Raw genomic sequence first — 144,179 nt, forward strand, 5'->3', positions numbered from 1 at the left:
TTTGTTCAAAAGGACTGGTTCATTCAGGAATGAAGCAAGGGATTTTTTTTGAATCATAGAACCATTTACTCAGCCAACTCTTTAAGTAACCAAACAGCACTGTGTTGTTCATAGAAGTAGTTTTTTTTTCTGCGGTGGAATTTATTTGTATTTTTTATTTGGATTAAGTTCAGCCACAGGTGCCGTTTACACTAAGAGCAATAGCGATAGATTCTAGTTACAGTATTGTAGTACATTATAATACAGTATGCAATAATAACATTAACGCACGGGCTTCAAGGTGCTGAAGTCCAGGGGCCTACACTGGAAAGTATATTTTTAATATTTTTCAAACAATTATTTATATGGGGGTTTGTATCAGTGACAACAGTATTCTGTAAATAAACTCACACACTCATTTTCAGCGATGCCCTGGTTGTAGTAGCCTACATAGTGAATGGCTTAGTTAGGTTTCCCCCATACAGTTTGTATAGCTGGTATTTTCCACATGTTCCACCGGGGGAAGTCGTGGCCTAATGGTTAGAGAGTCGGACTTGTAATCCAAAGGTTGCGGGTTCGAGTCTCGGGCCGGCAGGGATTGTAGGTGGGGGGAGTGAATGTCCAGCGCTCTCTCCACCCTCAATACCACGACTGAGGTGCCCTTGAGCAAGGCACCGAACCCCCAACAGCTCCCCGGGCGCCGCAGCATAAATGGCTGCCCACTGCTCCGTGTGTGTGTTCACTGCTGTGTGTGTGCACGTTGGATGGGTTAAATGCAGAGCACGAATTCCGAGTATGGGTCACCATACTTGGCAGTATGTCACTTCACTTCACTTCATATATACTGTAAACGGAATGCACAATGCATTCGCTAGTAAAGTAGCCCAGCACAAGAGTGTCTTTATGTTGGGTGGATTGTGTCTATTTTGCACTCTCGATATTTTAGAATGTCACCCCTTTATTGCTGTGCACTTTTTTCTAATCATTTATAGATTGTACACACATAACATTATCTGTATTTTCGTATTTTTGCATATTTCCCATTCATTTCAAATGACGGTCATTTTTGACAGCGAACATTTTTTTTAAGACCATTTAGATTTTTCGAATCAAATCCACAATTTTTTAATTTTTTGTGTTCACATAGCGACTGCCATAAAAGTCACCAAGTTTCGTACCATTCTGATGAAGTAGCGTTTTTTAAAATACAAAACGTTTTTTAGAAAACTGAAGAGGAGAGAGTTTCAACATTGAGCTGGGAATCTGAAAGATCTGGAGAGATTCTGGATGAAGGAATGGTCTCTGATCTCTTGCCAGGGGTTCTTCAAACTTATAATTAATAGATCCAAATGATTAGCAGTACAGATTTATTTTCACAGGCTTCTTTGTTCATATCTTCAAAGGGTACCAATAATTTTGATATATAAAGACTGGAAACACAACCTTAATCTGAAGTTAAACCTGCCTCCTGGTAGGTTTAATTTAAGCCCCAATTTAGTCATGTAGTAGTTCTAGTCTTAATACTTTGAATAAAGCCCTACAACTACCCTTAACCCTACCACTATACGCGATAAACACTTTATTATTAAATACCCTCGGAGCACTTTATTTTCACTTTTCAAATATTTCCTTCATTTTTATTGTGAATAAATGCTTTTCCTATCTGATATGTGATGGGAAAAGTGAAAAGTATGGGAGTAGAACCAGTTTGAACCAGAACTCAAGCTGTTGCTGCTTGACTAATTCGGGTGTGGACTTCTGTTGTGGTCGCTACTTTCCTCTGTTTTACCATTGTTCCTATAGGTATTTGAATTGTTGAACTAGCTCATTAGGAAGAATGGGTGTAGAACCAGTTTGGCAAAAAGGGGATTAGAACTCGGGTCGATCGCATCAAAAGTCATCTCCTTACACTGTTACGGTTGTTCAAAAGGCAACTTTTCTCATGATGTCTGTTCTAACCAGACATTAGTTGACAGAATTTATTTAAATAGGCTCTGCCAACAAGACGGGCTATTTGCACTTTTTGTACATTTTTTTTTTTGTCATTCTACAGATGTGGCCAAACCATTGCGTTTCTGAAGCTGTTCCTCGATTGTTGGCTGATGATTGCATTGTCAGTGGATATCCTCATTTCAAAGGTGATCACAAAGGGAAACTTGTATAATCTGGCATAGGCACCACATTAGAACTACCTCAAGTTTGGACAGATCTAATTTAAGTAAGGTCCAAGTTTCTGATCTATAGAGGAGAACTGGTAAGATTAGCGTTCGGAAGAGGCGGACCTTGGTTTTAGTGGAGATGTTGGAGTGCTTCCACAGGCACCACTCAAGGGAAGAAAAAGCTGCTGCTGCTTGACTAATTCGGGTTTGGACTTCTGTTGTGGTCGCTACTTTCCTCTTTTGTACCATTGTTCCTAGGTATTTGAATTGTTGAACTAGCTCGATTTGGTCACCATCGAGATGAATGAGAGCCAGTGATTCATCTGTTGACAATACTTTTGTCTTATCCGCATTGATCTTAAGACCATATGACTGAGGCAATATGCACGTGGCCTCAGCATTGCCATTTACCAATATGACACTGTTACAGTGTATCATTAGGAACATTATATCCGTTAGGAAGTGGTCCTTGTCACACTGGACTCCACGCCTGTTTTGGAATGCTTTTCTCATTAAGGCATCCATCACAATGTTAAAGAGGAGAGGAGAAGCCACGTCGGACATTGGTGTTTCTGGTGGGTCGATAGGTGATGGCTTCTCTGAAGGTCCTTCCCACTGCGCAAAGTTACATCCATTGGACTTCTTTTTATGTCTTTGCAGACGTTGAAAAGACATCCACTGAGGAGTCAGAAGTTTTTATTACGTCTTTTTTTGACGTGTTCTGCTCGTCCGATATAGACGTTCAGTGAACCACCGTACAAGGTTAAAAACTAGTTTAAATGTGGTCAGTGGACATATTTGTAACATCATTTAAGGTTCATTTAGACATAATTTATACTGTTTCTGGACCAAATAAACTCAGGATGCATTAGATTTAAACTCATGTTATTTCAATGTAATTTCCATTTGTAATGGCAAAACAACTCACAGACACTGTCCAAAAATCATGAACATTCTCTCCATCACTGTAGACGTTCTTCTGCTGATTGAACAAAAGTCCCATCAGCATTTTGAATATTGTTATTTACTGATTTCTTCGTAGAGTTCGATAAAGTGAGTTGTACACGTTTCACAGCCACCTCTTCCATGTCGGTTGCTATCTTATTTCAATGCACTTCACATTCATCTTTCAAGCGATAGCGAATATGACGATTGAGGTGCTGATATCTTTTATGGTTGACCAACTTTTCCACTCCTCTTCCATGTCCGAGCATGCATCAGATATCCAGGGCTGTGTTCGATAGCAGACTGGTGGGCATGAAACCCTAGCACAATCATTGATTGCCTCTGAAATCCGTTTTTCTTCTATGTTGACATCTTCTTGTTCAGCGAAAGTGCAAGTTGGAATTTCTCTTTGCAAGTGGGATCCAACAGGTGTTGGGATCCCAGTCCGAACTAGCCTCAGTTGCTGCATAGACAGAGATAATGTGGGATCTGATGGTGTTTTAGACGATAAGGACTGCCAGGCACTGTCTGATTCAGGCTGAAATTTGATCACACTTTTAGTGATTCGGATATCCACCATTAACCCAAAGCCAACCCCCCGCTTCTCTCCACCTGAGTAGTAAAGAGTCATTGCATAGCTGTCGGATGGTGATTGGATGCTCATTATTCCAGATCCAGTGAGTCGTAGTTCAGAAACTGCTGTGATTGAGATTTTATAGTTTTTCAGTTCCTTGGCAATGATTTCCTTTTGACCAATGTGGCGTTGAGTTCTGGCATTCCATGCAGCAATAGGGCCTTTCGTACCGCAGGTACCTTTTCATAGTACCCGAACTAATTATGGAACTACCCACTTTTTGGCGTGTTCGCACCACAGGAATTAGGAACGTTTTAGTTCCATTTGGAGGAACTAAATTAGCTCCTACTTCAGAGTAGGGTCTAAAACAGTTCTAGGAACTATCCGTGACGTACGTGTACGCTGATTGGCTAAACGCGTACGAAAACGCCCTCAGCCGCCATGATTTAAAACTCTGTGTAAACATATACTGTGTAAACATTATATGCCCACTTTTCACCAGTGCCCTGAATCCCTGACACTGGCGTATTGGCTGCCCCGGAAGCGGTAGCATGACTTGCAGGACTAGGCTCTGAAATGTCCATTAGTTACATTAGTTTCATGTCTAGTTTCCCGGGTTTCGTGGTTCTTTCACTTTTTCTTTTTTTTCCCCAGTTGCCTCATTGGTTAAAAATGTCCAAGCATTTTACATTAATATTAAATAAATGATGTTAAATTTCAAAATAATTAATTTGGTAATCCTAATTCATTTGGTAAACTTCAGTTAGGTAAACTAAGATCCTGATGTAATTGTAATCATGGCCAAAACAAACCCACTTGACTTGGAATTTTGCATTTCTATAACAACCCTATCAACGCCAAAGTGTTCATGTGCTCTTAAACCTCGTAAAATGAGTGACAGCTATTTAGTGATGATAAAGGAATATATAATATATTTAGAATTTGAATAGAACTGTTTGTTTTTCATGCTGCTAATAGGACCAGCAGTCACATATGAACTGGAAAGCTTTTGGAATTACTCCCCCAAAGATTTACTTTCAGAACTACAATAAGTAAAATGAATAAATACACACTAGCAATGTATGGGACAAAGAATATGTCAAAATACATGTGCATTAATGCTAGACATGGGTTGCAATTAAAGATTTTCAATTCACCCACAACACAATAAAAAACAACAACAACAAAAATCTTAAAAACGCTTGTGTGAAGGCATTTAATTGATTAAAATTGTTACACATCTCTGCCAAAATTAGATTTTAAGATCTTTTTTTTTTCTTTTTTTTTTTTCCAAAAAGGAATCATGACATGAATCAAGTTTGTTATGCTGTAGTGTATATGCAACAGCAGGCCTCCTGAGACATGTTAGATCCTATAAAAACCACACATGTACTGGTGACAGAACACAAACCGAACTCTTTACCTGCAATTGTCATGAAGATGCCATGATTGTCATGTCAGAGTATATATCATAATATTTTTATAATGTTTGAAATGTTTGTAAAGTGTGTTTCTGAGACTGTTGAATTATTACTGTGCTAGCCAGTCATTTAAATATTAAATCGCTAATCTAACTGAAGACTTTACATTAAAGGCCACGTTATATTCTAAGTGTAAGACAATACACATATTTATTTTCTGGTGTCAAAATTATATTAATTATTTTGTTTTCTCTTTTCCTCAGGTCAATGAAAATATCCCTTGTGTAAGGAAAATGGAAAATGGAACATATTTTTACTTCATGTTGTTTGAAAATCTTGGGTGCATAAAATATGCTTTTTTCACTTTGGGGTTTATTTTTTACTGTGTTGTCATATACTTTAATGTCCTTATTATTTTTGCTGTATTTCTGGATAGGACATTGCACCAACCCATGTACATTTTGATTTCATGTTTATCCATCAACTCTGTATATGGCACAGCTGGCTTTTTCCCAAGGTTACTGACAGACTTGCTGTATGATACACATAGAATCTCCTATGAAGCTTGCCTCATACAGAGTTTTGTCATTTACTCATACGCAACTTATGAGCTTATGATATTAATGCTAATGGCATTTGATAGGCTTGTTGCAATAAGTAAGCCTTTGCATTACAACAACATAATTACCACACATTTGCTAACTCTTTTAATAGTCATAGCATGGCTTTATACAATTATTTTTCTTGGTTTTGGTGTTCTTTTGACTACCAGGCTGAAACTGTGTGACAACAAATTGTTTAAGGTATACTGCCACAACTACGAAATTGTCAAACTATCTTGTGTGACCTATAATATTAATAATATTTATGGCCTGATTGTAACAATTACAACAATTTGTATTCCTTTGATTTTTATATTATACTCCTATGTCAAAATACTTATAATTTGTCAAAGAAGCTCACAAGACTTTAGAAGCAAAGCATATCAAACTTGTATTCCACACATAGCGATCCTTTTAAATTTCTCAGTTGCTCTATTTTGTGAGCTTACTTTGAGTCGGTTTGTGAATGGGGAAATTCCTATAGAGCTGGCTGTTATCCTTTCACTGGAATTTATTGCTATACCACCCTTTGTAAACCCTATTGTTTATGGTCTAAACTTTCCTGGTATACGTAAAAAAGTTAGACATCTTATAAAAACCTCCAAATAGCCTGCTTTGTTGTAATACTGTTACACAGACAGTAACGTTTAAAGAAATTTGAATTGTTCAATCAAGCAATCCCTCATCTTTTTAAAGCAATGTAATGCAGTTAATATGTTTTAAAATGTTGTTTTTCACCTCTCTGATTTCTATATAGAAATCTTTTAATCAGTTGACCATCTCAGTAAATAAACATCTTTGTGACAAAATTTGATAACACTTTACTTAAAGCCTTAAAATATATAATACATTATAAAGGTAGTGTTTTTTTTTTTCTTGAGTAATTTTATACAAAGTTAAAATGCATTTTAATATATAAAGGTTTGTTGGATGTGTGCTGCATTATACTTTCTAAAGGTGTAACATGGAATAGATGAGTATTATATAATGTATTTGATGTTTTAGACTTCATACAATGCATTAACTTAACTGTCACCCGTCCCCTCAGAGGGATGCCTACGTTTACTTCACTTTATTACAAATATATCACTGGAAAGGTCTAAAGCTCCTGAATAGATAATTTACCACTTTTTTGTTACAAATTATGGAGGAACAGAAGGGTACAACGGGTTAAGGCCCCTTAAGAAACAAATGTGCTGTTCACTGTGCCTAAAATGTATAATTGCTGGAAAAAATATATATATACGTTGTATTGAACATTAATGGAGCAACTGATTTTGTGTGAAAATAAACCATTCAAGTTGTTTATTTTGTTTAAAAGTCTTATAACTGTATGAGGTGGCAAGGGTAAAAGGCACACAATGGGGTAAAAGGCACACGGTATTGATACAAATACTTCAGCTAAAATAATGTTTTTTCTAAAATAATGTCTAAGTTAATACTTGTTCAAAACAATCACTTTAGCAAAGTTTGTAGTATGTTATGCTTATTTTGAAAAATAAAATTATTTTTTGTTCAATAAATATACTGTATGTTAACATAAAAAATATATTTTAAAATACAGAAACAAAATCATTTTAATAAGTAAAGATTCTCAAAGCGCTGAAGAAGATCCATTAAATCTCAAGATCTAAACAACCCCACAAACAGCATCACCAACTCCACTTAGTTCTTTCTATCAGTGATTTTGTTTACTCAAATGGTTTGAGTTACCCTAACTTGTTGGGTTTTGCAGTGCACACATACGTTTCCCACTTCTCCACCACCCAGACTCAGGACAGTGCCTCCTTTTCAACAGTAGAATACTTCCTTTTCGCAGGTGACAATGATCAAGATTGTTACGTCCAGAGCCATGAGGTTTCTGTTGCTGTGTGAAATCTATGCCTTGTTTTATGTCTCTTACTCTCTCTTTCCTCGCTGCCCGCAGAACCAGTCTCCCCACCTGAGGTTAATTTAGAGCTCTGCTGTGATTGAGTGATGGAAGAGGAGAGAGAGTATTTCAACTACAACTACCCTCTGTAGAACCTTATTGAACCAAGACCAAACAATTATAGAATCTTGCATACCAAAGAGGAAACTTAGACTATTCCCTTCTCTTGAGTCCACAAGGGACCAAGCCTACTGACGGCTCCCTGTCTAAGAAGATAACCACCGTCTCATCTCCTGAGACCCATAAAAACAGGAGATATTTGAGAAGAACATCTGGATGTCTTTAAAAAACAGAACCTTCAATGTTCGTGACCGGTTTATCATAAATAAATTCGAACAGTACAAAGTCCATTGCATCTGGAAAGGATCCATGCACAGACCAGCTCTGATACCTCCTGACCATTAATGTATAAATTCAATGATTGTATCAACCAGGAGAGACGTTTTTATGATGAGACTGGACGTTGAAGTCTCACAGATACATGTCCAACGGGACACTCATGACCCTCGGACAACTCTTCTCCCTCTCACATTTCACATTCCTTTTCTTCTTATTAACAGACAAAGAGACTCAAACCTTGCTTAAGGATTCTAAAAAGAACAAAGTATAATTGTTCCTGCTATATCTTTTGATGTCTAATTTTTCCCGATCACTATTGTTTAGTTTCACATGCATGGTGTGATAATTTAGAATTTAGGATCGTTTAATCTATGGCTTAACCGCATAATAGATACAATTTATATATGTACTTTGGGTATGCAAAATACTTGCCGTTTGATTTCGAATGAAAGCTGATCTCATCAGCAATAATCTGGTGCGGATGGAAATAGTCTTTTATCATCATAAGGTATGATAACAACACGTATAGAAATCTGCTTTCAATAGTTTCTTCATGTGATAAAATAACTGGGCAGATAATTTATGCGTGGAAAACTGAGCCATGCGGGGCGGGGCTCCGCCCTACAGAGACACCTGTGATTGGATCAAACAGCAAAAGGGGCAGACTGAAGTCAGCCCGTTAAAAGACAGACATCCAGCTTTGTGCTCGGCTCTCTTTGCTTGCTCGCGCGCTGATTGAAACTTCGGCTCCTGCTCTGATCGCGCTGTTAAGCGCTTCCAGCCATTAACATCTGGCTGAGCATTTGAACAACTATCAAGACTTAGTCAAACTTCTAAAGAAACTTGAACATCTGAAGCCGTAAGAACTGAAACAAACTTCCTAAGAGCGTCATCGCATCAGAAAGAAGTCAACCAACCACCGAAGGGTATGCCCAGTGACATCACCCAATCTGCACCCGGGGTTCCCTCGAACAGGAAAGGAACGGAACTCAACTTAAAGCAAGTAAAATCAAACAATTCTTCCTAATGCTGCTGGAAACTGGTTGCATTCCTCTTTAAGTGTAAAGATAGTAAAGTTCCTTGCTTATGACTCCCTCAGGTTGAAGTTAGAGCATTCTTGAAAACGAGCATTAGAACCTTAAACTCTCTTCATCTCAAAACAATTAATTGCAATGTGTGTGTTTGTGTGTTTACGTATTCTGTTTGTGTTATTTAGCTTAGTAGTTGTGTAGAGTAATAAAATAAACTTTGATTTTATTAAGAAATCTTTGTCTGGTGCTGTGTGATTTCCAAGTCTTAAACTATTTGCCAAAGATTGCGTTACCTATGCTCAAAATTTACCTAATCAATTCTGTGTTATTACTGTGGCCACGGCAAATAAAGCTGAATTGTTAAGAGATAATGTATTGATTTTAATGCTTGCTGGACAAGTCGTTAATGAGGTCTCGTTAACAAGGTATAAGTTGGACGTTTTGATTAATATCGATTAATCATGTAAATATCAATATCGAATCTTAAGAATAGATTCCCCAAAAGCTAAATTAAAACAAGGGCTAATCCTTTACACCTCAGACCAGTAGTTTGTTGGGACTGGATGGTGTGCGGTGGCTGAGGTCTCGTCTTTACCTCCAGAATTCATTGTAAAGCCTTAGTTTGGTGATTTGGTGTATCTTTCTTTCAATTGTGTTGAGACTGTTGAAGTAGAGCTTCTGTCTTTTGTCTCGTTGATTACATTTATGAGACTTTATCTAAAGAGAAGTGAGTGTTAACTTCAGTTGCCCATTATAAATACTAAGCTTTAATTCGTGTCTTTTGTTTTTGGGTTTAGTAGGAAGGTGGGTGCCATTTTGTTTTGCATTACTTATTTTCTCCTGTTTATGTTAGTTTAGGGAGTTAGTTTAATCTGCTGTATTTTCTTTTCTTTTCTTTGAAGCTTAGTCAGTTGGGTTATAAAAGTTAGTTTCCTTATGTTTGTTATTTTGGCCTTGCCCTCTTCTGAAGTTAATACCCTTTTGTTTTTTATTTATTCAGAATTATGTAAATAAAAAACTTCTGTTTTTGCTGCATTTGACCATGGTTGTTTGGGTTATTGTGGCCATTCTGGGTCTGGAAACAGCATTTCTCTGCTGTCGCACAGTGTCTCACCACCAACCATTCATTTCTGTTGCGGTCTTCCCTAGACTAACTTAGACCGTAACAGAAATTGGGGGCTTGTCCATGCCTCAGCCCTTGTGTTGCAGACTCCGGGAAACGGAAGCGCCGCTGATGGCAGCTATTGTGCGTTGCTCTTCAGTGTTTGCATTGTTTTTGTTTGTTTTTCCTGTTTTTTGTTTTTCAAATAAGATCAGTTTTACCAGGGATGATCTGCTGAACATTCGGCAGAACACACCACAAAATCTTCTACGTTTTTTTTATTTTTCGGACGTTTTGCTGGACATTGTAGTTGGTGGAGCCGTAGCTCTGGTCAAACGCTACAGGAGGCGCAGATGGGGAAAGCGAGCTGGTGCGCTCGTGAAGTTTCGTCAGCGCGGATTTAGAACGGCGTTACCTAGCATCCATTTGGCGAATCTCCGCTCTCTACCCAACAAAACAGACGAACTCCTTCTGCTCTCCCGGACAAACAAGGACTTTTCTAAGTCTTTTTTTAAGTCTGCAAAGCCTGTATTAAGATCTGTTAAAAGATGGACTAACGAAACCGAGCGGGATTTACAAGCCTGTTTCGACCTGACTGATTGGACTGTTTTTGAAGCTGCGGCAAATGATCTGGACGAGCTCACAGAGACGGTAACATCTTTCTGTGAGGACATGTGCATTCCTACCAGGACTCATCTATTCTACAACAATGACAAACCATGGTTCACTGCCAAACTCAGACAGCTCCGTCAGGCCAAAGAAGATGCTCACAGAAAGGGGGATAAAGTCTTGTACAAACAGGCCAAATACACACTGGAAAAGGAGATCAGAGTGGCAAAGAGGAATTATTCTGACAAGCTCAGGATCAAATTCTCTTCCAGTGATCCTGCTTCAGTGTGGTTAGGATTGAAGGACATCACCAGCTACAAAACACCACCCCCCAGCACTCTGGAGAATCAACACCTGGCAGACGACTTCTTTTGTCGTTTTGAACGATCACCCCACACCCGCCCAGAACACCCCTCCACACAACCATTCACACCTCCAGCAACCCCTCTCTCCCCCACACCTACAATTCAAATCAGCGAAGATGATGTGTGCCAGGTCTTCAGGAAGAACAAAAGAAGGAAAGCACCTGGTCCAGATGGTGTGTCACCAGCCTGCCTAAAAATCTGTGCTGATCAGCTGGCCCCCATCTTCACACAGATCTTCAATAGATCACTGGAGCTGTGTGAAGTCCCCTCATGCTTCAAACGCTCCACCATCATCCCCGTCCCAAAGAAACCCCAAATTACTGGACTTAATGACTACAGACCTGTGGCCCTAACGTCTGTAGCCATGAAATCATTTGAAAGACTGGTTTTGGCTTATCTGAAGGACATCACTGGACCCTTACTGGACCCCCTGCAGTTTGCCTACAGAGCAAACAGGTCTGTGGATGATGCAGTCAACATGGGACTGCACTTCATCCTGCAGCATCTGGACAGACCAGGGACTTATGGGAGGATCCTGTTTGTGGACTTCAGCTCTGCTTTTAACACCATTATCACGGAAACCCTTCAAAATAAACTAGCTCAGCTCTCCATCCCCACCTCCGTCTGCCAGTGGATCAACAGCTTCCAGACAGACAGACAGCAGTTAGTAAAGCTTGGCAAATTCACATCCAGCACTCGAACCATCAGCACTGGAGCTCCTCAGGGCTGCGTTCTCTCCCCACTGCTCTTCTCCCTTTACACCAACGACTGCACATCTAAAGACCCCTCTGTCAAGCTCCTGAAGTTTGCAGACGACACCACACTGATTGGCCTCATCCAGGACGGTGACGAGTCTGCTTACAGACAGGAGGTTAAGAAGCTGGCTGTCTGGTGCAGTCTCAACAACCTGGAGCTTAACACGCTCAAAACTGTGGAGATGATCGTGGACTTCAGGAGAAACCCCCCTGCTCTCCCCCCACTCACCATCATGAACAGCACTGTGACTGCAGTGGAGTCATTCAGATTCCTGGGCACCACCATCTCTCAGAACCTGAAGTGGGATATTCACATTGACTCCATTGTCAGGAAGGCCCAGCAGAGGTTGTACTTTCTTCGCCAGCTGAGGAAGTTCAACCTGCCACAGGACTTACTGAAACAGTTCTACTCCGCCATCAATGAATCCATCCTCTGCACCTCAATAACTGTCTGGTTCAGCTCAGCTACCAAATCTGACCTCAGAAGACTACGGAGGGTAGTCTGGACTGCTGAGCGAATCATTGGTACAACCCTCCCCACTCTCCAAGAACTGTACTTATCCAGAGTGAGCAAAAGGGCTGGCAAAATCACTCTGCACCCCTCACATCCAGCACACAACCTCTTTGAACTGTTACTGTCTGGTCGACGCTACAGAGCTCTGAGTACCAGAACGACCAGACACAGGAACGGTTTCTTCCCTCAGTCAATACATCTCATGAACACTCAATAATAAACGTGGAACACGCAACTAATTCATTATCCATTCACCACACTCACTTATTTTATTTTTATTTTTCTCATTTCTAATTTGCACATACTTGACCTGTACACACAAAGTTGCCTATATTATATATATATTTTTTATTTTTTTTTTGTTGCTGCTTTGTACATTGGTTATTGGCTATTTCTTGTTATTTTGTTTTTATTACCTGTGTCTTGTCCTGTTACTGTCTTTCTGTTGCACTGTGGAGCTTCTGTCACTACAACAAATTCCTTGTATGTGTAAACATACTTGGCCAATAAAGCTCATTCTGATTCTGATTCTGATTATACAAAATAATTACAAATGTAAGTACACAGGCATAAGCTACTTGTGTATAAAGATTGTACTTAAGTGTACTTCAAGTGTATCTATACTGTACACCTTATCCAGCTGCACCTTAGTTTGATTTAACCTTAAATACATTTAATACCTTTCTAATTACATTAAGATTACAGAATATTACACAGGCATGATTTATTCATGCTGTGAATTTTAAGTATAAGGTGTATCAAGATTGTACTTAAGTGTACTAGTAGCGGTGTTATAGACTCGGTTTGTTACATATGTGTAACAGTAGCTGCCTATTACATCTACATAATTACAAACTGTAATTACAGGCTGTTCCATAACTTAGTTACATGATAAGTACATTTTGTTTCATGTAAGTACAACGACTACTACTAAGTACTTAATTAGGTAATTACTCTGTATTATGAGACCTTAAAATAAAGTGTTACTGTATTTTACAGCATTTGAGTGTGTAGCCGCTAAATTAAACTGGCCTAAAAATACGTGGGCCTTCTTCTGCAAAGTAATTTTGTAGGGAAGGTCCAAGAGGTCTCTGCTGCATTACCAATCGAACAAGCTCTCGATTATGATGTAGTTAAGGCTGCAGTTTTAAGAGCATACGAATTAGTGCCCGAGGCATATCGCCAGAAATTTCAGTCTCACATGAAAGCAGCCAGTCAGACATATGTCGAATTTTCCAGAGAGAAGAAAGCACTGTTTGATAAGTGGTGTCTTTCCAGTGTAATCTCCACTCTTGCGCAGCTTCAGCTAGTTGATTCTGCTGGAAAATTTTAAAGCTTGTGTGCCAGAAAACATTGTCGTTTATCTTAATGAACAAAAAGTTCACATGTTAGCTGATGCTGCTATTGCAGCTGATGAATTTGTGTTGAGACACAATCGTTTTCTCTGCCCCTCGTGTGCCCAGGAAACAGAATTTCATTGGTGGAAATTCTGAAGTATTTTGATCGCCTATTCATTCTGTTAAATCAGGACCAGAACATAGTTCCCGCCATAGACCTAGTCTAAGTGTTCCAGGGGCGATCAAGCATGTTTTTTCTGTCTTGATCCTAATCACTTAATTTCGGAATGTAAAGTGTGGAAGCAGAAAAATGCTGCAAAATTAAATGATGTCAGTCTTACCACTGTCACAGAATGGCCAGGCTCTTCCATCAATCAACCACCGCGATCCACGTCACCTGAATTCTGATCACACGCACCTGCACCCCATCACCACTGTCATCAGGAACAACATAAGAGCACTCACCTCAGATCACCCAGTTGTCCGATCTCGTTCCTGTAACGTGGACTCTCCCTACCGTCGATCTCCAAGACGTTGAGTATTGTCTCTGAAATCCTTACCTCTTATACTTACCTACTGTTCTCCTCCTCGTTGTTCTCCCCGTCTCCAGATCATCCAACGCTGTGGTGCGTTCTCACTCTCTCCGGTACTCCCCGCCGTTGCTCCGTCACGTTCCTGTGGACGACAAAGACTGTGGTCAAGATCCTGTCTCTCTCCTTCATATATCTCCATATATCTCCACGTACCTCTGACCCCTTGACCTTGCTTGTAACCAGTTCCTGCAATTAACCCACTGTGATTCACACTTACCTCTGTGTCTGGCTGGTACCGTAACAGAAGATCGGACCGCCGAAACACTGCTTCAGGATGAGCACATCAGACCCATTCCAGGAACTCGTTGACACCCTGAAGAGAATCCTCACACAGCCTTCAGCACCACCAGCACCCATTTCCACGTCAACACCAGCCAACACAGCCGTCAGCTCTTCTTCTCCGGTGATGTTCGCCAGTCCCATGGCCCGACCAGCGCCCTATTCAGGTGATCCGGAGGAGTGCAAGGGCTTCATTTTACAGCGTTCGCTCACGATTGATTTGCATCCGCAGATGTTTGCCACGGATCAAGCGAAGATCGCCTTTGTGGTAACTTCCCTCACTGGTCCTGCTCTTAAATGGGCAGAAACCATCCTGAGTCAAGCCGGTCCCGCTACCCAATCCTTTAGTCTGTTTCTGGCCCATTTCCGCGAGGTGTTCAGCAGTTCTCCGGGGGATTCCTCAGTGGGGGAACAATTGTTTCAGCTGCGACAGGGCTCGATGACCATTCATCAATACTCGCTGAAATTTCGCACCCTCGCAGCCGCGAGCGGCTGGAACGAGCCCTCTCTGCTCACCGCATTCCGTCAAGGGCTGAACCCACGACTGAGACTCCATCTAGCGGCATACGATGACACCTACGGGCTCGAGAAATTCATCCAATTGGCCAACAGGTGTGTAAATCGGATACGGGCATGTCCGTCGGATCCAGCAACCACCACAGCCATTGTCACTCCTCACGGCCACCAGCCAGAGGCCAGAAACCCTCCAGAAGCCATGCAAACCGATGTTCTCTCTCGTCGTCATGTGAAGCTCTGTGTAGGACCCCTACAGCTTCGTATAGGCCTACTCCATCAGGAATCTATCCATCTGCTGGTTCTGAAGGGTTCAACTGTGGACATCATCCTAGGCTTGCCCTGGCTGGTGGAGCATAATCCCATTTTATCCTGGAAGTCGGGAGACGTCCTGAAGTGGGGTAACAGTTGTTTCCCTCGGTGCTTCCCTCATCGGCCTCAACCCGTTCCTCAAGCCCCCGCTCCTTTACCACTACGAACAACCACCATTGAGAGCCCATTGGAGAAACAGTCGGTGGACATCCCTTCTGATTATACCTCCTTCAGCGACGTCTTCTGCCCCGGAAGGGCCTCCCAACTTCCACCTCATCGGCCATGGGACTGTGCTATAGACCTAGTTCCAGGTGAGCCAGTACCACGGGGTAAGATCTACTCCTTCTCGTTACCCGAGCGGAAGGCCATGGAGGAGTATATTGAGGAGGCACTCCGACAAGGATACATTGTACCATCAACTTCCCCTGCTGCTTCCAGTTTCTTCTTCGTGGCCAAAAAGGACGGAGGCTTGCGTCCCTGCATAGATTACCGGAAACTGAATGATATCACCATCAAGTTCAGGTATCCGCTTCCCCTTGTCCCGGCTGCATTGGAACAACTCCGCGGTGCCACCATTTTCACCAAGTTGGACCTCCGCAGCGCATATAACCTCATTCGCATTCGAGAGGGGGACGAATGGAAGACGGCCTTTGTGACCCCTACTGGCCACTACGAGTACCGGGTCATGCCCTATGGGCTCATCAACGCCCCCTCAGTCTTTCAGGGGTTCATGCATGAGGTGCTCCAGGAGTTTCTCCACCGATTTGTGATAGTCTACATAGATGACATCCTGATATACTCCCGGAGCCTGGCCGAACACCGCCACCATGTTGCGGAGGTCCTACAACAACTCCGGAAACATCATTTGTACCTCAAGCCTGAAAAATGTACTTTCCATCAACCCTCTGTCCACTTCCTCGGTTACATTATCCATAGTGGTGGCATTCGCATGGACAAGGGGAAGGTGGAAGCTGTCACCTCCTGGCCAACTCCCACCACTATCAAAGAACTCCAACGCTTCCTAGGCTTCTCCAACTTCTACCGCCGATTCATCGCCAATTACAGTAACATAACCTCGCCACTCACCGATCTCCTCAAGGGAGGGACCAAGTCTCTGTCCTGGAACACCGGTGCCACGGAGGCCTTCGACCAGCTGAAGAAAGCATTTACCACCGCACCTCTCCTTGTGCATCCCAACCCAGAATTTCCCTTCGTCGTAAAGGTGGATGCCTCCACCACCGGAGTAGGTGCGGTGCTCTCTCAGCAGCAGGGGACGCCTCCCAAACTCCATCCATGTGCCTTTTTCTCTCGGAAGCTCAGCCCGGCGGAGAGAAACTATGACATCGGCAACCGCGAGCTGCTCGCCATCAAGCTCGCCCTGGAGGAGTGGAGACACTGGTTGGAGGGGGCTGCACATCCCTTCCTGGTCCTCACGGATCATAAAAACCTTGAGTATTTGCGTGATGCTAAACGACTCAACCCTCGTCAGGCCCGTTGGGCCTTGTTCTTCACGAGATTCCAATTTAAGATCTCCTATCGCCCTGGTCCCAGGAACATCAAGGCAGATGCTCTATCACGTCTCTTTGCCCCCATGGAGGGTGAGGATGAACCCGAAGGTATCCTGCCAGCTGGAATCATCACAAGCCCGATCCAATGGACCTCTCCACCAGTAGTCTCCGCCACTCCTCCTGCCAATCCGCCGGGCTGTCCCCCTAACCACCAATATGTACCGAGAACCCAACGCACTCCACTCATCCGCACCATACACCTCACCTCACTCAGTACTGGCCACCCAGGGGCCAACGCCACTCTCTCGCTGCTAAGAGACCGCTTCTGGTGGCCCAACATGGTCAGGGACGTGAGGAGGTTCGTTCAGGGCTGCCCGGACTGTGCCATATCCAAGAGCCCCCTTCATCTTCCCTCCAGCAAACTCTTCCCATTACCCATACCCAATCGCCCTTGGTCACACCTGGGAGTGGACTTCATCACGGACCTGCCTCCCTCTGAGGGAAACACATGCATCCTTGTTATAGTAGACCGCTTCTCCAAGTTCTGTCGGCTCCTTCCTCTGCCCGGGTTGCCCACAGCCCTGCAAATGGCTGAATTACTTTTCAACCACGTCTTCAGATATTATGGAGTTCCAGAAGACATCGTATCGGATAGAGGACCCCAATTCATCTCCCGAGTGTGGAAGGCTTTCTTCTCCCTCCTAGGTGTGACCATCAGTCTCACCTCCGGCTACCATCCACAGTCCAATGGGCAGACCGAACGCAAGATCCAGGACATTGGGCGATTCCTGAGAACCTTCTGCCACAGCCGCCAGAACTCTTGGAACCAGTTTCTAGGGTGGGCCGAGTACGCCCAGAATTCCCTTCGCCAAGGTTCCACTGGACTCACTCCCTTCCAGTGCGTACTCGGTTTCCAGCCGCCACTATTCCCATGGTCCGGGGAACCATCCGATGTCCCCGCAGTCGATCACTGGTTTCGAGAGAGCGAGAGAGTCTGGGACGCAGCACACCATCAGCTGCAGCAGGCAGTGCGCAGACAAAAGACCACGGCAGATGCCCGCCGCTCTACCACACCCATTTACCATCCCGGGCAAAAGGTATGGCTTTCCACACGAGACATCAGGCTGCGCCTGCCTTGCCGGAAACTAAGTCCCAGATTCGTTGGTCCCTTCACCATTCTGGAACAGGTCAACCCGGTCACTTACAAACTCCAACTACCTGCACAATATAAGATCCACCCTACATTCCACGTGTCACTACTCAAACCGTTTTTCCCTTCTGTTTCCCCAGAGCCTGGCCCGGTCGAGGAGCCCCCTCTCCCGCTCATAGTGGACGATGGCGCCGTCTATAGAGTCCAGGAGATCTTGAATTCCCGGCGCCGTGGTGGGAGACTGGAGTACCTTGTTGACTGGGAAGGTTACGGCCCCGAAGAACGCTCATGGGTCTTCAGGGAGGACATTCTAGACCCTGCTCTTCTGATGGAGTTCCATGCCAACCATCCTAATCGGCCAGTCCCACGAAGCCGAGGCAGACCACCATGACGCCGGGTTCGGCCCTCAGGAGCGGGCTGTGGAGAGGGGGGTACTGTCACAGAATGGCCAGGCTCTTCCATCAATCAACCACCACGGTCCACGTCACCTGAATTCTGATCACACGCACCTACACCCCATCACCACTGTCATCAGGAACAACATAAGAGCACTCACCTCAGATCACCCAGTTGTCCGATCTCGTTCCTGTAACGTGGACTCTCCCTACCGTCGATCTCCAAGACATTGAGTATTGGCTCTGAAATCCTTACCTCTTATACTTACCTCCTGTTCTCCTCCTCGTTGTTCTCCCCGTCTCCAGATCATCCAACGCTGTGGTGCATTCTCACTCTCTCCGGTACTCCCCACTGTTGCTCCGTCAGTTCCTGTGGACGACAAAGACTGTGGTCAAGATCCTGTCTCTCTCCTTCATATATCTCCATATATCTCCACGTACCTCTGACCCCTTCACCTTGCTTGTAACCAGTTCCTGCAATAAACGCACTGTGATTCACACTTACCTCTGTGTCTGGCTGGTACCGTAACAACCACGTATCAGCCATTCATTTTCGCCGGCACTGTCTCTCTTTCTTCTGAGTCAGAGGAAAGACAGATAAGCATTCTTCGAGACACGGGCGCTTCGCATTCATTTGTTTTACAAGAAATGCTTCTCTTCTCTGCTGAGTCATATACAGACACTGACGTGGTAGTTCCCGGGTTTGGAATGGGCTGCATTAATGTTCCCTTGCAGCATGTATATTTGCATCATGTATATTTGGGTTGATCTCATCCTAGGAAATGATCTAGCAGGTGGCCAGGTTTTTCCTCGTCCTATTGTTGTACATGAACCATCTACAACTGAGATCTCTGAGCTTGATACTCAGTTCACCTCTGTATTCCCTGTTTGTGCTGTAACTCGTGCCCAATCACAGAAATTTGGAGATGTTACCAATCTCTCTGATACTGTGCTGTTTTCTCAACCTGAGAAGGTGACAAACGTTAAAGCTAATGTTGTACCGGAAGGGACTGAATCGCCTGCATTAATTAATTTCACTTCTAAAATAAGTAGGTCAGAGTTAGCTGCTGCACAAAATTCTGATCCTTCCTTTGCTACTTGTAGAGATGCTGTTGTGGGTATCACTCAGTTATCCCAAGCTAGGATAGCTTACTTTTGGGAAGATGGAATTTTAATGCGGAAACCTCTGCACTGCAGTGCAAAGTGGCAAAAGGTACACCAGGTTGTACTGCCTGCTGATTCTCGACCTTACGTACTACAGTTAGCTCATGATAATATTTTTTCAGGACATTTAGGAGTTACAAAAACATTCCATCGTATCATGCAATACTCCTTTTGGCCTGGGTTGAAGTCTGATGTGTCTATGTTTGTCTGCTCCTGTCATACCTGCCATTTAGTAGGAAAACCGAATCAGACTATACCAGTAGCTCCGTTAAAACCGATACCTGTTATTCATGAACCATTTGAAAGACTGATTGCAGATTGTGTCAGTGGACCTAAATCAAAGTCTGGTCAACAGTACATCTTAACTATTATGTGTACCACAACTCGCCACCCCGAAGCAATTCCTCTTCACATGATAAAAGCAAAAATAGTGGTGCAAGAGATTATTAGATCTGTTTTCGGCCTGCCTAAGGTAATTCAATCAGACCAGGGTTCCAATTTTACATCTAAAGTGTTTACAAAAATGCTGAAGGAATTGGGAATTTAACATCATTTAGCCAGTGTGTATCATTCAGAGTCTCAAGGTGCCTTAGAAAGATTTCAAGTCTATGTTGCGAATGTTCTGCACAGAGACTGGTAGAGACTGAAGGTTTACCATTGATGATGTTCACAATCAGAGAAAGTGTCCAGGAGTCAATTGGATTCAGTCTGGCAGAGTTAGTTCTTGGTCATACAGTGAGAGCTCCACTTTGGACATGGTTCTACATCTATGCCTGTCCTTGAGTATGTGACTTCTGTTAAAGAACATCTTCACCAAGCTTGTCAGTTAGCTCAGACTCATTTAGCAGAGTCCCAAGCTAAGATGAAGACTGCATTTACATCGGTCACCTTTAACTTCCTGGGGTCAACGGTATTGCCGGCGTGACCAGCTCAGTTTTTTTTTTAAGATCAGTGCAAAAGACACTAAAAATACTCTGTCAATTTTGGTCACAGAAATAAGTGTTATACATCAATAGAAACTGTTAAGTGTCTACTTTTATTTGTCTGCACTCACAATAACAACAAAACTTTGTGCTTTTGGAAAATAAAGAAAATAAACAGGCTACACTCTCTGTCTTCTCTGTCTCCGCGAACTGCTTTTAGAAATATGTCACTAAAATGAACTGAAACTCAGCGACTACTCAGCACACAGACATGGGAGTTATATATATATAGAAAGCCTGACATTTTTAACTGACTTTTAAATGAAGTAAGTCATATCGAAAACAGATATTCTGTGATAAAGTAATCTGTATGAAACCAACACGATGTTCAGTCTTTCCCGTCTAAACTCATTATCTTTAATGTAATCCTACCCACATGCGGCTAGCGCCCCTTTGTCGGTGGCATCCTCTGCTGAAAGGGGTTTCAGGTTGTTTATTTGCTGGAGGTCTAGTATCGTCTGGAGTGATGTTTGAGGAAGTCATTTGCTGGGTGTTGGCTGACAAATGGGCGTGGAATCTCATCAGCTTTTTGAAGTTTCAGGCGGGTAGACTTTTGTTCTTTTGCTCTAGTATCAATATTCAGTAAGAGAAGATAATTTCAGGAGTAAGAGAATGACTGTTCTTATCTATAAACAACAACAGAGCCCACGCCACAGATGGTGAGCAGAGAGGCCGGCGAAATACAGCAAAGATGGTGTTGAAAAAGGGAACAGGTCTATGAGAGGAGGTGGGAGAGGGAGGTTGTGTGTAAAATCCCTGTTGAACTCTTATTTTGTAGTACTCAGTGACATCATATGTGGGCGGAGTCAAGGACGTGCCCAGACAAGTAACAAACTGATTGTGGAAATAAATCACTGCTTGAGGCCTGAAACTGTCGTGGATCTTTGCCTATCAATGTTCTGACCGAGGTTGAGGACTAGATGTTGGAAAGCCAGTGCATCTTCGCACATACATCTAAAAAAGTGGTCCTTCAGTTTGTTACATGTGTGTGTGTGTGGTTTCTGAAATAAAAGAATAACAATGAATGAATTAAACTTTCCAAACAACACACAATGCTCGTGAATATATTACAATAAATAAAGCAACACTGAAGTGGAAATTGACATTACAAAGCATAGTTTCGCTAATGGCCGCTAGGTGGAACTCTTGCACCAGTAATAGAACAGACAGTACAACTTAATATAATGCTAAACACAATCAAATAGGATTACCCGTTGTACATCATGTAAACAACGTGTAGGCCTACCTATTGTAAAACTAATTTGATAATACAAATATCCTAGAGATCCATCAGTATCATGTATTTGCAGTAAACATAGGTCTTAACCATTTATTTGTACAGATCTATCGATCGAACTCTCAGAACATGCATAAATATCGTGGTAAACCAACAATATAACATCAAATATGTACAAATAACATAAGTCTACACACACACACATTTACATATTTCCTAACAATGTATTTCAATTTAAACTTACGTTTTCTTTTTTTTTTTTTTTTTCTTTTGGCCTGTCAGTAACACAGATAACACATGACAGTACGTATGTGTAGTTATGCTATCATCATTCACAGCCTTTTTTTTTTTTTTTTTTTATATTATTTTTTTTTATTAATTAATTAATTAAATTTTATATACCCTTTTATTTAACCATACTATGACCGACAAGACCAGGGGACAGAGAAAACAAGAGAGAGAAAAAAAAAAAATAAAAAAAATAATAATAATAATAATAATAATAATAAAAAAATAATAATTATAATTATAATGATAATAATAAAAATAATAATAATAAAAAAAAAAAAAAAAAAAAAAAAAGGAATTAGAAAAAAAAAAAAAAAAAAAAAAAAAAAAAAAAATTGTGGATAAAGTCAACAGAGAAGGGGGAGAGAGAGAGAGGAAAAAAAAGAGAATGGGGGATAGAGAGAGAGAGGAAAAAACAAAACAAAAAAAAAAAACAGACAATTTGCTTCGATACCTGCTGACAAAAAGAGAAAACAACAAAGACACAACAGAAGACACAACATCAGAGAAACTGCAGCAACAACCAACATCTGTATGAATCACAATAAATTCTAAATGTTAAATGTTATTGAGCAACACGCATAACTAATATTACAAAATAAGTTTTGAAGCAACAGCAGATCAGAACAATGTGTGTCTGTGAGCACCCGTTTTTACACCAATGTGAATGCTTGAGTGTACACCTGTGTGTGTGAGCGCGCTTGTGTTCATAAGGTTCCTCCATGTAAATGTTTAATAGTGTGTGTGTGGGGAACAACAGCCCCATCCCGCAAGGCATGAAGCAGGCATGGAAGAGACCCAGGCCCCAAACATCCGGAGGCCCCCCAGGGCACGGGACCCCCAGGGGAACCACCGCAGGGACAACTGCGGCCCCCACCCAGAAAAGGGCAGAGGAGAGCCCGAAGGTGGGACATCCGACAGCCACAGTGTAGACACCCCAGGGTGCCGTGGCGGCAAGCCCGCAGGCTCCGCCGGCAGCCGACCACACCAGGGCAGACCGAGCCCTGGGCCCGGAGATCCAAGGGCCCCCCACCCCCCAACCGGGGCCCAGCAAGGCCAGTAGGGCCAGGCCCCGCCAAGCGACCGCCGAGAGTGGGCCAGCGCTCACCCGAGCATCCTGCCCCGGCGCGAGAAACCACCAATGCACCGGCGGCATCCTCCACCGGCAGGGCATGGTGGTGGGGTGGGGGTCGACTGAGATGATGAGTGAGGTGGAGTCTAAGGCCCGACCTGACACATAGACGTAGACGAACAAGCACACATATACACAAGCATACGTTCCCACCCTCATGCACGCAACGAATATTCTCACCCTCGCCCCACATGTAGACACACAAAAATGGACATGGTACCCACACTCACACTCCCTATATGCACTCTATACTCCTAGATCCAGGCACCACCACCCCCAGAGGGGTAATCAGCGCCCGATCCCGGAGCTGAACCCCCTTCGCTCTGGCGTGGGGACAGGAAGACCACCCCGGTCCCCGCAGCAGCAGAGAAGACCACCAGCCCAGACCCCGACCGGGCGGCCAGCTCATCCTTGAAAACTTACGTTTTCAAGAACGCACACACATCAGAACAACCTATGATCGGTTTCGATGTAGCTGCAGAACATTCTGTGGACCGAACTTGTCTGGGCACGTCCTTGACTCCGCCCACATATGATGTCACTGAGTACTTCAAAATAAGAGTTCAACAGGGATTTTATACAGGTTGGGTGGGATATATTCCCAGGCAAACAGTTCAGGAGATGGCTGAAGGACGAGTATATCAGAGTGAAATTCTATTAAGTCTTCCAGGTCCAGTTTGTGCTCACCCCCAGTGGTGGTGCCCTGGACGGGGCTTTCCATAGCCCCCGCGATCTCCACAGCTGTATCCACCGTCGCTTGTGCTGTCGTCTCTCGCACCTGGTCAGACACTTTGGGCTCAGGCTCCGAGACGATCATCAGCTCTGTCGCTCCTGATGGCGATGGCTCAACGACCGCGGCAGGCTCTGGCTCTCCGTCTGCGGTGGGCTCAGGCAGCTCCGCGCTGCGGGGTGGTAGATGACTGGGCTCTGGGTCCCGAGTGGGTCTGGTGTCGTCGTCTGCCATGTCCACAGTCAGATGTGACTTTGCAGGACACCAATACCCACTCGATTAAGGCGGCGAGGCTCTCCCGAGGACCTTCCCCGAACAACTGCGCTCGTGTGGAGGTGTTCAGTCCAGCTTGGTAAAACGAGCAGAGGCAGCCCTCCGGGTAGTTAGTGTGATTTACCAGGAACACAAAATCCTCGGTGTGGTCCTTGAGAGAGCAGTCCCCCTGCTCCAGCTGGTGGACGAGGACAGCAGGATCATTCATAACTCAAAATAAAAACTGACAAAAAATGGTAAACAAAACAAGGGAAAACACACCGCCATACTTTTCTTTTGGTTGGTTATTCTGTTACGTGTGGTGTTATGGAATACGCACGACAAAGGAGGAATATGACAAATAACACTTAATAATAAACCAAGGAAAGAATACAAGGAATCTTAGAAGCAAGCTGTACAAACACGTAGACATCAATAACCAGGTTTCCATCCAAGGATTTTTTTGCGAAAAAAGGTTTAGCACATCAAAATATTTGCGATATAGCTGATGGAAATGCTAATTATCGATATAAATTTAGCAAATGTCGACACAATATTTTCCGTTTAACTTTAGTGCATAAATTATATATCGATATTTCAGATTTCGCAAAAACTACTTTGGAAACACTTTTTGTCGGAAAAAGGGCTTTACCGCAAATAAAGTTGTCACATGATACATTTTCATCACGTGCAATCATAACGAGAAATATGGCGGAACAGTTCGCGTGGACTGATGAAGAGACTCGTTATTTCCTCAAGTTAATTAAAGAAAATGACATTGCCGTTTTCCATCAAAAATAGTGGTAAAGGAATGCTACAGCATTTCAGGATCTGGAAAGAAAAATGGCTATAAATGGCTACACGAAGCCGTGGCATATTCTTCGCAGAAATGGAAGGTGCTGAAACAGCGTTACCTGGCAGAGAAGCGTGACCTTTCACGTAGTGGTTCTGGGGGGGAAATGAGGACAAAGTTTAAATTTTTCAGTGAAATGGATCACATACTGGGTCAGAGGCCCGTGGTGTCTTCATTTTCTACAAATATCAACAGCTCTGGTAAGTTCTTTTATTTGTTTCACGTAGATCGCAGAGAGTTCTGTTTAATGTGATTTTATTTGATGTGACTTATATGTACATTTCTGGAGCGCTTTCTGTGCAATTCGTCTCTAAAACGTTTAACGTTAAATAGAAAACATCTTTGAGATTGAGATTTAAAATGTATTTGAAACTGCTTTTTAACAGACTTTTTAAAATGCACGTGTCTTTGAGATGTGTACGAGCGCTGTCTAAAAATGAAAAGTTTATTTAAAGACTTATAAATCAACTTGGCTATTTTCATTGTATTAAATAGGGTCCTGTGATCTGTTTGAAGAGCAGAAAAATGAAGATAACTCCAGTGTGTCCACAGGTAAGTCCTAATTAGAAAGCATTTCCCATTTCCAGTCATTTTTATCTATTTGACTGTTGGTCAAATTTAAGGAAGAAAAAAGCATTGATTATTGATATTGATTATTCAATTTAACATGTTTGTAATACTACTTTAATTGTTAGCATGTTGTATTTAACATTGTGCTGAATGTGAATTACATCTCTTACGGAGCTATGGACATTCAAGTAAAAAAATAAGTAAAATAAATTAGGTGTTTATAGTGTTTTTAAATCATGAAAACGAACTCTTCTGGATTGTAAACTAAAGTTTCTGGATTTTCTAGATCATCCACAAAATGATTCACTCACCCCCTCTGATGGTGGACCAACAAATGATTCAAGTACATAGTCACCCTCCCTGGACCAGCCTGAGGAAACAGCACAAGATTCTGACCCACCACCCAATGTCTCAAGAATGTGGAGGCGAAGTCAACCGCATGCTCCAAAAAAAAGCAGTTGGCTGAGGTGAAAGCTATTTTTCAGGATTTCCTTAATCTGCAGCGGGAGCAAGCAGAGTGAGATCAACAAGTCATTCAGTCAATTACCACCGTCATCTCTCAAGCTGTACACTGTTTCAAACTTTGTGCTAATGCTGCAGAAAGGCATGCTCATGCATCTGAGGTGATGGCTGGTTTGAGGCAACCAGAGAGTTTGCACAATCAACCCAGGTGCTCCAATCATCTAGCGTCTCATCTCCCCTACAATCAGGCAGGCACTTCAGCACATTCTTCTTTGAATACTCATCCTAATACAGGTCCTTTTCAAAAAATTAGCATATTGTGATAAAGTTCATTATTTTCTGTAATGTACTGATAAACATTAGACTTTCATATATTTTAGATTCATTACAACACAACTGAAGTAGTTCAACCCTTTTATTGTTTTAATATTGATGATTTTGGCATACAGCTCATGAAAACCCAAAATTCCTATCTCAAAAAATTAGCATATTTCATCCGACCAATAAAAGAAAAGTGTTTTTAATACAAAAAAAGGCAACCTTCAAATAATTATGTTCAGTTATGCACTCAATACTTGGTCGGGAATCCTTTTGCAGAAATGACTGCTTCAATGCGGCGTGGCATGGAGGCAATCAGCCTGTGGCACTGCTGAGGTGTTATGGAGGCCCAGGATGCTTCGATAGCGGCCTTAAGCTCATCCAGAGTGTTGGGTCTTGCGTCTCTCAACTTTCTCTTCACAATATCCCACAGATTCTCTATGGGGTTCAGGTCAGGAGAGTTGGCAGGCCAATTGAGCACAGTAATACCATGGTCAGTAAACCATTTACCAGTGGTTTTGGCACTGTGAGCAGGTGCCAGGTCGTGCTGAAAAATGAAATCTTCATCTCCATAAAGCTTTTCAGCAGATGGAAGCATGAAGTGCTCCAAAATCTCCTGATAGCTAGCTGCATTGACCCTGCCCTTGATAAAACACAGTGGACCAACACCAGCATCACTGACTGTGGGTACTTGACACTGGACTTCAGGCATTTTGGCATTTCCCTCTCCCAGTCTTCCTCCAGACTCTGGCACCTTGATTTCCGAATGACATGCAAAATTTGCTTTCATCCGAAAAAAGTACTTTGGACCACTGAGCAACAGTCCAGTGCTGCTTCTCTGTAGCCCAGGTCAGGTACTTCTGCCGCTGTTTTTGTTTCAAAAGTGGCTTGACCTGGGGAATGCGGCACCTGTAGCCCATTTCCTGCACACGCCTGTACACGGTGGCTCTGGATGTTTCTACTCCAGACTCAGTCCACTGCTTCCGCAGGTCCCCCAAGGTCTGGAATCGGTCCTTCTCCACAATCTTCCTCAGGGTCCGGTCACCTCTTCTCGTTGTGCTGCGTTTTCTGCCACACTTTTTCCTTCCCACAGACTTCCCACTGAGGTGCCTTGATACAGCACTCTGGGAACAGCCTATTCGTTCAGAAATTTCTTTCTGTGTCTTACCCTCTTGCTTGAGGGTGTCAATGATGGCCTTCTGGACAGCAGTCAGGTCGGCAGTCTTACCCATGATTGCGGTTTTGAGTAATGAACCAGGCTGGGAGTTTTTAAAAGCCTCAGGAATCTTTTGCAGGTGTTTAGAGTTAATTAGTTGATTCAGATGATTAGGTTAATAGCCCGTTTAGAGAACCTTTTCATGATATGCTAATTTTTTGAGATAGAAATTTTGGGTTTTCATGAGCTATATGCCAAAATCATCAATATTAAAACAATAAAAGGCTTGAACTACTTCAGTTGACTTGTAATGAATCTAAAATATATGAAAGTCTAATGTTTATCAGTACATTACAGAAAATAATGAACTATCACAATATGCTAATTTTTTGAAAAGGACCTGTATGTCATTCACCACATACCTAAACTTGGAGTAGGATATTCATGTTATTTGTTTGTTTCATATTTAAAAAATACTATACTGTAGGTGAAGGTTATGGCTTGTTCATTTAAGTAAAGCCTGCAGAGAATGTTTTCAGTTTGTGCTCCTCTGCAGGTACAAGTATCGTCAGTATAAATATGCAATTTATTTCCACTTTTTGTTGTTCTCGTATTCAGTAAAAGTAAAACTGCCTTTCCAAGTTTGTGTGCTCACAGCGTATACACATAAATGGATGGTAGTTTTACTAACCCCAAACGTTTCTCCCACTACTCTATACTCTGCGCAGGTTGCCAGCTTGTAAAGGGCGATGGCAATCTGCTTTCGGGTTGGAACCAGTGGTCGGTGGCAGCCTGTGATGGGCGCAACATCAGGACAACATCTCAATCCACACAACATCTCAAACGTCAGCCGTGTCATTCTAAAATGTTGCAGCCAGAGACTTTCTGTAAAGTGTCTCTCCACCACCTCCTCCCAGAACGTCTTATTGCGCAGTCTCTCCCATACCCATGGGCTTCGTCACAGCTCTAGGCCTATCAGACGAGCAACTACTTCATTCTGTTGTCGTCTTCGGAAATTTTGTACAATTGCAATTATTTGTGAAATAACAGTAAGCTGGCAAATTTCAATAAACTGTCTGAATACTCTCTCCATTTTTATTTATTTTTTGGGTAGGGGGGTGTCACGTGGAAAACAAAAGGTAGATATTTTGCGACATACACAAAATTATGTATGGAAATGGCTCAAGGGCAGATTTATTTTGCGATACACCAAAACTTGTGCGGTAATTCGTTTTCATCATTCGTGACGTCATCACGCACACCACTTTATCGGTAAAACACCAGTTGGATGGAAACAGGCTGGAGATGGCAAATATCGCAAAGTTTTTTTCACGCATATTCACTTTGTCGACAACAAAACAGCACAAAATCTGGATGAAAACTTGCTTAATAATAACTGACAAACTCGAACTCAAAGGACAGGAACTAATATAGGGCAGCTAACGAGGGGCCAACAGTTGAACACAATGACTATTGAAACAGAACGGGGAAAACTAGGTCACAGGGGAAACACAGACATGTCACAGGCAACCACAGCTGCCAATAGATTACTGTTATTTTACACCGCAATTTTTTACAATATAGGTGACTTTGTTTCTTCAGTAGAACACAAACAAAGATTTTTAACTCACACCGTTGCAGTCTGTCAGTCATTTCATTAGCTCTTCATTTCATTAGCATTTCATTTCATTTGCATTTCATTAGCTCTGTACTTGTACTCTGCATAAATGACAATAAAGTTGAATCTAATCTAATCTAATATAATATAATGGCAGTCAATGGGACCCACGGCTTTGAGAGTCAAAAAAACATACACAGACAAAACCAAATTAAACCCTGCGGCTCGTGACGATACATTGAGGTCTTAAGACACTAAACAATCGGTCTGTGCAAGATATTGAACAGTATTTATATAATTTTTTACCTCTGATCCACCTCTGAGCGCGTTCACAACAGCCGGCATATGTGACGCGTCAATGTGCTCTGGCATAGTAGATGCATGCACGGAAGCGATCTAAACAATGAGTGACGTATACATGCAACAGATCGCTTTCAAGCATGCGTCTACTATGCCAGAGGACGTTGACACGTCACACGCCGGCTGTTGTGAACGCGCTCAGGACAGTTGGACATTGCGGTGGATCGGAGGTAAAAAATTACATAAATACTGCCGATATTTCTGGCCATGACTGTACATATATATATATATATATACTGTAGTAGGCTACATTACATAACTATATTGTAATAATAAATAAGGTTGTGCGCTATCTGTCACGCCCACTGAAGGCTCGTCAGTAGATCACGCATGCGCTGATAGCTCTGAAGTGAACTAACCCTGAAAGAGAACAAAGAACATACTCCGGAGCAGGTTATCTTCAGAGAGCAAGTTGGTATGGTTACTTACATACCCTGAAAGTTACCTCTGATTTTGGAACGGAAAGCTGAGGTTATCCGCTCGCTTACATAACCTGCTTTCTGGAATACACCCCTGGACTATGGAGTCCTGAACTAAAATAAACTAGATTAATTTAAAACCAAATGTTCTAATCTGAATTAGCATGACAGAGGTTGCATAAAACGTGGAATGAACCAGGAAAAGCTTAAAATTGTGCAGAACTGAGAAGCAAATCCAAGAAAAACAATAGCAGTGGGGGAAAAAAATACTGCAAATAAAAACGTTACTGAACAAAAGAACAAGCAAGAAAACTAAATTGCACACATCAGCTGTCGAAATAAAAGAAAAGGAATGCTTAGTAATCTTTGTAATTAATTCTTCATAAATTCTTGCAATCAGCTGTTGTTGTCAGTTTTGCAACATTTTGATTACTATTATTTTTAAATATTTATGTTATACATAAAGCAGCTGCTAAGAAAATATGATCAAAGAAGGTTGTGAAAAACAATTTATTTATTTTTACTTTTTGAGCTTTCAATAAATAAATAAACATTACAAAAATCTAACTTTTCAACAAAATACTATATATATATATATATATATATAGTATTTTATCTCTCTCTTACATTTGTAGTTCTACAAATTATTATGAGCAAAATCTCTGAAGATCTATACTCCTATTCATATTTACTTTGTATATTCTTTTTTTTTTTTTTTTTCCCAAAAAGAAAAAACAAACAAACAAAACAAAGAATATAGTTCTAATGTGCAGCAACAGATTGTTGAGCTTCACAAAATATGGTCAAGAATAGAAAAATAGAACCAAAATAGAAAGTCAAAAAAAAAGACAATAATTAATCAACAGATGTTACAAATTTGCCTACAGTATATTGTCTGTGTCTATATTATCTTAACGCAATGGAAGATAGTTTGAGTGGCCAAAGACTCTCCAAGGACCACAAATGAATAATTGCAGAGCAGAGTCGAGTCTTGGAGTCAGAACCCCTTATAATGGTACGTGGTTGGATCTTTGCAGCAGAACAATCTTCCAAAAGGACCATCACAATCAACACAAAAAATAGGTGCATTTTGGATATGAAATTTACTGCTGTGAATGTTGGTTTAGAAAAAATGTGACCCAAGTATTGGGAATCCAAGTGATTTTTTTATTATTAATAATAATAATAATACCACCACCACCATTGCATTTGATTTTGTTTTCATTACAGACATGATCCAAATTTTAAAGCTCATGTGGAAGTTTGCTAACACCACCTAGTGGGTTCCTTGGTTGACAACCACTGATTTAATCCACCCATTTCCACCAGTTTGAGTGTGGAAATGGGGATTTGTGGACTGCTTGCCAAAATAATATGGTCATTATCCTACTGACCTAGTAATCAGTGGTGCCAGAATATTGTACAGATTTTAAAGACTGTTGTGCTTTCCTAGATTCCTTGAGAAGAGTAACAACACAATCACAATACAACAATTTATTTGTAGAGGGGTATACATATACACATAAGGAATGTTACACTGCAAATAAATATTTCACTTGAAACAATAATGCAGAAAGGAAAAAAAAAAAAAAAAGCATTATGTACTTATACACATTGCACTTAAAAAAATGGTTATTCCTTTGGTTTTCCAAAACCTATCACTCATTAAAAATAAAAAATAAAAAAAAATATCAGGTACACTGTATTTGACCCTCTCGACCAGTGAGGTCAACTAAAATATTACTTTCTTACTCTTTGAAACACTAAAGAATTTCACATTTATTTTCTATTAATGTTTATTTGGATCTTAATAGGATTATATAGCATTTTTAATTAAACAATAGTACACGGAGGACATTTTCAGTATAACAAAATAGCAAGGTATTAATGGCAGAAAATTCAATATTAAGACAGAGACATGGGTAAATCTGGGGGGGGGGGGGGGGTCAAATAGCAATCAAATAAATAAATAGGGCAGTTATATTATTGTATTTGGAAAAACTGAACTACATACTAAAACCTAAACCATGAAACAACTGCCAAAATAATTAGCTTCTTTTTGCAAAGGAATAAGTGCTTGAGAACTGATGGGAACAGTTACAGCCACCAGCATTTCTATTCTGGGGTCCGTTCTTCGTATGCTGCTAACTTGTTTAGCTGGATTTGTTGATGATTTAGCTTGATCTTGGATTGATTGGTTCTTCAAAGCTCATCCCAGAGTTGCTGTGAGCAACCGGTCCATAAACTTAAACCTGCTCGGGAGCAGGCTTATTTCATATAAACAGGATTAGATCGCATTTTTTTTAATTGATACTTAACTCTGTCCCAGCAACCGCTACTTTATTACAAAAGTACCCCACTGATCCAGTGACGATAATTAAAAAATAATTTTGAAAATAATGCAATGCTGTGTAGTCTATAATACTATAGACACAGCCAGTTTTACTCATTGAAAGATTTATTCGTCTTTAAATAATTACCTTATAATTGGAGTCCTACACATATGCTATACAGTTAATGTGAGTCATGCATTAATTTGAGTGGTGACAGCTATTTTGGGAGCAGCTTGATGGAGCACAGGAGATGCAGATAACTTGATCTTGACCCTTGCATGACAAATATGTTTTAAAGATAAAATTACAACATTGACAATCATGTAAAAAAAAAAAAAAAAAAAAAATTAAAAACACTGCACATTTCATTTATCTATTATAATATTTATTTTGTTCGCTTGGCTGTTTCCTTATAAAGGTCCTTAATTTGTCAAGTTGTGTGTCAGGTGTCTATTTTAATTATATGATTGACGTTGCTGTCTTGCCACCAGCCAATCGCTGCATTGCTGATCACGGTTTCGAGTATCGATACATCAGCCCTTTTCGGGGAACACTAGGGCCGTTTCTCAAACTAAAGGCTGCATCCTCCGGAGGTCGCATTTGTAGGCTGCATACGTCATAAAGCCTGGTTTATTTCAGTTAAACGAGCGTTACCTTCCCGAGTCATAAGCATATTACACCAATTTACGCTTAACTAAGAATAATGGTCAAATTCATCATTTTTAATATTCTAAAATAAGACCTTTATGATCTATGCAGCCTGCAAGTGCGACCTCCGGAAGATGCAGCCCTCCGTTTGAGAAACGGCCTAACGTGCAGTAATCTTAGACAGCTTAATCCAGATATTTTAATCAAATCTGCAAATTCGTTTAAAGAACCAAATTAGCCAGAGATCAATTATCACGATTACAAAATCTGGCATCTTTCAAATAATCTCAGATCTATTAAACAAGATATGAAGAACGGACCCCTGGTGTTTTTTTTGTTTGTTATTTTTTTCTTGTGGGTATTTAAGTAACCAAATGGCTAAAGAGTGAATGATTATCTTCCTTCTGGTCTCTAGCTATTGGTAGAATGCAATGCCTCGCTTGTCTTTTTTGCACACTGAATCTTTGATTTAGTGTGTATATAACCCACAAAGTCAAGTAAAAGTCAAATATGCCCATCAAACATGGCAGAAATCAAAATCTTAAAAATACATCGACTCTTCCATTCATTACCCTGTGCGTATCCAGCGTGACAAAGCCAGCAGAAATTCAGGGAGTAACAAGGTGCTGTCCTGCCTGCCTACTGATTATCAAGGCATATAACACCACAAAGGGTGCGAGCATCAACGGCGATAGAGATATATAAATATAAAATGGACAGGTTTATGGGAGCACAACAAATACACAAGCTCATAGAGCTTTAAAAGGTAGCAGCAGCAGCAGCTCTCAGCAAAACCTCTGAGAATAATGAGCAGACCATGTCTATCATATTGTCTACGTGAATTGATATTGAAACCTGTACACCAGCAAACATCGAAACATATTGGGCCTAACACAGCAGAAGTTATGGTGGTACTGTGACACTCTTGAAAAATGTTACACAAATAAAATCAAAGCTGTTTTCTTTCTCCGAGCAAGACATTCAATTGCAAAAGAACAAAATGATCATGACAATATTTTGTCATATATAAGCCACTAAAATGAAAAATTCATGTTTACTTTTTTTTGTTTGAGAGCCATAAGGTGATTTTTCTTCAAATAAATTATTTCAGTGATAAAACAGCACTAACAGAACGGTTCACTGACAGGACTTTGGGACTGGTTTTACACAAGATGCCCATGAAGACAATGATCTTACCACTATTTAAATTAAGCTACAGTGATCTGCGAAGCAGGTTGTTCTTGTCAGGTTCTAGAAATTCTTCAACTAGAGCAGCAGTCACTTTTCTTAACTTCTCCTCCAGACTGGAGATATCACTGCAAAAAAAAAAAATATATATATACAATTGAAAAACACAAAAAAAAAAGAAACCAAATTTGCAATTATTTGCCTTCTATTTTCAAAAACAGAACATTAGGTAGTGTGCATAAAATTATGCATTTGAACATTTAAGCCACATATACTTGCACGAATGGCTTTCTCAGAACCAGTGTCAATCTTCTGAGCCCTTTTTGCACTGATGTTTAATGAACTGAACACAAAAGTAGCGAATGCATGTTCAACAATAGCATTCATTTTGAAAACTTATATAGAAGATACATACCGTTCTCCCGGTGCTGCACAGAATTCTGTGTAATACTTGATCTTTGGCTCAGTCCCGCTGGTCCTAAGTGTTGCAACAATGGCATTCTGAAATGTGAACGTGACCATTTGGCTATTTTTTGACAATGGAAGGACCTAAAGGATATATTAAAATAACATTTATTCCAGTCAAACTGTTTGTCATTGACTTAAAATCAAGAAATATAGAACTGCTTTGACATACGCATTTTTTATCAGGCTGACTGCTGTCATAACCAGTGGTCACATCTCTGATGTGTGTGATGCAGTAGTCTCCACATGATTCTGGGTAAACATCTGGACCCCCAAAATTGCGCAGACGGCTAAATATTCTATGAATAGTTGGTGGGTCATTGCAGATGACATAGGATGTTCTAGAAATGTGATAGCCATATCTGGGGTACGACAGTGAAGCAAACAATCAACACGTACTGTACGATCAAAGTAAAATGTGAACGCAATGGTATAGTATACACCTAATATAATTTAGATTGGATTATCAGGCACTTAAAGAAAAAAAGTAGCAGAAGAGATACATTTCATAGATGTTGATTAGTTGTTGGTTCAAGGAAAGGTTTTTGGTGTGTAGATAAGCAGCCATCTCAGCCACAACAGCTGCTGTACTGACTCCATCCTTATCAAGAACCATGTTCCCACACAAAAACCCTGGAATCAAAATAAAGACGAAGACACAATGTTAGCATTCTTCTACACATGCTTTTACACTCAAATTGATAAATACAAACCCTTTTGAACTTCAACACTAATTGTGTGACGTATTCTGTAAACAGTTCACCCAAAAATGTTGTCACCATCAGACTATCCCACTATATTTACAGAATAAACAGGGTTGTTGGCATAGTTTGAACTGCAGGTAAGTGTAAGATAAATGCACTTACCAATGGATTCTTCAAATGAAAAAATGACCTCCTTCCCTGTTTTTGTTAATTCATGAATTCTATTTCCAATCCATTTGAAGCCAGGCAATGTTTCCTAGGATGAAGGGGAGCAAAGTAAAAATACCAGAGTTCATTAAGAAGTTAAACTATTAAGCTGTGGCTTTGTATTCTGTTTAGCAAACAAAAATCGTCTTATCTTTATATAGACCATAGTCTACATGTAAGAATAACAAAGCACTCAAGGTATTTTGAGTCTTAGTAATAACTCAAATTAAGACTTGAACTAACCTCAAAATGAAAGCCTTCTATGCGTGCAAAGGCTTTAAGTATTTTGGAAGAAACAGTGGTGGCTAGCATGTATACTCTCCCAGTATCTGCTGGGTCAGGGTTTGCTTCCTTCCAGTTAAACAACATCCACCAGCCGAGCAATGCAGCCAACTCATTTCCCGTGAACAGTTTCCAACCACAACTGCCCATAAAAACATAGGACACAAGTTATACGCCACTTGATTCACTCAAGAGTTCAGAAGTACTGTTCAGTAGAATTGATACTGCTACATTTTACAGCTGAGGGTTTAAATGAACATAACATAACCTTCTTGTCATTCTTGTGGGGCTTACATGTAGCTGCTCAGCCATAGAAACTCATTTCATGAAGCTCCCACCACAGTTTTTGCACGGATATTAAATGGCAGTGGAAGTGTGGAACTATTCAGCTGTGGAATCAGAGTTAATGAACATAAGGTAACCTACTTGTCATTCTGCTCTGCAACAGCCAAGCGATCAGCATCAGGGTCTGTGGCCACAACAATGTGGGCCTCTTCTCTCTCAGCCAAACGAAGAGACAGCTCCTAAAACAAAGTCAGTGCAACACAAGTCAATGGTTATGTCTGCATGATGAATTAGTACAGCATTACCTTTTCCCTCCACTGCACCATAACCAAGGGGGTTATATAAATACACAGACACGGTCCTCTGTTTGCAGCTGTAACGGCTTTCACTCTTCTGAGAAGGCTTTCCACAAGATTTTGGAGAGTTTCTGTGGGAATTTTTGCCCATTCATCCAGTAGAACATTTGGAAGGCCAGATATTAATGTTGGGCGAGAAGGCCAGGCTCACAATCTCCGTTCCAGTTCATCCCAAAGGTGTTCGATGCAGTTGAGGTCACTGCTCTGTGCAGGCCAATCAAGTTTTTCCACACTAAACCCATCCAACCATGTCTTTATGGACCTTGGAAAGGTCCATAAGGACAAAGTTGGAAGCATAGCATTGTCCAAAATGTGTTGGTATGCTGAAGCATATAGACTTCCCTTCACTGGAATTAAGGGGCTGAGCACACCCCTAAAAAACAGCCTCATGCTATTATCCCTCCTCCACCAAACTTTACAGTTGGCAAAATGCAGTCAGACAGGTAATGTTCTCCTAGTATTTGCCAAACCCAGACTCGCCAATCAGAATGAACAGGTTTCCACTGCTCCAGTGTCCAGTGAATCCCACTTCTGACAGACCTATCCTTTCGGATCACAAGATGGCGCCGCTGTGTTCGGACGCCGTTCGGGTCGCTCCGCTGAGATTTTGCTTCAACTTTCTTTTTTACTTAGTTTTACTTTCTCTTTTTACACATCTCACGTCGGCACTGATCACCTACAACATAGAAACACTTTTGGACATTGGGAACCGTACACCAACCTGCTTCAGGACACTTTATCCACGAATCCTGCGTGGCCTCTGGAGATTCTTCGGAACGCGGAGATAAACAATACCCCCCCGAGGCGACGGATCAAGAAACACTGCGGGAAGCGCGCTGGAATTCGAGTCAGACTCAGGAAAAGGGCTCACAGTCCTCCTCTTCCAAGCATTCTCCTCGCTAATGTCCAATCCTTGGAGAATAAGATGGACGATCTTAGAGCCAGGATTAGTTTCCAACGGGACATAAGGGACTGTAACATCCTTTGTCAGAAACGTGGCTTTCGTCCATGGTCCCGGACACTGCTGTAATGCCAAGTGATAACTTCTGTCTTTCGGACGGACAGAACAGCAGAGGCCGGTAAATCCAGGGGTGGAGGAGTATGTTTCATGATCAACAAGAAATGGTGTGATCCCAGGAATATCTCCATTCTGTCGCGTTCCTGCTCGCCTCATCTGGAACATCTTTCCATTATCTGCCCCGGGAGTTTTCATCGATCATTGTTACTGCTGTGTACGTTCCACCACAGGCGGACACCGGCTTGGCTTTGTCTAAACTTCACGATGTGCTCAGCGGCTACATTAACAAACATCCTGACGCTGCCTTCATTATCGCGGGGGACTTTAACAAAGCCAACCTCTGACAGGTCATGCCGAACTTCCATCAACACGTATCCTGTCCAACTAGAGGACCAAACACACTGGATCATTGCTACACTCAGTTCAAGGATGCCTACAAAGCCCGCTCACTACCGGCTTTTGGCAAATCGGACCATGCCGCCATTTTTCTAACACCGGGATACAAACAAAGGCTCGTTCAGGAACCTCCGGTGCAGAGTAGTGACGCGCTGGTCCTCCCACTCAAGAGACTATGCTGCAGGCGGCGCTTGATGACGTCGACTGGGACATGTTCCGGGCGAGTTCTTCTGACGTCAGCGAGTTCACGGATGTAGCATTAAGCTTCGTAAACACGCTAACCGAGCAAGCTACAGAAACAATAACGATAAGGACATTCTCCAATCAGAAACCGTGGGTGGACAGAACAATCCGTGCCGCGGTTAACACGCGCACTGCCGCTTACAATGAGGCTCTTCTGTCTGGGAATACGAGCGAGTACAAAGCATCGTGCTATGCTCTCCGTCGTGCAGTAAGAGCCGCTAAACACAGATACAGAGAGAGAATTGAGTCTCATTTCCAGCTCAACGACTCTAGACGGATGTGGCAGGGACTGAGGACCATCTGTGACTTCGGAAACAAATCCTCCGTGGAGGTGAGAGCAGATCCATTGCTGGCCGATGAGTTAAACATCTTCTACGGCCGCTTCGATGGCAACGGCGGCGGCGCATCTCTGCCGACCAGCGCGTCAGGAAGCAGCAGGCAGAGCAGCGATGATCCTGTAATCACCGTGTCGGAGGATGAGGTTCGGAGGGCGCTAAAGAGAGTGAATGTCAGGAAAGCAGCCGGACCTGATGGGATAACTGGCCGTGTTCTGAGGTCCTGCGCCGATCAGCTCGCTGGTTTGTTCACGTCTATCTTTAATGAGTCCCGTGCTACCTCCGTGGTTCCCACCTCATTCAAAAAATCCATCATTATCCCTGTGCCAAAGAACAATAAACCCTCTTGCCTGAATGACTATCGCCCAGTTGCCCTCACATCTATAGTCATGAAGGTTTTTGAGAGACTTGTAAAGAGCCACATCTGCTCCTCCATACCTGATACTCTGGACCCTCTTCAGTTTGCCTATCGCCCAAACAGATCCACGGACGATGCCATTTCTCACGTTCTCCACTCTTCCCTCACACACTTGGACAGCAACAATGGGAATTATGTAAGGCTGCTATTCATTGACTATAGCTCAGCTTTCAACACTATAGTCCCCATCAAGCTGGCATCTAAACTCACAGACCTCGGCCTAAACTCCTCACTCTGTGACTGGATTCAAGACTTCCTCACCGGCAGACCTCAAGTGGTGAAAGTTGGCCAGTTCACCTCAAACTCCATCACTCTGAACATAGGAGCCCCACAGGGCTGTGTCCTGAGTCCCCTGCTCTACTCTCTCTACACGCATGACTGCGTGTCCTCTCACAGCTCCACATCCATTGTTAAATTCGCTGATGATACTGTGGTTCTGGGCCTCATCTCCAACAACGATGAGACCGCATACTTGGATGAGGTAGAGAGTCTCACATCATGGTGCCAGGACAACTGTCTCTCTCTGAATGTGAGCAAAACTAAAGAGCTGATCATGGACTTTAGGAAGAGACAGCAGCAGCCCTACACTCCTTATGATCAGTGGAACCCCTGTGGAGAGGGTGAGTAGCTTCAAGTACCTCGGTGTAAACATCTCCGAGAACCTGACTTGGACTACACACATCCAAACACAGGTCAAGAAAGCCAGGCAAAGACTGTACCATCTGCGACAGCTGAGGAAATTCAGGGTCTCACCAGCAATCCTGAAAACTTTCTATTCAGGGACCATAGAAAGTGTATTGAAAGTGCATCTCAGTGTGGTATGGAAACAGCTCCAATCAGGACTGCAAAGCACTACAGAGAGTTGTGCGCTTAGCTGAGCGCATCTCAGGGTCTGCTCCCCCCTCTCTGCAGGACATCTACCTCAAACGCTGCAAAAATAGAGCTATTAAAATCTTCAAGGACTCTAATCACCCTGGTAACCGACTATTCACTTTGCTTCCATCTGGTGCTGCCGTAGCCTGATGGCAAAAACTGAGAGACTTAGGAGGAGCTTCTTCCCCCAGGCCATCAGGCTCCTAAACTCTAACTCTGTGTCATAACATCACTTGACTCCATGTAAATATCACCATATCAATAAGCCATTCATAATTTTTCTCTACCTCATATTGCTGCTATTTAAATACCCTGTACAACTTTTTTGCACATTATTTTTGCACATTCCTCTTATTACCATTTAAGTCAACAACATACTGATCTGCACATTTATATTTTTTATCTTATCTTTTATTCTTTTATTTTATTTTTTCTACTTTTCTTCTTTTAATATTTGTATACTTTATAATTGCACTGTCCTTGGAGCGGACCTGACCTACATTTCACTGCTGGTTATACTCTGTATAATTGTGTATGTGACAAATAAAACTCTTGAATCTTGAAGGCGTGCATTACACCACTCCATCTGATGCTTGGCATTGTACTTGTGGGGCTTGCATGTAGCTGCTCAGCCATAGAAACTAATTTCAGGAAGCTCCCACCACACAGTTTTTGTGCAGATATTGGCAGTGGACGTTTGGAATTCTTCAGCTGAGGAATCTTTGTTAGCGACTTTCAAGCACCATGTGCCTCAGCACTCAGTGATCTTCTTTATAGCTTCAAGCGCCACGGCATGGACTTCTGCTTCATCCAGAATGCTGCTGCCAGGATTCTGACTAGAACCCCAAAAATCTGAGCATATCACACCAGTCCTCAGGTCCTTACACTGGCTTCCAGTTACATTTAGGATTGATTTTAAAAGTACTTTCACTCGTTTACAAATCACTCAATGGCCTAGGACCTAAATACATTGCTGACATGCTCACTGAATATAAACCTAACAGACCACTCAGATCATTAGGATCGAGTCAGTTAGAAGGGTCACACAAAACAAGGGGAGTCTGCTTTTAGCTATTATGCCCCCCGCAGTTGGAATCAGCTTCTAGAAGAGATCGAATGTGCTAAAACATTAGCTACATTTAAATCCAGACTCAAAACTCATCTATTTAGCTGTGCATTTACTGAATGAGCACTGTGCTACGTCGGAACTGATTGCACTGTATTTTATGTATAATCATTTTCTATTCTTAACTTTTTTAATTAATTTTAAATCGTTTTTAAATCATTAAAAGTTTAAGTTCCTTGTTTATTTTGTTGTGATTATATTTTATATGATAATTTTACTTCCTTTTATGTAAAGCACTTTGAATTACCATTGTGTATGAAATGTGCTATATAAATAAACTTGCCTTGCCTTCATGACTTGCAGCTGTTCCTAAATGCTTCCACTTTCCAATAATAATCACTTATAGTTGACTTGAATATCTAGCAGGGATGAAATTTCATGAATTGACTTGTAGAAGTGACATCCAATCACAGCACCACGTTTCACTTGACTTCTTTAGGACATCTTATTTTTCTTTCACAAATGTTTGTAAATGTAGACTGCTTTGCGATGTGCAGAAATGATACTCTGTATGCGTATGTGTATATGTATATATATATATCTTACCAAAACTGATTCTCCTTCCTCTGGGTTAGGACAACTAACAGTGGAAAAATCTGGATCTGGATCTTTCTGTTCTGGAACAGGGATGGGAGGAGGAAAGCCAAACTGCTGAAAGGCTCTCTGGACATAGTTGTGACCAACACCATGGAAAGATGAGTGCACAAACTTCAGGGGAGACTTTGCATTAAGCTCTCTGCAATGAGGAGGGAAGAAAAAAAAAAACTTGTGATTTTGTGTAATGTATTTGGATATTGTGAAATATTTACAAGTATATCAAATTGAGGAAAAAAAAAAAAAAAAAAAAAAATTATATATATATATATATATATATATATATATACACATACATACATACATATACACACACACGTACACCTCTATTAGTAATTATTTAAAAAAGCCCAATATACACTCTTAAAAATAAAAAAATTTTTTTTTTTGGTCAGGATGTATGGTTTCACAAAGTGGATTCATAGTGCACAAAAATTCTTTGTAACAGAAAAGGTTTTCTAGAATATAAAAAGGTTTTCACACTCAATGTCCTATAAATGTTTATGGAACCAAAATGTTGCTTTTAAGAACACTTCATACAAGGGATGTAACGATATCAAAATCTCACAATACCATAATATCATGATATGAAGTTCATGGTACGACATTTATTGCGATTAAAAAAAAAAAAAAAAAAAAAAAGAAAAAAAAAAAAAGAATTGGAAAAAAAATTACATTTTTTACATTTTAAAGTTAAATTTATCTACCTAATGCACTTTGAGAGTTCAAAATTAAGAGCTCCTACCCATGACCTTAACTAAGAAAACTTAAGTCAGAAAAAAGTCAGTGATTTGAAGTCAGGGATTCAACCCTCTTTTTATTAGTATACCGTCTCAGTCTAAATTTTTAGGATCCCAAACAAATTATAACAAGAACGACAGTAATAGCCATATATTTTAAAACAATTGCACTGTATAAGAAATTAAACATTTCAAAAGGTACATTGTTTTTGCTTTACACTACAGTAGGGAAATCACAATACTTAATTTCTACAATTGAAAGAGATATTTTGAATTTGGACTGGATTTAAACCGCTACCTGTCAGCAATTCAAACCGCACTTTTAGGCTTTTATTTTGACAGACATGGCAGTAGAGCTTTTATTTTTGAAGAAAATCTCTAGCTTCATTGAAAACATGCTTACAAAAACACATCTCACTTAATTCTATAAACATTTGCTGTGAAAAAGCATAACTGGTGATCATTGCGTTCCCAAATGCGCACTAAAGTAATAGCACGTGCAATAAACAAGTTGACTGCATTCATTCACTGTGAACAGAGCCGTTCTGAGGCACGGAAAACAGGATCATGAGCTGATCGCCTCAACAATGTGTGCGCTTGGCTTTGAAACGCGCAGCAAAAACAGACTTGACGATGGGATTAAGTCATATTGTGCTTTCAGTTTTAGTTCCTTAGACAGGGGAAGTCGTGGCCTAATGGTTAGAGAGTCGGACTCGTAATCGAAAGGTTGCGGGTTCGAGTCCCCGGCCGGCAGGGATTGTAGGTGGGGGGAGTGAATGTCCAGCCCTCTCTCCACCCTCAATACCACGACTGAGGTGCCCTTGAGCAAGGCACCGAACCCCCAACTGCTCCCCGGGCGCTGCAGCATGGCTGCCCACTGCTCCGGGTGTGTGTTCACGGTGTGTGTGCATTTGTTCACTACTCACTGCTGTGTGTGTGCACTTGGATGGGTTAAACGCAGAGCACCAATTTCGAGTATGGGTCACCATACTTGACAATACTTGACGACTTGATACTGTGCCAAAGCAAAATGGTCCAAACCACAATTTTTAAGACCTTTTATGTTAGAGTAAGAAGTTTAAATATATTTTTAAAACTAGACTTTTTGCCCGAAAGGCCTATTGTTTCATATCGTCATGTGACAATATTGATAATATCGTTACATTCCTAATTCAAGATTTTTTGGGGGAAAACAAAAATAGTTTGTTTACATCATGGTTTCTTCTTAGCACCTTTATTTATTTATTTTTTAAATGTACAGTTTATTAAGACTAATAGTATTTTCTCTTAGTACAGGTGAGAGACTGCACCTGTGGAAGCAGATAGTGTTTAGCTCTTCCATGTACCAGCGGCAGATGTCCTCCAGTGGGTCTCTCCGTAAGAGGCTGCTTTCAACTAGGTCCTCATTCCAGGACTCAGGCCAGGGTTCACTACTCTCCTCAATGCAACGCAAGATCTCCTTATCATGTGGAGAGGAGATCTGTGCACCATTGTGCCAGTAAACCTACAGAAAATTCACAAAGTTGAAAAAGATGAATTGAACATCTTAGACTCACTGCTTAGACTCATTAACAGATGCTCACCTTGTATCCATTGTCCTCTTTTCTGTTATGAGATGCAGTGATCATGACTCCAGCTGCAGCTCCATACTTCATCACAGCATATGGCTGGAGGGCAAAAAGATGGAAAACAATTCACAGGATCCCACAGAAGCTCTACTTTCATCATTATCATTGTTCCCAAGTATGCTTCCCAAATAACAACTTTGAGAAGGATATTTTAGTTCTTATACTACTGTAATTTAAACACATAATAATAATAACTATTATTATTATTATGATCGCTCAATTCTTACCACAAATGGGGTAGGCACATATGTAGAGAATAGATAGACAGGGATATCTTTACAAAGCATAACAGCGGCAGTCAACCTTGCAAGCCTGTAGAGAGGGAAAAAAAAAAATTATATTACACATACACACTGTTACACATGCGACCATGATTCTGAATGAGATGTTTACATGATTCAAAGTTTGTGTCTTACTGTATGTGCATTTTAATATGACCTTAACTGCATTCATACACACACACATATATATATATATATATATATATATATATACACACACACACACACACACACACACACACACACAATGCAGTTAAGTTCATGTTAAAATGCAAAATTTGAACTAGAGTGGGTGAACGAAAGATTTTAACAGCAACCTCTATTGTTCTTATGACTCTAAAAATGTGCTTTCAGTGCATAAAGAATAAAATTGATGAATGGGCTCAGCACGTGCCTGAATGCAGCACTATTGTTCAGTGCAGGAAGCGAGAATGTTTTCTCTAACTTTCTCTTACTGCTCTTGTCCACAACAGGCTGTTTTGTTGGTCCATTTTGCATTTTGCTCATTTCACTTGCAAAATGAGATGGATAGCACTTTATTTTACAGTCCTGTTCCACATGTATATACTATATACGTATTACAGTAAAACAATACAATAACTGGGTAACAACTAGGAACTAACACCGAATCTACCCTTAAACCTAACCCAACCCATGTAGTTACCTTATATTATCCAGTACATTCCTGGGCAAGTACATAAAACAAAGTGCAACCATGAGATGTCTGCCAGTTGTGACGGTGGCAGATTTTTACCACCGTGGTGGTAATGGACCAACTACCATCGGTGACGCGGTGTTGGGGGATATATAGTAAATTATATATAGCGATATAAATTTTTAAATTATAAATGAGGCTCAAACATTATTAACAGATGTGCATGCTTATTTTAGCACTACCTGAACACAGCCTGCAAAACATTAAAATCAATATCAAATAAATAAATAAATACAGTTAAATAAGAAAGTTAAATATTAAACATTTGTTGCAAAAATTTGTAAAAACTTCAATCACAGGCTGGAAAATCTGTGTAGGACTGATAACAATTAGAACGTGAAAATTTATTAAGCCTACCTTGTCGTTTCTATACAAATTTTAAATTCTTTGAAAGAAAAACTACATGTTGACATTGTACGGTTTAAGGGAGGACCTCATTGGTGTTATGATGTTTCCAGCCACACTGAACACTCGTTCAGATGGTGTGCTCGTTGCACAAATGCATAGAAACTTTTTAGCAACCGTGGCTAGGAGAGGGTATCTTGATTCATTGTTCCACCACCAAGCAAGCAAGCGGGTCGTCGCTGGCATCAATTGCCTCCTCTTCCGAATAGTGCGTAAACTCCTCGTCTGCAAGCGCTCTCTTTGGAATAGGAACTGCGGCCTTCGCGTTTCTTTTCTTGACAGCAGGTGCGATGCTGGTTCCTTCCGCTGAATCCAGTGACTCCTCAGTTTGAGCGTTGTCTGGCTGATCTTCAGTAATTTGCATTGTCTCTTCGATGAGTTAGATCCAAAGTAGTTGCTTTCGATAGGATTTTTTTCCCTTCTTCGGCTTTACATTTATCATCCAAGACAGCGCTCATTTTCTTTGAGGTTTTTTTTTTAACTCACTATCTTCTGGTGTAGGGTCCAGGAGATCATTGGTCAGCAGCCTCAACACAGGTTTAACCGGCGATGCAGTAATAACTTTCTCATTTAATAAAAATCTGTAAATTCCAAAACTAGCTTGAGTGCTGCATTTATTGACTCAAGCACTGCTATGTCCTGCCATGTCAGGTTAAGATGCCATCGGTCATCCAGCACTCTTTTAATTACGTTGGCTTGCTCCAAAACTCTCTGGATCATTTTTTGCTTGCTTCCCCATCGCATGGGACAATCCTGGCGTAGCGATGGAACAAGAGAATACAAAATTGTTGTTGTTGTTCTACATGAGTGTTTCGAGCATAGTCGCAAATTAAAACGATCCGCATTTTTATCGGATTATATAGGCCTAGGCTATAGCCTACATTTCGTTTTCTTAAAGGTGCCATAGAATGGAAAACTGTATTTACATTGGCATAGTTGAATAATAACAGTTCTGTACATGGAAATGACATACAGTGAGCCTCAAACACCATTGTTTCCTCCTCCTTATGTAAATCTTGTGAATGCAAAAGACCACTGAAAAATAGGCGAATCAGAACATAACACCAACTGTGACGTTACAGTCGGGATCACTAATAGTTACGCCCCCAACATTTGCATATACCCGCCCATGTTCTATGCCAGTCGAACCTGCACAGCCAAATCATCAGAAGTTCTGCAGGTATTGTGAAGAAACAAGCGAGGACAACAGCGAAAATGGCAGATCGTGGAAATAAATGTTATGTTCCAGGCTGTGCAGGGGATGTGAACTGCAGGGATGGGTTGGTGTCTTTATTTAAGGCACGGAAAGAAAATAACGCGTTCTAATAAAATAACGCGAGCCACTAAATGGACATGGTTAGCTGCTAGCGGTAGCCTGTTACATTACAGTACATAAGATTTCTCTCACCACATAAACAGAGTAAGGAGAGATGAGGATGATGGCAAATGATATAGAGATCCTGAGCACCACTGACAAGCATTTGATCTTGACGCGAATTTTGAAAGTTAAAGTGAAACTAAAATGCGATCGTGCATTTCAATGCCCCGCATATTAATAGCAGCTCCCTGATGCCCGCATTTTATTTATAGTATAATTACCCCATGATATAACTGCGAGAGAAAGTATTGAAATATATATTTTCCCTGTGTTTCCTTCCTGCTGTGTGAGCTACTGAAATGAGCCGCACTGTGAAACAGCCAATCAGAGCAGAGCTCAGCATTATTATTCATGACCCTTCCAAATAAGGTAGTAACAGACCGATTCATTCTAGGGACAAATCCTAGGATTGTAAATGGACATGAAAAACCATTTCTGGAGATGTCTTGCCCTTACCTAAGCCACATATCTTCTATGTAGATATCAGAGAACAACTTAAAATATGGTATTGTATGGCACCTTTACATTTATATATTGCCCATTCTGGCATTTCTCTTTCTATCAAATGAAATCTGTCACTGTTTTCATTCAAATCGGCTTTATAATTAATGAATTCAAACTTTAAATTAATTTATGCGTTACAAAAAAAAAATATATATATATAAATAAATAAAACATGTAACTTTTTTTTAATAAGAGGTTTTTAAATTAATGGTCCATTTAAAATTTTTTAATTCAAGATTATGACTCATCTGATCTAAATCTAATCCCTCTATTTTGCCGAAATTTACTGACAATACTACAAATGTTTCAATTTACCAGTATCAAACTGTGTGTTGGTAAGTTTACGGCCTCTTGCTCTTCTCTAAGTTTTTTTCTTTTTCTGCCAACTGTGGGCGAATGCAGCCACCACATTTCGGCACAAACCCATGGCCCTGGCTGTCCTCTCCTTTTCAGTTGCCACTGGATTTGTCACGACCAGATTATGATTATGGCCGGAACAGTTCAGCCACGGCCATCCCAACTTCCTAACAGCGGCTACAATATTGGCCCTGTTATCCGTGATAATGCATGCCGGGTTTTTTTCCATTTCATCACCTCTTGGAATGCACTGCGAAGATTCAGCTTCCATTCTTTAGTTATAAAATGGACAGTCAGATTTATGAACGGAGTCATGGTGACATATCAGTAGCGCCAATCTAAAGGAAACGCCGTGCATGTTGTTTTTTTGTAATTTGTGAATTAGTCTTATTTCTACATGCTATAAATACCAAATTCTATTACAGCTGTTACTAATATTACAGTTGTACACAAACATTTTTTTATGCTTGTTATAATGTGTGTGATGTCACATGCCCTTCTACATGTGGCAATTAGACCACGTGGTTGTCATGGCGACCGTCAGTTCAACAGAGTTCTCAACCGAGACCGTCAACCGAGTTCTCTTCGCAACAATCCAAAAATATATTAGGTTACAGGGTAAGTTTAAAAGCGTTTGTTTACCCCTAAATTAAAACTTATCAATTACTCAGCCTCATTTTTGTTCAAAACCTCTTTCTCCTTTTATGATCCACAGGGAAAAACAAAAAAAAATACAGGTTTCAGGGTAGGCGAGCAAGACAAATTTACATGTTTTGCAACTACACCTTTAATTAAAAACTGATAAAGACTGAATGAAATTGTTCACCTACTAAATAGGCTTGGCATGATGGTATACATGTCATTTTCTAGTTCTAAAACTCTTGTATGTGCAACAAACTTGCATGTACAAATCAAAAGACAAAACGCTAGCCTATAATATTTAAAAAAAAGAATATGCATTTTCGTTGATGCATGTATGAAATATGTCAGATTATAAACACAGTGAAGGTGTATTTGCATAAAGACAGTTCATATAATGGAGTGGAGATCGTTACCGTTCACTGGTGCAGCCACTACTTGTTTGGGCACGAGTGTCATAACCGACCACCAGCCCTCTTGTTTTCAGGTCAGGGACATATTTGGCTAAGTACTTGTACATCCCCTACAACAATAATGAAGAAAAAAAACAGAGTTATCATCATTACCAAAAGAGAACGGAAACTGTAACTGTCAAAAAATTCAAGATATAAAAAAAAAAAAAAACAAACAAAGCAAACAAGATAAAAGCTTGTGGATCTGATTTACAACTACTACACTTTTGTAATGAAAACATCTTGGCCACGTTTCTATATTTATCTCATCATTTGACATTGTTGACATCATACAGTATATCCTGTGTACTTGTGTTGTACAAAGGCAAGCAGGTAGGGGGGTTGGGTTGTTCAACTTTAAGGGGTTGCCAAGGTTTACTACACTGTGGACTAGCTCTTTGAACTTTGTTCACTGCTGGCGATGCTTCCTGTTTTAGGTGTCTGTTGATGGCCTTTCATTTCTAACTAGAAATTTACATGCAGCTTTTCTGATGTTCACTGAACTTCTCAGTGGATTTTTTTCTAGTTGCCAAATCCAGTCATTTGAAATGTGCCCATTTTGGACTTGTTGCCACCAAATGCCCGGCGGACACCTGAAAGAAAAACCCTGATCAATGATGGGACTATATTCAAGCCAGTCCTAAAATCGCACACCATTCTTTCCAGAATTTTTTAACGTCCATTACCAGAAATAAAATTACTGGTTGATGTGGAACAATCTCAAATTTAGCACACATTTTTGGACCATGAACTGGATGTTGCTCAGGACACACACTGTCTGTGGAGGCTTGGCTAACTTGGCTTCCAAATTACCTCACATAGGGGATCCTCCTATTCTGAATGAGTGAAATTTGTGTGCTTAATTATCTCTCCTTAATTAGCAATACCTGTTTTTGTTTTCATTGAGAAGTACTTAACTTAATTATAATCAAGTAATCAATTATTGGGATGGTTAGCCATTTTGTCCAATCATTTAATTGTCATGCCAACAATTCCCATCAACGTGGAGATATACATACTAGTGTTAAACAGCATTTCAAATGGTAAAATCTGAAATTCCATGACTACACTAAAGAGACATCGATATTGTCATTATTCTGTGATATATTCTTGCCATCACTATATGAATGAATTACGGATATCTGTACTGTCAGATGGGCTATATTTTGCACTGAAATTGTTATTGCTGAAATTATGCAAACAGTTGTTTTACTTCACACTTCGGGTAAACAGGCCATTATATTTATGGTCGGTGGTTTATATTAACCTGTTAACCTTCACCCCCATTTGTGGCCTCGCAGGTGAAAATAACCTACCTAAATTAAAATGGTAACAGTTTGTGACAAAGTGTGCTTACACAAACAAATTAGGTATCTTTGGAAAGAAGAGACTCTGGGCTTTACTATCTATCATCCAGAGTTGATAATGCTCAAAAAGATAAAATGTTATAGGCACTGACGTGCCTTGAAAAATATTTTTCCACACTGAATGTTTTTTTATTTCATATACAAATACAGGTCCTTTTCAAAAAATTAGCATATTGTGATAAAGTTCATTATTTTCTGTAATGTACTGATAAACATTAGACTTTCATATATTTTAGATTCATTACAACACAACTGAAGTAGTTCAAGCCTTTTATTGTTTTAATATTGATGATTTTGGCATACAGCTCATGAAAACCCAAAATTCCTATCTCAAAAAATTAGCATATCATGAAAAGGTTCTCTAAACGAGCTATTAACCTAATCATCTGAATCAACTAATTAACTCTAAACACCTGCAAAAGATTCCTGAGGCTTTTAAAAACTCCCAGCCTGGTTCATTACTCAAAACCGCAATCATGGGTAAGACTGCCGACCTGACTGCTGTCCAGAAGGCCATCATTGACACCCTCAAGCAAGAGGGTAAGACACAGAAAGACATTTCTGAACGAATAGGCTGTTCCCAGAGTGCTGTATCAAGGCACCTCAGTGGGAAGTCTGTGGGAAGGAAAAAGTGTGGCAGAAAACGCAGCACAACGAGAAGAGGTGACCGGACCCTGAGGAAGATTGTGGAGAAGGACCGATTCCAGACCTTGGGGGACCTGCGGAAGCAGTGGACTGAGTCTGGAGTAGAAACATCCAGAGCCACCGTGTACAGGCGTGTGCAGGAAATGGGCTACAGGTGCCGCATTCCCCAGGTCAAGCCACTTTTGAACCAGAAACAGCGGCAGAAGCGCCTGACCTGGGCTACAGAGAAGCAGCACTGGACTGTTGCTCAGTGGTCCAAAGTACTTTTTTTGGATGAAAGCAAATTTTGCATGTCATTCGGAAATCAAGGTGCCAGAGTCTGGAGGAAGACTGGGGAGAGGGAAATGCCAAAATGCCTGAAGTCCAGTGTCAAGTACCCACAGTCAGTGATGCTGGGGCCTGTACCATGATGATGGATGAACAAACTCAGGGTTACAGGATTAGTTTTGAGTTGACAAAACCAAACCAGTCCAATCCGGCTTTGTTGGTACCATGAAGCTGATCATCAACTTTCTCTGTCAACTCAGGCTTGATCCTGAGTTAATGGAGCGCGTGCACATGAATGTGTGACATCAGTAATGAGCAGCCAATCACATGCCTTGAAACTGTGATTCACTTCTCATGAGAGAGTCAGTGCGATTCACTACCAAAGATTGAACAATATGAAGAATTTAAACACATTTACACAGCAAGATGAAACAATCAATCCATGAAAAACTTATCTTACCATATAAGTGCAAGTAAAATTCGTAAAGTTTATAATATTTATAGATATAACACTTAAAAATCTAAACTCATATGTAGTCATGTTTACAGCTATTGATTCTAAAACGTATTTATATTGCATATTATCTATGTGTTTATATTAATTTAAAATAAAAGCATAATAATTACTATTAAATTAAGCTGGCTTGTGTAATGGATTAAAAGCATAATAATTACTATTAAATTAAGCTGGCTTGTGTAATGGATTAAAGATATAATAATTATATAAATAATCATCTCTAAAAAATCTGATGATTTTATGTTTTAAAAATGTTTTATTATGTAGCGTCCTTTAATTTGGAGTAAGAGAAACTGGAGGAGTGGCTTTATTGCGTCAGAGATGTGTCACTTTGCTTGAAGCTGATTGGTCAGATTTCGGTTTGAGATCTCTAAACCAGAACATAACCTGCCCTGGAGCAGGTTAGCTGTGGAGCGCAAGTTACTATGGCGATGAACACTGCTAAAAGCCAAACCACTTTCATGGTACCTAAAACCCAGAGTTGGCGCAAACTAAACTGAAACTTACCTGGCTAGCCTGCTGAACCGGCTTCATGGTACAGGCCCCTGGTGTTGGTCCACTGTGTTTTATCAAGGGCAGGGTCAATGCAGCTAGCTATCAGGAGATTTTGGAGCACTTCATGCTTCCATCTGCTGAAAAGCTTTATGGAGATGAAGATTTCATTTTTCAGCACGACCTGGCACCTGCTCACAGTGCCAAAACCACTGGTAAATGGTTTACTGACCATGGTATTACTGTGCTCAATTGGCCTGCCAACTCTCCTGACCTGAACCCCATAGAGAATCTGTGGGATATTGTGAAGAGAAAGTTGAGACGCAAGACCCAACACTCTGGATGAGCTTAAGGCCGCTATCGAAGCATCCTGGGCCTCCATAACACCTCAGCAGTGCCACAGGCTGATTGCCTCCATGCCACGCCGCATTGAAGCAGTCATTTCTGCAAAAGGATTCCCGACCAAGTATTGAGTGCATAACTGAACATAATTATTTGAAGGTTGACTTTTTTTGTATTAAAAACACTTTTCTTTTATTGGTCGGATGAAATATGCAAATTTTTTGAGATAGGAATTTTGGGTTTTCATGAGCTGTATGCCAAAATCATCAATATTAAAACAATAAAAGGCTTGAACTACTTCAGTTGTGTTGTAATGAATCTAAAATATATGAAAGTCTAATGTTTATCAGTACATTACAGAAAATAATGAACTTTATCACAATATGCTAATTTTTTTAAAAGGACCTGTACATGAAATAAGTCCTGGAGCAATCCAGAAAAGTAATGGATCGAAAGCCATGCGTCTCATAAGTTCATATTTCAAATTTGAAGAAGATACCATGAAAAATGAGATTCCTGCAATATTTTTTCAGAAACTATTTATAGTCCCCCCACCCCCCTGTTTGAGGAAAAATAACCACCAAATGGATTGCAGAATTATACAAGCTATTTTAGTCATCATTATACATGTTCCTGCATAGTTTTTCAATTATAAAATAATAGACAGATTTATTTGAGCACTAAAAAATACAAAAATAATTATTTGAGTAATAAAAAAGGAAAAAAATAGAAAAAAAATGCTTTGTATATAGTATGTATACTGAAGTATTCTTCGTTATTCGTTATTACAATGATAAATATCACTGCCAGACGTGAAGTGATATTGCCAGACATGGTCATAGAGTCAGTAAACACACGCTGATGTGCTTCCATTCAGATTATAATCAAACAGATGGGCCATATAATCAATAATAGCTGATCAATGAATCACAATGATAGCCGTCATAGAGTCGCTAATAAACACGCTGATGTCCGTCCATACATATTATAATCATGCAGACACGGCCACATTCCCCACACAATACACACACACACATAAAAAATGTAGAAGAAAAAAAAAACAGTTTTTTATGGATAAAGCAGATCGCTAAGTTATGCCCCGCTCAGATGACAGTGTGCGTCACTGCCGGCAGGAGGGAGCGCCAAATTCAAATAATCTATATTCCGCTTTTCTGAGACTTTTTTTTCCATAGACGGTCTCATTATGTTTGTAAAACCGTATGCTGCAACATCGTTTTGTTTTTTTACCACCAAGACGCTGTTTTTGAGCGTAATTTATTCCATAACGGACGCGAACAATAACTCTCTGAAGAAATGAAACGTAAACAAAGGAATATTCATCCTTATTACAACGTTATTGTTTCGTTGGACTAAAAGTGCTCGCTGGGATGTTGTTCTGTGGACCCTTACCTCTCTAACTAAACTGGGATTTCAGCAGTGGACGCGTTTGTGGCTCGTTATTACAATGATAAAGGTACGTACTGCTTTTTTATTCTGTGTGTTTGGATGTGTACTGCTTACACAAATGTAGCAAATTTGTGCCACTCATTCCTTATAAGCTTTCCATCGAAAAACAGCGATCTGTCGTCGATGCTTGAGGCTTAGACCCTCAGAATGATATATAGTTTGTCAAGATTAACTTTGTCCCGTTTCATTTATTCTATTAGAAAACAATGACACATGCAAACAAAGAGCGTTCAGTGCGAGGTCGCTCTGGTGAACGTTAACAGGTTAATCGCCATTGGCTACAAATTATTTTAGATATTTTAAAATAATATTATGCTTATAAAATGAACTAGAAGTTTACTAATTATTAGGGGTCGACCTATTATCGGCCTGGCCGATTATTGGCACCGTTATTAAGCATTTTTATGATAATCGGTATCGGTCATTTTGTAAAACCGATGTGCCGATAAAATTATTTAATTTTGAAACGTGCTATTTGGCTCTGATGCAGCCTGTCGGAACTCACCACTCTGTGGCCTAGAGCAGTCTCCGCCCACCACGCATCTGATTTGTTGAGAGTCAGGAGTCCGACCAATCAACGTGGAAGACTAAAGGCACTCTCACACCGAAAGCGCTTGCGAACTGCTGCTTCATCACGCGTCAGTTCTCTCTCAAAGGCAGCAGCAGACGTTGCTCAAGTTGCAATAAATTACAATCCACTACACTGAAGTTGTAAAAACCTCAATTTTATCTATTTATGGTTTCCGAGATGGGGGAAATGCAGGGGGAATCGCGGAATCCAGTCATATAAATAGCATTTACTGTATAACGCGGAGTCACGGAATTAGTCAAAGTTTGGATGAATTAATCAAAAGTAGGTCAGTACACTTAAATCGACTCACAATATGGACTCTGTGTAAACATTAAGCTGCAAAAAGACTATTTAAATATGAATTCTGCATGTTCGGCGATTGGCACAGACGCGCGGTTTTGACACACACACATACACTGGAGTGCACGACGCTCGCGGTGTTTTCCGCATCTGCCATGTCACTAAATGAGGACATAAATATATGAACATCATCCCCAGAACTGCTCTGAGAGTTACTTCATGAGCATTTGACTGTTTCGTTTGAGTAAAACGATCGTCATATCATAAATAGGCTACAGAAACTTAAGAGGTCCTCATGGCAACCCGTCAAAATAAAAGTTTGGTTTATTTAATAATACTACTACAATTATTACAACTTTTGTTTAAAAGAACAAATCACACAATACGTTATTTCTTCCATGTTTTAATTTTAATAGTAAACCCATTTGGTTTGCCAAATTTGAGTTTAACTCATTTGATTAAAAGATAAATTAAATTAATGTTTTATGCCTTCATTTGCACTGCTCTGTAAATGAAAACTAATGGAAATTACTGTCACATAGGCCAAGATTAAGATACTGTCACATAGGCCAAGATTATGATGATGGAAATTGGGACATTTCAATAGGCTATTGAACCAAGTGAGCCTATAACAGGCTATTAGTGTTATAGTTTCATTAAAATAGTTGCGGTCTTCTTCGCAACTTCTACAAAATGGAGCTATGAAGACAATTAAATTTACACTTATTATATACATTGCGCTTTTTAAATTAATCAATTGATGTGCATTAGATGATGAATTGAACAGTCCCCTCTTGTAGGTTATGATTTAGTCAACCGAAAATAATTAATGAAGAATTATGAGAGGTTATGCTATTACACATACATTTCTAACATGTAAATTATTGAAGCCAAATACTTACATTTCCCCAAGCTGTTTAGCCGTAGTATTTAGTATTCATAGGCTTAATCATGAAGCATACAGTGGCCCCACTTTTAACTCTCTCTTTATAAATTACCCTTATTGTAGATGGATGCATGGGGGAAGACAAGAGTAAGAAGTGCAACCAACACTAGGGAAGGCCATTTTTGTCAGAACCTTGTTATTCTTAATTTTGACATTCATTTTCATTTTTACACCAGACATATATCGGTTCTCGGTCTACTTTGTTTTTCAGGGCCGATACCGATTATTACACATATCGGTCGACCCCTACTAATTATAATTAAAACTTGGGATCCATGTATGAATGCATATTAGTCACTTTATCTGAACTTGGTGCTGGTGCTTAAGATATTGTTGGTCATTCAGTGTTTCTGTAAAAGAAAAAAAAAGGGGGGGATAACAATAATACTGATAAGATAATAATATTATGAATTGTACTACTAATAACAATATAAAACGCACAAGGGATTAACGAGTGGCTGGATCATGAATATTAATCACGTTGTCTACGTTCGCTCGAACTGATTCGCTGAAATCAAAACAGGGACGATAATAGGTGAGCGCCAGCCAATGAGATTGCCATTTGTGCATTAGTTCCGCCCACTACAAGGAGAACCCGGCAGCTCTTAAAAGCTGAAGAATTCCAAAGAAAAGCTGCTATTTTGACATGAAAATACCACAAAGAATATTATTTACATGTAGCGCGTCAATTCTGCATGGTATGTAAGACTCTCTCGCTCTTTGCGTGTGAGAAAAAAAGCAAAGCCTTCACACTAGAGTTTATGGTACGTCAAATACAGGTGCGCTGCACATCCATTGAGAGGAGTTGAAAAATAGCACAGATCGCTTGATGGAAGTGAAACTCTGGAGCGCTCAGAGTGATCGGCGTGTGAAAATATAGCTGTGTTAAACTTATACTGGTGGTGGTATATTGGTGGTGGTGGTGATGGCGCAGTGGATAAGACACATGCCTTTGGTGTGAGAGACCCGGGTTCGAATCCACTGTGAGACACCAATGTGTCCCTGAGCAAGACACTTAACCCCTAGTTGCTCCAGAGGCGTGCGACCTCTTACATATATAGCAATTGTAAGTCGCTTTGGATAAAAAAGTCAGCTAAATGAATAAATGTAAATGTATACTTTGCCTAATACATTCTACTCGTTAGTGTGTGAGTTGGAGGCTGTGGCTAATAACCACCCAGAATGAAGATTTAGTCGCAAATGCGAGTGATTTACTCACACTGTAGAGGGTTGTGCATACTGTTAACCTGGACTAACCTGTGTAGACTGGATAACAGTTAGGTCATTAATGCAAGCAAACCCTGCACCCATTTCCGCTCTCAATCCAGCCGTTCCAAACGTCATCCTGGAGCACAACCTCCTTCTCAGCTCCACCACACCACCCTCTCGCACCAGAGACTCCATCTGCTTCCATGTCTGAGGATTCTAAAGAGACAAAAACTAGTGTTGTCAACTTAAATTTCAGTGTGAAAAAAACAAACTAAAAAAATTTAAATAAATAACACCCCTGAACCCATGCATAAAATGGCCCCCCAAGTCTTTATTCAACATATTGTCCCAACATAGTACCCACACGGCTTCATTTGGGGACTTTTCCCAGCAAATACTGATATGCAATCATTTGTCTAATTAATCAGCATTTCTTTCACTCATTCATTCACGCAAATCAACTAACAACCCTAACCAACCCACACATAACAGTCAAGTACAGAAGTCTAACTTAGAGGGATTTTTAAGGACAAACATGATTCTGGGACACCACAGACCATTGCAAATGGTAAGTTATTGATCAGATCAAAAATCAATAATGTTCTCACATCTAAAAAGTGAAAAACGAGGGCAGCACCAGACACTCTTCCCAGCATTTGCTGTAGTATGCCAGATTCAGCAATGAGTCAGCTGTAATGCATCTAATCACGGATTTTGTTTTTTTAAACAGTCAGGATGGAAAATTAATAATTCCTTTTTTCCGTTGCTGAAAGCTTATCTCGGCACTTCTGATTAATCCAAAAATGTAAGCTAGCTGAGCCACCTAAACATGTGAACATAAGAATATTTAAATAGCATTAAAAGTACAAATCAGTACAAGTAGGACTACCACTTAAACATACAATGAAGGGAAATGCCACTTTCGGTCTATTTCTGAGCTAATGGTTTTTTATTACAACTTCCAGCTGGTTGCTCTAGTGTACTTCTATATACACCAGTCATCCAGTCCTGGTGGAGTCTGACATTTGCAAGATGAGGTCAGCCAGACATGTGACATTAAATTTGCCTGTGCAACAAAAACTGAAAAAAGAGCTGCAAACTGTACTATATCCTTACAATACAATGTGTAAATTCTGAAAATAGCTATTACAATGTACCAGACAAACCCCGTTTGACATAGCAAAAACATGGTGATGGCATGTCCTGTGCTAACTAGACCAGTACTTTTTGTAAGAGTGGAAATACCATGTTTTTTTTAGTTGTGTACCATGGTAGGACCATCCGTAACGAAAGAGTACTGGGGTACAGCAATGGAATCAGATGCATATACCTTGTTACTTTCATATATTTCAAGATACTAAAATTCATGGGCTATGGTATTTACCTGGATATCTCCAGCAATACTGTGGTACTACTATGGTACAAAAACTATTGTAGCAACATGGTGCATCATCACTGTACCACCACAGCCAAAACATGTGAATGACTCAAGTTGGCACTGCAATGCAGTGAAATGCAATGTGATACTGAATGTTTCAGAGAGTTTCTCTCTATAAACATTGCACTTTATGGTCATGAAAACATAAAAACGAATTTATTTAATTTCTCAACAGATGCTGCATTTAAAAATGCACGAGCACAGTCTGATAAAGACAAGAAGGTTATGAAAACAATATATAAAACTACTGACAATGGTCACACACCAGTCATAATGTCAGTGTGAGAATCTTTAAACCCGGTTATATTCTCACCTTATCCCAGGACATCCACTGATTGACTGCTTCGTCCAGGACCAGGTCCCCAGTGCTGCTGAGACATTGTGAGTTTGCGTTGAGGTCTCCATTAGACCCCATTATAGCGGTAGAGCCAGACGGGTGAGTTCAGACACCACCTTCTAATCCAGCTGCTTCCCACCGGTGCACTCACTGAATGTTTTTGCGCACAGCGTGCTCGGAAATTAAAGATTAACGGCGTGACGTCACCATTCAAATAGGTCACAGGCGAAAGGCGAGACAGAGCCTCAACTTCTCATTAAAAGCGCATCAAAATAGCTAACTTACTGTTGTACTTCGCGACTCATCCATGCTCACAGACCAAATGACATATGGATCGTTTTAAACACTACATTTTCTGACGACTTCAAAAATAATTGACCATTAAATGCACTGCAGCTGGATTAGTTCACTTAAAAGCAAACAAGGCTTCCTCAGCCGGTGAGCCACACGCGGTTAGCATCGGTGGATTTAGCCTAAGTGTGTTTGCTGGTGATCAGAAAGCAGTTCGTTATTTACGCACGTGACGCCACACAACACGTGTGCAAATATTTCTCTATAACTGGAAGAGAGTTGCTGTGGTTTTATGTCGCATATGAACAGCTGTGACCATCAAACTCTTTAGCTAAACTCACAACTCAGGGGTGGGTTGGGTTTAGATGGGGGATGCTGGGAAATTGAGTTGTTGTTTTTTTTTTCCCTCGATGTTTTCAACCAGGCATCCTCAAATCTGTCCCATTCCTGCAGAGTTTAGCTCTAACCCTAATCAAACACACCTGAGCTGCTAATCAGAGTCTTCAAGATCATTAGAAAATCACAGGTGGGTGAGTTTGATCAGGGTTGGAGCTAAACTCTGCAGCAGATTGGTCCTCCAGAGAAAGATTTGAGGAACCCTGCTGTGGACCCTCAGTGGATGACTAGTTTTGTGGTTTGCTATTCTAGAGATCATGAATATGAAATTACAAATTAAAATGTAATTAATTATTGAATGTGACACTGTTTTCTGCATATTAGGCATAAGACTAAAGTGCATATTTTAATAAAATATTATTTTAATATTTAAAATTGAGTACAGTATTATCTGGGGTTACCTGTGATTAAATGAACATTTGGGATATATATATATATATATATATATATATATATATATATATATATATATATATTAATGTCTAAGACATTGTTAGTGCATTGTGCTAGTGTACTTCTAAACATTGGCAAAATTCACTTTTTTTAACATCAACAAAATGTATCACAAAAATGTATCCTGTATCCTGTACTACAGTAGATCAACCCAGTCCATTGCCCACATAGAGGGCACTTAAAACATGAAATGGACTTGGGTGCGGAGTTGAGCAGATTACTCTCAAATTGTAATCTGTTACAATTAATGACAACAATTGTAGTTAGTGACGTAGTCCATTACATTACACATTTTTGGTAATCAGACTTTATTACTTTTAGATTACTTTTAGCCTTGTACCATATTGCTATAAAAATGCAAAGAAAAATAAAATATATTCCATTTGTTGTTTTTGACAACATAAATGTTAAGGATCTGCAGGGGGTTTGTGAGTTTGAAGAAAAGCAAAATAATTATAATTAATTTTAGAATAACATCAATCAAAAAAAAAATCACAAAACACAAACATTTATTTTAAAATATCAGGGGTACTTAAAGTAAATATATTAAGTGAAAGAGGTTTGGCTGACAAAAAAAAGTTTGGGAATTCTCGCATTGCATGTAAATATGAAACAATGTGAATTTGTGCATTTTAATGTGTTTGAAAGACAAAAGCCTTCCCAAGACAAAGTAATACATGATTAAATAACCCTATGCATGTTCATCAGTAGCTGATGTAATGTTGAAACGCTAAGAAAACACTTCTTAAAACTGAAATTATTTTTGTAAAACCAGTGGTCAAATGCTATGTGGCCTCTCAATTTTCTGTTTAATTATATCTAGTGACTGGTCTTTGTGTGAATGTCTGTAAAACTAGAGGACTTTCTGAGTGTGTATAAGCAGTAGGCTATTTTAGGAAAATTTAAAAGATGAACAAAAAAAAAACACAATTAGGGACAATCAATAAATTATGAATAATTAATGCTATTGTGTGAATAATATGTTATCTTGTAATCAATAAAAAAGTAACTGTAGTCTGATTATGAGTATTTTCAAATGTAATTTAATCTAATTACATGTACTTTTTGAATCTGATTATGTAATCCAGATTACATGTAATCAGTTACTACCTGGCTCTGGATGGGTGTCCATAGGGTGTCTTTCTGAAAAGCCTTTCAAAAAAAAAAAAAAACTTTTTCTGCAACATTAGATTGAGGTCACAGCGAAAATTTGAGTGTAAGAACAGGTCTGTTGTTCATAGTCAACAGTGTATAGATGTATGAGCAGCTTTCTGTTGTTCCGTGTGGTAAATTTGCGTGACCAACTTGAGAATGAGTCAAATCAGTGTGAGGAGCTCTTTTATCCTTACCAGAAAACTTTTTGACTGGATTTTGCCCATGAAATTTTGCAAAGCAATGGTAAATGTGACTGCACCTTTATTCACATGAAATTTACTGCTCAAGCAAATTGGCCCAAAGCATTCTGGCAGCAGAACAGAGCAACCCAATCACATATTTCTTGGGTGTCCTGCACCAGCAGTGTAAGTGCTATTGAGATGAATGGGAACGCTAATAGATCGCTTTCTTCAGGTATTTTACAGATATTCTTGCATGCAGCTAACTGGCAAACAGTACATCATGGTTTGTTGCTGTGAATGTAGATTAAAGGCTATAATACGAAATGGACTCAGGATATAAATATTTTTTATATATATCTTCAGGGTAGAATCATAGAATGGAGCTAAGAAATCTGAATATATGACCATCATACACAATGCTTTTTAGTTTTTACTGTGAAATCTCTCAATTCAGAACTGCAGAGTGCTCTATCAGCAAATAGCATCAACTTGTCCAGACTGTAAATCAGGGCAAAAATCTGCGCAATAAGAGTGTATTCCAGCCTTAAGTTGAGTTGATGCAGCAACCAGTGTTGGGTGTAACGGCCACCTACTGTTATATGGTGTTCATGACACGAGTGTCAATGTGCCTTTAAAACTGCGTCTGCTGTAACGGTTAGGTGTAGAGACATGCTGTTGTTATGTGTGATGCACGCGCAGAGTTGAGCGTGAGAAGACAGATATGGTCGCTCTACTGCTGACTACCACATTACCGTGTCTAACCTCTTTTCTTTTTGTTTGTTTCGTTGCCAGAATGTTTTATTTCCCATTTTGTACTCGCTCTTTTACATGTATGTGAGAAGAGTATGCTGTGTGAACAACTGAAAAGGCTCGTGGAACGAATCTCTGTTTGCCTCGAGTTTTACTTCTCTTGACTTCTCTTTCATCCGGGCAGACTCCACCTCTCCGGTAGATGTTACATGGGGAAAGTTACTTTTAAAAGTAATGCATTACAATATTGCGTAACTAATTATGTTACTTGGTTACTTTTTATGGAAAGTAATGTGTTGTGTTACTTTTAAGTTACTTTTTAATTCTGGGCAGGGATTGGTTGTTTGTTTTTAATATAAAAAGTTGTTCTGTTACAAATGTAAAAGCCCTTTCACACCAAAAGTGAAATGAATATGCCCCAAGCTGAAGGAAATGTAAATTTCAGTTTTCAGTTTCAGTATTGAACATAAAGGCATGCTCTTCAGAGTCTGCCTTCACAGCAGTTTTCACTTCTTGTGTCTCCTCTCTTTCTTATGCTGATTCTTTTTTTTTTTTTTTTTTTTTTTTTTTGTAGTCAGACATCAAGGTCTAACTTTTTTTTCCTTTCATCCTTTTCCTGTCTTTGTCTTGGTCTTTCTTGTCCAAATCAGGCGTCATGGGGGGTGTAACGAAGAGTCAGCGGAGTTGGAATCCATGTGCAGCTTTATTAGTGCTGTCGATTGATAAAAAAAATTTATCACACATTTTTTTCTGAAATTAACGCGATTAATCATGTTCTTAAATGTGACTCATATATAACAAATATTACAGGCATGCACAGTTTTCAGGTAGCTTTAATCGCCTTTTGGTAACTTCATGACTTAACTGACCATGACATTGCATGCACGTATAGTTTCTTTCGCAATTTGATATTAAATGATAAAGGCTACAGTCACAGAGCACGCCAGCATGTGCTGCGAACGCAGTACCGTTTCAACGCTCGTTTGACTCACACCTGGCACTGAAGTGAAGCTGGAGTGCGCGTCTGTAACATCTCCCGTTTAATGTGGTTGCAAAGATGTTCTGTGACTGAATAAATGCACTACTTGTCAAGAGAAAAAGTGACAGAAACAGCAGTTGTGAGTGGGGTGGCCAACACTAGCTCCGCCCCTGCGTTAATTGTTAAATATTTTTAATGTGTTAAACTGAAAAAATTAAAGGTGCCATAGAATGCATTGATACAATATTTTAAATTGTTCTCTGATATCTACATAGAAGGTATGTGGCTTAGGTAAGGGCAAATATTATCCAGAAACGGTTTTACATGTCCATTTACAATCCTAGGATTTGTCCCTAGAATGAAATGGTCTGTTATTGCCTTATTTGGAAGGGTCATGAATAATAATGTTGAGCTCTGCTCTGATTGGCTGTTTCGCAGCGCGGCTCATTTCAGTAGCTCACACAGCAAACAAATCTCTACTGTCCGGCGTGAACGATGGGGAGATTTTGCAAGAATGTTTAGCGTCCGTGGTATGAACATGATCGCTGTGAGATGCTGGTGGAGTGAACAAGGCTTGAAAGAGAGTTGTGAGTGAGGGCACGAATGCAGCCTCTGTGGTGCCAGATCCAGCTGTTATAAGTGTTTTTTGGACTTATCTTTTCCACTTTTTTTGACACTTTAGAAAGATAATAAAGTAGCACGTTGCAATTTAGGGTCAGTGATATCTTTCTCTTATCTTAATTGCAAAAGATTTGAAATAATTTCAGTTTATTTTATTTATTTAGTATTTTTTTGTTTGTTTTAATAGCAATATCTGGCAACACTGCATCAACGATTCGGCTGTGCAGGTCCAACTGGCCTAGAACATGTTATGCAAATGTTGGAGGTGTAAACATTAATGATCCGGACTGTAACGTCACAGTTGGTGTTATGTTGGGATTCGCCTCTTTTTCAGTGGTCTTTTGCACATACGAGACTTACATAAGAAGGAGGAAACAATGGTGTTTGAGGCTCATGGTATGTCATTTCCATGTACAGAACTTATTATTTAACTATGCCAAGGTAAACACAGTTCACAGATTCTATGGAACCTTTAAATTAATTGCCTGCATTAACGCGCAAATTTTGACAGCACTAAGCTTTATTAATACAAAATCCAGGTCAGACAGGCAGTGTGACAGGCACAGGATTCTGGGAGATGAAGTCGTTACAGTTAGTTTTTGGGTGATGGCTATTCGTAGGCCATTCGTCTACGATGATGGGAGGGGCTCCCTGGTCACTAGCCAAATCCTGGTCCTCCACTCCTCTCGAACCACCAGCGGGCTTAGATACGATTAGGGTTGGGTATCGTTTGAATTTTATCGATTCCGATTCTGCTTATCGATTCCAATTCTTTTTGATTCCCAGTTTCGATTCCAATGTGATTAAATAATGATATCAAACATTTATCCTGTGTCTCTTTTTTGCAAACCATTTATTGGTGCTGAATACCATGAACAAATCTCAACAGGCTACATAAAAACTGGACTCTTTAAGAGTTGTTTGTGTGCAAAATAGAACTGGATGATTCTGGATAAATTTAGTTTTTTCTTTTTTTCCCCAATGGAAGTTGTGGTCCTCTCATGATTCTGAAGAAAAACATATTAGACAACTAAACAAAATCACATGTAATTTATGAATGACTCACTCAGGATGTGTCATTACTGGATGAATCAGCGTCCCTGAAAGAATCTCTTGTATGTTGCAAAGACAAATGCATTTTAACAGACCCTTTTCGCCACCTACTGGCATAACAATGTAATTGATAAATCTTCATTTGAAGTGTCAAATTACTTTCAAAAGGAGATTTACTCTATTTCAATCGCTACAGTATATATCAGAGTTTATATCTAAACTATAAACTTTTATAACAGTGCTTCTGTGATTTGAATGTTTGTAACACAGTGATACTATGGGGTTGAAAAGACTGTGAAGCTGTTTCATTCATATACATGACAGCTGCTCTCTTCAGGTTAGCAGCAATGCGAATGCAGATTTAAATGTTCAAATCACACTGAGTGGTGTGATCGTATGCTGCACGGACGAACCAAGTGATCACAACATTGTGATCGCACACGTCAAATGTTGATGAATTAAACGGATGAATTATTGTAATTTAGGAATAGAATCACGTTGGTGTTTGAATCATGTTCGCGATCTTTAACGAACTATTACATTAATGTCATGTTGGTGGTGACACCTCTCTTGCAACGTTTAGCTATCACAGATATTATACTTAGCTTTTTTGGCTTCTGATCATAAATGTAGTGAAACTTTGGAGCACTTAGATTAGCGAGCTAGGTCACACCGGTCCTCACAGATGAAGAAAAAAAAAAAACGCATAGAAATCGATAGGTTGAATCAAAATTTTTATTTGACAACAAGTATCTGATTCCTGACCTTAAGTATCTGATTCTGGAATCAGAATCTATTTTCGATTCCCAACCCTAGATACGATTATTTGAGGGTAAATCAGTAAGAAACAGGAGTTATTTGTCTGAGAATTATGAAAGGACCCACGTACCTGGGACTAAGCTTTCTGCAAGGAAGTTGGAGAGGTCACAAGTGCACAACCAGACCCATTGACCAGGATGATAGTCTGGATTGGGGCGCTGATGACGATCAGCCGGCACCCTCGTTCTGCAAACAGCACATTGTAGATGTACGTGTGCCTCTTTCCACGTCTCCTCGCTCCGTTGTAGCCATGAGTTTACGACTGATAAGTCAGAAGGTTCTACAGATCATGGAGATAGAGGAGGTTGGAAGCCCAGCACACATTGGAAGGGAGTGAGGCCCGTGGCTGGTTTGCGAAGGGAATTTTGAGCATATTCGGTCCACAATAGGTAGCGGCTCCAGTCAGACTGATTTCAGTGGCAGTATGAGCAAAGGAAGCATGTGCGTTCCTGATTCAGACATTCCACTTGACCATTGGACTGGGGATGGTCACCTGAGGTGAGGCTAATGTTGATATTCAGGTTCTGGCACAAGGTGATCCAGACTCAGGAGGTGAACTGTGGTCCTCGATCAGAGAGTATATCCTCGAGGAGACCATAGAACCTGAAGACATAATTGCATAACAGTTCGGCGGTCTCGAAAAGCCGTGGGCAGTTTGGTCAGGGGTATCAGCAGACAAGCTTTGGAAAAGTGGTCAGTTACAGTGAGGATAGTGGTATGACCCATGGAGAGAGGCAGATCTGTGATGAAGGCCGTTGGCGAGAGGATTTGGTGACATTTATTGTTGGACAGTCCCGGATGTAGGATATCGTGTTGGCCTGCAGTGTGGACCACCAAAAGTGGTTGGTGAGTAGTTGCATGGTAGTGGCAATAGCAGGATAACAAGAGCTGGTGAGTGAGGTATGATGGGCATTCTGGTGGTGGTGGATTTGTGACGTGAGCCTCCGTGATCTCTGTCATGATGTCCCACTGTACTGGAGCTAGAAAGATTGTGGGAGAGATGATGGGTTTTGCCTGTCTGTGATTAAGTCTTTTGGCAGATTGAAGATGTTCCAGGTTGCGATGATCTGTTACTACTGTAAAGGGGTATTTTGCTCCCTCGAGCAAATTACACCATTCCTCGAAAGCTGCTTTCATGGCGAGAATTTCCCGGTTGCCAACATCATAACTTTGTTCTGTGGGACTTAGTTTGTGAGAATAAAAGGTACAGGGAAACAATTTGGGAGTATTGCCGTGTCGTTGAAAGAGGACAGAGCCAATGCCTATGCTGGAGGCATCCACTTCAACAACAAACTCCAGCTTGGGATCGGGATGGTGTAGGATGGAAGCAGTGGTGAATCGCTCCTTCTGCTCTTGAAAAGCGGACACTGCTGCTGGTGTCCACACGAGATGTTGCTTTCCCTTCTTGAGCAAAGAGGTCACAGGTGCAGCAATATTACTGAAATTGCAGATGAATCGTTCCAGGAAATGCTGTAGTTCTTTGATTGTGGTAGGTTCTGGCCAGTTCAACATGGATTGGAATGAAATCATCGTCTCTCACATTTCAGCCTTGGCGCATAACTGATGAGTGATGAGACGTTGAAGCACGGCCTGAACATGTTTGATATGATCCTCGTTAGAGGCTGAGTAGATTAAGATGTCGTTGATATATACAATGACCTAGCGGTTAAACATGTCTCGGAACACATCATTAATGAATGCCTGTTACACGGAAGGACTATTGACCAGCCCAAATGGCATAGCCAAATATTCATAGTGCCCTGAAGTCATGGAGAAAGCTGTCTTCCATTCGTCACCCTCACGAATGCGAATGAGATTGTAAGCGCTGTGAAGATCGAGCTTGATGAAATACTTGGCTGATCAGAGCTCTTCCAATGCTGCTGGAACCAGTGGTATAGGGTAGCGAAACTTGCCAGTGATGCTTTGACTTTGCTAAAGGCTTTGATTAAGTCCTTATATTTCGCAGGAAGCTTGTGTGCATTGGTAGATTCGTTTACAGTCCTTTGGAGAGCAAGGTCTAAACAATGGTGATGACCGGAATCAGACCACTGAATTATCTGATTTGTCAGTCCATGAAACGAGGGTTGAGCCTCTCTAGCCAGGGAAGTCCAAGGATTATGGGAGTAATATTTTATTATTATTATTTAATATTTATTTGCGTAAGATGTCGCATGACAAATCTGCATTTTGCAACCTCACACACTTACTGCTGCTAATCATAGTAAAACCACTTTAATAGTACACAGTGTCAATTTGTTTGTTTACTACAGAAATGCTAAAATTATTTTAAAAGTTTCACTGACCAAATCGACTCGGTTTGGTCCCCCAAGCTCAAATGTCAAGCTATGCCTATGGTTTCATCATACAGTATGTCCTTTCACGCATTTTTACAGGGTTGCGCATTATAACCAATTACAAATTATTCTCTTGAGCTTAGGAATGCAGTGGCCAATCAGATGCATTCAGATTAGTCATCTCTGAAACCTCTTTTTCGAGTTTTGTTCAGTGCACACACTCGCTGAATTCTGATTGAAACTCACAAATTATCTCATCATAAGCAACAAAGTGCAGTTCTACAAACCCGATTCCAAAAAAGTTGGGACACTGTACAAATTACGAATAAAAAAGGAATGCAATAATTTACAAATCTCATAAACTTATATTTTATTCACAATAGATTATAGATAACATATCAAATGTTGAAAGTGAGACATTTTGAAATGTCATGCCAAATATTGGCTCATTTTGGATTTCATGAGAGCTACACATTCCAAAAAAGTTGGGACAGGTGGCAATAAGAGGCCGGAAAAGTTAAATGTACATATAAGGAGCAGCTGGAGGACCAATTTGCAACTTATTAGGTCAATTGGCAACATGATTGGGTATAAAAAGAGCCTCTCAGAGTGGCAGTGTCTCTCAGAAGTCAAGATGGCAAGAGGATCACCAATTCCCCCAATGCTGTGGCGAAAAATAGTGGAGCAATATCAGAAAGGAGTTTCTCAGAGAAAAATTGCAAAGAGTTTGAAGTTATCATCATCTACAGTGCATAATATCATCCAAAGATTCAGAGAATCTGGAACAATCTCTGTGCGTAAGGGTCAAGGCCGGAAAACCATACTGGATGCCTGTGATCTTCGGGGCCCTTAGACGGCACTGCATCACATACAGGAATGCTACTGTAATGGAAATCACAACATGGGCTCAGGAATACTTCCAGAAAACATTGTTGGTGAACAGAATCCACCGTGCCATTCGCTGTTTCCGGCTAAAACTCTATAGGTCAAAAAAGAAGCCATATCTAAACATGATCCAGAAGCGCAGGCATTTTCTCTGGGCCAAGGCTTATTTAAAACGGACTGTGGCAAAGTGAAAAACTGTTCTGTGGTCAGACGAATCAAAATTTGAAGTTCTTTTTGGAAAATTGGGACGCCATGTCATCTGGACTAAAGAGGACAAGGACAACCCAAGTTGTTAACAGCGCTCAGTTCAGAAGCCTGCATCTCTGATGGTATGGGGTTGCATGAGTGCGTGTGGCATGGGCAGCTTACACATCTGGAAAGGCACCATCAATGCTGAAAGGTATATCCAAGTTCTAGAACAACATATGCTCCCATCCAGACATTGTCTCTTTCAGGGAAGACCTTGCATTTTCCAACATGACAATGCCAGACCACATACTGCATCAATTACAACATCATGGCTGCGTAGAAGGAGGATCCGGGTACTGAAATGGCCAGCCTGCAGTCCAGATCTTTCACCCATAGAAAACATTTGGCGCATCATAAAGAGGAAGATGCAACAAAGAAGACCTAAGACAGTTGAGCAACTAGAAGCCTGTATTAGACAGGAATGGGACAACATTCCTATTCCTAAACTTGAGCAACTTGTCTCCTCAGTCCCCAGACGTTTGCAGACTGTTATAAAAAGAAGAGGGGATGCCACACAGTGCTAAACATGGCCTTGTCCCAAATTTTTTGAGATGTGTTGATGCCATGAAATTTAAAATAAACTTATTTTTCCCTTAAAATGATACATTTTCTCAGTTTAAACATTTGATATGTCATCTATGTTGTATTCTGAATAAAATATTGAAATTTGAAACTTCCACATCATTGCATTCTGTTTTTATTCACAATTTGTACAGTGTCCCAACTTTTTTGGAATCGGGTTTGTACATACAATGTAAGAGATTCATTTATCACACAGTGTATGGACAGCTTTATTGATTATAAGAGGAATTATGAGTGCTTAAACACTAGCTAGACTGAAGTCAGTGAAAATATTCTTTAATGTGAATGTTCTCTGCTCGCTTTCTCTATAATTTACTTGCAGTTTGAGTAACTGTGTAAATGAAAGCATTATAATTAGAAACGTATAATTTTTTTAATTAAATTGTTGATCGCTGATACAAATTCAGTCATATTAAAATATTCCAGGACATCTTATCTGGTACTTGTCTAAACAAATGGGTTTATGTGTGTAGTTAATTGATTACACTACCATTGTTACGTGTCAGTATCTGTTTTGTTCTGTTTTGCCCTGCCCTGGTTCTTGATTAATTCATTTCCGTTGATTCCATGCACCTGAGTTAGATTAATTATCTTGTTTGCTAGTTTGTTCCGGTTCCTTTAAATAGTCCTGAGTTCTTTCTGTCAGTGTCTGATCTCGTTCTGTTAATGCCTGCTGAGTTGATGCCGTTCCTGTAATGCCTTTTGTGTTAATGCCTTACAATAAAAGTAACCTTTGTGCACTCCTGGATCGTCTCGTCCTTACCACAACCCAGGGCGCGTCACAGAAGGTCAGACCAATACCGACTTTATGGAGTTTGCGGATCGCCTCTCTGCCCTGGCCCGCCGTGACTTGCCTCTGTTTGAATTCGCGGGGAAATTCAGCAAGATCGCCGAGGAAACGGGGTTTGACGACGCCGCTTTAAACTCCTTGTTCTGGATCGGGGCCAATTACAACCGCCCCGTGGACCTCCCAGACACCACCGGACTCAGCTGGAGGGAAGGGATCCTCCGGTGTCTGGAGAGTATTCAGTCCCGATCCAGAACCAACCCATCCACCTCCATGAGCGATCCTGGTAGTTCCAGCCGTCCCGTCCTCAGGTAGTCCCGCGTGCTCGTAAGTGGAAGTCAAATAGTGCTGATCTGGGGTCTAAAATTTTAGACCCATCCATTTCATCTGTCAGGTCAGCGCTGAAGTCTCTCCCTCAACGCCGGAACTCACCACCATCTGTGGTCAAAGCCTGCTCATGTCCAGAATGCCCTCTAGAGTCTGCTCCTTGTAAGTATCCACCTGAATCTCCGCTGGTCACGTTCAAATCCACGCTATCCAAGCAACCCCTAGAATTCTTGCTGTCTGAGCGCCGTCAAGAATCCAATTCTCAGACCCCGACCAGGAATGCCGATCCCGAATCCCGAGAATCCAGTTCTCAAGCCACGGCCAGGAGTGCCGATCCCGATCCCCGAGAACCCTGTCCTCAAACCACGGCTGGAATTGTCGATCCCGAATCCCGAGAATCCAGTTCTCAAGCCACGGCCAGGAGTGCCGATCCCGATCCCCGAGAACCCTGTCCTCAAACCACGGCTGGAATTGTCGATCCCGAATCCCGAGAATCCAGTTCCCAAGACACGGCCAGGAGTGCCGATCCCGAGTTCCGAGAATCCAGTTCCCAAGACACGGCCAGGAGTGCCGATCCCGATCCCCGAGAATCCTGTTCTCCAGTCACGGCCAGGAGTGCCAATCCCGTATCCCGAGAATCCAGTTCTCAAGTCACGGCCAGGAGAGCCGATCCCGAATCCCGAGAATCCAGTTCTCAAGTCACGGCCAGGAGTGCCGATCCCGATCCCCGAGAATCCTGTTCTCAAACCACGGCTGGAATTGTCGATCCCGAATCCCGAGAATCCAGTTCTCAAGTCACGGCCAGGAGTGCCGTTCCCAATCCTCAAGAGTCCGCGCTGCAAGAGCGCCCCACAGAGTCCGCGCTGCAAGAGCGCCCTCAAGTGTCCGCCCCTCCAGAGCGCCCTCATGTGCCCGTTCCTCCAGAGCACCCCCAAGAGCCCTCTCCTCCTGAGCGTCAACATGAACCTGTTCCTCCAGTATGGCCGTCAGAGGGGAACGTTCCCAAAGAAATTTTTTTTGGGGGGGGGGTATATAGTCTCAGTCTGTGTAGCCAGGCCAAGGACCAAGGCCACCAAGCTCCCGGATCCACCATGGCCGTCCAAGGACCCCGATCCGCCATGGGCGTCCAAGGACCCCGATCCGCCATGGCCGTTCAAGCTCCCCGATCCACCATGGCCGTCCAAGGACCCCGATCCGCCATGGCCGTCCAAGCTCCCCGATCCGCCATGGCGTCCCGAGTCTCCAGTCCCGCCATGGTCTTCCGAATCTCCAGTCCCGCCATGGTCTCCCGAGTCTCCAGATCCCCCATGGTCTCCCGAGTCGCCAGATCCGCCATGGCCTCCCGTGTCTCCTGAGCAGCCATGGCCTCCCAAGGCCCCTGATCTGCCCTGGAGGCTTCCCTTGTCTCCTCCCTGTCCTGGCCTGCTCCAGCCTCCAGGGCGCCCACCCCCCCTCCCCGATGTTACTGTTACGGTGCGGGACGCACCTTCCGGAAGGGGGGCAATATGTTACGTGTCAGTATCTGTTTTGTTCTGTTTTGCCCTGCCCTGGTTCTTGATTAATTAATTTCCGTTGATTCCATGCACCTGTGTTAGATTAATTATCTTGTTTGTTCCGGTTCCTTTAAATAGCCCTGAGTTCTTTCTGTCAGTGTCTGATCTCGTTCCGTTAATGCCTGCTGAGTTGATGCCGTTCCTGTAATGCCTTTTGTGTTAATGCCTTACAATAAAAGTAACCTTCGTGCACTCCTGGATCGTCTCGTCCTTACCACCACCCAGGGCGGGTAACAAACATTAGGCTAGATATTTAATTCTTCTTTGCTTAGTGATTGTTTGGTACACCGAATTAACTAACATTGAATAAGGTTTTATCTTAGAATTAGGTTTTCTAATTTCTTGATAACGAGGACAAGACAAAAAAAAATATGAATCATATTTATATGAGTTTTTATTTAATTATTATTTAGTTATCTTTGTGGGGATTAGAGGGACCCCCCAAGATCTTTGACACAATTCGAACACTGGCAAAAACCCGCCCCCCTTTGTTATTGTTGCTATGTAGTTGCTACAGTATGTGTGGCTCTCACACCACACATAATGTTATCACGCAGTGAAAAATACATTGCGGAGCAAAGAGGACACCGACAGACAAGACAGAGCAGGTTACTTTTGGTGTGAAACAAGGACTCAGCTTTCATATATTTTATTTTATCCAAGAATTTCAAACACTAAATACCGTTTTGTGGCTCTTTAATGTGTCATGACAGATCACTGTAGCGCCTCAGTTCAGGTGGCACGTGAACCGATCATCTCTTCTTCTTTACTAGTTGTAGCATGAAATAAACATCAGAAGGTATCTTATTTCAACTGTGGAAAGACATCAATACACACCATTTTTCAAGTTTCAAGTCCACCAACGTAAATCTACTCTCCGGTCTGGTTTGTTTGTCGGACAAAAATGGCAGATTCGGCATTGTGATTGGTCAGATCGCCTGTCAATCAAGCTCCCTGTGGAGGGTCAATTACATAATTTCTTTTTTTGGGTCACAATCCACCAGTTAATGGCACAGTAGTACTGTTATTTATATCTACTTTCGTAGTCCGGGTGGTAATAATTTGTTTGGCTAATATGGATATTTGAAAATATGCCTATATGCCTATGCCTCTCCCTTCACAGTTAGGATGTCAAGAGCTAGAGCAGAACACTAGCAGCAGTAGAGGGGGCAGTGATGCTTGGATGAATACTGATACATTCAAACTTTCTTTGAATTTTAAAATTACTCTTTAAATTTTAAATGTAATTATTAATTTTAATTACCTTATGTCTGCATTTGACATACTTACATTGCATTCAGGGTACACATAGTTTCAGTTCATGAGTTTTAGTTCAGTTCCATGAGAATTCAAACGGAAGGCCTAATTGATCTACAGGAAAGCTGGTGGTAGAAATGTTCATTACTTAAAAAGATGACATTCTTCTGTGAAGCATGTATCTACATTGTTGAATTATTGTTAATTAAATTAAATAAACTATGCGAGGGAGTGAAAATGGCTTTGTATTTTGAGTTTATTTTCTTATCATTTACAGTATTGAAAGTATACCATGCTCTCAGAACTGAGAGAGAATCTCATACTTCTCATGCTTTTATATCTTTATTCACAACACTTTTTGATAACACATTGGATAGATATTACAAGAATGATGAATTTTATGTCAGTTTGGTCATTTAAATTCAATTTTGATGACTTGAGCCGACAGTTCCCGTTCAGCACCTCTAAGCGTGATTCGAAACATGTATTAAGCTTTGTCTGCTATAATGATCTGATTGTTAGAATTTCTAAACTGAAGCAAGATCAATTGTAGTATATCCAGTGGCCAATTTCTGCAGCCTTGATGTTTATAAAGATGTCTCAGCATCTGTTGTTTATCAGTTCTTGAGCTTGTGTGAGGCATTTCAGACGCTGGTTTAGATCAGCTCTCTTGCGCCCTTGGGCTGAGTCTTCTTTTAGTAGTTCGACCACATCTGCCCGATTTCTCATTTCCAGCATTTGATGTCGCAGTGTCTTAGCTGCATCCTTTAGCATGAGGAGGATTAGCAGCATGGGCACATAGTCCGTTAGGCGTTGATAGACAATCTATAAGGACACAGGACATGAATTAAAATAACATTCACTTGAAAAACAAAGTTATCTGAGCCACCTTTTGGGGTTGGTTGCCCCTTTGGTGAACCTCTAGTGGCAGTACACTGCCATCATGCGGTCTGGTTGATCTTCACTTACTCCTATATATAAAAGTGCCGGGTAACACCAAGAAGTAGTTTTTGCATCAGTGCCATATAAGAATTCATTTTTTTTTATTTCCAAAAGAACCTTTTAGTTATTTTCTCAGTGTGAAGAACATTTTAAATAACTTTTTTTCCCACTACAAAGGACCTTTGTAAAATGAAAAGGTTTCATGGATGTTAAAGATTCTTGAACTGATGCCAACAACAACATTTGTCACCAAAAAACCCATCTGGCATTAGTCAATGGTTGTGTCAGTGTTGCTGAATAGGGCTGGTTGGGACCCTTAAATAAACAGTCAGTGTTTTAGGAAATGTACGTATAAATTGCTTACTTATAGTTAAATCATATAAATTACAGTGTGTAACAGTCTTTTAAGAATAATTATGTAATTTAATTTTTTTTACGGTGTATGAATGATTATGAATTTACTGTCACTGTCAATAAATTAAGACATTTCATACCATGAGTTGTCACCCACCTCATAATAAAGAGTCAGTTTTTCTGTTACTAGATTTCTCGTATCCAACAATGCACAGCCTTTGGAATTTAAAACCATGTCATCTTCATGGAGGTTCTCATAACGTTCTAGCCCAGTCATCTGATGGATGTCAGATTCATCAAGTTTCTTTTGCAATACCTTGTCCTGGGTGAAAATGAGACGCTCCATATTGACAAACTCCTTGATTCTTTTCTGCACTTTGGCCTCTTGTTTTAATTGAATATCATCAATCTTTTTCTGAGGGGTACAATATAATATATCAAATAAATAATAATAATAATAATAATAATAATAATTGTTTTACTTACAGAGACATTGGATTTCAGTGACGGGTACTGAACAAAACATAAATTACACACTTCCTTGAACTTATTTTGAACAATTTCTAGAGGAAAAAAAAAAAAGATTAAAATGACAAGTAAAGAAGATATATTTATTGCCAAAAAATTTTACTGTACATTTAGAAAATACACATTGTACCTCGTACATCCTTCAGTGTTAGCATAGCTGGCTCTTGAAGGGCTGCCACATGGTCTTGGATGACATATTCAAATTCACTGTAGTCACTGAATGTAAGCAATTCTCTGCCACGATGCTTCTCATTATACTTGTCTATCATTTCCTTCACTTTTGCATTGACTAAATGTGTAATAAAGATGAGAGAAAGTCTTAGGTTTTAGGGATCCTGGTACAATCCTAAAAAGGAACCAATAGTTTTATCATATCTTGACTCACATGTTTCTTTAGTGTCTCTCAGTTGGCTGTCCCATTTCTTGAACACAGGACGTAGGAGTGCATGAATGTTTCTGTCTGTTGAATGTCCTGTTCTACTCAGTTCATTGATTTGATCGCTGAACTCTATTATTATCTATATGGGAAAACAATCTCAATCAATCAGTCAATCTATCAATATTAAATAAAAAACAAATAAATAAACTGTCAAGGATAGATAGATAGACAGATAGAGTTACTGTGTTTTATCCTCAGAGATCTTACCTTACTGAGAAAAGGTCCCATCTTTTCTTCTTCCAGAGGTGGACCCTGATCACACTTTTTAAGCTCTTCTGTCACATGAAGTATTCGAGTGTTAATCTGCTTAGTTACGTGTGGTAGCGATTTCTGTATCAATAAGAAAACATATTTGGATGAATCAGCTGGCTAATTGCACCATGTACATACATAATGCATACTGTGACACGTGTCCCGGGCACCTATCAGCGTCGCCCTGGCAACAGAGGAGATTCACCTGCACGCAATCACCGCGGGTTGATCGATCCCAGCTGAGGCTGCTCAGGAGAGGGCTAGAAAAGCCGGGACAACGCCAGGGTTGGTGAGCAACGACTCCAGAAGACAGCCAACTAATGCGTGTGTCTGTATTCCCTTCCAGAGAGCAGCTGATCGTTCAACCCGCCGCACGAGCACCGGACACAGAACCCACTGCACGCAGCCGGCCGGCGAACAGGATCACACCACACGGAAGAACCACTACGGACACGTTGGCACCTTCACTTCACTTTATTCTTGTAATAAACACACCCTCCGGGGTTTCTTCTGCACAGCCACCTGTCGTGTGATTCTTCAGCCCGCTACACTGGTGGAGAATGCGGGCAGATGACTGAAGGATCACCGACATCCCACACACCCCATAACCTCAGACTTTTTTTTCTCTTTTCTGTTTCATGGAATTCCCGTCAGGCGGCGTCTCCTCCCCAGCCATGGACGAGTTGCTGAAACATCTGACGGAGATCAGCATAAGGCAACAGCAAATCGAGGAGCATATGGCCGCTCGGCAAGGGGAGACAGAGCGTGACGTGGCCGCTCTTCGCTTCGCGGCCGCTCAGCGGGTTCCGCTGCCGGACCCCCGCGTTCGCGCCGCACAGCTCCTGCCGAAGATGACCGTCCACGACGACACCGAGCATTACCTGAGCATTTTTGAGGCCACCGCTACACAGGAGGACTGGCCACGCGAAGAGTGGGCCCGAATTCTGGCCCCGCTGCTCACCGGGGAACCACAGCAGGCGTACTTCTCGATGGCCACGAGCCAGGCGGATTCATATGATGAGCTCCGCAAGGAAATCTTGGGCCGTGTAGGCCTGTCCCCCATCGCCGCAGCCCAGCTTTTCCGGACGTGGGAGTACAACGGCCGGTTGCCAGCCCGCGCCCAAGCGGCAGAACTCACACGCCTCGCTCACCACTGGCTGCTCGCCGGGAACCCCAGTGCTGCCCAAGTAGCAGAACGAGTCGTCGTGGACCGGTACCTTCAAGCACTACCACGACCCCTTCGGCAGGCAGTCGGTATGCGGAACCTGCAATCCGTAGGAGACCTGGTGGAAGCCATTGAGCTGGCCGAGGCGACGCAGCGACGAGAGGCTGGGGAGTGAGCTCCGCCGTTTCCCCGGAGGGTGTTCCAGGAGCGACGCGCGCCAGAGGGCACCCAGCGCACAGTCACCAGGCCAGCGGTTCCCGGCAGACCGGACGAACCAATGCCAACGGAACCACCCCACTCGCTGACTCATGGCAGGCTGTGTGGTTCATCTGGAGCCACCGCGAGAGGCGCCCCAGGCCCAAGTATACGTCAATGGACGACCGTATCCAGCCCTTCTAGATTCTGGTAGTGCGGTGAGCTTGGTACAATCGTCCCTGTTTCCCCCGCGGGTGGACATTAAGGCCCGCCTGCCCATCACATGCATACATGGTGAAACCCGACATGTACCAACCCGACGGGTCACGGTCACCGCGAGCCCAGGCACCTGGCCCCTGGAGGTGGGGGTGGTCAAGGATCTGCCGGTGCCGGTGCTCCTGGGGAGGGATTGGCCAGGGTTCCAAGAGCTGCTAGCCGAAGTCACACAGCCTGCCGGCCCTGCCGGGAACCGCCGCAAACGGAAGAAGAAGCCCAGCCGAGGTCCCCGACGGCGCACCGCCCTCCTAGCGTCGGACAGCACCAGAGGCGGTGAGTTCCCCTCCCAGAGTTCTAAACTTTTCTATGATGTCTTCCAACAGGTTAGGGGAGGGGGGGGATTTGCAAAGGAGCAGCTCGGGGACGATCGGCTGAAAAATTGCTGGAAACAAGTAAGGGTGATTGAGGGAAAGGACGCCCAGCCGCCGCCACACCCAACCCCTCACTTTGTCGTCCAGAATGGCCTGTTGTACTGTGTCGCCCAGCGGAGAGGGGAGGAGGTAAAACTGCTGGTCGTGCCCCGCTCCAAGACAGAAACCATCATGGAGCTGGCCCATTCCCATCCTATGGCCGGCCACTTGGGGGCACACAACACCGCGCAACGCATCAGAGACCGGTTTCACTGGCCCGGGGTGGATGCAGAGGTCAAGCGGTTTTGCCAGGCATGCCCGGAGTGCCAGCGAACGTCACCCCACACACCTCCCCCGTCTCCGCTAATTCCGCTTCCCATTATTGAGGTGCCCTTTGAGCGGATAGGAATGGATCTGGTAGGGCCGCTGCCAAAGTCGGCCCGGGGACATGAGCACATCTTGGTCATCGTGGATTATGCCACCCGGTACCCTGAGGCCATTCCCCTATGAAAAGCCACGTCCAAGGCCATCGCCCAGGAACTTTTCTTGTTGTGCAGCCGGGTCGGCATACCCCGAGAGATATTGACCGACCAGGGCACCGCCTTCATGTCCCGGACGATGGCTGACCTCTGCCGCCTACTACAGGTAAAACAGCTCCGTACCACCGTCTACCACCCTCAGACCGATGGGTTGGTCGAACGATTCAATAAGACGTTGAAGCAGATGCTCCGTCGTGTGGCTGCGGACGACCGTCGGGATTGGGACCAAATGCTGCCATACGTTCTGTTCGGCATCCGGGAAGTCCCCCAGGCCTCCACCGGATTTACTCCGTTTGAACTCCTGTTCGGGCGACAGCCCCGCGGCCTGCTCGATGTCGCCAAAGAGGCCTGGGAGCAGCAGCCAGCCACCCATCGGTCCACGATCGAGCACGTGAGGGGGATGAGGGAAAGGGTAGACCGGGTCATGCCCCTCGTCCGGGAACACCTGGCCGCAGCCCAAGAAGCGCAACGTCGTCACTACGACCGGGCGGCCCAACCACGGGAATTTCAACCAGGTGACTATGTCTTGGTTCTCGTCCCCACAGCCGCCTGCAAATTCCTGGCCAAGTGGCGGGGCCCCTACATCATCACGGAGAAAGTGGGACCCGTAACCTATCGAGTACGCCAGCCCGGACGGAGAAAAGAAACCCAGCTATATCACATTAACTTGCTAAAACGTTGGGAGGGGACGAGAACCCAGGTGGCGGCCATGGCCACCGTGTCTCCCGTGGTTGTTGACATCAGTCCCCACCTGTCAGCCGCCCAGAAGACGGATCTCTAACATCTGGTCGGTCAATTCTCTGATGTGTTCTCTCCGCTCCCCGGGCGCACTCAAGTCCTCCAGCATGACGTCCGCACCCCACCAGGGGCTATGGTGCGACAGCGGCCCTACAGGATCCCAGGGGCCCGGCGACACGCTATTGAGGAGGAAGTTCAGGAGATGCTGGAGTTGGGAGTCATCGAGCCCTCCCGCAGCCCCTGGTCCAGTCCGATAGTTATGGTCCCAAAACCGGACGGCACCCTCCGGTTCTGTAACGACTTCCGCCGCCTAAACGAGGTCTCCGAGTTTGATGGATACCCGATGCCGCGGGTCGACGAGCTGCTGGAGCGGCTGGGGAGGGCCCGGTTTATATCCACGCTCGACCTCACCAAGGGCTACTGGCAGGTGCCATTAACAGAGACCGCGAAGCCGAAGACCGCCTTCTCCACCCCCAGTGGCCACTGGCAGTACCGGGTTCTCCCCTTCGGGCTGCATGGGGCTCCAGCGACCTTCCAGCGGATGATGGACATCCTGCTGAGGCCCCATCAGACCTACGCAGCAGCCTACATCGACGATGTCGTCATCCACTCGGAGACCTGGGAAGAACACCTAGAGCGGCTCCGGAGGGTGCTTCTTGAGCTGCGGCGGGCTGGGCTCACCGCCAACCCCAAGAAATGCCACCTCGCCCTGCCTGAAGCGAAATACCTTGGATTCCAGGTGGGCCGGGGCCTGATTCGTCCGCAGGAAAGTAAGGTGACAGCGATCCTCTCGGCCCCGAGGCCCACCTCCAAGAAACAGGTACGGGCCTTTTTGGGGTTGGCTGGTTACTATAGATGCTTTATCCCTAACTTCTCCTCCCTAGCGACGGCTCTGACAGACCTGACCAAGAAGGGACAGCCGGAAAAGGTAGAATGGGGACCCAAAGAAGAGGAGGCCTTCAACCGGGTGAAGGCGGCGCTCACTTCAGAGCCTGTACTGCGTGCCCCTGACTTTAACTGTCCCTTCTTGGTACAGACAGACGCATCTGACACCGGGTTGGGAGCAGTGTTGTCTCAAGTGCAGAACGGTGAGGAACACCCGGTGGTCTACATCAGCCGGAAGCTGTCCACCACTGAACAACGGTATGCCGCAGTGGAGAAGGAGGCGTTGGCCGTCAAGTGGGCAGTCCTGGAGCTGAAGTACTACCTCCTGGGCCGGAAGTTCACACTTATTACCGATCATGCCCCACTCCAGTGGATGGCCCGAGCGAAGGACACTAACGCTCGGGTGACCCGATGGTTCCTAGCGCTCCAGGACTTCCACTTTGACGTGCGACATCGGGCCGGAGCCGCCAACGCGGACGGACTCTCCCGCCTGTGGGCAGCTTTCGCAGGTCTGTTAGGGTCTTCCCCTCCTCCAGCCCCCATCTCCCCCCTCGCTCGGAGGACGCTTAGGGGGGGGGGAGTGTGACACGTGTCCCGGGCACCTATCAGCGTCGCCCTGGCAACAGAGGAGATTCACCTGCACGCAATCACCGCGGGTTGATCGATCCCAGCTGAGGCTGCTCAGGAGAGGGCTAGAAAAGCCGGGACAACGCCAGGGTTGGTGAGCAACGACTCCAGAAGACAGCCAACTAATGCGTGTGTCTGTATTCCCTTCCAGAGAGCAGCTGATCGTTCAACCCGCCGCACGAGCACCGGACACAGAACCCACTGCACGCAGCCGGCCGGCGAACAGGATCACACCACACGGAAGAACCACTACGGACACGTTGGCACCTTCACTTCACTTTATTCTTGTAATAAACACACCCTCCGGGGTTTCTTCTGCACAGCCACCTGTCGTGTGATTCTTCAGCCCGCTACAATACATAATTCCACACTCCACTGAGTAACAGCAGAGTGGCACTTCACTTCAATCAATCAATAAAATAAAATAAAAAAATCAATAGAAGGGCTAAAATAATCCCTGTCATGATTTAGTGCTTGCCTTGATTTGATCAACCAGTTCTTTGGTTAATTTCCTTGCCAGGCACTGAGTAGATGCTTTATCATCATTCAGTAAAGAGCTGTCAAGAAAAACACAAAACAAACAAACAAAAAAAAAAACACTAAATATATATTTTTTAAGATGTTTGAAACAAACAGTTAAGGTAATTTAAGTAATTAATTAATTACCTGAAATATCTGTGGTTTTTAAAGAATTCCATTTCCATGTTTATGGCTTTATCAAGAGTGATTTTGTTATTGATGTCACTCTGACCGCGACATCGCACAATAATGTAGCCCTTGCTGAGAGGAATGACTTTGCCCTGGACAATTTTCAAAACATCAGTCTCTGCTCCTTTGTCAATGAGATCTGGTTTTGTGAGAATTGCTAACCCGAGCATTAAAAAAAAAATAAAAAATATATATAATAATAATAAAAAAAAAAAATAGCAAGAATCATAAAGTGACAAAAATATGTTATAGAGATACAATAAGTTGTCAAACCAAGAGTTCTGCATCCCTCGGGGTCTGCATCTTGCGCCATTCTAAGTGCTTCTGTTGTTGTTATGTCAACATTGCAGGGCACAACAACTAAAATGATGGTTTCACTTTTGGAAATATATTTCAGTATCAAGTTTTTGATCTAAAAAAAAGACAAATTCTCTGATTACTAAGGAGAGAATCGTTAGATCAATATGAAACACCACTGAACCCATTACACTTCCATAATATCCATGAAATCTAAAATGTTGTGCAGGGAAAAGAATGGCCATTTTAAGTGGAATGAATGTATCAAGACACTAAATAAATATACTCAATTCTGAGTGCATGCTGACTTTAAATCACACAGTCACAGTCAGCTAAATACTGACGACCTAAAACATGAAAAACAAGTGTTCATTGTGGATTTTTATAGATTTGAAATGGAATGTTATCTGTCAAAGATATGTTGTTGCTGCAGTTTAACAGATAATAGTGTAATAGCTACTGTTCACGCAGCGAAGGCACCGGGTACACAAACAGTTGCTTTGAGGAAACAATACATACACTCACCTGATCTCCAATATCATCAGGTTGATCTTGGACAGGTACACGGGTTATACCAGGTAGATCGATCAGAGTGAGGTCACAAACATCAGGAGATGAGATTTCCAAAGTAATGTGTTCATCACTGATTCCAACCGTATTTCCAGCGAGCTCATTTTGTGCTGTTTAATTTACATGCAAATTTTTCAACAGACATACACGGGAGTATAGTTTTGGTATTGGTAAATTCAAACCTTGTGAAATCCACCTCTGGACTCCAGGGCTATGTGACGTTCACAACTGAATAGGGGATAAATCTTTTCCAATTCAAATCTCAATACAACAAGCCTATTGAGCATAGCTAATTTAATTCATTTTCATTAACAGAAAGGGAATCAAATCTTGAATTTTGCACAACCTTGTCAGATACAAGTGGTTGGTGTTGGTTAAAGGGATAGTTCACCCAAAAATGAAAATTCTGTCATCATTTACTCACCCTAAAGTAGTTCCAAACCTGTATGAATTTCTTTATTCTGCCGAACACAAAGGAAGATATTCTGAAGAATGTGGGAAACGGAGCAGTTCTGGGACACCATTGACTTCTATAGTATTTTTTTTTCCTACTATGGAAGTCAGTGGTGCCCCTAAACAGCCTGGTTACAAACTTTATTCAAAATATCTTCCTTTGTGTTCAGCAGAACAAAGAAATTCATACAGGTTTGGAACTACTTGAGGGTGAGTAAATGATGACAGAATTTTCATTTTTGGGTGAACTATCCCTCTAATTTGAATGAGTTTGCATGAGTTCTCTTTTTTGTAGGGCTTTGTATGATCTGCTTATCCCCAACTAATGGTTACGTTTAGGAGTGGGGTTGTAGTGGACCTACATGATTCTCATATTTTTTCTAATACAAATGGTAAAAAAGTTAATTTTTTTTATTTATATATATATATGTATTTTTGTACAAATTACATCATACAAATTCCACCATATATATATATATATATACAGGTCCTTTTAAAAAAATTAGCATATTGTGATAAAGTTCATTATTTTCTGTAATGTACTGATAAACATTAGACTTTCATATATTTTAGATTCATTACAACACAACTGAAGTAGTTAAAATATAAAAATATTAAAACCTTTTATTGTTTTAATATTGATGATTTTGCCATACAGCTCATGAAAACCCAAAATTCCTATCTCAAAAAATTTGCATATTTCATCCGACCAATAAAAGAAAAGTGTTTTTAATACAAAAAAAGTCAACCTTCAAATAATTATGTTCAGTTATGCACTCATTATGTTCAGTTATGCACTCAATACTTGGTCGGGAATCCTTTTGCAGAAATGACTGCTTCAATGCGGCGTGGCATGGAGGCAATCAGCCTGTGGCACTGCTGAGGTGTTATGGAGGCCCAGGATGCTTCGATAGCGGCCTTAAGCTCATCCAGAGTGTTGGGTCTTGCGTCTCTCAACTTTCTCTTCACAATATCCCACAGATTCTCTATGGGGTTCAGGTCAGGAGAGTTGGCAGGCCAATTGAGCACAGTAATACCATGGTCAGTAAACCATTTACCAGTGGTTTTGGCACTGTGAGCAGGTGCCAGGTCGTGCTGAAAAATGAAATCTTCATCTCCATAAAGCTTTTCAGCAGATGGAAGCATGAAGTGCTCCAAAATCTCCTGATAGCTAGCTGCATTGACCCTGCCCTTGATAAAACACAGTGGACCAACACCAGCATCACTGACTGTGGTTACTTGACACTGGACTTCAGGCATTTTGGCATTTCCCTCTCCCCAGTCTTCCTCCAGACTCTGGCACCTTGATTTCCGAATGACATGCAAAATTTGCTTTCATCCGAAAAAAGTACTTTGGACCACTGAGCAACAGTCCAGTGCTGCTTCTCTGTTCAAAAGTGGCTTGACCTGGGGAATGCGGCACCTGTAGCCCATTTCCTGCACACGCCTGTACACGGTGGCTCTGGATGTTTCTACTCCAGACTCAGTCCACTGCTTCCGCAGGTCCCCCAAGGTCCTTCTCCACAATCTTCCTCAGGGTCCGGTCACCTCTTCTCGTTGTGCTGCGTTTTCTGCCACACTTTTTCCTTCCCACAGACTTCCCACTGAGGTGCCTTGATACAGCACTCTGGGAACAGCCTATTCGTTCAGAAATTTCTTTCTGTGTCTTACCCTCTTGCTTGAGGGTGTCAATGATGGCCTTCTGGACAGCAGTCAGGTCGGCAGTCTTACCCATGATTGCGGTTTTGAGTAATGAACCAGGCTGGGAGTTTTTAAAAGCCTCAGGAATCTTTTGCAGGTGTTTAGAGTTAATTAGTTGATTCAGATGATTAGGTTAATAGCTCGTTTAGAGAACCTTTTCATGATATGCTAATTTTTTGAGATTTGAGATGGGTTTTCATGAGCTGTATGCCAAAATCATCAATATTAAAACAATAAAAGGCTTGAACTACTTCAGTTGTGTTGTAATGAATCCAAAATATATGAAAGTCTAATGTTTATCAGTACATTACAGAAAATAATGAACTTTATCACAATATGCTAATTTTTTGAAAAGGACCTGTATATTTATTTATTTATTTTTTCATACTGACCTTTTCTAACAAGGGTATCCACCATTAGGGGGTCATAAAAGGTTTCTTTGTGACCATGGTAAGAAATGGTCCCTGACCATGATTCTTTTTTGACTTTCCGCAATTTCAGCTCAAGAGGACATCGAGTGACAATACCTTAAAAACATAAAAGCATAAAGTTTTTCTCTATACAAATGCGCCTACACATAGATTAATATTTTACTAGAACACCACAAGAACACAGACCCCTTCAAATAAATTAATTGTACTATAGTGTAATAATCACAGTTCTGCCATCTGTGATTTATGGAATATGATTGATGTGAATGGACATAGACAATGAAGCCTCTCCTGGGGTCTCATTTATAAAACTCTCCGTAGATTTAATCCTAAATGTGTACCTACGCACAAAAGGTCGATTTTGCATACGCACAAAAGTTTTCAGATTTATAAAACCATGCGTATGCCCGAACCTGCACAAAAAAATAACTTTATAAATCCCAGTCAGGGAAAGATTGTGCGTACGTGCATCTCCACCCCGACTCCACCCTGAAATAACCATATATGGAGTTTACAATGCCTAGTTTTACTATGCATAACCTCATATCATTTCCATGTATATTCCCATCCACGGACACCATGTAACACCATCAAAGGTAGGCCTACAAGACATTTAGGAAATATGAGATATGGATTATAAATGCCATTCATGCCATACATAAATTTTTACTGATAAAAGCATCCATTATCCTTATGTTTTAGAATAAAAATATTAAAATATCCGTAAAAACATAACTGTTTAAAATATTTCTCAGATAAATATATCTCATTCTTTTCCACTGGCCAAATAGCATTTTAATTGTTTTAAACAATTCAGTTCAAATTAAATGTATGCAGTTTTGCTGATAAGGTGAACATAATTGAACTATTTTTACTGGAAACAGATAGCCCTACATTTATTGTAGAGTAAATACAATTGTCTGATTCGGCGCATCACTTACAAACTATTTTAAAAAGGAAACCTTAAATCTTAAAGTTTTCTTCAAGTTGTATCCTTCAAATAGAATGTAATAGTAAATAGTATTTTTGTAGAGATGACTTCACACGACATTAACACCGCCGTGCAGCTGCGGTTGTACCGTAAGCTAACATTCGACCACCGAATCCAGCAATGTCCGCCATAATATCAAAGTAAGTGCGCATTATATATCACTGTTCACGCGGAAAATATTTTTTCATAACATGAAATCTGCAGTTTAGTTTAAAGATGAACTGTGCACCCCTCTCCTCGCTGTCATTAAAACATGAACAATTATCAAGCGCCTAAATATGTCTGTCACGGTGCACACAACGGGGAAGAACGAGGAACACGAGACGTGGAATAAACTCAAATAAAACAGTCTTTAATAAATCCAGGCAGGGCAGACACACAGGAACACCAGGTGTAACGGGTAGGTAAGACAAAATCTAACTGAACAGACAGGACTTAAGTACACAGGATAATCACAGATAATAACTAAAACACAGCTGAACAGAATTAACTAATAATCACACTTAACAAGGACAGGAAACAAACCAAATAAGGACACACAAGGCGGGAACACATGACACACACGACACAGGACGGACATTAGCTGTGTTCGACTTGAAGCGGCGCTGCGCAGACTGATCAGTGTATGACATCAAAGTACCGCGAGAGCGATTGGAAAGCATAAGGATCCATCTGCTCTCTTATCGCTCTCGCGGTACTTTGATGTCATACACTGATCAGTCTGCGCAGCTCTGCTTCAAGTCGAACACACCTAATGTCTAAATATGTCTAAATTTAAACTTAATTTAAATTTCCGTGTAATGACTTTATGTCATTTCAATCCTTATCTACATTAATGAGAGTGGAATATTTAATGTAAATGTGTATATCAGCGTTGTTATATCAACAAGAAAAGAGTTTAAAATTGTTGTTTCTTCATTAATTTTCTCACACCATGAAAAGAGTTTGTATGCATGGGTCAGAGTTTGTGTGCAGGTGCGCAAATTTTCCCATCACGTTTGTTTTTATAAATCCCACCTTTTACATAGGAAGTGGTGTACGCCTCTTTCAGGGCAGGTTTTGTGCATACGTAACAGTTATAAATGAGGCCCCTGCTCTGGTAAGTCAAATGGAGGAGGGAAAAAGGCTTGAAGGATGACCAGATGGACGACCAAGGATGGCACGTTAGGGACATGACTTGGCCTGGGGTATAGAATCAGTTTTACCAGTTAAAATCTAAATGAGAGGAGACAGCTGTTAAAGTCTACAGATCTCAGACTCTCTTATAAGTGATGTTAGAGCCAATAACAGAGCAACTTTCACAGTTAGAAATGTTTCTGCTACTGTCTGCAACAGCTCAGACAGAGCCCCAGATAATCCTTCAAGAACTAGGGAAAGATCACAAGAAGGAACCCGCAGTCTGCAGACAGGCCTCAGCCATTTGACACCACAGAGAAAATGAGACACAAGGGGATGCCCACTGAGGTTCCATTGATGAGATTAATGAGAAATCACGGCCACATACACTTTGATAGTTGCAGGGGATACTAGCAGAAATGTGCTCCTCCAGAAAATCCATCACTGATCTAAATGGGCAGTTAACTGGGTCATCTTGATGTTGTGAACACCATGCCTCAAATAGATGCCATTTCAGGGCATAAAGTTTTCTCTTAGAAATATCTGTAGCTTTAAGGATGGTCTCAACAACCTGAGTTGAGAGACCAGACTCTGTTATCTGGGCTATCTCAGGGGCCAGACCCATAGCAAAATATATTTTGGTATATTGTAACAGCCAATAGTTCTGTTATAGTAGGCTGCAGTTCTATACAGTCCTCGAGGGGCTCTAAGCTGCTCTCCTCCTCTTACTTAAACACAGGTGTAATAGTACAGTAGAGGGAGAGGTATTGTTTGGTTAGGAGGATGCATGGCCTTCTCATGCTACCTTCAATGCTGAAGAGTCCAGGGCCCATATTCACAAAATACCTTAAGCCTAAAAGTAGCTCGTAACTTGCATAATGAGCATGTCAGTCCTAAATTTAGTAGGGTAAAATGGGGCTAAAGGCGCCCGGGGTAAAAGAAGCCTTTGATATTATTTTCATCTAAATCACTAGATGGCACAAAAATGTGGCGTAGGACTTTCCAAAACATTCGATACACGTGCATATATGTCTGATCCTTGATGCGATCGCGCGCTGCAACGCAAAGTTGATTCTGTACTTACTTGATCTAATATTTGATGTTTTTTAAAATGTTGTAGATTTAAGTAGCAAATGAGAATCACTAAAATTGATGCATATATTTTGAGACAAATTTATGATTTTCAGTTTTGTTTAAGATAATTAAAGCAACAGCTTTTCAATAACGAAAGAATATGTAAGTGTATGGTATTTGGGGTATAAAGTGCCTCTGCTGTTGGGGCTAAAGGCACAGTAATTAATATTATAATTAATAGATGGCTAACTTTTCTATTTGTTGACATGACATGGTTAGATTCAGATGGTAAATATCATATATTATGTTGGGTGTCCATATTAGAGATAATCACCATGTTTAGAATGAAACCATCATATTTAAAAACATGATATTAATCATATCATATAATAAAATAGCCTATCATTTGTTGTTACTACTGTAAATATATATTCAATTATTATTGGATCTTCTTCAATCTTTCAGAATCTTTACTTATTAAAATTTTGTTTCTGTATTATAAAATATATTTTTATATTAACATTTTAATGACAACATAGTTATTGAACAAATATTAATTCTTTTATTTTTCAAAATAAGCAGAAAATAGTTCAAACTTTGCAAAAGTGATTGTTTTAAACAAGTATTAACTTAGACATTATAAAAAAAATTAGGCGCAGTAAATAGCACATTTTTTCTTGCTCATTGAACTTTGAATCTTCATCATCATCATCATCATCATCATCATCAATGATAAGTACAATATACATTCGTCAAAAGACATTTGTGTTTCTCACTGGCCAATGCACAGGTTTCTCTTTCATCCATAATTCACACCTTTCTCTATGTTGTTTGTTTTGATGCTGACTGGGTCCATTCGTTTTTGAGCCTGCTGATTTATTTCTTTTATTTTATTTATTTATTTTTTATTTTTATATATTTTGCCATTATTGTTCATGGCAATTTTTACTTTCCAATAATAATTTTGTAAATGCCATCTATGTGTTTATTTGGATTTTGTGTCGTTTCCTTAAAGGGGTCATCGGATGCCCATTTTACACAAGTTTGTCTTAATGAAAAGTCTATAACATACTTTGGTTACAATTTCTCAATGGTAGTGTAAAAAACACCTTCTTTACCCTGTCAAAATCAGCTCTCTCGTCAGCACGCTGATCTAGTCCATGATATGTGTAGATTCCCTATTCGACCGCTCCAGATATGTAGACGAGTCACCCATCTCGCATTCACCATAATAATCAATGAATATTCAAAGATATACAAGCGTATAACTTGCTGTTGTAGATGCACACAGTCAATGCGCTCAAAGATTTGCAGACCGTTCCAAAAATGGCAGATGGTTTACGTATTGCGGCCCATAGAAACATTCCATAATGAGGCATCTAGGTATATCATATGCGGAGTGTCTATTTACACTAAGTGCAAATAGCCCATCTTGTTGGCAAAGGCTATTTACACTAACTCCGCCCACTAACGTGTGATTGGGTTAGTCAACATTAAAAAAAGAAGCAAGTTTAACATCAGTTTCAGTGGCGTAGATGGTAAGGCACATGCTTTTTCACGCGATCGACCCGAGTTCGAGGCCACCTTTTGCCAAACATTTTTTTCTCCCTTTTCAAATATCATATTGCATCAGAAAGGCATTTATTTTCAATAAAAATTAAGGAAATAATCAAAAAGTTGAAAATAAAGTATTGGGTAGGGTTAGGGTAGGTGTAGGGAGGGCTTTATTGTCCCAACAAATTAATACATTTGAATTAAAATTATAATTTACACTCAGTACGTTATTATTGCGTACTGTTTTATAATGTACTACAATACTGAGGTGCAGATAATTGCCACTATTTGCAATAAGTAGTATAAATAGCAGAAAATCTTGCTATTTTAAGTGTAAATAGAATCCATTGCTATTTGCACTTAGTGTAAATAGCCGCTGCCATATATATATATATATATATATATATATATATATATATATATATATATATATTTATATATATATATATATATATATATATATATATATATATATATATATATCTATGGAGCATACTAAACTTCAGCCGCAAAACTGGCTAACTAGCACAATATTAGGAAAGGCGCTTTGCAAAGATTCATAAAAACGCTTAGATTCACTTCTTCCGTAGATAAAGCTGGATCACAAATGATTCGCGTGAACATAGACACTTTATGTAGATCGGGGATCAGCGTATTCCCTTCAAAGCGAAAGTAACGAATCCTGTCGGGAGGAAATGACAACTGCTGTATTCATTATTACATCCAACAACTAAACACTTCAATCACTTAATCTGAGACATTCTTGTCTTCCCCTGCCCCAGAGGCGGACAGCTCTCTCAGGGCAGGTCTAAGGTAAGACGGTCTTGTCAATCAACTCTCCTGGGAACGGCCTGTACAAAACCACGTCATTCTGACAGGAATCTCAGAACAGCCTGATTTGAGAAAGAGGATTTTAAATTTTTTTTTTTTTTTTTTTTAAACACTGGTTGGATTTTTATCATTATAGGATGGATGTGTACACACACTTCTAACACACATTTATGTTCAAATAACTTGTAAAGTGAATTTTGCATCCGATGACCCCTTTAAAGCTTCTAACTTAATTAGGGCTGTTAGTTTAACATGTTAACTTAATTAATTAGTTATGAAAAATAACAATTAAAATATTTTAATGCAGTTAACGCACTGGCCCTGCCCCCCAGACCTGTACGTCATCTTACCTTTCATACAGTTGACTGATGACAAATATGATGCAGGATAACAACCCCATGAATGCAGTTATTCCCTAAAATGTAATATTTTTTTTGGGGGGGGGGGCGGGGGGGGGGGGGGGGGGGACTCGCAATTCTGACTTTATAACTCGCAATTCTGAGATATAAACTCGCAATTCTGACTTTATAACTCGCAATTCTGACTTTATAACTCGCAATTCTGACAATAAAGTCAGAATTGCGAGTTATAAAGTCAGAATTGCGAGTTATAAAGTCAGAATTGCGAGTTATAAAGTCAGAATTGCGAGTTTATATCTCAGAATTGCGAGTTATAAAGTCAGAATTGCGAGTTATAAAGTCAGAATTGCCAGTTATAAAGTCAGAATTGCGAGTTATAAAGTCAGAATTGCGAGTTATAAAGTCAGAATTGCGAGTTATAAAGTCAGAATTGCGAGTTTATATCTCAGAATTGCGAGTTATAAAGTCAGAATTGCGAGTTATAAAGTCAGAATTGCCAGTTATAAAGTCAGAATTGCGAGTTATAAAGTCAGAATTGCGAGTTATAAAGTCAGAATTGCGAGTTTATATCTCAGAATTGCGAGTTATAAAGTCAGAATTGCGAGTTATAAAGTCAGAATTGCCAGTTATAAAGTCAGAATTGCGAGTTATAAAGTCAGAATTGCGAGTTATAAAGTCAGAATTGCGAGTTTATATCTCAGAATTGCGAGTTATAAAGTCAGAATTGCGAGTTATAAAGTCAGAATTGCGAGTTATAAAGTCAGAATTGCGAGTTATAAAGTCAGAATTGCAAGTTTATATCTCAGAATTGCGAGTTATAAAGTCTTAATTGCGAGTTATAAAGTCAGAATTGCAAGTTATAAAGTCAGAATTGCGAGTTTATATCTCAGAATTGCGAGTTATAAAGTCAGAATTGCGAGTTATAAAGTCAGAATTGTTTAGTTCTGTAGGACACAGTTTAGTTAAATAGGACACAGTGAGACAATATTTAAATAAAATAATAATAATGAGAAGGCATATTTATTTGCCTTCTCATTATTATTAACAACTGATGATTATTATTAACAACTGATGGAGTGCTGAATACTGCATGGACACACAGCGTTGTCAAGGTAACGTTTGGTCAATCCAAATGGTTAAATGAGACAGTTTAAATTGCGAGTTTATATCTCAGAATTGCGAGTTATAAAGTCAGAATTGCGAGTTATAAAGTCAGAATTGCCAGTTATAAAGTCAGAATTGCGAGTTATAAAGTCAGAATTGCGAGTTATAAAGTCAGAATTGCGAGTTTATATCTCAGAATTGCGAGTTATAAAGTCAGAATTGCGAGTTATAAAGTCAGAATTGCGAGTTATAAAGTCAGAATTGCGAGTTATAAAGTCAGAATTGCAAGTTTATATCTCAGAATTGCGAGTTATAAAGTCTTAATTGCGAGTTATAAAGTCAGAATTGCAAGTTATAAAGTCAGAATTGCGAGTTTATATCTCAGAATTGCGAGTTATAAAGTCAGAATTGCGAGTTATAAAGTCAGAATTGTTTAGTTCTGTAGGACACAGTTTAGTTAAATAGGACACAGTGAGACAATATTTAAATAAAATAATAATAATGAGAAGGCATATTTATTTGCCTTCTCATTATTATTAACAACTGATGATTATTATTAACAACTGATGGAGTGCTGAATACTGCATGGACACACAGCGTTGTCAAGGTAACGTTTGGTCAATCCAAATGGTTAAATGAGACAGTAATGCCCTACACCCTTAAAAGAGCACACTTCAAAAGGGCTCATAAGGATGCTCACTTCCATTTGGAATTCGCCCATTTGCTTCATTCCTGAATGAATCAGCTGTTTGAATGAATCGACTCATAAAGACATTTACTGCCACCTGCTGGTAGTTTAAGTTTATTTTTTAGAGTATAATTTAATTTATATATATATATATATATATATATATATATATATATATATATATATAGTATATATATGAAAAGTAAAAATAAAAATACATTAAAGGGATATTAAATTAAAGTTCACAAAAAAATAAATAAATAAATTTGGTTATCATTTACTAACCCTCATGTTGTCGCAAACCTAAATGACTTACTTTCTTTTGCACAACATAAAATGAGATATTTAAAGACAAAACTCTCTTTTGGTTACCAGTTACTTTCATTGCATGAACAAAAAATACTGAGATGTTTCTCAAATTATCTTTTTTTTATGTTCCATACTTTGTTAGGCCATTGTAGCCTAAACATTTAACACAATAATAGCTTTAAATGATCTTTTGGGGGTATTTTCACAGCCAAATTTAGTTTGATTAATTAGATTAATTAATTGCAGCACCCTGTAATTAATTAGATTAAAAATTTTAATCGACTGACAGCCCTAATCTTAATTCACTATACCTATATTAAGAGTGGTTGGTGGTCCCCTCGCTCAAAATATTTCGTAGCCGCACTTTCTTTAAAAGAGAGGGGGGACAGTTACAATATGAATGTTGAAACTAAATGTTTTTAACATTGCACAATGTTGCACAACTGCAATAGATACTATTTTTAATTCTGATTTAGTCACAAGGTGGTAAAATAAAAGGAACTTCAGAGTCTTACCACTTCCTCGAGGTAAAGCCACCCCAGAGAGTGCCTCCAAAACAGAGCTCTTTCCAGAACTCTGATCTCCCACTACTGCAATGGATGGTAGATCTACATCCTTATCAATGCCGATGAACCTCAGAGAGTCAATCAACTCAATCAAAGGCTGAACACACTCAATGAAATGACTGTGGAATGCTCCATGAGTTTGTGACTCTGAAAATGAGCTTTATAATTAAATAATCAAAAAAAAAAGACAAAAGATCAGAGAATTCTGTCATTTTTTTCCCCTAAGCTTTCATTTTTCTAACCAACAAATGTCACCACCACAGTACTCTGTGGTAGAAATAACATAAAAAAGATGACATTTTTATCTTGGTAATTTAAAAGCTGCATTATTTTCATACATAATTTACCAACACACACACAAAACAGACTGAATACTGTACCTTTCTTCATCCTGACTATACATTGTTTCCCTGAAAATGAATTAAGAAATTCTAAACTGAGATACTCCCAATTTGCTTTGTTAAATGAAATAATTAGGAGGAATTATTTGGCACATGCAATAAGCCTAACATGTTCAATACAGAACTTTCACTTACCTCGAATAGTAAAATGTAATGAAAAGAAAGAAACTGATGTCTCCTAACTTTATGCTTGCGTTATCTGAAGAACAGTTTAATATCTGAAAGGTGTATATATAGTGAAGGGGGTGTTTCACAATATGTTGATTATTTATTAAAAGAATGTAATCCAATAAAACTAAAGTTCCTTGTTTGTATGGAACTCAACATGAGATGACTCATATGAGTTGACTGAATTATATATCTGGAGAAAGGTTCATAGATAAATTCTTAGTTTACTTTTGCAATGCTTATCAAGACCATAAACCAATAATGTCAACCAGTGGCGGCTGGTTCTTAAAAAAAATGGGGGGGGGGGGGGGGGGGTACAAACTTAATCACACTGTTAATGCAACATATGACCGAATGCAATTGTTAAATAACCCTTTAACAGGTGGCATAATAATGAATCATTACTGCTTAATAATGTAAGATGAAAATTCAGTTGTTAAAGGGTAAAATAATATACCAAATCAGTGAATTTGAGTTTAATGTGTGTATATTATCTGTAAGTAATCATTAAACATTTGTAATCATTCAAAAAAATACTATCCGTTTATATTAACGTAATTCAGAGATAATGTTGTCCACACGAGGGAGCCACAGATAGCAAATCCTTCAAGATAAAAACTGAAAATAGTTCAATAAAATTGACTTTTTATTAAAAAAAAAAATCCATTTAAATTCACTATTTCCATAAGGTTTAATAAAGTCCAATGTAATAAGTATGCAAAAAACTGTAATTTATAGACCATTATGTTTTTTTTATCTTAATTTTAATGTTATTGACAATATATTATTCAAGTTGTCAGACATATACAGTATGTCAGATTGAATATCCTCCTGAGACCCCCCCCAAAAAAGCTTTGTGAATTTAGTATTTTTCATTACATTGTTTAGAGCATTAGAAAAAACATTTAAATTAACATTTTTTAAAAATTATATTTTATTAATATTTTTTTCTATGCCCTCTGTAGAGGACACTAGGACTAAGTTTTTCTAAAAATAAAATAGAATGAATAAACATCAAAAAGGCTAAAACAATGGGATTTTTTTTTAAATCACCAATACATTTTTATGTTTCAGGATTTTTTTCTTCTAAACTTTGTTTAAGGATGATTCTCAACTATGCTATAAAATATATAACAAAATTATTTGATATACCATTTTGTTTTATGCAATATGTCTGTACAAATTTCCATAAACTGGTTTTCCCATTAAACACAGTGTATCTATACTGTATGTAATTTGCATATTAATGGGTTGCTGTTGGGACAGCATGTTGAAAAAAAGAATTGTCATAATGGCAGTAATAATTGGCCAGATTTTCATAATAATATCTAATATTTCATAACAAAATAGACATATAATTTATTTTCCTATTCAATTGTCATGTCTCCCAAAATGCATCATAAACATCATTTTAGTCCTGGTGTCCTCTACAGTGGTCATGTATCTCCTGTTTCATAACAGGAAGTCATATTTGAATTTGAAAACCCATAACATTTTCCTGAGATGTTGCTTTATGACAAACAATTAGAAAATTATTGAGATTTAAATGACAATTACTAAATATAATCATATTTCCATAAGGATGTAAAATGTTTCACTAAATTAAATTTAGCCATCTTTAAAGACCTAGGAGAGGGTGTGGTCATGGTGAAACGTCCAATCATTTAGTATCTATATAAAGCCCTGAATGTGCTCTGTACAGGACATCCATACTTACAACTGTGACATGTGAGGTCTCAGAGAAATTCACTGAAATAGAATGTCCACTACAGAAGCAAAAACTCCATAGCTGGGTCTCAGGAGGATATGGGACACTATATTATTTATATATTCGCATAATAATCCTTACATAAAAACGTCTCAGGTTACGTATGTAACCATGGTTCCCTGAGAGGGAACGAGACACTGCGTCCTCTAGAGGTCGCTATGGGGAACTCCATCTACGTGACCCGTGTCTGAAGCATATATACAAAAACACCAAATTTTGGCCGGCAACAGCCTATGACGTCACTCCCGGTGCGACCACAGTATAAAAGGGCGCCGGGAGAAAGCATCATCCACTTCTTCGTCTGAAGCGGCATCTGAAGCATGGCCTGAAGTCTAGAGGACGCAGTGTCTCGTTCCCTCTCAGGGAACCATGGTTACATACGTAACCTGAGACGTTCCCTATCAAGGGAACTTCGAACTGCGTCCTCTAGAGGTCGCTATGGGGAACGATATACCCACGCCGCCATGCTGAGGGGAGTGCATGCCATTCCACAAAGGCGAACACTAAGCATCAACTCTACCAAAAAGAATAAGGGAGTTGTCCCTGGGATGAATTGACGGCTGTCAGTGACATTATCCCCTTCGGCCAAAGGCCTGAGTTGCATACCCCGGAACTCACATGATAGAGGCCGGACCTCCTGGACCCAGGGTAGAGCTCAAGGCTTGGAATCAGAAAAGGGATTCCTTTAAGGGGATACGACCAAGCGCTTAGGATAGTAACTAAGCCTGGCCTGTCACCCAGGAGCTACTGCTTGCTCCTACAAGAGCTAGCTGAAGGAACTGTATCCACAGATCCTTGGTACTAGCCCCTGTTCAAGTAGTATCACTGGGGATACATAGGTAGAGTGGGGCCCAAGGTGAAAATGGGCCTAACCGACTCAAAGAATGGGTACGAAGCCGCAGCGCGTAACCCATACCATACAGGATTTTAGAAAAGACCGCAAAACACTCGGTGTGCGATCTTACCACAGCGTGGCTTTCAGAAAGTGCACAAAGACTAGCATGCACACTTACCATAACATGGATTTGTAAACATCGTTCTTTTCAAATGCTCTGGAGAGAGCAGCATGCTCAAAAGGTGACCCTCTATAGTGAGGGGAGCAATGCTAGCTCTACCAAGGCAGAGCTCTGGAGAGCGGAGAACTCAACTCTCAGCATGAGGAGGAAACTCAGACGCTCAAAAAGGGAGCGGCATGCTCATAGGTGACCCTCTATAACGAGGGGAGCAATGCTAGCTCTACCAAGGCAGTAGCTCTGGAGAGCGGAGCACTCAACTCTCAGGATGAGAGGATACTCAGCACATACATAAGTAGAGTGGGACCCAAGGTGAAAACCGGGACCTGACCGACTCAAAGAATGGGTACGAAGCCTCAGCGAGTAACCCATACCATACAGGATTTTAGAAAAGACCACAAAACACTTGGTGTGCGATCTTACCACAGCGTGGCTTTCAGAAAGTGCACAGAGACTAGCGTGCGCACTTACCATAACATGGATTTGCAAATTTTATTCTCCAAATGCTCTGGAGGGAGCAGCATGCTCATAGGTGACCCTCAATATTGAGGGGAGCGATGCTAGCTCTACCAAGGCAGGGCTCTGAAGAGCGGAGAACTCAACTCTCAACATGAGAGGGGACTCAGACGCTCATAAGGGAGCGGCATGCTCATATGTGACCCTCTACAGAAAGGAGAGAAATGCCAGCTCGACCTACAAGGAGAGCAGCATGCTCATAGGTGACCCTCTATAATGAGGGGGAGAAATGCTAGCTCTACCAAGACAGAGCTCTGGAGAGCAGAGAACTTAACTCTCAGCATGAGAGGAAACTCAGACGCTCAAAAGGGAGCGGCATGCTCATAGGTGACCCTCTATAGAGAGGGGAGCAATGCCAGCTCGACCAACAAGGAGAGCTCGTGAGGGAGCAGCATGCTCATAGGTGACCCTCTATAGTGAGGGGAGCAATGCTAGCTCTACCAAGGCAGAGCTCTGGAGAGCGGAGCACTCAACTCTCAGCATGAGGGGATACTCAGCACATACATAAGTAGAGTGGGGCCCAAGGTGAGAACCGGGGCCTGACCGACTCAAAAAATGGGCACGAAGCCTCAGCGCGTAACCCATACCATACAGGATTTTAGAAAAGACCGCAAAACACTCGGTGTGCGCTCTTACCACAGCGTGGTTTTTAGAAAAGTGTACAGAGACTATCGTGAGCACTTACCAAATATGGATTTTAGAAACCGTATTGTCAGATGCTCGCTGGAGGGAGCAGCATGTTCATAGATGACCCTCTAAAATGAGGGGAGCAATGCTAACTCAACCAAGAAAAAGCTCTGGAGAGCGGAGAACTTAACTCTCAACATGAGATGGAACTCAGACGCAGTTCGAAGTTCCCTTGAAAGGGAACTCATAATTTACTTGAAAAGAGACAACCATTGCATAACTACATGATCACACAAGCCAATTGTGCTTGGATCTCGATGATCGGCTCTAGTTAAACTTCATTGTGCTAACGTGTCATTGCCAATGCTTCGGTGACAGGACTTTGAAATAACAATCAGGAAAAACAATAAAAGGCATGACTTACATCGCATCCTGCTCGCCAACTCCGTCCAATCTCCATGATCTGTATTTGTATTAAATTTTTTTTTATTAATTTGAATGCCTTGTGAAAGGATTTTTTGTAAAGTTAAATTCAAATTTACTTTCATCTCGGAAGAGAGATATGCGCATATTTGCGAGTCGAGAACGGTCCAATCACATGAGGCCAAAATATATAAAAACAATATTGATTCACAAAAGTCGGAGGGTCTTCGGCGCAGTGATCTGCGCCCCGAGGACAATCTGAAACAAACCAATTAGAGCTCAGCCTCAAGCCACATGCGTTTCAAAAGTTTACAGACCTGATTGATAGTTTTCAGTCACGTGACCGTCTCGAAGACTTGGAGGGCAAAACGTCCATAGAACTGCTGCACAAGCGTGTCAATTTTTCATCTGTTTCACAGCCGCAAATATTTAGATCACCTCTCAAAGGAATAAAACAAAAGTATTTCTGAACAAAATGCAAGTTTTGGCCATTTGCAAACCATATTAAGCAGCCGCGGCAATATTTCAATCATAAACAGTGTGAAAAAACGTTGTAAAAACACTTAAGGTGCCTTAATATATTTAAAACAGTAATATTAAAAGATCAAATTCAGTAATCACCACATTAATGATGCATATTTACACAGGCAAGCAGATGAACGCAGTCCGCTTAACGGTTCAGTGTTTTCATTCTAATGGTTTTCTACATGAAGCCATTTAATGTGAAACTTTGCACATTGCGTTTATATTCTGGCTTCATCTTCTTGCCTGTACAAAATATACATCATCAATAAGGTGTCCACTGAATCTCGCCTTTTAATATCTCCGTTTTACTACATTATTACTTCATGTAATCTGCGTAAAAATAGCTGGCGGTCAGTGCAGCTAAGCCTTGTTTTGCCCGCCAGGTGGGCTTTCCTATGAGGGTGTGACGTCATGTGAAAACTATCAATAGACACCCATTAGTCTGGCGCCCCGCACACATACAAACGAAATCCAGTTTAGATTTTTAAAATTTTTAATAGGTGCTAACATGATTACCAGTCGAATAGTACGACTAAACAATGCAATTTCGTGATTAATTTGCAATATATATTTAACTTATTTTTAATCATGTTGAAGTCGGCTTCTTCCCTGGCTAACTTGATGGGGGCGGCCACAGCGCCCCCTATTGACCAGCCACCACTGGTGTCAACCACAACACCACTAAATATCAACGGAGACTATGGCAACTAGATGAGCCCTAGTGACTCAAGTCAAGTCACATTTATTTATATAATGCTTTATGCAAAACAGATTGTGTCAAATTAAGCAGCTTTAAAGTATTAAACAGGAAAATAGTGTGTTGATAATGCAAAAGGGCAATAGTAAACACTACATTTTTCAGTTAAAGTCAGTTCATTATTGGTTCAGTGATGTCATCGTCCATCTCCGCTCAGTTCAAATAGTATATGTGCAAGTAAAGCCCGGCTCACACTGTGCGATTTTGGCCACGATTTGTTCGTCTGAGACAAATTTTGAAAATCCTAACATCCTAAAAGATTCCTATAATCCTAGGATAAAATCGGTTGTCTAGATCGCTGGTTTGACATGTTCACCGACAGCCGATTAATGGCCGTTGCGATCAATTTTTTCCTCCGATTAAATTCTGGCAGTGTCAGAAGATTTCAGACACTTTCGTCAAGTTTCCTGCAGTGTGACATCTCCTACGACGACCGTCAAACCAAGAACCAATAGGAGCACTGAACTTGATGACGCAATTAGCGCGACAACTTCAAACCATTCATTATTTGTAAAAAACAATATATGTACAACGTAAAGTTTACTTAAAGTTTATTTATTAAGGGGCAGGATGTTTAAACTCGAATAACAAAATTACCTCAAGTTCGCTCTGTAGAACTGGAAGTCCATAAAGTCCTCTTTTGCCCAGCCATGACTTGCTCCACACACGTCGTCTTTTTCGTTTTTTTTTTTTTTTTTTTACATCAAGGCATGTAATTAATAAAACTAACGCTACACGTTGCTGTTGTTTGCTAGCTACCATAGACCTTTTACGCAAAAACCGGAAGTACGTCAACAAAGTGTAAACCCAGTTCCGGTATGAGTTTTTTTTGGCGGAGAAATGGCAGCTAGAGTGTTTTCGACGAGCCTGAGTTGTCTTCCGAAGTTCACCAGCGCCGATGTGGTGAAGAGTGTGGAGATGCATTCGTCCACTAAAGGGAACAAACTGGACAAGGGATATAAATTCTTCCACGAAGAGTTTATCCACAATTACGAAGGTAAGCTTTAGCTAGCTTTAGCCAAAGCCGTATCACCGGTTATAACTCTGTTTACGTTAACTGTAAATTAAGTGTTGTGAATTTGTAATATAAGGTATAACACATCGCAGTGAATATGTCGTGTGTATGTTTAAGTGAGATGGCATGAGATTAACATAACAACCAGTAGTTTGGTGAAGCTGTAACGTTAGTAGGTAAATGTGAAATGTTACTGACATTGTTTTGTAAAGTTGTGTATTTCTATGTGAGATAACATGTAATGTTTTCTTGTTGCATGCGGTTATAGTATCAAATATACTCCAGGGACAGGTAGTAGTGAGAGGTAGATGCTTCAGGTCAATGAGAAAGAGCGAGGAGCCTCACAAACTGGAGGTTTGACTATAGACAGAATGCCGGTTGGCAAAAGTTAAAAAAATTGCCCGTTCTAGCGTGTTCACTCTTCTTGCTGCACACTTTCTTCACTTACTATTATTTTACTGAAAGTAGGGTGACCAGACGTCCTCTTTTTCCCAGACATGTCCTCTTTTTTGATACATATATAATAAAATAACATTGAACATACATGAAATGTAATCATATTTGCATTATGTACGCAGCTCTGCACACCCATTACTCTCGATGAAATATCTCACAAACTCACTACACTCCTCTTTTTTACCAACTCAAATCTGGTCACCCTACTGAAAGTTATAGTTTCATGTTATTATGAACATTGATGTAGCAACATAAGTATGACCAATAATCTTGTGTTTATCTTTGCTCTCTTGTCTAGGACCACTGCCAGATCCATATATGATGGCATCTGGAAGCAAACTAAGCAAGGTACAGCCCCAACCTCTCATGGCTGTTGTATTGGATGGGGTTTCTGAGATGGAGCTGACACCATCTAAATTTGGGTCTGTCCCTCGTGGATCCCCCATGTCCTATCACTGTCCACCCAAGAAGTCCAGTGACCTCCTCCTACACCACATGGCTCCAGAATTTCCATCCCTTCCTGTGATGCAGCACACTTTTCCCAGGTTGCATTTCGTTCCGACCTTGCATCAGTTAATGCATCTCCAGTCTCTTGAAGTGTCACCGCAGCTGTCCAGCGAGATAGCAAAAGAAACTCAGCAGCAGTCCAAAATGTCCTGCGTGGACACAGCTACGGCGACCAAGGCTGACTGCTAGTCGTTTTTGGGAAGCTTGTTGTAGTAGGGCGTGTCGTGCAGAGCTGGAGTCTGCAGCTATTCAGATGATCAGAGGCTCCACAAAGCAAACAGCTGCAATGAAGCGTGGTCTACTAGTGGAGCCTGAAGTGCTGGCAAACTATGCTGAACTGTTGCGAGTTAATGTGTTACCAGCAGGATTCGTCATTCACCCTGACGCACCACATCTCGGGGCCAGTCCAGACGGTCGGGTGTATGACCCTTCAGAGTCGCCTCCTTTTGGCCTGGTTGAGGTGAAGAGCAGCACAAAAACTGATCCATCTCAGGTTGCTCACCTCAAGGTGCAGGAAGGCCACACCAGTCTGAGGCGTTCACATAAGTACTACTGGCAGGTTTAGGGCCAACTGGCAATCACAGGACTGACATGGTGTGACTTTGTTACCGATACCCAATCAACTTTAACTGTGGAAAGAATTTGGCGTGATGACTCATTCATAGCGGAAATGAAAGAGAAATTAGATATATATTATTATGGCACATACATGAATGCATACCTTGAATTACACTAATCTTGTCTTTACCAATCAGTTTAGCCTTCTGTCTTACTGTTGATGATCTGTAATGTTATTTTTTATTGTAAATGTTTGTTATGAGTTGTTATTAATCAGTTGATGTTACACATACCAAAAAAATAAATGCACAATTTTGACAAATTGTTTTATTTGTTCATCTAATGTTTTAGTGAAATCAAAGTCACATTTCAACAGAACAATATTAAGAATATAACAATTATATTTAATTTGATTTTTAAGAATATGTAGGAACACTAAATTATTTATACATACTATTTACACATTATACATTATTTACATACAAAACATTAATTCACTCTTCAAAACAAAAAGGTCCTTGATAATTTGCCAAAACACAGCAGTTAAGCCAGATCTGGCGTTTGAAGGTTCTGTCATATACTGACTCCCTTCTCAAAGGAGCTGTAAAGTTGTTCCAAGGGAATAGGCTCGGGACAACACCACTCTTCAGGCGACGAACGACGCAGCCACCACTGTAATCATCCGGAGCGAAGTGCCGGCTGCAGACATAGGTGCTACCTGTTTTTACATTAAAACTATGCCCTTCCTCTCTTCGGATCGCCTGTATCCATTTGGGTTTCAGGTTTGGATCCACAGGAAAATAATGAAATGAAAGGTAGGGCTGTTTTTGGTTGGAAGACGAACAGCCTGGAACACAACAGAAACTGCGACTCTTCGACTCTGCCATTTTTCGTATCTGCCGCTATGATAACAGGAAGTTCTAATACACTTCATTGACGTATTTCCGTTCGAAAAATGCGGAAGTGCGTAAAAGGTCTATTATAGCGAGAGAACGCGGGTCACGTATTGATGACGTAAAACTCCGGACAAGTCTTCTTGAGTACGTCCGTTTTTATCGCGTCTTGACTGTCGTACAGTCTGACATTAAGACAACTGAGATCCTACAGTCTGACATGGGGATCATGTTCGTACAGTGTGACAAGCAGCAATCGCAAAAGATTATTAAAAATCGCACAGTGTGAGCCCGGCTTAAGTCGACAATATTGCCAGAAATTAAGTGTCCTCAACTAAGCAAGCCAAAGGTGACAGTGGCAAGGATCCAAAACTCCATTGGTGATAAAAATGGAGAAAAAAAACCTTAGGAGAAACCAAACTCAGTCGGGGACTCAGTTCTCCTCTGGCCAGATCTCTTGTGAAGACCTTGTCGACAGCCATCGGCACAGATCCTCAGCAAAGACCCCGAGAACCAGACGAATCCTCTGCACAGACCCTGTGGTCAGCTTCAACTCCTACACCATGTGATGCATTCATTCTTCATGTCGAAGGAACTGGATGGATGTTCTGAGTGATGCCAGTCCAGTCTACAGTCTGACTGCAGGCTGGAATTAAACCACACCATGATTGTTCGCCTGGCCAGAGGATAACTGCCCCCCCCCCATGACTAAGCCTGGTTAAGTGTTAGAAATAAAGGTGATCAAAAATCATATTAGTTTAGTTTTTCTTTCGTTTGAATTCTTTGTGCCAAATGGCTCATTTATAATAATAATAATAATAATAGTATTAATAATTTGGTACTTACACTAAGGACATTTTAACACCCTGATACACATTCAGTTCATTCAACTTGTTTGTAAACACCCAACAATTATTATTATGGATGAATTATTGAAAGTTTATATTATGTACATTAAATGTCTCATCTACCCCAAATGCCTTTGTAGTCTTTCAAAGACTTTCAAAAAAATCTATTTTTTTCTCTTTATGCAGCTCAAATTGTAGAGCTTCCTGCTAGGAACACCAAATTCATATCCCAGAAAATGCATGAACTGATGAACTACTGAAAATGTTCAAAGCAGTGTTGTTTTGGATAAAGTCAATAAAAGCGTCAAATGCATAAATGTTCTTGGAAAAAGGCAAAACTCACAAGCAAGCATGTATACAACATATTTCACCATGTTTTTTGTTTTTTTCCCTTGTAAAAGCAATATATTTTGGAGCTGGTCTTCCATGGTGTTTAATACTCTGTAATTTTGAATAGAAAATCTCAATGTATAATTTCCAAATATAATTTGTTTTATTTGAAGAAAATTAAGAATGTAATTCTAGAATCGTTCTAGAATAAACTGTACAGAAAGCACACAAGGAATGGCTCGGAATAATTAACCAAACAACAATTTGACAAAAGGGAGTGTGGTAACAGGAAACAGAGTAGTGCGAAAAGGGAGCACAATGAAGGCTTATTGTTTATTGAAGATAAAGAATGACACCTTATCAACCTTATCTGGCCTGTATTTAGCTGAATTGACCAAAAGGAGGTCCAAGGTTTCCTCCTCTAACTGCTAGTCTAGACATTCTTATTTGTCCTTTATTATCAGACATTATCAGGTGCACAAGAATTTGGAGCCGAATCCACTTGTTATTGTGCTTGTGATGAGATTGTGCAGCCATGACTAGATAATTTACTGACTTTAATAGGAAAGCCAAGGTTATTGGTTTTAAATCCTAGCGAATTCATGAACTTAAAAAAAAAAATGTATACCCTACACTGTTAGAAATCGCTGTAGATTTAGTAGCACAGTACTGTAAAAACCTACAGTACAATACCACATTTATACAATACAGTAAAATACTGTAATTTATATTGCATTCTGGGTAATTTTGACTTGGCTGGAATATTTTACAGTATATTTTAGTGTAGCTGTAAACTTGCTGTAGCCTGACTGTAATACACGGGGCAATAATACAGGACTGCTGTAAATAGCACGCCACCTGACGTCACATTACAGACAACACAGCAGCTGCTGACACGAGAGAGACACAGAACGGAGTATTTATGCAAGATCGGAAAGTTAATTTGATTATCATGTTTTTATTACATAGTTTACATGGTTTTTAGTGTGGAATGAAACCCTAAGTTTAGCCACGAAGGTTATAATCCTCTCCCTAAAAGCTGTAGTCGAAACTCTATGAGTAAAGTTACGCACTCGTTCACCCGCTGTTACAGATCGGCCAGGTTCTGCTACCCAATCACAGCGCTCACCCTCACCAGAATACTGATCATGCACACCTGTCACTCATTTCCCTCCTCATTACCCACGCAGTATAAAGACACACACCGCCCAACACCAGTCGTCCAGTCTCGTTTCTACGAAGAGGACTAACTCCCTACGCTCAGTCATAGTGCAGTACCTACCTAAGAAACTTACCTGTTGATTACTTACCTGTTCTGCTCGCTCCTAGGCAATCTCCAGACCCAGCTCCAGTGACATCCGTTCCGAGAGCGTTTCCGGATAAATCCCAAGTCTGCGTTGTGTGTCTGTCACATCCTCCTAATCTCTCTCTTCGCCTGCAAGAAGGAAACCCAAGATCAGCAGCCTGTTCGCTCAGCGGCTCCAGATTCTGTCATCACTCACCAGTTTCCTTTACCACTGTCGATCATTAAACCTACCTTCACTTGTGATTCTGTCGTCCTGTCCTCTCATTGTAACAGAAGACTGGACCTAAACATCAACGATCAACAGCATGAGCAATCCGGACGCATTCCAGGACCTGGTTGACTTTTTAAAACAAACACTCGCTCCAGCAGCGGTCTCTTCCAGCCCAGGTGCTTCCGCAATCTCTTCTTCGCTGCCCACGAACCACTCGACAGTCCGACCAGCGCCCTACGCTGGTTCGGCGGAAGATTGCAATGGTTTCCTGCTACAATGCGACCTGGCGTTTGAGATGCAGCCCCACTTGTTTTCCACTGAGAAGGCCAAGATTGCGTTCATTATCCAGCATCTCCAGGGTAGAGCTCTGCAGTGGGCTAGCACCATATGGACACAAGGAGGCAGTGTTACCCAATCCTCCCAAGCCTTCATCCAACACTTCAGAGATGTGTTCGGTAAACCCGCTTATGATTCCTCCGTCTGTGATCAACTTTATCAGTTACGCCAAGGCAATAACGATATCCAAGACTATTCCTTACAGTTCAGAACCCTAGCCGCGGCCAGCGGATGGAACGAGCGAGCCCTGTTAACCGCCTACCGGCAAGGTTTAGCACCTCACCTCCGTCTACAACTTGCCGCCTTTGATGATGCCCTGGGATTAGAGGGCTTAATTCAACACTCCATCCGATGCAGGAATGACAGACAGACACGCATGAAGACGTGTCTGTCTGAATTCAACCCGGGTCATAGCTCCTATCTCCCCGTCACACCGAACCGACCAGAATCCATTCCTGAACCTATGAATGTTGATAATTCTCGTCTCTCCTCCCAAGAAAGGGCACGCCGATATGCCCATGGACTCTGCCTGTACTGTGGAGAGAAGGGGCACCTCCGAGTCACCTGCCCAGTAAGACCAACTCGCCTTTTGGTGAGTGCCTTGAATTCCGAGATCCCTAATCTCAATCCTTTAACCACTGAGGCACTTCTTATGGGTACCACTTTCTCCGTTCCAGTCGTTGCCCTCCTCGACTCAGGGTCGGCGGGGAACTTCATTTCGGGCAGTCTCTGCAGACAACTCGGCCTCACAACCTCCATCACCCCAAGAAACTACCAGATCCAATCGGTGACAGGCAAGGCGGTAAGCCGTAAATTAGTGAACAGATGGTCTACTCCCGTATGCCTTAAATTAGGTTTACTCCATGTAGAGTATATAAGATTATTGGTGCTCGAAGATGCTACTACGGACATCATTTTAGGGCGACCCTGGTTAGTTCAACACAATCCCATCATTTCATGGAGAACGGGCGAGATCATTAAGTGGGGTGAGTCATGTTTTCCCGAGTGTTTTCCACATGTTCCTAGACCAACAAGACCAGCCGCAGAGATCCTGAAGTTACTTACCACCTCCGTAGAGAGTCCCCCAGAGAAACTATCCACCGAAATTCCTCCTTGTTATGATGAATTCAAAGATGTCTTCTGTCCCCGGAAAGCCGCACAGTTACCACCTCACCGACCCTGGGATTGCGCCATTGACCTCCTTCCGGGTGAACCAGTGCCTCGTGGTAAAATATATCCTCTATCCATCCCAGAGCAGAAGGCCATGGAGGAGTACATCGGAGAAGCCTTAAAGCAGGGATACATTCGCCCTTCCACCTCTCCTGCCTCCTCCAGTTTCTTCTTTGTCGCAAAGAAGGATGGAGGACTCAGACCTTGCATAGATTACCGAGCCTTGAACCGAATCACTGTCAAGTTCAGATATCCGCTTCCCCTCGTCCCAGCTGCTCTGGAACATCTGCGAGGTGCCACCGTGTTCACTAAGTTAGACCTCCGCAGCGCCTACAATCTTGTCAGAATACGTGAGGGGGACGAATGGAAGACCGCCTTCGTCACGCCCACAGGCCACTATGAATATCTTGTTATGCCCTATGGGCTCGTCAACGCCCCCTCCGTATTCCAAGATTTCATGCACGAGGTGCTCCGGGAGTTTCTCCATAAGTTTGTACTAGTGTACATTGATGATATTCTGATTTACTCCCGGAGTATGGCCGAACATTCGCCATTCATTGAAAAAATCCAAAATGGCGCCGCTGTGTTCGGACGCCGTGCGGGTCGCTCCACTGAGACTTTGCTTAAACCTACTTTTTTCCCTACTTTTACTTTCTCTTTTTACACATTTCACGTCGGCACTGATCACCTACAACATAGAAACACTTTTGGACATTGGAAACCGCTACACCAACCTGCTTCAGGACACTTTATCCACGAATCCTGCGTGGCCTCTGGAGATTCTTCGGAACACGGAGACGAACAATAACCCCCCGAGGCGACGGACCAAGAAACACCGCGGGAAGCGCGCTGGAATTCGAGTCAGACTCAGGAAAAGGGCTCACAGTCCTCCTCTTCCAAGCATTCTTCTTGCTAATGTCCAATCCTTGGAGAATAAGATGGACGATCTTAGAGCCAGGATTAGTTTCCAACGGGACATTAGGGACTGTAACATCCTTTGTTTGTCAGAAACGTGGCTTTCGTCCTCGGTCCCGGACACTGCTGTAATGCCGAGTGATAACTTCTCTGTCTTTCGGACGGACAGAACAGCAGAGGCCGGTAAATCCAGGGGTGGAAGAGTATGTTTCATGATCAACAAGAAATGGTGTGATCCCAGGAATATCTCCATTCTGTCGCGTTCCTGCTCGCCTCATCTGGAACATCTTTCCATTATTTGCCGCCCATTTTATCTGCCCCGGGAGTTTTCATCGATCATTGTTACTGCTGTGTACATTCCACCACAGGCAGACACCGGCTTGGCTTTGTCTAAGCTTCACGATGTGCTCAGCGGCTACATTAACAAACATCCTGACGCTGCCTTTATCATCGCGGGGGACTTTAACAAAGCCAACCTCAAGCTGGTCATGCCGAACTTTTATCAACATGTATCCTGTCCAACTAGAGGACCAAACACACTGGATCATTGCTACACTCTATTCAAGGATGCCTACAAAGCCCGCTCACTACCGGCTTTTGGCAAATCGGACCATGCCACAATTTTTCTTACACCGGGATACAAACAAAGGCTCGTTCAGGAACCTCCGGTGCAGAGAGTAGTGACGCGCTGGTCCTCCCACTCAGAGGCTATGCTGCAGGCGGCGCTTGATGACGTCGACTGGGACATGTTCCGGGCGAGTTCTTCTGACGTCAGCGAGTTCACGGATGTAGCATTAAGCTTCGTAAACACGCTAACCGAGCAAGCCACAGAAACAATAACGATATGGACATTCTCCAATCAGAAACCGTGGGTGGACAGAACAATCCGTGCCGCGGTTAACACACGCACTGCCGCTTACAATGAGGCTCTTCTGTCTGGGAATACGAGCGAGTACAAAGCATCGTGCTATGCTCTCCGACGCGCAGTAAGAGATACAGAGAGAGAATTGAGTCTCATTTCCAGCTCAATGACTCTCGACGGATGTGGCAGGGACTGAGGACCATCTGTGACTTCGGAAACAAATCCTCCGCGGAGGTGAGAGCAGATCCGTTGCTGGCCGACGAGTTAAACATCTTCTACAGCCGCTTCGATGGCAACGACGGCGGCGCGTCAGGAAGCAGCAGGCAGAGCAGCGATGATCCTGTAATCACCGTGTCGGAGGATGAGGTTCGGAGGGCGCTAAAGAGAGTGAACGTCAGGAAAGCAGCCGGTCCTGATGGGATAACCGGCCGTGTTCTGAGGTCCTGCGCCGATCAGCTCGCTGGTTTGTTCACTTCCATTTTTAATGAGTCCCTTGCTACCGCCGTGGTTCCCACCTCATTCAAAAAATCCATCATTATCCCTGTGCCAAAGAACAATAAACCCTCTTGCCTGAATGACTATCGCCCAGTTGCCCTCACATCTATAGTCATGAAGGTTTTTGAGAGACTTGTAAAGAGCCACATCTGCTCCTCCATCCCTGATACTTTGGACCCTCTTCAGTTTGCCTATCGCCCAAATAGATCCACGGACGATGCCATTTCTCACGTTCTCCACTCTTCCCTCACACACTTGGACAGCAACAATGGGAATTATGTAAGGCTGCTATTCATTGACTATAGCTCAGCTTTCAACACTATAGTCCCCATCAAGCTGGCATCTAAACTCACTGACCTCGGCCTAAACTCCTCACTCTGTGACTGGATTCAAGACTTCCTCACCGGCAGACCTCAAGTGGTGAAAGTTGGCCAGTTCACCTCAAACACCATCACTCTGAACATAGGAGCCCCACAGGGCTGTGTCCTGAGTCCCCTGCTCTACTCTCTCTACACGCATGACTGCGTGTCCTCTCACAGCTCCACATCCATTGTTAAATTCGCTGATGATACTGTGGTTCTGGGCCTCATCTCCAACAACGATGAGACCGCATACTTGGATGAGGTAGAGAGACTCACATCATGGTGCCAGGACAACTGTCTCTCTCTGAATGTGAGCAAAACTAAAGAACTGATCATGGACTTTAGGAAGAGACAGCAGCAGCCCTACACTCCTCTTATGATCAGTGGGACCCCTGTGGAGAGGGTGAGTAGCTTCAAGTACCTCGGCGTAAACATATCCGAGAACCTGACTTGGACTACACACATCCAAACACAGGTTAAGAAAGCCAGGCAAAGACTGTACCATCTGCGACAGCTGAGGAAATTCAGGGTCTCACCAGCAATCCTGAAAACTTTCTATTCAGGGGCCATAGAAAGTGTATTGACTCAGTGCATCTCAGTGTGGTATGGAAACAGCTCCAATCAGGACTGCAAAGCACTACAGAGAGTTGTGCGCTTAGCTGAGCGCATCTCAGGGTCTGCTCTCCCCTCTCTGCAGGACACCTACCTCAAACGCTGCAAAAGTAGAGCTGTTAAAATCTTCAAGGACTCTAATCACCCTGGTAACCAGCTATTCACTTTGCTTCCATCTGGTAAGCGCTTCCGTAGCCTGATGGCAAAAACTGAGAGACTTAGGAGGAGCTTCTTCCCCCAGGCCATCAGGCTCCTAAACTCTAACTCTGTGTCATAATATCACTGACCCCATGTAATATCACCATCAACAAGCTATTCATAATGTGTCTCTACCATGTAATATCACCATATCAACAAGCTATTCATAATTTTTCTCTACCATGTAATATATCACCATATCAACAAGCTATTCATAATTTTTTCTCTACCTCATATTGCTGCTATTCAAATACCCTGTACAACTTTTTGCACATTATTTTTTTGCACATTCCTCTCATTACTATTTGTCAACAACATACTGACCTGCACATTTATATTTATATTTTTTATCCTATCTTATCTTATTTTATCTTATCTTTTATTTCATGTTTGTACTTCTTCTTAATATTTGTATACTATATAATTGCACTGTCCTTGGAGCGGACCTGACCTACATTTCACTGCTGGTTATACTCTGTATAATTATGTATGTGACAAATAAAACTCTTGAATCTTGAATCTTGAATCTTGAATCTTGAACATCGTCGCCACGTTGCGGAGGTCCTACAACGCCTGAGGGAGTTCAACCTGTTCCTTAAGGCGGAGAAGTGTCTGTTCCATCGACCCTCAGTGCAATTCCTCGGCTATAACATCAGCCACGGTGGTATTCAGATGGACGAGGGGAAGGTTACGGCAATCCGAGAATGGCCCACTCCTGACACGGTAAAGAGACTTCAACGCTTTCTAGGCTTCGCCAATTTCTATCGCCGGTTTATTCACAATTACAGTTCCATAGCCAGTCCCCTAACCAACCTGTTGAAGGGAAAGCCCAAATCCCTCTCCTGGACAGTAGCCGCTACCAATGCATTCCAAGAATTGAAGGATGCTTTCACCCGAGCTCCCATCCTCGTACATCCAGACCCAGAGAAACAGTTTGTTGTTGAAGTCGATGCCTCCACGTCAGGAGTGGGTGCCATATTGTCCCAGAGACAGGGGACGCCACCACGACTCCATCCATGTGCCTTCTTCTCCCGTAAACTCAGCCCGGCGGAGAGGAACTATGATGTTGGCAACCGAGAACTTCTAGCCATCAAGCTCGCTTTGGAGGAGTGGAGACATTGGTTGGAGGGAGTCCAACATCCGTTCCTAGTCCTCACCGATCATAAAAACCTCCAATATCTCAGAGAAACCAAAAGATTAAACCCCCGGCAAGCCAGATGGGCTCTGTTTTTCACCCGTTTCAACTTTTCCATTTCCTATAGACCCGGTTCCAAGAATACAGCGGCAGACGCTCTTTCCCGACAATTCGAATCCCATGAAGAATACGATGAAGTTCCAGAATCAGTCCTCCCAGAATCTCTTTTTGTCTGCCCCATCCAGTGGACCTCTCCTAGATTTACCTCCTCCAATGTCTCCTCCAACATTCCGCCGGGCTGCCCACCAGGTACACAATTTGTTCCCAGAAACCAACGCTCACAGATCATTCAGTCAGTTCACTCTTCCCTTGGCACTGGTCACCCAGGGACCAACAACACCCTCTCGCTGCTACGAGAGCGCTTCTGGTGGCCCAACATGGCCAAGGATGTGAGTAGATTCGTCCAGGGATGTAAGGCATGTGCCATGTCCAAATCTCCCCGACATCTGCCAGCCGGTAAGCTACTTCCTCTGCCCGTTCCCAATCGACCGTGGTCACACCTAGGGGTTGACTTTGTCACGGACTTACCACCATCGGACGGGAACACCTGTATCTTGGTGATTGTAGACCGGTTCTCTAAGGCTTGCCGATTACTCCCACTTAAGGCCCTTCCGACAGCCATGGAAACTGCAGAACTAATGTTTAATCATGTGTTCAGATATTTTGGGATCCCGGAAGATATAGTCTCAGACAGAGGTCCACAGTTCGTGTCCCGTGTATGGAGAACTTTCTTCAAGCTCCTGGGTGTGACCATCAGTCTGTCTTCCGGTTACCATCCACAGACGAACAGACGGAGAGGAAGATCCAGGAAGTAGCCCGGTTCCTCCGAACCTTCTGCCATGGCCACCAGAACTCCTGGAACCAGTTCATCGGTTGGGCTGAGTATGCCCAGAATTCCCTGCGCCAGCCTACTACAGGTATAACCCCATTTCAGTGCATACTTGGTTTCCAACCTCCCATGTTTCCCTGGTCAGGCGAACCTTCAGACTTACCTGCCGTGGATCACTGGTTCCGGGAGAGCGAGAGGGTCTGGGACAACGCTCATCACCACCTCCAGCGCGCAGTGAGTAGACGTAAGTTGACAGCCGACCTCCGCCGCTCCAAGGCTCCCGTGTATCATCCAGGGCAGAAGGTCTGGCTGTCAACTAGGGACATCAGGTTACGTCTACCCTGCAAGAAACTCAGTCCCAGATTTGTTGGTCCCTTTCCCATAATCAGACAAATCAATCCAGTCACTTACCAGCTCCAGCTCCCCTCACAGTATAGAATTCACCCCGTCTTCCATGTGTCACTGCTAAAACCGTTTCACCCTCCTGTTTCTCCCCCTGCAGAACCTGGTCCCGAGGAAGAACCCCCTCTCCCGCTGGTATTGGAGGATGGAACGGTCTATCAGATCAAGGAGATCTTGAACTCCCGACGCCGAGGCGGCAGGTTAGAGTACCTCATAGACTGGGAAGGATATGGTCCTGAGGAGAGGTCCTGGATCCCCAGGGATGATGTGTTGGACCCAGTGCTACTCGAAGAATTCCACTCTAACCACCCAGATCGTCCTGCCCCTAGGGGAAGAGGTAGACCGCCACGGCGTCGGGGTCTTCGGCCCTCGGGAGCGGGCCGTGGAGAGGGGGGTAATGTTACAGATCGGCCAGGTTCTGCTACCCAATCACAGCGCTCACCCTCACCAGAATACTGATCATGCACACCTGTCACTCATTTCCCTCCTCATTACCCACGCAGTATAAAGACACACACCGCCCAACACCAGTCGTCCAGTCTCGTTTCTACGAAGAGGACTAACTCCCTACGCTCAGTCATAGTGCAGTACCTACCTAAGAAACTTACCTGTTGATTACTTACCTGTTCTGCTCGCTCCTAGGCAATCTCCAGACCCAGCTCCAGTGACATCCGTTCCGAGAGCGTTTCCGGATAAATCCCAAGTCTGCGGTGTGTGTCTGTCACATCCTCCTAATCTCTCTCTTCGCCTGCAAGAAGGAAACCCAAGATCAGCAGCCTGTTCGCTCAGCGGCTCCAGATTCTGTCATCACTCACCAGTTTCCTTTACCACTGTCGATCATTAAACCTACCTTCACTTGTGATTCTGTCGTCCTGTCCTCTCATTGTAACACCCGCGGCTCTCCCGACATTTTCACATCTAGTGAATTAGATTATGGTTTATTACGACCAAAACTAGAGTCGATGCTTGTTGTAATTGTGGAAAGACAAACCGAGACCGTTTTGGTGAGTTTTTTTTTGTTTGTTTGTTTGTGTCGAGTTTGAACGAAGCTTGCTTTACTATGGTATGCGAGGTAAAATGATCGTGTTTGTCAATGGAGTCTGCTGGGTTCGAGGAGATGGATAAACGGTAGTTTGAGTTTAAACAAAAGGGATATATCTATCTAAGGATCCCTTTTATAATGTTGTCCGATTCGAGCCTGTCAGTGACAAACACGAGCACTTTTTAATACATACATACATTTTTTTTGCGGTGCACAAAAACAAAAAAAGATTTGCAGGCCACTTCACGGTCGCGGTTAATACTGGACAAAGTCACTTACTTAAACATGGTTGAGAAATACAGTTTCATGTAAAAGGCTGGTTTGGGGTCAGAGATATTGGTAACGTTACAGGTTATTAACTAAATTAAAATTATTTAGGTGGGAGACCAGTTCTGTTGCATGTGGATTGATAAAAATGATTATGATAATAAAAATAATGATTAGTGGTCAATTACTTTTATCAGTTAACGTTACTAATGATCTATTAGTCAACAAAGACAAGTAAATGCATGCCAAAATCTTCAGCAATGTCAAGCATAAGGTTTTTTTTTTTTAGTAATCTGATGTATTGTTGGAGTGTATGAAATACACACATGTATAGGCAACATTCTATGTTCTTTTACCCTATAGATGGTCAACAAGTAGGCTAACACATTATTGAATCAAATTTATTTGATTTCTTGCAGCTCTACAGTGTGGTCCACTTGTCTTTGCACCCTGGGAAGGTCAATGCTGTCACGAGGCTGTTTTTTGTAAGTATTATTTAAATTAATTTAATTTTTATTTACAGTTTAAGTAAAAAGTTTACATACACTTTGCAGAATCTGTTAAATGTTAATTATTTTACCAAAATAAGAGGGATCATACAAAATGAATGTTATTTTTTATTTCGGACTGACCTGAATAAAATATTTCACATAAAAGAGGTTTACATATAGTCCACAAGAGAAAATAATAGTTGAATTTACAAAAATGACCACATTCAAAAGTTTGCATCCCCTTGAATCTTAATAGTGTGTTGCTACCCGAATGATCCACAGCTGTTTTTTGTTTTTGTTTTTATTGATGGTTGTTCATGAGTCCCTTGTTTGTCCTGAACAGTTAAACTGCCCACTGTTCTTCAGAAAAATCCTTCAGGTCCCACAAATTCTTTGGTTTTTCAGGCATTTTTGTGTATTTGAACCCTTTCTAACAATGACTGTATGATTTTGAGATCCATCATTTCACACTGAGGACAACTGACGGACTCACGCAATTATTACAGACGGTTCAAATGCTCACTGTTGTTCCAGAAGGAAAACAAACTATGAGAATTTACAAAACTTGAAAACTAAAAAGGTGTAAACTTTTGAACAGAATGAAGATGTGTACATTTTTCTTATTTTGCCTAAATATCTTTTTTTTTTTTTTTTTCATTTAGTACTGCCCTTCAGAGGCTACAGAAGATGAGATCAAAAGTCGGAGGGTCTTCAGGGCAGTGATCTGCGCCCCGAGGACAATCTGAAACAAACCAATTAGAGCTCAGCCTGAAGTCACATGCGTTTCAAAAGTTTACAGACCTGGGCTGCGTGCAAAACGTGCAAAAACGGTGCAAAATGTTTAATTAAACGGAAACGGTGATGCGTTGAACACCATGTTCTGATGACGCAAGTGTTGCAACTATGGCAGCTGAGAAGGCCGTTCTTTGTGTTCTTTTTGAAGAATTTTCAGAGCCTGATGAAATCGGTATAAATACATTTTTAATGCTGCAAAGTACGCTCGATTTTACAGTCACTGTCCTTGCCGTCCAGAATAAAAGAGAACATCCCAATCGAGTGAAGGGATTTGTGGAAACTGTGGTTCCTAATTATTGTGATCCAACATTTGCCTCGCATTTCAAGATGAAAAGAAATTTCAGGTAAAGGATAATCCAGTTCTTACCTGTGACTGTGTTATGATCTATATGACCTTATTATTTTTATTGTGAGTGTTAGGCTTATCATTATAGCTGATCACTGTTGTTGTGCTATGATATTGTAATATTTACCATTATATAATCAGAGGAGCATAGAAAAGTTTATGAAAGTGTCACTCCACAATACAATAGCAAAATATATAAATATGTATAGTATTTTTTTGTTACATTAATCAGTGTCTAGCACACCTTCCTGAGGAAAGGATATGGACCAGAATACATTGCAATTATTACATATTTAGACAGACTTAAAGAAGTTCCTGATATTTACTTGTGCTCTTATTATTTCAGTTATTTTGCCTTTAATGTAAATAAACATGTGCAAACAATATACTTGCTCTTGTGAATTTATTTAGATGTTAATTACATCTACTTCAATTAGATTCATCATCATCAAATTCATCATCATCATGTTGATATGCTATGTTACTATAAAACTCTTACAACAAACATGTCTTCTAATATCTTAAATTGTTGCCCATACCGAGCTGCAGCGGACTTCACTTGGACCAATAGTGCAATCTGTCTCTTTAATACCGCGTGGTTTATATACACGTTGATGCTGATTGGGCCGACGTGTTTGACACATCCACCAAACAAGAGAAAACGTATCTCAAACCCTATTGCTCACCGTTTCCAGCAAACATGTCGTTCAACCCGAAAACCGGAGCCAAACGTGTGAGCCTGATTGATAGTTTTCAGTCACGTGACCGTCTCGAAGACTTGGAGGGCAAAACGTCCATAGAACTGCTGCACAAGCGTGTCAATTTTTCATCTGTTTCACAGCCGCAAATATTTAGATCACCTCTCAAAGGAATAAAACAAAAGTATTTCTGAACAAAATGCAAGTTTTGGCCATTTGCAAACCATATTAAGCAGCCGCGGCAATATTTCAATCATAAACAGTGTGAAAAAACGTTGTAAAAACACTTAAGGTGCCTTAATATATTTAAAACAGTAATATTAAAAGATCAAATTCAGTAATCACCACATTAATGATGCATATTTACACAGGCAAGCAGATGAACGCAATCCGCTTAACAGGTTCAGTGTTTTCATTCTAATGGTTTTCTACGGGAAGCCATTTAATGTGAAACTTTGCACATTGCGTTTATATTCTGGCTTCATCTTCTTGCCTGTACAAAATATACATCATCAATAAGGTGTCCACTGAATCTCGCCTTTTAATATCTCTGTTTTACTACATTATTACTTCATGTAATCTGCGTAAAAATAGCTGGCGGTCAGTGCAGCTAAGCCTTGTTTTGCCCGCCAGGTGGGCTTTCCTATGAGGGTGTGACGTCATGTGAAAACTATCAATAGACACCCATTAGTCCGGCGCCCCGCACACATACAAACGAAATCCAGTTTAGATTTTTAAAATTTTTAATAGGTGCTAACATGATTACCAGTCGAATAGTACGACTAAACAATGCAATTTCGTGATTAATTTGCAATATATATTTAACTTATTTTTAATCATGTTGAAGTCGGCTTCTTCCCTGGCTAACTTGATGGGGGCGGCCACAGCGCCCCCTATTGACCAGCCACCACTGGTGTCAACCACAACACCACTAAATATCAACGGAGACTATGGCAACTAGATGAGCCCTAGTGACTCAAGTCAAGTCACATTTGTTTATATAATGCTTTATGCAAAACAGATTGTGTCAAATTAAGCAGCTTTACAGTATTAAACAGGAAAATAGTGTGTTGATAATGCGAAAGGGCAATAGTAAACACTACATTTTTCAGTTAAAGTCAGTTCATTATTGGTTCAGTGATGTCATCGTCCATCTCCGCTCAGTTCAAATAGTATATGTGCAAGTAAGTCGACAATATTGGCAGAAATTAAGTGTCCTCAACTAAGCAAGCCAAAGGTGACAGTGGCAAGGATCCAAAACTCCATTGGTGACAAAAATGGAGAAAAAAAACCTTAGGAGAAACCAAACTCAGTCGGGGACTCAGTTCTCCTCTGGCCAGATCTCTTGTGAAGACCTTGTCGACAGCCATCGGCACAGATCCTCAGCAAAGACCCCGAGAACCAGACGAATCCTCTGCACAGACCCTGTGGTCAGCTTCAACTCCTACACCATGTGATGCATTCATTCTTCATGTCGAAGGAACTGGATGGATGTTCTGAGTGATGCCAGTCCAGTCTACAGTCTGACTGCAGGCTGGAATTAAACCACACCATGATTGTTCGCCTGGCCAGAGGATAACTGCCCCCCCCCATGACTAAGCCTGGTTAAGTGTTAGAAATAAAGGTGATCAAAAATCATATTAGTTTAGTTTTTCTTTCGTTTGAATTCTTTGTGCCAAATGGCTCATTTATTATAATAATAATAATAATAATAGTATTAATAATTTGGTACTTACACTAAGGACATTTTAACACCCTGATACACATTCAGTTCATTCAACTTGTTTGTAAACACCCAACAATTATTATTATGGATGAATTATTGAAAGTTTATATTATGTACATTAAATGTCTCATCTACCCCAAATGCCTTTGTAGTCTTTCAAAGACTTTCAAAAAAATCTCTTTTTTTCTCTTTATGCAGCTCAAATTGTAGAGCTTCCTGCTAGGAACACCAAATTCATATCCCAGAAAATGCATGAACTGATGAACTACTGAAAATGTTCAAAGCAGTGTTGTTTTGGATAAAGTCAATAAAAGCGTCAAATGCATAAATGTTCTTGGAAAAAGGCAAAACTCACAAGCAAGCATGTATACAACATATTTCACCATGTTTTTTGTTTTTTTCCCTTGTAAAAGCAATATATTTTGGAGCTGGTCTTCCATGGTGTTTAATACTCTGTAATTTTGAATAGAAAATCTCAATGTATAATTTCCAAATATAATTTGTTTTATTTGAAGAAAATTAAGAATGTAATTCTAGAATCGTTCTAGAATAAACTGTACAGAAAGCACACAAGGAATGGCTCGGAATAATTAACCAAACAACGATTTGACAAAAGGGAGTGTGGTAACAGGAAACAGAGTAGTGCGAAAAGGGAGCACAATGAAGGCTTATTGTTTATTGAAGATAAAGAATGACACCTTATCAACCTTATCTGGCCTGTATTTAGCTGAATTGACCAAAAGGAGGTCCAAGGTTTCCTCCTCTAACTGCTAGTCTAGACATTCTTATTTGTCCTTTATTATCAGACATTATAAGGTGCACAAGAAGTTGGAGCCGAATCCACTTGTTATTGTGGTTGTGAGAAGATTGTGCAGCCATGACTAGATAATTTACTGACTTTAATAGGAAAGCCAAGGTTATTGGTTTTAAATCCTAGCGAATTCATGAACTTAAAAAAAAAAATGTATACCCTACACTGTTAGAAATCGCTGTAGATTTAGTAGCACAGTACTGTAAAAACCTACAGTACAATACCACATTTATACAATACAGTAAAATACTGTAATTTATATTGCATTCTGGGTAATTTTGACTTGGCTGGAATATTTTACAGTATATTTTAGTGTAGCTGTAAACTTGCTGTAGCCTGACTGTAATACACGGGGCAATAATACAGGACTGCTGTAAATAGCACGCCACCTGACGTCACATTACAGACAACACAGCAGCTGCTGACACGAGAGAGACGCAGAACGGAGTATTTATGCAAGTTCGGAAAGTTAATTTGATTATCATGTTTTTATTACATAGTTTACATGGTTTTTAGTGTGGAATGAAACCCTAAGTTTAGCCACGAAGGTTATAATCCTCTCCCTAAAAGCTGTAGTCGAAACTCCATGAGTAAAGTTACGCACTCGTTCACCCGCGGCTCTCCCGACATTTTCACATCTAGTGAATTAGATTATGGTTTATTACGACCAAAACTAGAGTCGATGCTTGTTGTAATTGTGGAAAGACAAACCGAGACCGTTTTGGTGAGTTTTTTTTTGTTTGTTTGTTTGTGTCGAGTTTGAACGAAGCTTGCTTTACTATGGTATGCGAGGTAAAATGATCGTGTTTGTCAATGGAGTCTGCTGGGTTCGAGGAGATGGATAAACGGTAGTTTGAGTTTAAACAAAAGGGATATATCTATCTAAGGATCCCTTTTATAATGTTGTCCGATTCGAGCCTGTCAGTGACAAACACGAGCACTTTTTAATACATACATACATTTTTTTGCGGTGCACAAAAACAAAAAAAGATTTGCAGGCCACTTCACGGTCGCGGTTAATACTGGACAAAGTCACTTACTTAAACATGGTTGAGAAATACAGTTTCATGTAAAAGGCTGGTTTGGGGTCAGAGATATTGGTAACGTTACAGGTTATTAACTAAATTAAAATTATTTAGGTGGGAGACCAGTTCTGTTGCATGTGGATTGATAAAAATGATTATGATAATAAAAATAATGATTAGTGGTCAATTACTTTTATCAGTTAACGTTACTAATGATCTATTAGTCAACAAAGACAAGTAAATGCATGCCAAAATCTTCAGCAATGTCAAGCATAAGCTTTTTTTTTTTTTTTTTTATAATCTGATGTATTGTTGGAGTGTATGAAATACACACATGTATAGGCAACATTCTATGTTCTTTTACCCTATAGATGGTCAACAAGTAGGCTAACACATTATTGAATCAAATTTATTTGATTTCTTGCAGCTCTACAGTGTGGTCCACTTGTCTTTGCACCCTGGGAAGGTCAATGCTGTCACGAGGCTGTTTTTTGTAAGTATTATTTAAATTAATTAAATAAAATTTTTATAGCATCAGTGAATGTTTGAACTTTCTGTAATAGTTGCATATGAGTCCCTCAGTTGTCCTCAGTGTGAAAAGATGGATCTCAAAATCATACAGTCATTGTTGGAAAGGGTTCAAATACACAAAAATGCTAGAAAACCAAAGAATTTGTGTGACCTGAAGGATTTTTCTGCAGAACAGCAGACAGTTTAACTTTTCAGGACAAACAAGGGACTCGTAAACAACTATCACTAAACAAAAAAAACACAAAAACAAAACACAGCTTTGGATCGTTCAGGTAACAACGCAGTATTAAAAATCAAGGGGATGTAAACTTTTGAACAGGTCATTTTTATAAATTTAACTATTATTTTCTCTTGTGGACTATATGTAAGCATCTTTTATGTGGAATATCTTATTCAGGTCAGTACCACGATTCTGTAAGGTGTATGTAAACTTTTTAATTAAACTATTTATTTATGTATTTTTCATCTGTGCTATATAATTTTCATTCACTATTTTCCTCATGCTGTCTGTTCATCTTTATTGGTGCTGTGATTTATTGGTGCACAGGTTTTGTCTTTGTGTGTGTTTCATTACTGTGTTTCAGTTTCACCACTGATGGGAAGAAATGTACTGGCAGACAGCGAGTGAGCAGAATATCAGAATGGTGGTGCAGAGTGATGGCCATCAACCCTGCATGTCAGTAGCTTCATTCAGTCCAAAATGATGTTTAAATGGAGGACTTCACAGAGAGGGTCAGTGGCCTGTTTGCCACCACCCACATACCCTGCATTTAGGGATGACGGTTATGAGAAACTTGTTATTGTTTTTGCAAATTTTAAGATTTTAAGAATTTTTTAGATAAATTTAAGATCAATCAAGTTCTCTCTTACGACATTGATTCCCAATCCAGCCCTTGAGATGCATGTGTTTGTTTCATTTATATTCTTGCAAGCTTAAAATTCTTTCATGACTGTAAATTGTTGATACTCCATACTAAAATGTTTTGAAATGTTTTAATAAAAATACTTTAGTAAATAAGTTTGGATTGTCTTTTGATTTATAATGTTATTCTGAATTATAGTAGTATCACAATTTTACTAACTATATCTATGTAGTATTCCAACTACACAATACACAATAATTACATATTATTTGTTTTTACATATTACATATGTATTACAAATACAACAATAATGGCAAATTATTATGATAAAACTGTTTTGTAGTTATACAGTATATTGTTCTATATGCTGTAAAGTTGCATTACAGTATATTTCTGTAAAAACTAAATACAGTAACTTGATGGCAACCATGCTGCCAGTAACTTACTGTAAAAAGACAGGAACATTTTTAACAGTGTAAGACAATGTAGGTCAGTTTGGCCACCAAATTTTGGACAAATAGTTTGCCTTTAGGCTGCACCAGCAATTTAGATGTTATCTCAGAAAGACAAAATAATTGAACAAATCCATCTTACTGTTACTGTTACTCCAGTTAACATCCTATGAGATCTGGCCAATACACTTTAAGCAACAAATTGAACATGATCCAATTCCAACCCAGACCTATTCCAACCCATATTTTATCATTTATATCTAGTACCTTGCTACTAATACTAAAAAATGTTGAGATGAATTTAAGTAAACTTTTATTTAAATCATCTTATGATAGATTTATCATATGTTATTGTTGCCTAACACCTGATAGTCTTTATGTAATGTTTTAATTCAAGGGCCAAGAGCCCAACTAAAGGAAACACTGACCTTGATAATGGTAATTCAAACAAAACTAGAACATCAGCATCTAAAGTCAATCTGGTAATAAGTGAAGCTGGTAATGCTGTTTGTGGAGTTGTTTATTCATCCTCTGCTGAGATCTTGAGAAATTTAATGTCTTCTTTTATCTTGTGTTGATTTCATCTAAGGCTGTGGCTGAAGTCAGTTGTAGTTTTTGTATTTTTGCTCGTATCATATTTTTTTTCTGTTCTTGTTTCTCTTTCTTTCAATGGTTCAGTTTTTTAACAGCAGGTGTTCTTCATTAATGCTCAATCATCACTCAATTACTAAACTAATTATCTCATTAACTTCAACACTGCTTCAGTGTTACTTTTTAAAACTCTGAGTTTGGATTATACAAACACTGGGAGTGTTGATTTAACACTGGGGGTTTTACTGTGTAGTAGTGTAATGCTAATGCATTTCTAATCAGCTGAAATACAATTGAAATTGACTTGAAACACATTAAAACAATGATTCAAATGTACTCTAACTGTAGTTCATGAAGTATTAAAAGTACATTTTAAATGTATTTTAAGAAATACTTAAATGGCACTAAATATATACTTAAATATATACTTAAAAGTGGTTCCAATTTAACACAATGTCAATATATTAACTATATTACACAGCAAAGTCCCCGGTGTTAAATTAACACTGCTGGGTGTCTATATGGGTCCATCCTACAGAGTGTTAAAAGTAACACCGAAGCAGTGTTCAAGTTAATGAGGCAATTAAGAGATTAATTGAGTAATGATTGACCATTATTGAACACACCCGATGTTAATAAGCAGAATCACCAAAGAAGAAAATCACAATTTTTAAGTCGCCATTATAATGGTCAGTGTTTACTTTAGTTGGGCTCTTAACCCTTGGCTTTTTAATATTATATCTTATTTGGCTGTTTTAACTGAATTATAACAGCCAGATGAGCAAGAACAAAAATCATCAGGTGATGATGATAATGTTTTGACATAATCATCATGTATTGATCTGAATAACTGAGTTAAGCCAGGCTCACACTGTGCGATTTTTAATAATCTTTTGCGATTGCTGCTTGTCACACTGTACGAACATGATCCCCATGTCAGACTGTAGGATCTCAGTTGTCTTAATGTCAGACTGTACGACAGTCAAGACGCGACAAAAACGGACGTACTCAAGAAGACTTGTCCGGAGTTTTACGTCATCAGCACGTGACCCGCGTTCTCTCGCTAATGGTACGTTAGCTAGCAAACAACAGCAACGTGTAGCGTTAGTTTTATTAATTACATGCCTTGATGTAAAAAATAAACAAAAAATGAAAAAGACGACGTGTGTGGAGCAATGGCTGGGCAAAAGAGAACTTTATGGACTTCCAGTTCTACAGAGCGAACTTGAGGTAATTTTGTTATTCGAGTTTAAACATCCTGCCCCTTAATAAATAAACTTTAAGTAAACTTTACGTTGTACATATATTGTTTTTTTACAAATAATGAATGGTTTGAAGTTGTCGCGCTAATTGCGTCATCAAGTTCAGTGCTCCTATTGGTTCTTGGTTTGACGGTCGTCGTAGGAGATGTCCCACTGCAGGAAACTTGAGGAAAGTGTCTGAAATCTTCTGACACTGCCAGAATTTAATCGGAGGAAAAAATTGATCGCAACGGCCATTAATCGGCTGTCGGTGAACATGTCAAACCAGCGATCTAGACAACCGATTTTAGCCTAGGATTATAGGAATCTTTTAGGATGTTAGGATTTTCAAAATTTGTCTCAGACGAACAAATCGTGGCCAAAATCGCACAGTGTGAGCCGGGCTTTAGGTTTTCTTTGTTGGTAAGGTCAAAACTATGAACAACATGGCAATCTAGCCATTTGTTGGTATGGCAATTTAAGTATAATCAGACTGGTGTTTTTAAAAGTTATTTTGATCAAAAAAAGAAATCCCTTTAATTTAGAAACTCAGTCATCAAGAATCAGCGTCACAACAACGGTGACCATGAAAAACGCATGTTGTAGCCAATCAAAACTCATCCATGGCTCCCATCATGCATTGCGGCATGAATAAATTATGAGCAGAATTGTCTTTGTGATTTCTTTTATTCTTACTTTTTTCTTTTATTTTTGCTGTTTGGTATGACTTTTTAGTATCGTGTTTTGTGATGTTCAGAGTTGATCTGTTTATCTGAATATGCTGTTTGTCACCGTTGCTGAGATTCATACGCCGGTTCTTGATGTCTGTGTGTGCCTAAAAGAAAGACTTTCTGAATTTGTCAAATTTTTTATCAGAACAGCTTGTAAGAAATCCTTTCAAAATTTATAGAAAATACAGAGTTTTTCATTGTAGAAACACAAGGCTGTTGTTATCAATAAAGGAAATTTAACTCTGAGATTAGACTCTAAATAAGTTCAGTGATTCAGGTCAAATATTAATTATGTTAGAACATAACCATCACCACCTGATGACTTTTGCTCTTTGCTTGTCTGGCTGTTAAAGGTAAACACTGATCGTTATAATGGTGACTTAAAAATTGTGATTTTCCTCTTTAGTGATTCTGTTGTTAAAATTGTTTTGTATTGTGTTGATTTGTTTTTGTTTTGTTTTATTGTATTTATTTTACATGTTCGAAATAAAGTCTAAAAAAAGGGAAGTTTATGTGTTGATAATAATAATACATTTATAGTATATTGCTTGTGTTTCAAAGACTCGTAATGCAAAAAAGTACACTTTAATATCACTAATCAAGCATGTAAATAGGCATATACTTAAAGTAAACTAAGAATACTTGAAGTTGTTCCAATTTAGCATATAAACGTACACTAAATACACTTAAAGTTATACTTCAAAATAATTTAATTACAACTAAAATACACTGTTGTTTCAAAATAGCACACTTCAAGTTAACTAATCATTAACACATTTGAAGTATACTGACAATTAGTCTGGCTGCAAGAAATACTTAGTATATATATTTTTTTTCACTAGGGGGTTGCAGAACCAGTGGTGGTTTTGTAGGCAAACATTTATGCCTTGAATTTTATGCGAGCCGGACATGAGACTCAAACCACTGCCCACTGTCGACTGCCCCAGCTATTGAGGAGCTATTGGTAGCCAGTGCAAACTCATGAACAGAGGTGTGACATAGGTTCTTCTCGGCTCATTAAAGATTAATCTTTTGGAAGAATTTTAGAAGTTTGATAGAACTGGTTGGAAGACCTAACAAGAGAGCATTGCAATAGTCTAGTCTGGACAGAACAAGAGCTTGAACAAGGAGTTGTGTAGCATGTTCCAAAAGAAATCTGAGAAATTCAGCTGATTATCAATCACAACTCCAAGGTTTCTGGCTGTTTTTTGAAGGAGTTATGGTTGATGTGTTTAACTGGATGGTGAAATTGTGATGAAGTGATGGGTTTGTTGAAACCACAAGCAGTTCTGTCTTGGCAAGGTTGAGTTGAAGGTGATGGTCCTTCATCCAGCAAGAAATGTCTGATAGACATGCTGAGATGCGAGCAGCTATCATCGGATCATTAGAATGTAATGAGAGGTAGAGTTGAATGTCATCAGCATAGCAGTGATATGAATAACCATGTTTCTGAATGACAGAACCTAGTGATGCCATGTAGACAAGGAAGAGAATTGGTCCAAGATCTGAGCCCTGAGGCACCCCAGTAGCTTTTGTTTTCTTTTCCAAACTGCATTGCGCAGGTAGTCAAGGGCCCCTGGGCACTGGCCCCTCTGGCCTTTGTGAAACTGCATAAGACAGCTGGCAGAATTGACAAAACCCACACAGTCCTTAAGAGAATAGGTTAATTTATTAAATGAATTGTCTGCTAAATGATTTGGGTCTAAAACACAGAGGGACAACATTACAGCTATTACCACTCACACTCTGACAAATATCAGTCATGTATTTACATCCCTTATATCACATAAAACCTACATGTTTTAGGAAATGTTTAATATTAATGGCAATTAATGGCAGACTCTGAATTCAAAATATCAAAATAAATAATAGTTTGTGTAGTACTGATTTCTAAGATTTCCCCCACTGCATCTAAATAGAACATTATTTTTCCATAGAAAAAAAAGAAAAGCAGTCGTGGACAGTAACAAAGTAGTTTTACTTCCGTTACTGTACTTAAGTACATTTTTCAAGTATCTGTACTTTACTGGAGCAGTTTTATTTTGAGTAACTTTTACATCAGTACCGTCACGATAGCTATACTGTGAGGAGCAAGGAACATGGAGACGTGATGTAAACACAAACAACAGTCTTTAATAATCCAAATCACAGGGTCAACAGGGCAGTGGTAATTTGCCCCGATCCAGAACAGGGAGTTCAGCGCAGCATCATCAACAACATACTCCAAGAGAGGAAGGTCCTTGCGGGCTAGGGAGGTGAACTTTGAGGCGAGGGGAACCATGGCGAAACAACAGAAACAAAAAACACTGAATCAAACATGGAAACAAAAACGGAGGGGAGACACGCGAATAAGCTATTTTTGTACTCGATCTAGTGTTCTGTCATGATAGCTATTGTGAGGAGCAAGGAACGTGGGTAAACACAAACAACAGTCTTTAATAATCCAAATCACAGGGCAGGCAGGAGACACACATAGCACCAATTGACGTATAACACCAGACACCAAACCTAGCGCAGAACACACTTTAAATACTCAACTAAACGAGAGATAAATGAGACACACTTGAAATGAACACAATCGAACACGAGGGAAAACTGGGTCGCAGGGAGCACGTGGGGAGAAAAACACACACAAAGACAGTCCATGGGCATGACAACTATATTCCCCAAAGCATAAGATCTTACTTTTTACTTCACTACATTTCATAAAACACATCATTACCCCTTATAATATATCACATGCTCTGAGATGCAGAAGTGGTGTCTGGTTCATGAACAAATGTATTATTTTCAATGAACCCCTTAAATCGGTTCGAAAATCGCACCAAATGATTCATTCATGAATTGGACTGAACCGATATTGCAGCTGTTCTCGAGTCAACAAGTCACAGATTCAAAAGATCCTTTCAGAATGAGTCTGGCAAGGACTCGCAAACTGAATTCAAAAGTAAGAACTGGGAGATCTTGTGAGCAAGCTGCGCGCATCTGATGCTGCGAAAAGTAAGTTACTAATGTTGAATTTTAGGATGAATTAATGTAACTGAAAATCATATTTAGGTCAAAACTGTCATTTGTTTGTGAACTAAATCTGCTGTAAAGGGTGATCTGTTTAAGCCCACTGAACTGCTTGAATGCATGCAGACACATCAACATCAGACTCTTTATGTTTTAGGTAAAAAAACATTAAAATAACACAGATTAAATAAAATAACTCATGCACATTCATTTTCCCCGCTCCTAAATGTTAGCAGTTTTATTAAAATGCTATGCATTTAGCCCTGTGACGTTTATTTTTATATTGTTTGTCAACACACATAAGTATTTTATATCTGGATTCACTAGCCGAGTAGACAGATGTGAATGTTTATTCATAAACATGCTGAAAATAAGTCAAATTGTTAGCTGATGCTAACTGTCTAGCTAACAAGCTTGCTGGTGCTAAGTTGAGGTAATTTTTAAATATAAAGTCCAAATATTTTTATTCAACCACCTAGATGGATTACATCTGTGGGGAAAAGAAAGGATGTTATGTTTAGAACATGGTAACTGCAATAATTATGAAAGTGGGAAGTGATGCCCTCTGGGGTCATTTGGTCAGGGGTATTTTTACACCACAGATAAGGTTTGAGAAGAAAAAAAAAATGGGCAGAAACCAACGAGGCACAAGAATGTACAGTCACTCAATCCCTACAAAATTTTGTACATCACTTCTGAGAAGTCTTTGGCAAGCCTGCGTACGACACTTCAGTAAGTGACAAATTATATCATTTACGTCAAGATACCATGTCCATTAATGATTATACCCTTCAGTTCCGCACCCTTGCAGCAGCCAGCGGATGGAACAAACGAGCCCTTTTAACTGCCTAACGTCAAGGGTTGGAGCCCAGACTCCGCTTACAGCTTGCTGCCTACGATGATTCCTATGGATTGGAAAGTCTCATCCAACATTCCATTCGATGCGCTACACGAATGATATCTTGTCTTGAAGAACTAACTCCCATTTCAAGTTGCAATTCACTCCTCCGCCACCTAACAGGCCAGCATCCTCCAGAACCAGTCAACGAACCCATGCGAGTAGACCATTCACGACAGTCAAATCAGGAACGACAAAGAAGATTTGCTCTTAGGTTGTGTCTGTATTGTGGAGAGAAGGGGCATCTTCGAGCAGCATGCTCCGTGCGACCCCCTCGTCTCATGGTGAGTACCATTCTCCCGGTTATACACAACTTAAAACCACTGGCGATAGAAGTTCTGCTTACTGCCTCCAAATTTTCTCTTCCAGTCTACGCCCTCCTCGATTCCGGGTCAGCCGGGAACTTCATCTCGGGAAGCCTCTGTCGTCAGCTCAACCTCTCAACCACAGCCACAAAGACCAGTTAACAAATTCAATCGGTAACCGGCACCCCACTCAGTCGTAAATGTGTTAACCACAGTGCTGGACCTGTACATCTGACAATTGGATTGCTGCGTGAAGAAAACTTCCATTTACTGGTTCTGGAGGGTTCCACTGCCGATGTGATCCTCGGACGGCCTTGGTTTGTTCAACATGAGCCCAATATTTCATGGCATACTGGTGAGGTCCTGAAATGGGGTAACCAATGTTTCACCAACTGTTTTCCCAATGCACCTAAACCTGTCTCTCCTTCAGTTGAGCCCATCGCCTTGAACTACACGACTATAGAAAGCCCTCCAGAGATGTTATCAGTAGACATACCTGCCTGTTACTCCCATTTCAGTGACGTGTTCTGCCCCAGAAAGCTTCCCAGTTGCCTCCACACCGGCCATGGGACTGTGCAATAGACCTCTTACGGGGTGAGCCAGTGCCCCGTGGAAGAATTTACCCACTCTCCATACCCGAGCAGAAGGCCATGGAGGAGTATATTGAGGAGGCACTCCGTCCCTCCACATCCCTTGCTTCTTCGAGTTTCTTTTTTGTTGCCAAGAAGGACGGAGAATTACAAACTTGCATCGATTATCCCCTTCCTCTCGTCCCAGCGGCGTTAGAACATCTTCGCAGAGCCACCGTGTTCACCAAGTTGGATCTCCGCAGCGCCTATAACCTCATCAGAATACGTGAGGGGGACGAGTGGAAGACTGCTTTTGTGGCCACTATGAATATCTGGTCATGCCCTATGGTCTGGTCAACGCTCCCTCTGTGATTCAAGATTTTATGCATGAGGTGCTCCGCGAGTATTCCCACAAATTCGTGTTGGTCTACATAGATGACATCCTCATCTACTCCTGGAGCATGGCCGAACATCGTCACCACATTGCAGAGGTCCTGCAAAGCCTGAGAGACTTCCACCTATTCCTCAAGGCAGAGAAGTGCTCTTTCCATCAGTACTCGACATCAACATCGACAGCGGTGGCATCCAGATGAACGAGGGGAAGGTGGACGCCATTCGTAAACGGCCCACTCCTGACACCATTAAAGAGCTGCAACGTTTCCTGGGGTTCGCCAACTTTTACCGCCGCTTCATCCATAATTACAGCTCCATCACCAGCCCACTGACCAACCTGCTCCGCAACAAACCCAAAACTCTCTCCTGAACCCTTCAGAGTTCTCACCGATCACAAGAACCTACAATATCTGAGAGAGGCCAAGAGACTTAACCCTCATCAAGCCCGATGGGCCCTCTTTTTTTCACATGCTTTAACGTCACGATTACTTACCATCCAGGTCCCAAGAATGTCAAAGCTGACGCCCTGTCTCGCCTCTATGACTCTAAGGAAGAAACTAGTGAAGAACCTGAATCCATCATCCCCGAGAAGCTCATTGTAAGTCCCATTCAGTGGAATTCAAGTCCGTTCACCCCCTCCAATGCTTCCACGCCCACTCCGCCGACCTGTCCACCCGCATTGCAATATGTTCCCAGGGCTCAACGCACACCCCTCATTCAGTCTGTTCATTCATCTCTGGGCACTGGCCACCTAGGGGCCAACAACACCCTCTCGCTGCTAAGAGATCGCTTCTGGTGGCCCAATATGGCCGGAGATGTTAGAAGGTTCGTCCAAGGCTCACTCATGTTTAATACGTTAACTCAAAGATTCGTAGGAAAAATATAAACGTTGGATTCAACATTGGCCGTAGATCTGTGCGCGCAGTCCTTGAAATCCATTCTGCAGTTATCATCATATAGCCACCATGGCAAAAAGAACACAAGGCAGTTTAATGGCATGACCGAATCAGCTGCTGCAAGCCGTTAGCACACCTTCCGCCGGGATGACAACGCAAGAAGTCATTGTAGAGCCCTGCATTTCGGCCCGGGCCCGACGGGCCCCGACTTTTTTACGGCTCTAGGGCCGGGCTTCGGGCTAATTTTCACGTCATAGTTCAGACGCGGGCCGGGCATCGAGCCTGTTTTGGGTTTCTCCTTATTTTTATATTGTAGACATCTATCAATTAGTGATGAAAAAAATTGGCAGGCTGGTGGAGACAACACGAGACCGGGAGCAGCTCGATGGTGTTTAGTGTCCCGCAGCAGCAGCAGGTGCACAAGTGACTTCAGCGCAGCTGAATAGTTCTGCGTTCAAATGCATACAGTAGGCTAAAGCTTGCTGCAAAACCCCAGCAAACATAACCATGAATGTGTCTGCAGGAAATAGTAAGGAGAGATTTGAATTATTTACTAATAAACTAATGTTTTCTGAGTCTGTGTCGCAAGGATGAAGTTGCTGATCCTGACTCGCAGTCTCCTCATTAGACACGCCTTTAGAGAGAAATGCATCTTTATTGATTATGAATAAGACTATAATAAAAGAGATTTTGTTTTTTTTATTTCGTTAAGTGATAATTTAAAGCTTTCTATAGATATATTTATCATGTCTGTGAGGCATGTTTTCGCTCAGCTTCGGTTCATTTTTGTGAAGCGCACCTGTTCAAGACGAGACAGCAGAAAGCGCTTCATGCTTGTTTTATTTGTTTTATAAAATAACTACCTTTTGTTGGTATTGTGAGTGCACACAAATACAAGTAGACCCTTTACAGTTCCGAATGATGTATTACTCTTACCTTTATCAAAAAAAAAAAAAAAAAAAAATGACAGTGTAGGCTATTTTAATTTGTTTCCACTGAAAGTGTTTGCTGGTGCCTCCATGTCCAGCAGAGCATGCTTTATCTTCCACTCTCCGCAAAAACTCAGATATAGGCTAGCGCACATTATTATTATAGCAGGTTTAACGTTTAAACATTGTTATATACTTGAACTGTTTTAGTATATCTATAGATTTTATTTTAGGCAAGTCGTGATGAAATGAGAAGGCTAAATTTATCAAACATAGGCTATGATCAGCTCATGCCGCTGGCCGCTTGGTCGTTATTTTAAAAAACTAAATCTTATAGGCTATTTAACAAACAAAAATGCTCCAAACGTTTTTCTAAATTAACATTTTGCCATTACACACAAAAGTGAACTATTTTAATAAACAGTAGTATAAACTGTTTTAGGAGAAGGGGAAAAAAAGACGGGCTCGGGTCAGACTCGGGCCGGTAATTCTGATAAGCTGTCTGACGTGGGCCGGGCTAGGTCTATTGCGCACGATCCCCCCCGTAAAAAAAAAAAGTGGGCTCCCCCAAAGTCCACGGTATTCCAACACTGCCATTTCATTTTGTAACTTGTTGTTCAGCAGATCTGATTGATTCTGTGTTAAATGCTATTTTTTAGACTTACTTCCATGCTTTATACTGTAGGAATGCTGCGCTCCACTGTCATTTATCAATTATCACCATTGTCAGTTATCTTTATTTGGTTTGTTTGTTCTCATTTCGATTTGGTGTTAAATCAAACTTGAGTCATTCGACATATCCCAAGCCCGAGTCGGTTATTCAAAATAACTGTTTTAATCTGATCATCTTAAGCAAGTCAGATCCTGTGGGACAGCATAGACAATCCTTAGCTGGCTCACATGTAATCTCTATAACGGGAAAAATTTATCAATTTTATGACATAATATGTTGCTATTACGAGGAAATATATTGTTTTAACGAGAACAGATGTCGTTTTAACGAGAAAATTATGTCGTTTTAATGACAGCATTATTCATAATAATATTGCAGCAGTGCGTCACCGTAGAAAAAAGGCCAGAATTTTGACATTTTTTTATTCAACAGAAATGTACTTATATTGTACTCAAGGCATAACTGCAAGCAAGTCTATAGCTAAAGGAGCAAAACAAGCGCCTTCATATGACAAATCAAATTTAATCAACAATAAAAACCGATGCCACTGCTTCAACTGATTCATGTAAGCTGTTGAATAATAACTTTTCCCTTTATTCCTGTTATTTGCAGAAAGGGTAGTTTCTCCAAAATCGAAAAGCCATTGTAATACACAACAAACGAAAAGGTGAAAAAAAGAGCATCGGAGCTCAGACTTGAACTCCCTTCACTAAAGTAACATAGGTTACAATGAGACAGACCACTGCTCTTCAGCTAACAGTAGCTACTTACAAGCGTATGCTCACCGTATTTGACAAACATCAACATACACAAAGGATAATACAATTGTACAATTTATGTACATATGATAAAGAAGACGAAGATACACGTGTACCCAATGAAAAAGTAAAAATATCACAGGATGAAAGTCCAAATTTTGGTCACACTAACATTACTGAACAGGATGAAGCAGATCGCCATTCAGTTCCACATTCTACTAGTCACTGCCTACTTCATTAAAGGGGCTGGACTGTGTAGAAAAGGAGGGGCTGATTTTAATATTAGAGAAAACGCAGTTTTTTACGCCGTCTTTGTCAGACAGAGCGCCGTAAACTACGACGCATTATGGATGGCCAAACGGCGAAATCAACAGCGTTTTGGATTGCATCAATAAACGCGTGATATTAACGGCGGTTCTGCCGTGAGAACGCTGTAATTTACGGCTTCTGTACTACAAAACGCCGTAATGTACGGCGGTTTTTTCGACTAGAACGCCGTAAAAACAGGCGCTTTCTGGACACCAGGCGCCTGGTTAATGGCGAATTATGACCCATGCGGCGTTCCATAGAAATCTGACTCCTGCTATAATGTGCTGCGGCTGGCAGCACGCGCTGTATGAAGCAGACGCTTTGGAGCAGCGCAGACCAGGCACTCGTACAAATGCGACCACGTCAAATTTTAACTCGCAAAAAATTACCATTTTCGTCGCAGTCTAGAGCCCTGTCATGTTAAATTTAATCTTCGTATTACAACAATAAAAAAGATTTTATTTATTAAAAGCTTTAGCAGCAACACTAATATTAGCAGTAAGCAAAATAAACGTAGAATGTCTAATGTTTTCAAATGGAGAAAATAAAGGACAGGAGTCATATTGTTACGGGGCTGACGAGACGTGAGACGTGCGGATCCATATGCAAAGCTTTATTCTAAAACATGGTCAGTAAACAGGCAGGGTCAGATAGTGGCAAACAGGTATGGCAAGGGCAAGACAAAGCAGTCCGTGGAGCAAGCGTGGGTCGACGATCAACAAACAGTATCCAAAGGGGCAAGGCAGAGAGATAATCCAGAGACGAGAGCAATGAGTCCAAACGGCAGAGGCTAAGGGTAAATCCAGTAAACACGGGCAGGGTCAGACACGGCAGGAAAACAAGGCAAGACTAAGGCTAAGACAATGGCTATATGGCTCTGTAAAGTTGCTATCGCTTGGGGAGTGATAAATGCTAACAATACTCGGCCCTGAGCAAGAGCAAGTCCCAGGCTTATATGGTGTGTGGTGGTGATTGAAATGATGATCAGGTGTGGGCGAGATAGAGAACAGCTGTGCGTGTCGTCAGTGCAATGTATTGTGGGAACTGTAGTCCAGTGTGCTGTACGAGTCCATGTGGTGAGTGAGTGACATCTGGTGGCGAGTTAATGGAAGAGCATGGCCAGGATTCGTGACATAGCCCCCCCCCGAGGAGCGGCTTCCAGACGCTCTTATATAGTCCAGGAGGGCGGTGGAGCGGAGGCGGAACAGGGGGAGGGACGGAGGCCAGGTCCATGAGGAAGTGGGAAGACCGGGGACTGAGGCAGAACCGGCAGAGCAGGACACCCAGGCGGAACCGGAGACCAGGACAGAGCAAGAGCCCACCAGGGCGGAGCAGACGGACCAGGAGCCCACCAGGGCGGAGTAGATGACCACCAGACCGGAGTAGAAGACCACCACGGCGGAGCAGACGACCACCAGACCCGAGCAGAAGACCCCCACGGCGGAGCAGACGACCACCAGACCCGAGCAGAAGACCACCATGGCGGGGCAGACGACCACCAGACCCGAGCAAGAGCCCACCAGGGCGGAGTAGACGGACCAGGAGCCCACCAGACCGGAGTAGAAGACCACCACGGCGGAGCAGACGACCACCAGACCCGAGCAGAAGACCACCATGGCGGGGCAGAGGACTACCAGACCCGAGCAGAAGACCACCACGGCGGAGCAGACGACCACCAGACCCGAGCAGAAGACCACCACAGGGAGGCAGACAGGGCAGGAACCCATGACAGAGACTGGGATCTGGGGAGAACAAGGACAGACAACACAGAGAGAGCAGAGACAGACAACACTGGGAGAGTCTTCGTTGCAGGGCAGGACGGGACCAGAGCCCACCTGGGCGGAGCAGGAGACCCCCAGAGCCAGACAACTGACCACCACGGCGGAGTAGACGGAGCCAGAGCCCACCAGTGTGGCGTAGACAGGGCAGAGTATCTCCACGGCAGAGCGGACTGGTCAGGAAGCCATGACAGGATCAGGGATCTGGGGAGAACAGAGACAGACACCACAGAGAGAGTCCCCATGGTCACAGTAGCCGTGACCGAGCAGGTCGAGAGTTCATGGACGGTCTCTATGGCTGTGGCAGGACAGGGCGAGAGCTCAGGAACAGCCTCCGTGGCCGTAACAGGGTAAACAGGGAGTTCGGGAACGGCCTCCATGGCCGTGACGGGGCAGACAGTGAGTTCAGGAACGGCCTCCATGGCCGTGACGGGGCAGACAGTGAGTTCAAGAACGGCCTCCGTGGCCGTGACAGGGCAGACCGTAAGTTCAGGAACGGCCTCCATGGCCATGACAGGGCAGACCATGAGGTCAGGAACGGCCTCCGTGGCCGTGACAAGGCAGACCGTGAGTTCAGGAACAGCCTCCGTGACCGTGACAGGGTAGACAGTGACGTCAGGAACGGCCTCCATGGCCGTGACAGGGCAGACCATGAGGTCAGGAACGGCCTCCGTGGCCGTGACAGGGCAGACAGCGAGTTCAGGGACGGGTGCCACCACTTCGGGAGGTTCTGCAGCAGAAGCCGCCACCTCTGGAGGCACTGGAGCAGACTCGTGGACAGGAGAGGCCTCAGGAGCACAGTGTGCAGCCCACACACTCAAAATGGCAACCGCCATAACGGGAAGTACTGTGGTCAGGGGAACAGTCTCTGCAACAGACAGGGTTGAGGCCCTGGGAATGCCAGCTACTCGCACTGACATCAGTGGTGGGTCCATCACACTGGATATCAGACAGGGAACTTGAAGGACTGACCTTAAATCCTTGGGTGTGACAGACTCTGGCTGGAGCACTGTGACGTGGTGTGACTCTGGCTTGACAGCGGAGACGTGAGCAGACTCTGGCTTGACGTGAGCAGACTCTGGCTTGACGTGAGCAGACTCTGGCTTGACGTGAGCAGACTCTGGCTTGACGTGAGCAGACTCTGGCTGAGGAGCTGAGTCGTGGTGTGACTCGTGATGATCAACTGTGGCTTGGCTTGACTCGTGACGATCAACTGTGGCTTGGCTTGACTCGTGACGATCAACTGTGGCTGCCATTTTGTAAATGGGCTCTGCTGCGGCCTCCATTTTAGTCACAGACGAGGTGTTGCATTCCTCTTCCACGATACCCACAGTGAACGAAGATTGAGCACACAGTAAAGCATAGTCCATGTAATCCTTCAGGCTGCAGTTAAATTTTCCCTCAGGTAGCCAAGACTTAATGGCCTCATTTATACCGAGGCGGAAAATGTCTTTTAAAACGGTCTCGTCAAACGGGCTCCCGTTTGATAACTCACAGAATTGTGAGACATACTCCTCGATGGGTGAATTCCCTTGTCGAAGGTTGAGCAGCTGGTCAAATAGATCCATACCTGGCCAGGGTTCTTTAGAAAAGCTGCTGGATCCTTGTTTGGCCGAGTATTCTGTTACGGGGCTGACAAGACGTGAGACGTGCGGATCCATATGCAAAGCTTTATTCTAAAACATGGTCAGTAAACAGGCAGGGTCAGATAGTGGCAAACAGGTATGGCAAGGGCAAGACAAAGCAGTCCGTGGAGCAAGCGTGGGTCGACGATCAACAAACAGTATCCAAAGGGGCAAGGCAGAGAGATAATCCAGAGACGAGAGCAATGAGTCCAAACGGCAGAGGCATGCTCTAAATTATGCTGCTGACAGCGCGGTTTATCTATGCATTTACACAGAACTGTAGGCTACTCAAACTGCGATCGATTGCAGAGAATTTCCATAGAGTTGTATTAATTTAGATGTTTATAAACGAAATAATGGTTATATAGTAAGTGTTAATACAATTTAGGGTGCTTCAAAAAAGTGAATCTTGTTCAAAGTTACATGCAGTGGCCGTGCTGAGCATTTTTTGAGCATCAACCCGCTGAGTGAATTGCAATATGAAAGCGGCTTCACGAGACTAATGATGAGCATATAGACAACAGAGAGATAATTAAATTCAATGCTTTTATTTCCAACATGCAATCATTCATGGCTGTGTTATTTAATTCATGCAAAGTTACGTCTTTATTGGGAGAGGACTTGACAAATTATCTACGTGACTCCGACTTCACGAGACTAATAGACCACAGAGAGAGAATTCAATTCAGTGCTTTTATTTCCAACATGCGCTAATTCATGGCTGTGTTATTTCAGGCAAAATTATATCTTTATAGGGGCAGGGCTTGACAGAGAATCTTATTTATCATATTTCTTAGAGCCAAGTTGCATAAACCATATATCAGGCATTTATGTAATACATTTAATTTGTGCATTAATGACTATAATATTAAATAGTTTACTAACTACAGCAAATCAAGTACCTGCACGCCGTTGTTGTTGTTGTCTCGTCTTCCCTCAGATGTGCTGCAATTGCGATCCTGCGCGCAATTCTCAAAACGTCCACAAGATGACGGTGTTTATCGGTGAATCCGTTATTACAAAACCGATATCCGATTATGGGAAAATGCTTAAATATCGGGAAAAATATCGGTATATCGATATATCGGTCGATCTCTACTTCAAACTAATCTCGGGGACAGATGCGCTTCTGCATGAGCATCTTGAACGGTAGCTTGTGAAGGGCCCGGTTCAATACAAGCAGATCCAAGATTGGTTGTAACCAACCGCCTTTCTTGGGTTCAATGAAGTAAGGGCTGTAAAACCCCATCTTCACATCGCTTGGAGGTACCGGCTCTATCAAATCCTTCGTCAGTAGGACTGTGATCTCAAAATGCAGGACAGGGGCATCTGCAGCCTTCACTGAAGTGAAGTGGATGCCCCTGAACTTGGGAGGACACCAGGCAAACTGAATCGCATAGCCGCGTCTGATGGTCTGAAGGAGCGAACGAGATGGATTGGGGAGCACTAGACAGGCTTCCTGATACCGTACAAGTGGCACCAATGGAACCACCAACGTACCAGCAGTGGGACAGTGAAGAGGAACGCAGGGACCCGGCCCAAACGTCTCGTAGCCGGTCCGAAGCAGGGTCTGAGTGTGTGCAACACTTACCTGCTTTCAGGCAGAGCAGTACATTTGATAGCACTCTTGAACCGCTCACTGCTGCTCACTAGCGAGAGGCGAGGGTGAGAGTGATCTGATACTGGCCCGTCCACAACTCCCTGTCCCCTCTGGGGACCCAGAGACAGAAGAAACTGCTATTTTGTTGAGATTTTGGTTACCACTGGCCATGAAGTCAGTGGCAGGAAAAAATGAAACAAAAGATTGTCCGCCCGGCCCTCCTCTGGGGGAGGGAGTGATGCGTTCACCATCTCCCGAAGAGCATCTTTCTACATCTCTGGGTCGCCCGTCTCAGGGCCTCTTGCTCTTCCGCTTGCCACCAGGTTTGGCGGGGCCCTGGACGGGCTGGGCGGCTGCCCTGCGACCGGCTCCACTGCGCTGCTTTGCTGGAGAGAACTGAGTCTTTTCGGTCTCCCTCATGTCACCCAGACACAGCCAGAGATGGCGCTCCTGGACCACTATAGTGGACATTGCACAACCCAGAGACTGCGCAGTGACCACCCTCATGCAGGTCCTTCAGTGCCTTGGCCTGATGAACCTGCAATAATGCCATGGCATGTAAGGCGGAGGCAGCTTTTCCGCAGGCTGCATAAGCCCTGCTGATCAGTGCCGACATGTACTTACAGGGCCGGGAAGGGAGCGACGGCCCTGTAAAACATCTTGAGGGTTCGGGACAGGGTGGAGGCTTCCACTCGAGCCCAACCCTCTCGGTGGCCTGCGCAAGCATAGCCACCATTTCTGGATCCGTATCTGGCATTGATCCTCATGTCCAGAAAGGTCTGGCTCACCCTCCGATGCAGCAATCGACATCCGATCGTCGGGGGAATGACGAAAGATACGAGTAGTACCCCACAGGAGGGTCCAGCCCATTCCTTGGGCAGCTCCACTGGCTGCAAAGTGCCGGCGGAAGGAGGAGCCCTTGGAGGTTTGTTGGTTTCTCACCGTCACCGTAAGACCAGGCAGGTGACTGCCTCAGAGTGCTTAATGCCCAGACACGTGAGACAGCGATCGTGACCATCGCCCAGCACCAGGTAAGGACCGCATCCAAAAACCCATGGGTGGAAGGGCATCTTTTAAAAAGATGTCCACCTGTGAATGCTTTTTTAGAAAACGCTCTTTTAATGTGCTGAAGCGCACAGGGGAGATGGCTGCTTGCAATACAAACAGGGGGTAGTGCAGCCTGGTGTGTGCAACCCACTCGACATAGGAAAACCACCACCGCTGAAGCGCCGTAATGACAACACCAGAGCCCCAAAGAGTGCGCTGAACTCGTTGAGTCTTCCTCAAGCAAGAAATCAGGAGCAGAATAACATGACCGCTCGGCTCCAAAGCGAAAAGCTGAGTATGCATTGCACCTGCTGCCTAATTACTCTTGCGCTACGATCAGCGGCAGCTGGATGCAATCATTACAATTCATCAGTCACCGATGTGACTCGGAGTGACCAACTGAAAGGGAACAATTGCTGATTGAATCTACTGATTTGAAACTGAATATACAGTATAATGTCAAAACTAAGCCTGTTCATGTAAATGTTCAAATATTTGCATGTTTTCAAACAGCCTTTTAGATTTTTGTACACTGTATATGCTCACCTGATCGGCAATATCATCAGGTTGGCCATGCACAGGTACACGGGTTATACCAGGAAGATCGATCAGAGTGAGATCACAGACATCAGGAGATAAAATTTCCAGAGAAATTAGTTCATCCGAGATTCCTAGTATATTTCCAGCAAGCTTGTTTTGAGCAGTAAAATACACATTCAAGTTGACAGACTTAAATTAGACTAGTTTTGGTTTTTCATGTGATATTGGAGAGTTTGGAAATCCTCCTTATGACACAGAGATGTGCTGCAATACCAGCGGAATAGAGAATGTCTTTTAATTCACATTTGAATTTTAGAAGCAAATCATTAAAATTTATTTCAGTTTGTTAATTAAAAGGGAACCAATTCTGAACCAATTCATTAACACTATGCAGGTTATGATCTATAGGCATTTCTGTTCATACTGACCTTCTCTGACGAGGTTATCTACCTTTAATGGGTCATTAAAGTTCTCTTTGTGTCCTCCATAGGAAATGGTCCCTGACCATGGTCCTTTTTTTAACTTCCGTAATTTCAACTCAAGAGGACAGCGAGTGACAATACCTTTAAAAAATAAATAAATTAAAACACAGACAATATACCTCGAGGATATCAAGGTGTGGGGATGTAACAATTAGGTTGTTTTTAGTTTAATTTCCATTGTATTCAATTCTTGTTTTGTCTGCCTAAGTTATCTAGCTAATTCTCTTTTTTTATTTTTTTGCTGTTTTCCTGTCACTAGTTAATCAACATGGTTACTCATTTATTAGATAACATCTGTTTGGATACAGTTCAAACAATTATTTTGCCTATTTAATATTGCCACAGCGTCACTTCTTATGTTCATGTTTATTTTTAGATATTTTTTAAATAAATTGTTGTACCACACAGAATATTAAGAAGATTACTAAGTCATTAGGTTACATTTTTAGTTATACAAGAAGTGAAAACTCAAAGAACACATATGACTATTTTTTTTCCAATAAAGTATATTCTTGTTAATCAAAATAAAAAGAGCTGTGAAGCTGAAAGAATTTACGTTTTTCTTAGTAGTTTTCCATTTCTTTTAAAACTCACAGTATTTGTTAGTTCCTTTATGTTTACTTATTTTTAAGTCACTTTTGGAAAATAATACGTACATGTTAAATAATACATTTAATATGATTATAGATTATGTAAGTGGGGGCAGAAAGATTCATTATTATTATTATTATTTTACTTATTTTTTTTCCAAAGCATTGTAAACAATGCAGAGCCACTACAATATTGCAATATATATAGGCAAAGTGAAATATACTGGAAAAGGAATATAAAAAAAGTGGAAAGAATTAGTAAAAATAATTTCATAGTCTTACCACTTCCTCGAGGTAGAGCCACCCCAGAAAGTGCCTCCAAAACAGAGCTCTTTCCAGAACTCTGGTCTCCCACCACTGCAATGGATGGTAGATCTATATCCTTATCAATGCCGATCAACCTCAGAGAGTCAATCAACTCAATCAAAGGCCGAACACACTCAATGAAGTGATTGTAGAATGCTCCATGAGTTTGTGAGTCTGAAAGTGAGCTTTGTAAGTAAAACATGAAAAGAGAGAAACAAACAGAGATGATATAGCTCATCAGTTGGTGGCTCTGTAGTGGCAGAAAACAATACAAATCCTTTCACTGCAGAGATGAAAATATACCAGCTTGTCTGTGTTATGATCTGAATTAGAATACGAAATTATGAAGCAACATCGGTATTTGAGATGTAAAGAAAGAAAGAAACATTATTAGCAATCAAACACATGAAACATCTGAATACTATACCTCTCTTCACTTTGGGAATCGTAGTCTGTGAGTTTGTCCTGACCATCCATAATTTGTCTAAAAATGAATTAAGAAATTCCAAACGGAGATGTTTTCTGTTCTGTTCTGTTGAGATGTTTGAGCAATTTCTGCTTTTCTGTTCTATTTGTTTGCTGATAAGTCTAAACGTCACGTAAAGCCCTAGAAACACATGCACCTCTGAGCTGTCTCTCTTCCTCATAACATAATTAATTGTTAAAAGAAACTTAATTAAACACGTTTTAATTAGGATTGTAATTAAAGCAACATGTCCCTTGTTAACCCATTCAAAAGTCCATTATATTTCCATATACACCACTGGTCTTAAGGTATCTTGAGGTGACTACTGGTCACAAAAGGTTTGGAATAATTAGGATGTATTAATGTTTTGAAAGAAGTCTCTTCTGCACATAAAAACTGCATTTATTTGATCAAAAATACAGTAACAGTTGAGAGGTGCTGAAATCACGTTTGGTCTCGTACTGTATCGCGTATCTTGTCAGTGTGTGCACTTGCTCTGCCATTTTTAGTTGATAAACAGGAAAGTGGGTTCAAGCGCCAGCAGAAGGTAGTGTAATGAAATAGTCTTTAAGAGAAGCAGTCTATCAGAGGAAGTTTAAAATCAGCTCGTAAGTGTATTTACTTGTCTCAGTGTTTAGCGCATTTGCCGTTGCTAGGAAACGCTTATTTGTTTACTGTGTTGAGAGTTGCTGAAATCGCGTTTGGTCTCGTACTGTATCGCGTATCTTGTCAGTGTGTGCACTTGCTTGGCCATTTTAAGTTGATAAACAGGAAAGTGGGTCCAGCTGAATTTAAATGGTGATTTGTTGGATTGGTATAAAAAAGGTTATTATACCGCGGCAGGCGTCGTGTGAAGTTGTAACTTTTAGTTTTAGTTACTTTTTCTTATTTGTAAGTCGCTTTGGACAAAAGCATCTGCTAAATGACTAAAGTAAAGTAAAGATGTCATTTATCAGTAACTTGTTTAGTGTTAGCAAAAAGCACATTTACAGTTGTACTGTTTTTAGCATTTTGCATTCACTTGAATAGCAGTGTGCATACAGTAGTAGTGTTTTAAAAATGCTGTCTCCTTACCTTGTGCTTTTGTTAGCAAATGTAGCAAAGTTCAAAATCCCATAGGTTTATATGGGCCATATTTCACATATTTTCAACATTTATTAACAGAATATACACCAATAAAACAGAAGTTTATTGTTTGTTAAGAAATTAAAATGGTATGACACTGAAATTACTGAATTACCCATGTCTGGAAAGCAGGTCACTGATTCATATAAATGATTATTTCAATCAGGACCACTGTTTGATCAAGATTATTTATAGAGGCTCTGAATGATAGTGTTGAATGAACATGCACGGAGATGAAGATGATGGTAAACAGTCTTTAATAAATCAACAGATAGTTATTCCTCACAAGGGAGGCTGGTAACCCTTATGAAACAAAAATATATGTGAATATATTGGAAGATATAATGTGATATATGAAATAATATATTTTGATATATGGCACTCAAGTTCTTATATTTTTAAATATTCTGCAATATATGCATGAACCATGTATAGCCATATATTGATACATACAGTATAAAATATATATTTAGCAATAAGACAGAAACAATACAGTAGCCTACTACATAGCTTTATTGAAACACTCATTCCTTGGGTTTACATACAAACACATGGGTTTACATACAAAATTCAATCTCAAAAATACATTCCCAATATATGGTAACATTTTAGAATAGGGAACACTTATTCACTATTAACTACGACTTTTCCCTCAATAAGCTCCTAATTTGCTACTTATTATTATAAGTATTTATTAATATTATTGAAAGTTAGTAAGGTAGTTGTTAAGTTTAGATATTGGGTAGGATTAGGGATGTAGAATAAGGTCATGTAGAATAAGGCATTAACATGTGCTTAATTACTACTAATAAATGGCTAATATTCTAGTAATATGCATGCTAATAAGCAATTAGTTAAGAGACTTTAAAATAAAGTGTTTTATATATATATATATATATATAGTACAAGTACAAATGTATTTTAGTAGATATTAACAATATTATATTTACTATACATTAATATACAGTCATGGCCACAAATATCGGCACCCTTGGTAAATATGATCAAAGAAGGCTATGAAAATTAATCTGCATTGTTAATCCTTTTGATCTTTTATTTAAAAAATTCACAAAAATCTAATCTTTCATTGGATAGTAAGAATTTAAAATGAGGGGACATATCTTTATGAAATAAATGTTTTTCTCAAATACACATTGGACACAATTATTAGCACCCCTAGAAATTCTTATGAGTAAAATATCTCTGAAGTATATTCCCATTCATATTCACAATTTTGAGCACTCCAGGGTGATTATGAACATGAAATTATCCAGCCATGGCTTCCTGTTTCACAGAAATATAAATAGGAGGGAAAACAAAGCCCAAATTCCCTTAATCATCCATCACAATGAGAAAAACCAAAGAATATATGTCTGATGTGCAGCAAAAGATAACTGAGCTTCACAAATTAGTGAAGTGGCTTTAAGAAAAGAGCTAGAGCAGTGAAAATTCCCATTTCCACCCTCAGGG

The 144,179-nt window shown here is 41.2% G+C and overlaps 3 protein-coding genes across 3 annotated transcripts; 1 reads left to right on the forward strand and 2 right to left on the reverse strand.

The window, feature by feature from the left end:
* Nucleotides 1–5,371: 5,371 nt before the first annotated feature.
* Nucleotides 5,372–6,289, forward strand: LOC306854141 (olfactory receptor 52K1-like; the record flags this gene model as incomplete). Its single annotated transcript, XM_079391965.1, has 1 exon — nt 5,372–6,289. The coding sequence occupies one exon, from the start codon at nt 5,372–5,374 to the stop codon at nt 6,287–6,289; it is 918 nt and encodes a 305-aa protein (XP_079248091.1).
* Nucleotides 6,290–33,289: 27,000 nt separating this feature from the next.
* LOC306854208 (glucose 1,6-bisphosphate synthase-like) lies at nt 33,290–59,054 on the reverse strand. The gene is made up of 14 exons (XM_079392040.1): nt 58,399–59,054; nt 56,696–56,863; nt 48,489–48,595; nt 44,021–44,105; nt 43,749–43,832; nt 43,476–43,669; nt 41,378–41,567; nt 36,208–36,305; nt 35,743–35,923; nt 35,455–35,548; nt 35,092–35,221; nt 34,761–34,950; nt 34,539–34,672; nt 33,290–34,251 (listed from the first exon to the last, which is right to left on the reverse strand). Exons 1-14 carry the CDS (start codon nt 58,498–58,500, stop codon nt 34,149–34,151), a joined length of 1,860 nt encoding a protein of 619 aa, XP_079248166.1. The 5' UTR covers nt 58,501–59,054; the 3' UTR covers nt 33,290–34,148.
* Nucleotides 59,055–73,655: 14,601 nt separating this feature from the next.
* Nucleotides 73,656–93,487, reverse strand: mxf (myxovirus (influenza virus) resistance F; the record flags this gene model as incomplete). The annotated part of the gene is made up of 13 exons (XM_079391966.1): nt 73,656–73,880; nt 74,509–74,766; nt 74,838–74,914; nt 75,010–75,168; nt 75,265–75,397; nt 75,526–75,648; nt 80,824–80,902; nt 81,012–81,210; nt 81,327–81,465; nt 81,876–82,030; nt 84,467–84,601; nt 93,047–93,244; nt 93,478–93,487. The coding sequence occupies 13 exons, from the start codon at nt 93,485–93,487 to the stop codon at nt 73,656–73,658; spliced, it is 1,890 nt and encodes a 629-aa protein (XP_079248092.1).
* Between the last annotated feature and the right edge of the window lie 50,692 nt (nt 93,488–144,179).

Source organism: Barbus barbus, assembly GCF_936440315.1.
Source record: "Barbus barbus genome assembly, chromosome: 34".
In the NCBI taxonomy this organism is placed as follows: Eukaryota; Metazoa; Chordata; class Actinopteri; order Cypriniformes; family Cyprinidae; genus Barbus; species Barbus barbus.

Excerpts from the sequence above, each read along its gene's own strand:
- LOC306854208 (XM_079392040.1), bottom strand. The coding sequence starts at position 58,500 with ATGGGGTCTAATGGAGACCTCAACGCAAACTCACAATGTCTCAGCAGC. Across the intron at positions 48,596-56,695 it reads CTGTTATCCAGTCTACACAG|GGGATGTACAAGTACTTAGC; the intron begins GTTAGTCCAGGT and ends TTATTGTTGTAG. Across the intron at positions 41,568-43,475 it reads AACACTATCTGCTTCCACAG|AGAGCTTAATGCAAAGTCTC; the intron begins GTGCAGTCTCTC and ends TCCTCATTGCAG.